Source organism: Lolium rigidum, chromosome 1 (assembly GCF_022539505.1).
Source record: "Lolium rigidum isolate FL_2022 chromosome 1, APGP_CSIRO_Lrig_0.1, whole genome shotgun sequence".
Taxonomy (NCBI): domain Eukaryota; kingdom Viridiplantae; phylum Streptophyta; class Magnoliopsida; order Poales; family Poaceae; genus Lolium; species Lolium rigidum.
In genome coordinates, this window is record NC_061508.1 from 210,618,056 (window position 1) to 210,752,009 (window position 133,954).

At 46.8% G+C, this 133,954-nt stretch overlaps 2 protein-coding genes and 1 pseudogene across 3 annotated transcripts; all 3 read right to left on the reverse strand.

The window, feature by feature from the left end:
* Positions 1-3,400: 3,400 nt before the first annotated feature.
* On the reverse strand, positions 3,401-8,801 carry LOC124683060. Its single transcript, XM_047217637.1, has 3 exons — positions 8,366-8,801; positions 4,173-4,399; positions 3,401-4,088 (listed from the first exon to the last, which is right to left on the reverse strand). Exons 1-3 carry the CDS (start codon positions 8,778-8,780, stop codon positions 3,432-3,434), a joined length of 1,299 nt encoding a protein of 432 aa, XP_047073593.1. The 5' UTR covers positions 8,781-8,801; the 3' UTR covers positions 3,401-3,431.
* Positions 8,802-52,195: 43,394 nt separating this feature from the next.
* Positions 52,196-63,367, reverse strand: LOC124683062 (cold-responsive protein kinase 1-like). Of its 2 annotated transcripts, XM_047217638.1 has the most exons (7): positions 63,232-63,367; positions 54,324-54,433; positions 54,119-54,231; positions 53,828-54,038; positions 53,514-53,751; positions 53,273-53,423; positions 52,196-52,754 (listed from the first exon to the last, which is right to left on the reverse strand). In XM_047217638.1, the coding sequence occupies exons 2-7, from the start codon at positions 54,370-54,372 to the stop codon at positions 52,404-52,406; spliced, it is 1,113 nt and encodes a 370-aa protein (XP_047073594.1). In that variant the 5' UTR covers positions 54,373-54,433; positions 63,232-63,367; the 3' UTR covers positions 52,196-52,403. The 2 variants fall into 2 exon arrangements, with proteins under 2 accessions (XP_047073594.1, XP_047073595.1); XM_047217639.1 differs by lacking the exon at positions 63,232-63,367 and having other exon boundaries at positions 54,324-54,526.
* LOC124654631 lies at positions 56,071-97,943 on the reverse strand (annotated as a pseudogene).
* Positions 97,944-133,954: the final 36,011 nt, after the last annotated feature.

Below are 133,954 nucleotides of genomic sequence, written 5' to 3' on the forward strand. Positions count from 1 at the left end.
TAACGATGATCAAGTAAGGCATTCCGGCTTGAGTGGAGCTTGAAGAGCTATCATCAAGATCAAGCGGGATGCGCAAGGCAAAGTTATGGCCTTGCTAGTTTTCCTTTTACCGGTCTCAAGGTGGTTGTTGGGAGACTGGATTATAGGATAGATAGCCGCACTATCAAGAGGGGCTTTCGGTTGGGTAACTTGATCGCATCGTCTTAGGGAGCTCAATCATTTGCATACTTTGCATATCCCTATTGTTTCTTAGTGTTTCTCTCCGTGAGAGGTTCTTGAGCTTGTTGCTAGCTTTACAACAAGCCCAAGTTCATCAAAAAGGAATCTGCATGCAACTTCTATTGCGTTTTCGAGTTTGGACGTCTTCACCGTTTCTTGACGGTGGGAGACTCCCTTTCTATTGTGTTTTTGTTGGGGTTCTATTCGTCGTCATCTTTCAAACAAAATTGGTTTCATGTCATTCGGGGTCCCGACACAAAAGTTATCACAGCTTTTGTATAACATGTTTTCCCGCTCGGCTCGGCTTCTCGCCCGGCGTGACCGGCCATCCCACCGGATGGCCCGGTTCAAACCGACCCCTGGACTGGTGCCAACCGTCCACTATCTAGTAAGTCTTCCAGTTTCGCCCGGTGTTGGTCCGGCCTGTGGTCCGGTTTGGACCGGTCGGGTCCGGCGGTGGCCCGGTCCTCGACTGGCCCTCGGACCGGACGGCCCGGCCCCCTGGCCCGGTCGGACCGGCCTCCTCGACCAGCTGACTCAGCCCAACTTTTCCCCAACGGTTATATTTGCTCTTGGGCTATAAATAGCCCTTCTTCCACCTTGGGCTGAAAAAGTTCTTCTACTCTCTCTCCTCCATTGTTTACTTTGAAGAACTTGCCCTCTCTCTTGATTCCCCTCATGATTCTTGCTCATTCTTGAGGGATCTAAGAGAGGAGATCTAGATCTACAATCCCCACCAATCATTCTCTCCTCTAAGTGAGGGGAACCCTTTGGATCTAGATCTTGAAGTCATTTGTTGATTTCCTCTTTGTTCTTCCTCTCGTAAATCTCATCCTCAGCATTTGTTGCTTTGGTGGGATTCTGAGTGTGAAGGATTTGAACACCTCTAGTGTTCTTGCTTTGCATCATTGCATTGTGTTGAGCTCTCCACCACGATTAGTTCGAGTGAGATATCGTGAGCTTGTTACTCTTGGAGGGAGACCTCCTAGTTGGCTTGGCGGTTGGTGCTCCGGTGATCTCTTCAAGGAAGATTGTGAAGAGGCCCGGGCTTCTCCTTCGTGGAGCTTGTGAAGTGGTTGTGGAGCTTGCCATCTCCGGAGTGGAGGAAAAGCTAACCATAAGGAAAGGGTCATTATCCTTCGTGGGTTTGGCTCGTGAGAATAGGGTGAGCCTTCGTGGCGTTGGGGAATCCTTCGTGGGACCTCCACTCCTCCAAACGTGACGTACCCGCAAAGGAAGGGGAACACGGGAATACATCCTCGTCTCCGCGTGCCTCGGTTATTTCTATGCCCGAGCTTACTTTCCTTGTGATAGCCATCGTGCTTGAAGTACATATATCTTGCTATCACTTGTGCTACATATATCTTGTGCCTATCTTGCTTAGCTCTAGTTGTTATTGTTACACTTAGGTGAGCTCTCGGCATATTTAGGGTTTGTGCTTGTAGAATAAACATTAGTTTAATTCCGCATTCTTACAAGCCAAATCCGTAAGAGTTTTGAAACACCTATTAACCCCCCCCCTTCTAGGCGACATCTCGTCCTTTCAATGTCCCTATTGGTCCTTTGCAAGGAGAATATACAGAAACATCCGTGACCATTTTCGGCTGCGAAGAAAGAACACTCTGGCAGTGACTCAATCGTCCTCCTCTTCATCGTCGTCGTGGTAGTGCTGGTGGCGGTGGCGTGTCGTCGAACACCTTCACGCTCATCTCTCGCCGCCTTGGTACGAGAATGTGAACACGCAGCTAGCTCGGAGGTCGTGGTAGCGCGCGAACTTCTCCCAGCCGGTGTGGAGGTACATCTTGCCGCGCCCGTCGAAGAGCACGTCCACCGGCCACCCTCCCGCAGCTGCAGCGCGGCCGGCTAGTTGCCGGCGACGAACTCAGCGAACTTGTCCGGCAGCCTCTGGATGCCAAGTGGGTCACCATTGAGGACAACGACAAACTCGAACTCACACTCCCCCTCGGAAGACGCCGACGTCGCACCGAGGACGACCGTGCAGGCCTTCCAGCACGGTCGCGGCCACGACCTTGGCCTCGGCCGCTGCCTCTACCAGCCATGGAATGGTCCTCGACTCTTGAGATGGTGGCGGCTAGGGTTGGGGAGAGATGCGTTAGGGTTTGTGTGTGAGGGACGATGCGAGAGCGCCCCTTTTTATAGGCCGGAAGGAGGCGGGAGGGGAGCGGTGACGCTCATTAACACCGGCACGAGAGCCTCGCCGCGCCTCCGCGTAAACTACACGCGCCGATGCGCGCTAATAACTTCCGTCGCGAGCTAGGTGACGGTTAGGTTAAACTTGAATGTGTCATTGATGCGTCGGGCCCGCCACTCCTCGCCTCGCTTGCGTTGTGTCCGGTGTGCACACAGCGTCCCCTGTGGACCGGAGACGGGCTCGGGGCGCCGGACAACATATTGGGTCACACTGGCCGGAAGGAGGCTTTGGGTCGTGCGGCTAGAAACGAAAAATTATCCGACACGCCCCAAATACCTTTAAGGGTCGTTTTGGAGGACACGACCCAGATGCTTCTATCCGTCGATGGTGAGCTTCCACCCACAGAACCTTAAGACTCTGCACCCCTACCCTAAGTTTCACCCCTACCTAAGTTTCATTCCTCACCTCCGCCACAAAACGGGCCACGGTCTGCACCAAACGATATCATGCGGGTTTGTCTGAATGGGGGGTGTAGGTTGATAGTGACTGCAGAGCTCGAGATGGCGATCTGAATCCGATGCAGAAGTGGGAATTTTGAGCATAGGTGTTATTAACCTTTTTTGACTATTCAACTTAACATTGACGATATTACCATTGTTAATTTTTCAGTTCAAATTATCAAATGTTAATAACTAGACTTGAAACGGACTGTTTAACAATGCCATGTATTTGGTCTGATTATTATACTACGTACTTCATATTAGTGGTTCACATAACAAATACTGTAGAACAGTCAACTTAGGAGTTATGCTCAGTCAAGGTTCAAGAAAACGTTATGCGTAATCGGTGCGGTGGCCTTCCGGTTAGTGCTTCAGCATGCATAAGCGGTGTTTTTTCCCTCTTTTTTCCGCTTTTTTCTGCTTAAGCGTTTATGCTATCGATCGCGAAAGGCCTCCGCATTGCGCTTTAGCGCGCATAAGCGACGTTTTTTTCCGCTTTCCTGAACCTTGGTCGCAAGATGCGTACCGAACTTCCATAGCAATATTAAGCTCGAGCTTCACTAAACATTAGTTAGGCACTTAAGCTCGATACAGTTTTTGGTTGTAACCAGGCGGGACCAAGCAACGGTAATCTTTACTTTAGAGTCGTTGGAGGCCTTGCTGCCGTGAAGAACACATGTAGCTTTACTCATTTGGCATTCTTTGGCTTTGAACACCACCCGACCACTTGCAAGGATAGCACCAGAGCGTGAGTAGGTATGTATGAAAACTTTGAGCATTCCTTGTACAGAAACAACACACCTTGACAGATCGAGGTAACCATGTGACTCTTCACTCGTTGTTCCTTCACAAACCATTCGCCCTGTCCCATTCTTTGAATCAAATAGGACAACTTTCCGAAAAGGATCCTCCCAAGGTAATGTAGAACAAACAACTTGTCCGCCATACTTAAAAGGCGACCCTTCAATAGCATGAACACCCACCACAGTGGCCTGGCATGACCGTTCGAGTTGTTCGAAGCATAACTCCATTTTGCACAAGCGGTTGGAGGGGTAGGAATAAAAATGGTCAAGATTGCGAGGATTGTTATATCGTAAAACTCTACTGATCAATGCTCTACTCTCAGGCTGTCCCCTTAATTTCAGTTGGATTTCTATTTCGACAGGTTCCTTGGACATAATTGCACGACAAGGGCCAGTCAAGTGCAAATAAGGATTCTGCAAATCTCATCGTTAGTCCGGAACTAATCAACAAGCAGGCAATAAGAACAGTAAAACAAATACAAAGAATACGATACTTACATTTTTAGTGAGGGTCTGGTAGCAATGGCTTGTGCGATAGAACAGAATATTGCGTTTGTTATCCACGTAGTCTCGCGCCGCAACCACGCCGTACACATACAGTGGCCACTTCAGGTGTTTTATTTTAGCAATTTTGATAGAATAGATCTGTAGGCTTCCGACACGAGCAGCCCCAAACGGGACAAAACCCGGTGCGCAGTGTGTAAAGAGCATTGGACTGAAAGTCGCTGCACTCATGTAGCACCCAATTATTAGTAAACTGTGTATGGCAAATACTCTAATATGAATATGAATGGACTAACTAAAGATAATGTGGATTTTACTCGATTGATCAGCTACAAAACATAATTTATTTGGCTACATACTGCCGGTAACATTGCTAAAGCGGGCTCCATCCACACATTGTACCCAATTTTCATCTTATACTCAGTTAAAAAAAATGTTCACCTTTTTGTGTTTTGTTGGCTCTATGAAATTATATCCTAGTATATGAAAATCAGACTAGTGCAAATTGTTAGAATATATTAGAGTACTAAATTTTAGTGCAGCATCAGGATGGACCTGGTAGTTTAACAGTCTAGTACTAATTGTCTTACTAGCTTCGCTAGAAACTGGACAGGAATGGATGTTGCACTTGGACTGTTGCCTATGCAAGTCAGCCTTAACCTAGTCATTTCAAAGATAGTTGACCCGTTCACTATTGCCTTAATATAGTTAGTTCAATATATATTGATCTGATTCCATCTGCTACTTTCAGATTTAAACGAAATAACATGAATTTACTGCTGAACACTGCTTGAAGGGTGTGAACTGCTTTAGTTCTTTCATGCTTTCTCTCTGTTGTACCTAAAGCACTTATTAGTTTAGCTCCTTTGTTTTCTGTACTCATCTTGGCAATAAAATACAGCAGGAGCTACCCCTACGGTTGATATTAAACAACTGACCAGCATATATCGTTATGTTGTTTTTACCAAAACCTCTAGTCGAGGGTCAAAAGTCTTCAATCTGTACAAATATTTGAGTACCAATTCTTGTTTGAGCAATTAGTAGTAACTTCCTTCCTAATTGTACTAATGCTTTGAGGGAATAATTCAACAGGGAAATGAGTAGCTGATATTCTTGTGGCATGGTTAGCATCTTCACTGTGGGAAGCTAGTTCTACTTTGATGTTGGAATTAAACTTGATCGTCAAGTGACTCGAGAAAATCCAGCAGGGATTTCTATGGGCAGGACATGCCGAGGCCAATGGAGGCAGCTGCCATGTGAACTGGCGCCGTGTCTCCTGACCAATGTCGCTAGGTGGCCTTGGCACCCACGACCTGGAGCGAACTGGCCCCACCTACGCTTATGCTGGCTCAGCCACATACGAGAATCATGCGTGGAGTGGCCTTGACCTACAGTTCACAACGGAAGAGCGCTCCCTTTTCTTCGCCTCCACCACTATGACCGTGGGAATGGTTAGATCGCCAAATTCTTGGGAGGACCGCTAGATAGAGGGGCGCTCCATCAGCGATATTGCGCCCCTCCTCTACGCTGCATCCCCAAACGGCGCAGAGGAGGCCGCCGCCGATGATCTGCTGGCAAATCGATGGGCGTAGTACATCATGGAACCCTAGGCATCCAAGAAATTGGCCAGTACCTACAAATCTGGCTCTTGATCCAACAAACGACGCTATTGGCAAAACCTGATGACAAAGGGTTAACCTTGTATGCCCATGATGATGGACTTGGGTTACTAGGAAGGAGGACACTGGCGAATCAACAAACCGGACAGCCAAACTAGGCAGCCGACGAAAAGTATGATCAAGGGCGAATCGCCAAGATTGTATTATATGAAACTAGGGTTTCAGGGTGTTTCGTTTAGTTGAATCTGTCCCTCCTCGGTGGCTCCTCCTAGCCCTTATATAGTGCGCTAGGTCTCATAGTCCACCTCGAGGTCATGTTACATCATAAGTCGGTTCACCCGATATGGGCCTAGCTTTCCTAATTTACATAATGTCATTATTTTCAGCTTCATATGGATTTCTTCATGGGCTTTGTACCAGGGACGCCAACGTTAAGGACCCGATATGGCATATCCATGTCACCTGACAAGATGACAAGGAAGTGGACCACGAGTGGTATCTACTCTGCACAATATGCTTACCTAGCAGCCTTCCATGGATAAATCTTTTGCAGAGCTTGCAAGCTCATTTGGAAGAGCTAGGCACATCCATGTGTGAAGTACTTTCACTGGATGGCCAATTTTGACCGCAGCTGGGTGGCTGATCGCCTTGCATGCCGCGGTCTGCAGCAACACCCGAGGGTACCTCTCTACAACCAGGAGCCGGAGACAATGCGCCACCCTCATCCTCGAGTGCCCCTTTTCCCAGGCAGATCTGGCATGAGATCCTATCATGGCTGTGCATGACTTGCAGACCACCATCCACTGAATGGATTGGTGGCTCAACGTGAGGCAGAGCACCTCGAAGGCAAATGTACAAAGGCCTCGCCTCTGTGACCTTGCTCACACCTTGGATGATACGGTCATATGGAAGCATCGTAACAAATGCATCTTCGACCAAGCGTGCCCATCTATCAGCACGCTTGTCAACAGAATCAAGGAGGAAGCAACACAATGGGCTAAGGCAGGAGCCACTGGGCATGGAGTTGTGCAACCAATGACCTGGATGTGCACTAATTTTTTTGTTTCGTTCTTGTTTGTGTCTCACCTCCTAGGAGGACTGTAACGAAAACCCTACCCTTACAATGAAATGAAACGGAAAGGTCTTTTAAGTTTCCTCAAACCTAAACTTTTTTTTTGTAATCAAATTCTGCAGACTTATTTGCCCAATAATGTAATGTAATGTAATGAGGGTGTTTGAATTATGTTTACTTCTGTTTGTTACGTTGCTGTTCTGTACAAACTACAGTCTGCTGTGAAAGAGACTGCCATAATGATTACTGGTAATCCCTCGCCAGCTATTGTATTGGTATGCAAAATTTTGTATTATTGTCAGCTACAGTATTGCAGTCTTGGAGAATTTTTTTTCATAGATGTACCAATCCTTTTTCTTTTGATCGGAGTGGAGATTTTTGGCTCCCGGGCTCCAGTGATCTGAGCACGGGCGGAGCGTAGTGGAGGCGAAAGTGGCCACCCCCCCCCCCCCCTTTCAAAACAAAGTTTACTCTTACTATGTCCTCTAACTCAGCCCACGACGGAAGGGAATAGAGATCATCATGCGTTCGCCGATCTCCATGGCGAGCTCACTCAATCGCTAGGTCTCATGTCAACCCCCATCCTCGCCCCTCGATCCCCCCCCCCCCCTGGTGCTGCGCGACGCCATCCAGCACCGTGGGCGGCTGCTGCTCCGCCCAGCCCCTGCACCCAGTGCCCCAACCTGCACGTATGCCACCGGCCAGCGGTGGGCACCAGCGCCCAGTTTATGTATGTATTTCTGACTCTGATCTTTTCATTGAAAATTGGGTTGCATCGGTAGTTTAGAAGTCCATTAATCCACTGAATTGCTCAAATTTCTCAATTAATGCATTAATTATTTATTTTTTATATAGGGAGTAATGGGGAAACAGAAGGTGATGAAATTTTTTTAAAGCGAAACGAAGAAGCTGTTGAACTCCATTCCTGATGCTATGGCTATGGAATATGTAAATCAAAAGGAAGATGGAGATGGATAGGAAAATCAGAGGCAAAGATGTACGAAGAGCATACTTGAGGTTTGGTCCTATGCAGCCTAAACTGAACACCTAGATATAATTATTGATTTTAAAGCTAAGAAAAACCATCTCTAGCTAGGCTTTATATGCTGTCTTTTCTTTTGGAGCATCCAAAATACAGTCCATAATGCTGGGGTGTATTCTAACCTGTTATGTCTGTTGCATTTGCGAGAACAATGCCCTATATATCATAATGACATTGCCATCTATTAGTATATAACATATGTTATATAAAATGCCCCATTTTTTTATGCTTCTTTGATGTTTTCTATTGAGTTGGGCCCCTCTTATATTTTGCTCACGCTCCGCCACTGTATCTGAGTGGAGATTCTTGTGTATTGTATTAATATAAGCACTATCTAACTTTGATTTTATTTTTCTAAATTCTGAGTGGATATTTTTGGCTCCCGGAGGTTTGCTTGAGACAATCGTGCAGTAACAAGAAGAAAAGCATGCGAAAGTCAGATAAGCTTACTCACTCAAAACTTCGTATCCCTTGCCAAAACTGGATTCCCATCTGGCAAGGTGTTCAGCGAACTCCTTCTTCTCAGTCTCCATGGAATCCTCCTCCTCTTCTTCTTCCTCCTCCTCCTCTTCTTCTTCTTCTTCCTCTTCTTCCTCCTCCTCTTCCTCCTCCTCTTCCTCTTCCTCTTCCTGCCAATCCATCTCTTCATCAAGCACCTCCGTGGTTGGTTCGCAGGAGATCGATTTCGATTTGAGATCGTGCTCTGATCCCGGGCGAAGCATCTCTTCTTGTCGCTGCGAATTGGCGTGCTGCGAGGAACGTCTCCGCCGGCTATAGAAGAGCGGCGTTGGTAGCGGCTGCAACATGGACGAGATTTTGCTCGCCCCTTCTTCTCCCTGGTTTTCCTCGCCGCCGCCGGCGTCAGACATGACTCCTCTTTTTCCACACGAACCAGCTAGGGAGCACAGACACGACGCTCTGGGGTGCATTATATTCCGACTCAGGCCCGGCCCGTTCGGGGCCTTCGGGCCTGTTCGGTTCGGACTCTTTTTTGTGACGTAGTGTTTGGATGCAGTGAATTGGCCTCTGAATTCGGGAATTGGAATTAGAACCTCTAATTCTAATGTTTTGATGGGGCGAGGAATTAGTTCCTAGAATCTGGTGCGAATTCCATCCCGCCCCGCCCGAAGCGTTTTTCTCAAAGGAACGATTCGGAGGGTCGACCCTCCATATTGGCCTGGAATTGGCTCTCCTCGCCCGCGTACCCCTTGGCATACGAAGCCTCCCGAGTTCCGTTGCCTGACTTACTCGACCCCAGTACTCCGGCGACCAGGCCCTGCCGGCGACGGTATGTACCATCCCCGCCCTCCTCTCCCTCTCCCCGCCCGGCCGTCCTCTTCCAATCCCAGATTTCCTCTCGTTGACCCCTACCCGCCTCTGGTCCGGCTCTGCCCCAAACCCTAGTTCCTGGCCAATGGCGGCTGAACGAAACAACATCGGTAGACGTGAAACGGAGGCAGCTGGAGGAAGTGGCGATGGTAGGGGATAGGCACAGCGAATCTGCGATGGTTTCTGGCCGAGTCTGTCATGGACTGTACACACGATTTATCTGGCAGGAGTATTCATGACGAAATGATTTGCTTTCTTTTTCAGTTGCAGCCTTGCAGGTTCCTTCGGTACAGCGGAGGCCACTCAGCTATAACCATTAAAGCGTGTCTCAGTTTCTATATGCATTTTTATTTTCACTACCCCTATTTGATGTGTTCTACCTAGTTGAGTTGATGTGTACATGCTTTTGTCATATGGTTATAAATTCTCATTCATGTAAAAATGATGTGTAGGAGTATTGTAGTTTTATTACGTCTCAACAAGACTTGTACATCCTATATTTTTTCTACATTTACGCCAAGTTTATATTGTCGAAACTCAAGAAAACATTAAATTCCAAGGTTTGTACATCCAAACAGAAATTGGAATTGAGTACACACTTTGATTCCGACAACAAATTCCAAGTGCATCCAAACGACAAAATTTGAATTAGAAGCCAATTCATTTCGATTTTGGATTTGGAATTCCCGATCTAATTCAATTCTAGATCCAATTCACTGCATCCAAACAAAGCGGAGGGAACCTGTTCGGTTCAGACTTATCAAGCGCACAGATGCGATTTTTAGGGTGTGCTCGATAAAAAAAAAAAGATGCGATTTTTAGGGCAATGTGAGATGCTAAGTAAAGAAGGGCAAATTGTATAGATGCTAAGTAAGTAGTGGCAAATAGTAAAATTTCCCTCATAGTTTTTTTTTAAATAATAATTTCCGTGATAGTTGATACCATCACCACCACACATGTTCTTTTGCGGCCATGCTGGACGCAGCATGGGGAGGCATGGCGAGTGGTGGGCCAGCTCTATCATTGACATGCTGACGGTTGGCCACGCGGATGTAAACCCGTCGATTACCTCTGGTTAATCTGTGTAAATGCATGTGTAGTCGCGGCGAAGGTTCCTAGTCACATACGAAGGTGTCTCGCCTAGCCGCGTGAGCATGCACGCTGGCGATAATGTGTTCCACCGCCCCCTCGCCTACCTCCGTTGTATAAAAATGTGTGATTCGAGTGGCGTCCCCCTCACACACATCGTCGCCGCACCCACAACCCTAGCACCACCAAGCTCCGAGATCCAATATCCTTGCCGCTATGTCGAACCGACGCCCCACCGGTGCCGCCGCTAACGGTTTCGAACACGGCAGACTCACAACCTACGAGGCATGGGCTCTATACGAGGCGCGCTACCATGTACCTCCTAACATGCGCGGCTCCCAAATCTCAATCAGCGGCAACTGGAATATGGCGACCAACAGAGTCGGCATCTTGTTGGTAGGTTTGACCTTGTCACTAAGAATGACCCGCTGTTGTAAACTGGAAGTGGCATGGTAAAGACCATGAGTAGGAAGCTTGATGACCTTTCCTCAAAGATCATTTTTTTTTTGGGAATGTTCCAAATCCCAAACCACATAAAAAAAAGTTCCCTTAATAATAACAATACCTCAACTGATACAGGAGAATATTTCCGTTAGAGTTGTATAGTCCCTTTTCTGTTATTCCGCAGTGTATGAGGGGCTTACCTGCACATTGTCACACATGTACATATACTGGCCTATGGCCCTCTGTGAATACTAGTTGCTATTCCAATATGGTATCAGAGCTCATGGTCTAGCTCTTTGCACGTTGCAACTCCGTCCTCGATCCGCGCCGCCGCCGATGATCTTTTCGGCCGCCGCTGCTCCACTTTCTTCTTCCTCTCCTGCTCTTGTCGGGATCGAGTTCTTTTCCAAGTAATTTAGGCCTTTTTCGTCCAAATCGAGCTCCAAATCGAATTTCCGCCGCCGTGCTATCTCCGGCTGGCCCCAGCCCGCGCTGCTCCGGCCGCCACCGCGCTGCCCTCGACCGGCCCTGGCCCGCACAGCTCTGGCCACCGCCACGCTGTTCTCGGTCGGCCCCGGCCCCCGCTGCTCCGGCCGCCGACGAGCTGCCTCCGGCCGGCCCCGGACCGTGCAGCTCCGGCCGCCGTCGAGCTGCCTCCGGCCGGCCCCGGCCCGCGCCGCCCCGGTCGCCGCCGTGCTGTCCCCTGCGGCCAGGTGCGTGCCTGCTTCGTGGCCGATCTAGCCTGGTCACGTGCGGGCTGTTCTACGTCTGGCCCGATCTAGATCCAGATCCAAAAAAAAAATGTCGTCCTCTGCATCCGGCTATGTCAGTATTTCTCGGTGCCCAGTGATACTTGATGGTACGAACTATGGGGAGTTTGCTGCCTTTATGCGCATCCACATGCGTGGTCTTCGACTGTGGGGTGTTCTTACTGGCGAGGTCTCTTATCCGCTGCATCCCACTGCTCCTGTGCCTCCTATCCCACCGTCAGTGCCGCGGGCCCTTGTTGCTGATGCTACTCAGGCTGATCGGGATGCAGCCAAGTCTGCCGAGGCTACAGCTGATGAGGCATATGAGGAGCATGTACTTGCTTATTCAGAGGCTCTTGGCTCTTACCGTGACAGTTTGTCTACCTTTACTCAGTGGTGTGATGAGGATGCCAGGGCTGCTGCCGTTCTTTCTCAGAGTGTTCAGCCACAATTTGCTTCTGAGTTTATGGGCCTCGCCACTGTTGCCGAGATGTGGTCTCACCTTCGCCAGCGCTATCGCCTTTCCGGGGATTCTCTCGTACTTGTCTCAGTGTTGCGTCGGGAGCATGATCTTCAAGCATGGTGACTCTACTATTGATGAGTTCTACACCCGTAGTGCGGCGATCCGGCGCCGCCTGACTCCCTTCGCAAGCATCGTCCGTGGTACTTGCCGAGTGTTGCCGGACAATGGCGTTCGTGATATGGACTTCCGTGAGGATCCATGAGTTCCTGTCTAGACTTCGCCCAGAGTTTGAGCCTCGTCGTGCTCAGTTGTTTGCTCGAGACCGTGTTCCTATCTCAGAGGTGCTTACTGAGCTTCGTGCTGAGGAGACTCGTCTGTGTGGTGCTGGACTGCTTGGGGCACCTTATGTTCTTGCTGCTCGATTTCCCCCTGCTCCTGCATCGCCGCTTCTACCCACACCAGTGCTTGCTCCTTCTGGAGGAGCCCGCCCTTCTCGCGGTGGGGTTGCTCTCGCTCTCCTCGGTTCTACACTCACTGTCGGAGGTCTGGTCATCTTGAATCTGACTGCTATCAGAAGCAGCGGGGTGTGCCTCCTCGTGCTCCACCTTCAGCGCCTGTCACCACCGGCTTCACTGAGCAGGATATAGCGAGACTTCAGCGTCTCCTTGCCTCCTCCGGCTCTGCTTCGACGGGTACTGCTGCCTCCGCGGCTGTTTCCTCTCCACAGTCAGGTACATCTTCGTGGGTTCTGGATTCTGGAGCTTCCTTTCACATGTCTCTTGATTCTTCCTCTCTTTCTTCTCTTCGACCTCTTCCTCTTCCTGTTCGTGTTCTTACTGCCGATGGTACTTCTCTCCCTATTGCTAGTCGTGGCACTCTTTCTACTTCCTCCTTCTCCGTTCCTGATGTTTCTCATGTTCCTCGTCTTACCATGAATTTGTTTCCCGCTTCTCAACTCACTGATTCTGGTTGTCGGGTCATTCTTGATGTTGATTCTTGTTCCGTTCTGACACTCACACTCGGGCACTAGTTGGGGCTGGCCCTCGGTGCCGTGACTCCTGTGGACTTTGGGAGCTTGACTGGCTTCATGTTCCTTCTTCCACCACTTCACCGACCGCACCATGTGTGCTTGCTGCTTCCACTACCGCCTCCTTTCAGCAGTGGCATCATCGTCTTGGTCATCTTTGTGGTTCTCGCTTGTCATCTTTACTTCGTCGAGGTCTTCTGGGCCTGTCTCAGGAGATGTCTCACTTCAGGGTTGTCGTGGTTGTAGGCTTGGTAAACGGAATCGCTTACCTTATCCTACTAGTGCGTCTCGTTCAGCCGTCCGTTTGATTTGGTCCATTCTGATGTATGGGGTCCGGCTCCTTTTGCTTCCAAGGGGGGCCACCGCTACTATGTTCTTTTTATCGATGACTTCTCTCGCCATACTTGAATTTATTTTATGACTTCTCGCAGCGAGTTTCTCTCGATATTAAGCGTTTTGCTGCCATGGTCCATACTCAGTTTTCAACGCCTATACGTGTCTTTCGAGCTGATTCTGCTGGTGAGTATATCTCCCAGCTGTTGCATGGTTTTCTTGCTGAGCAGGGTACTCTTGCCTAGTTTTCCTGCCCTGGCGCCCATGCCCAAAATGGCGTGGCTGAGCGCAAGCATCGCCACCTGCTTGAGACGGCACGTGCGATGATGATCGCTGCCTCTCTTCCTGCTCACTTCTGGGCTGAGGCCCTGTCTATTTCCACCTATCTCATCAAACTTCAGCCCTCCACAGCCTTGCAGGGTGGTATTCCTCTTGAGCATCTCACTGGTCACACACCTGATTACTCGACCCTTTGTCTTTTTGGTTGTGTTTGCTATGTTCTTCTTGCTCCACGCGAACGCACCAAGTTGAGTGCTCAATCGGTTGAGTGTGTCTTCCTTGGCTACAGCCCTGAGCACAAAGGATATAAGTGTTGGGATCCTATTGGTCGTCGGATGCGCATATCTCGGGATGTCACTTTTGATGAGTCCCGTCCTTTCTACCCGCGTCCCTCCTCCTCTTCCTTCTCGGTTGATGATATCTATTTTCTCATGTTCCCTGACTCACCTCCTCCTGTGCCTCCGGTCCCTGCTCCGCCGAGTCTCTCACCACCTTCTCCTCCTCCACCCGCCAGACCTCCCTCTCCTCCCTCACCACCGTCCCCACCCTCCACACCTTCCTCTCCCATGTCACCTTCCTCGACTACGGTCGTCCCTCCCTACCCTTTTCACTACTCCCGTCGTCCCTGTGAGGATGATGCTGCTTGATACGTCTCCGACGTATCGATAATTTCTTATGTTCCGTGCCACATTATTGATGATATCTACATGTTTTATGCACACTTTATGTCATATTTATGCATTTTCCGGCACTAACCTATTAACGAGATGCCGAAGAGCCGCTGTCGTTTTCTCGCTGTTTTTGGTTTCGAAATCCTAGTAAGGAAATATTCTCGGAATTGGACGAAATCAACGCCAAGGGTCCTATTTTTGCACGAAGCTTCCGGAAGACCGAAGGGGAAAGGAAGTGGGGCCACGAGGCGCCGACACCACGAGGCGGCGCGGCCTGGCCCTTGGCCGCGCGGCCCTGGTGTGTGGGGCCCTCGTGTGGCCCCCGCGTTGCCCTTCCGCCTACTTAAAGCCTTCGTCGCGAAACCCCCAGCACCGAGAGCCACGATACGGAAAACCTTACTGAGACGCCGCCGCCGCCAATCCCATCTCGGGGGATTCTGGAGATCGCCTCCGGCACCCTGCCGGAGAGGGGAATCATCTCCCGGAGGACTCTTCACCGCCATGGTCGCCTCCGGAGTGATGAGTGAGTAGTTCACCCCCGGACTATGGGTCCATAGCAGTAGCTAGATGGTCGTCTTCTCCTCATGTGCTTCATTGTCGGATCTTGTGAGCTGCCTAACATGATCAAGATCATCTATCCGTAATTCTATATGTTGTGTTTGTCGGGATCCGATGGATAGAGAATACTATGTTATGTTGATTATCAATCTATTACCTATGTGTTGTTTATGATCTTGCATGCTCTCCGTTATTAGTAGAGGCTCGGCCAAGTTTTTACTCTTAACTCCAAGAGGGAGTATTTATGCTCGATAGTGGGTTCATGCCTCCATTAAATCCGGGACAAGTGACGTGAAAGTTCTAAGGTTGTGGATGTGCTGTTGCCACTAGGGATAAAACATTGATGCTATGTCCGAGGATGTAGTTATTGATTACATTACGCACCATACTTAATGCAATTGTCTGTTGTTTGCAACTTAATACTGGAAGGGGTTCGGATGATAACCTGAAGGTGGACTTTTTAGGCATAGATGCATGCTGGATAGCGGTCTATGTATTTGTCGTAATGCCCAATTAAATCTCACAATACTCATCATATCATGTATGTGCATTGTCATGCTCTCTCTATTTGTCAATTGCCCGACTGTAATTTGTTCACCCAACATGCTATTTATCTTATGGGAGAGACACCTCTAGTGAACCGTGGACCCCGGTCCATTCTTTACATCTGAAATACAAATCTGTCGCTATTGTTTTCTACTGTTCTTCGCAAACAATAATCATCCACACTATACATCTAATCCTTTGTTACAGCAAGCCGGTGAGATTGACAACCTCACTTGTTTCGTTGGGGCAAAGTACTTTGGTTGTGTTGTGCAGGTTCCACGTTGGCGCCGGAATCCCCGGTGTTGCACCGCACTACATCCCGCCGCCATCAACCTTCAACGTGCTTCTTGGCTCCTCCCTGGTTCGATAAACCTTGGTTTCTTTCTCGAGGGAAAACTTTCCGCCGTACGCATCACACCTTCCTCTTGGGGTTCCCAACGGACGCGTGCCGTACGCGTATCAAGCATATTTTCCGGCGCCGTTGTCGGGAGATCAAGACAAGCCGCAAAGGGAGTCTCCACAATCCAATCTCTTTACTTTGTTTTTGTCTTGCTTTATTTTATTTACTACTTTGTTTGCTGCATTATATCAAAACACAAAAAAATTAGTTGCTAGCTTTACTTTATTTACTCGTCTTGCACTCTATATCAAAAACACAAAAAAATTAGTTACTTGCATTTGCTTTACTTATTTCAACATGTTTCCTTTTAATTTTACTCGTAAAAGATATACTTGTGGGACAAGGGTATATAATTGGAAGAGATAATATAGAAGAATTTTTCACCCATGTTAGTATGCATGAAGATCTTAAAGATATACCCCTTGCAAAAGCTGTCCCTACTTATGAAGATGCCTCTGTTTGTTTGGTACGCATGATGGAAGCTAGATTTATTAGTCTCAACCCCATGATACAACACATGTTTCTTAAACTTTCTGATATGAAGCGGGGAGAGAAGAGAGATTTTGTTCTAAAAGTCTTAGTGCGAGAATTTGAAGATATAGTTAAAGAAGCTAGAAAAGTTTTTATTAAGCATAAGAGGCTTGGTTCGTTCCCTGATTTTAAAAGAACACTTGAAAAGATGAAAAAATGGATAGAATAAGGTACACTAATAATGTTAATAATGGTGGGGAGATTAAATCACCAATACCATGTAAGCTCCTAGCGATGCATGAAGCTCTAGATAATAATTATGCTTGGCTTGTTCCTGAAAATTTGTTTGATGAGAGCAGCAAGCCCAAGACTAATGAAAAGGGAGCCGCTGAAACTTATGTATCCAACATACTATGCATGGTTGAGAAAACTCCCAACATCCCTGGTAATGATGTCAATGCTCCATCTCTCGATAATACTTGATATACACTTGCTGCGCCTAGCTGAAAGGCGTTAAAGAAAAGCGCTTACGGGAGACAACCCATGTTTTTACTACAGTACTTTTATTTTATATTTGAGTCTTGGAAGTTGGTTACTACTGTAGCAACCTCTCCTTATCTTAGTTTTGTGCTTTGTTGTGCCAAGTAAAGTCTTTGATAGTAAGGTTCATACTAGATTTGGATTACTGCGTAGAAACAGATTTCTTTGCTGTCACGAATTTCGACCTGCCTCTCTGTAGGTAGCTCAGAAAAATATGCCAATTTACGTGCGTGATCCTCGGATATGTACGCAACTTTCATTCAATTTGGGAATTTTCATTTGAGCAAGTCTGGTGCCTCAATAAAATCCATCTTTACGGATTGTTCTGTTTTTGACAGATTCTGCCTTTTATTTCGCATTGCCTCTTTTGCTATGATGGATGAATTTCTTTGTTCCATTAATGTCCAGTAGCTTTATGCAATGTCCCGAAGTGTTAAGAATGATTGTGTCACCTCTGAACATGTGAATTTTTATTATGCACTAACCCTCTAATGAGTTGTTTCGAGTTTGGTGTGGAGGAAGTTTTCAAGGATCAAGAGAGGGAGATGATACAATATGATCAAGGAGAGTGAAAGCTCTAAGCTTGGGGATGCCCCGTGGTTCACCCCCGCATATTTTAAGAAGACTCAAGCGTCTAAGCTTGGGGATGCCCAAGGCATCCCCTTCTTCATCGACAACATTATCGGGTTCCTCCCCTGAAACTATATTTTTATTCCATCACATCTTATGTGCTTTGCTTGGAGCGTCGGTTTGTTTTTGTTTTTGTTTTGTTTGAATAAAATGGATCCTAGCATTCATTGTGTGGGAGAGAGACACGCTCCGCTGTTGCATATGGACAAATATGTCCTTAGGCTTTACTCATAGTATTCATGGCGAAGGTTGAATCTTCTTCGTTAAATTGTTATATGGTTGGAATCGGGAAATGATACATGTAGTAATTCTAAAATGTCTTGAATAATTTGATACTTGGCAATTGTTGTGCTCATGTTTAAGCTCTTGCATCATATACTTTGCACCCATTAATCAAGAAACACCTAGAGCTTGCTAAATTTTGTTTGCATATTTGGTCTCTCTAAAGTCTAGATAATTTCTAGTATTGAGTTTTGAACAACAAGGAAGACGGTGTAGAGTCTTATAATGTTTACAATATGTCTTTTATGTGAGTTTTGCTGCACCGGTTCATCCTTGTGTTTGTTTCAAATAACTTTGCTAGCCTAAACCTTGTATCGAGAGGGAATACTTCTCATGCATCCAAAATCCTTGAGCCAACCACTATGCCATTTGTGTCCACCATACCTACCTACTACATGGTATTTCTCCGCCATTCCAAAGTAAATTGCTTGAGTGCTACCTTTAAAATTCCCATTCTTTACCTTTGCAATATATAGCTCATGGGACAAATAGCTTAAAAACTATTGTGGTATTGAATATGTACTTATGCACTTTATCTCTTATTAAGTTGCTTGTTGTGCGATAACCATGTTCCCGGGGACGCCATCAACTACTCTTTGTTGAATATCATGTGAGTTGCTATGCATGTCCGTCTTGTCTCGAAGTAAGGGAGATTTACCACTCATTTATTGGTTAGAGCATGCATATTGATAGAGAAGAACATTGGGCCGCTAACTAAAGCCATGAATCATGGTGGAAGTTTCAGTTTTGGACATATATCCTCAATCTCATACGAGAACATTAATTGTTGCTACATGCTTATGCATTAAAGAGGAGTCCATTATCTCGTTGTCTATGTTGTCCCGGTATGGATGTCTAAGTTGAGAATAATCAAAAGCGAGAAATCCAAATGCGAGCTTTCTCCTTAGACCTTTGTACAGGCGGCATAGAGGTACCCCTTTGTGACACTTGGTTAAAACATGTGTATTGCGATAATCCCGTAATCCGAGCTAATTAGGACAAGGTGCGGGCACTATTAGTATACTATGCATGAGGCTTGCAACTTGTAAGATATAATTTACATGATACATATGCTTTATTATTACCGTTGACAAAATTGTTTCTTGTTTTCAAAACCAAAGCTCTAGCACAAATATAGCAATCAATTCTTCCGCTTGCGAAGGGCCTTTCTTTTACTTTTATGTTGAGTCAGTTCACCTATTTCTCTCCACCTCAAGAAGCAAACACTTGTGTGAACTGTGCATTGATTTCTACATACTTGCATATTGCACTTGTTATATTACTTTACATTGACAATATCCATGAGATATACATGTTATAAATTGAAAGCAACCGCTGAAACTTAATCTTCCTTTGTGTTGCTTCAATACCTTTACTTTGATTTATTGCTTTATGAGTTAACTCTTATGTAAGACTTATTGATGCTTGTCTTGAAAGTACTATTCATGAAAAGTCTTTGCTTTATGATTCAGTTGTTTACTCATGTCATTAACATTGTTTTGATCACTGCATTCATTACATATGCTTACAATAGTATGATCAAGGTTATGATGGCATGTCACTCCGTAAATCATCTTTGTTATCGTTTACTCGCTCGGGACGAGCAGAACTAAGCTTGGGGATGCTGATACGTCTCCGACGTATCGATAATTTCTTATGTTCCATGCCACATTATTGATGATATCTACATGTTTTATGCACACTTTATGTCATATTTATGCATTTTCCGGCACTAACCTCTATTAACGAGATGCCGAAGAGCCAGTTGTTGTTTTCTGCTGTTTTTGGTTTCAGAAATCCTAGTAAGGAAATATTCTCGGAATTGGACGAAATCAACGCCCAGGGTCCTATTTTTGCACGAAGCTTCCAGAAGACCAAAGGGGAAAGGAAATGGGGCCACGAGGCGCCGACACCACAGGGCGGCGCGGCCTGGCCCTTGGCCGCGCGGCCCTGGTGTGTGGGGCCCTCGTGTTGCCCCCCGCGTTGCCCTTCCGCCTACTTAAAGCCTTCGTCGCGAAACCCCCAGTACCGAGAGCCACGATACGGAAAACCTCACCGAGACGCCGCCGCCGCCAATCCCATCTCGGGGGATTCTAGGAGATCGCCTCCGGCACCCTGCCGGAGAGGGGAATCATCTCCCGGAGGACTCTTCACCGCCATGGTCGCCTCCGGAGTGATGAGTGAGTAGTTCACCCCTGGACTATGGGTCCATAGCAGTAGCTAGATGGTCGTCTTATCCTCATGTGCTTCATTGTCGGATCTTGTGAGCTGCCTAACATGATCAAGATCATCTATCTGTAATTCTATATGTTGTGTTTGTCGGGATCCGATGGATAGAGAATACTATGTTATGTTGATTATCAATCTATTACCTATGTGTTGCTTATGATCTTGCATGCTCTCCGTTATTAGTAGAGGCTCTGGCCAAGTTTTTACTCTTAACTCCAAGAGGGAGTATTTATGCTCGATAGTGGGTTCATGCCTCCATTAAATCCGGGACAAGTGACATAAAGTTCTAAGGTTGTGGATGTGATGTTGCCACTAGGGATAAAACATTGATGCTATGTCCGAGGATGTAGTTATTGATTACATTACGCACCATACTTAATGCAATTGTCTGTTGTTTGCAACTTAATACTGGAAGGGGTTCGGATGATAACCTGAAGGTGGACTTTTTAGGCATAGATGCATGCTGGATAGCGGTCTATGTAATTTGTCGTAATGCCCAATTAAATCTCACAATACTCATCATATCATGTATGTGCATTGTCATGCTCTCTCTATTTGTCAATTGCCCGACTGTAATTTGTTCACCCAACATGCTATTTATCTTATGGGAGAGACACCTCTAGTGAACTGTGGACCCCGGTCCATTCTTTACATCTGAAATACAAATCTCGCTGCTATTGTTTTCTACCGTTTTCTCGCAAACAATCATCATCCACACTATACATCTAATCCTTTGTTACAGCAACCGGTGAGATTGACAACCTCATCTGTTTCGTTGGGGCAAAGTACTTTGGTTGTGTTGTGCAGGTTCCACGTTGGCGCCGGAATCCCCGGTGTTGCGCCGCACTACATCCCGCCACCATCAACCTTCAACGTGCTTCTTGGCTCCTCCTCGGTTCGATAAACCTTGGTTTCTTCTCGAGGGAAAACTTGCCGCCGTACGCATCACACCTTCCTCTTGGGGTTCCCAACGGACGCGTGCCGTACGCGTATCACCGCTTCTCCCGACATGCCCTCTACCTCTGATGCGATGCCCTCTCCGTCCGAGCCGACTCATCATCTTCGTGCTCGTCCTCGTCCTCCTCCTGATCGCTATTCTCCCACTCACTACGGTCTTTCTGCTGCCCTTGAGCCGACCTCTTATCGGGATGCCCTTGCTCATCCCTAATGGCAGCTAGCGATGGCTCAGGAGATTGCTGCTCTTGAGCGTACTGGCACTTGGGATGTTGTCACTCCTCCTTCCTCTGTTCGTCCCATCACCTGCAAGTGGGTCTACAAGATCAAGACTCGCTCCGATGGTTCTCTTGAGCGCTACAAGGCTCGACTTGTCGCTCGCGGCTTTCAGCAGGAGCATGGCCATGACTATGACGAGACCTTTGCTCCAGTGGCTCACATGACCACTGTTCGTACTCTTCTTGCCGTTGCTTCTGTTCGTCACTGGTTTGTCTGTCAGCTTGATGTGCAAAATGCTTTTCTTAATGGTGAGTTGACTGAGGAGGTATACATGCAGCCACCTCCTAGCTACTCTATTCCCGATGGCATGGTCTGTCGTCTCCGGCGCTCTCTCTATGGCCTTAAGCAAGCCCCTCGTGCCTGGTTTCAGCGTTTTGCCTCTGTGTTCACCGCTGCTGGTTTCGTCCCTAGCGCACATGACCTTGCGCTCTTTGTCCACACATCCTCTCGTGGTCGGACTCTGCTTCTTCTTTATGTTGATGACATGATCATCACAGGCGACGACCCTGAGTACATTGCCTTTGTCAAGGCCCGTCTTCGCGATCAATTTCTCATGACTGATCTTGGTCCTCTCCGCTACTTTCTTGGGCTTGAGGTTTCCTCTACCTCCAATGGCTTCTATATCTCCCAGGAGAAGTACATTCGGGACCTTCTCACTCGTGCCGCTCTTGGTGATGAGCGCATTGTCGAGACTCCTATGGAGCTCAATGTCCGCCTCCGTTCCACTGATGGTGATCCTCTTCCGGACCCGACTCGCTATCGTCACTTGGTTGGGAGTCTTGTCTACCTTACTGTCACACGTCCTGACATCTCCTACCCAGTCCACATTCTGAGTCAGTTCATGGCTGCTCCTACTAGTGTCCACTATAGTCATCTTCTTCGTGTCCTTTGCTATCTTCGTGGCACTATCTCCCGTTGGCTTTTCTTTCCTCGCTCCAGCCTCCTTACAGCTCCAGACCTACTCGAGATGCCAAAAAATGTGTTGCACATCAAATTGTGGTTATTTGTAGCCAAAATATTGGCTGCCTGCCAATACATGTCCATCCCTCTCACTCACAAATTCTTGCCAAATAGTTGGCTAAATGTGGGCAAAGGATTCCTTAACCAAAAAACTTGGCAACCAACTCTTGCTAATTATTCGATAGGGCTAGTGTGGGCACCAACCAAACACACCCTTAAAGCATCTCCAGTCGCGTCCCCCAAATCGTTGCTCAAATGGCACCGGATCGAGCGTTTGGAGGACGTGTTTTGTTCGTGCCGCGTTTAGGGGACATCGCTCCCCAATCGCATCCCCCAAACGCGCCCCAAAACTTAAAAATTAATTTTAATAGATGGAAGAAAACTCCTTACTAATACTCAAATCGGTGTAACATAAACAAATTACATATAAAAACTTCAAAAAACATAATCAAATTACATATAAAAAAATTAAACTACTACTTCTTCTTTGATGGCCCCGCCTCGTCGTCCTCATCACGGTGGCGCTTCCTGCTCGTCACCTCTTCCGAAGAGGCGGTGTCGGTCGACACGTCGGAGGAACTTGTGTCCTCCTCGTCGTCGCTGGTGCTCGCCGGCTGCGCCTTGGCCTGGCCTTCGCTTTCGCGTCCGCCTCCGCCTTCGCACGGGCCGCCGTCGCCTCCTCGGACCCTTCCTTCTCCGCCTCCTCCTCCACGGCCTGCCATTCCTCCGCGTTGTCCAGTGGCGGCGGGGAATCATCGCCGCTGCCGGGCGTCCGGACTCTATCCCACCAATGGCGCCATCCTCGGAAACTTGCCCTCGTTGTCGGTGTTAGATGGAAGTCCAGAGATGTAGCTCATCGTGAGAAGTTTGGATGAATGGCGGCCGCTTGAAGATCCGAAAGCGTCTACGTATGGGTCTTATTGAGCGCGGATAAACGGCGGCGCGAAGTCGAAGAGAGAGGTGGTTGCTCTTCCAAGGAGTTCGCACTCCATTCGGCGGTTGGCGCGTCGGTCGACGCGGTTGCCAATGTGACGGTTCCCCTTCCCGGCAACTGCACCGTTAATACGTAGGCGGCGGTTGAGCGTCCGAGCCGCTGACGCGTCGGGCCCGCGCCTCCTCGCCTCTCGTTTTGTTGTGTCCGGCGTGCCCGGAGCATCCCCTATCTAGCGGAGACGGGCTCGGGGCGCCGGACACCGTATTGGCCACGCCAGACAAAAAGGACGTTTGGGGCGCGCGGCTGAGAATGATTTTTTTTGTCCGGCGCACCCCAAATCCTATTGGAAACGGTTTGGGGGACGTGACTGGAGATGCTCTTAGTATTCATGACCACGAGTAAAGTCTCGCCACCAGCCATCAGCTCGTATGGCTAGGTTTTCTAATCCTAGTATTTGGATGGAGAAACCCCCTACTACCTCTTTTGATTAAAGATGTACTACCTCCGTTCGAAAAAGATTGACGTGCGCATTGTACTAAATATACGCATGCAGTGCAGTCACCCACGTCAATTAAATCTGACCCGATGTAGTAACACTTATTTTGAATGAATAAAGATGTACTAAGTTGTCAAAAAACAAAGTCTCGCCACCAGCCATCAACAAGTTTTCACCTGGTGCACATGTTGTGCACACCTTGTAAAAGAAGAGTGAGATTATACCTAGGCAGTAGGCATTGTTCGGGTCGGGTCGGGACGGGCTTCGGACCTAACAAAGCTTGATGTAAAAAACCTAGGCCTAGCCTAGCCCGATCGTTGGGCCTAATATTTTGGCTCAAGCCCGCCCCATCACAGCAAAAGACCGTCGGGCCTTGGGCTAGGCCTCTTCCCTATTTGATGCATTTCTCAAACCCTCGCCCGACCATCGGGCCTAAATCTTTGGCCCAGGCCCGACCCACAGGCATGCTCAAGCTGGCCCAAACTCGTGCCGCTGGAGTTAGGGACGTTGGAAAAGAAAACTTTCATAAGACATCTCCAGCGGCCCGACGTAAAGGGATCAAAAATCAAAAATATGTGGTAAAAAATAATGGGTTGCCTCCAGGCCGAGGCCCGACCCAAATTGACCGGTGTGTCCGCACCGATGCATTCGTGGCCTAAAATTTGAGATATAGTGTGCTACTAGTAAGTGGTCCCTGAAATCCTAACCCACCCCTGTTTGAAGTGGTGCGCCACTGCTAAGTTCACGGTAGTGTCAGCAGTATTATTGGTGCACCACTGGTACATTGTATTGTAGCGGCGCAACCCTATTGCAGTGTGCCACTTGTAGCAAACCCCAGATAGCTGTTTTTGATCACCGCGCTTAGGCTTGTGCCAATACTGCCAGTGATAGGGAAACGAGTGTCAGATTGTTGAGTCCCTACGAATTTTTTTGTCAGCACAAAATCAGAACACACCGAAGGTCACGGTGGCAACTGGGTCATCGGTTAGGCACACATCAGAGCCCCCATTTGTACGCTGTTAAACGGTGTAAATATATGTTTATAGCTTTTGCAAATAATTATCTCTAGAGTTACAAACTGCATGGTCCTAGATCATTGTCTGCCAGTACAACCTCAATCACGCAGTAGTACACGTACCAAATTAGCAAGTTACAAACTTCATGGTCCTAGATCATTGTCACAATATAGTCAATTTCGACAAGACTGGCACAATCAATAAAAATTACCAAGGCACAGCTCACCACGCACAATCAGGAGATAAATCTGTCTGCCAGTACAACCTCAATCACGCAGTAGTACACGTAACAGTACATCACAGGGGCATGTCAACAAACAGGTTGCACGTGTATCCAATTCTCACATGGTTTGGAAGGCACAGACCACAAATTCGAATTACAAAGTTTCAGTTCACTTGGTAGAGAAGATAAACAGAGGAGAAGACCCGGAAAGAGTGAGTTTGGTCACCACGGAAATAGCAGCAGCAGGGGACATAGAGGATGGAGAGCTTCAGGTCGTTCTCTTCTTGGGTAAGATCAGCAGCGGATGGTTGGAGAAGAGCAGCAGCAGTTCAGCGTTGCGCAGGCGTGTCTTCCTTGACGTCCCGGCGGTGCAGCATCCAAGCGTCAGTGAAGTAGTGGAAAGAGGCAGGTGCGGTGACGCGCCGCCTGCTGGCCGGCGGTGGCCTGGAGCTGAGCAGAGTGTTGGGATATTAGGGATAGAAGCCAACCTGACGAAGAGATGGAGGCTGCGGCTCCTGTTCTCTCGATCTCATCTGGTCTCTATGGAATCAGGCCCTCTAGTTTTCTTCTATTCTTAGCACAAAGATCCTTTTCTTCTTTAGCTCTCTTCTAGTTCATTCCTTGAAATAATCTCTTTTTTTTGCACTCGAGTCCATTTGATAGCTGCACTTGATGATGATGAACCAAAGTCAAGGTCCAGTCATGAAGAATTGTGCCTTTACGCACTTCATCTGCAAAAAAAAGCAACACAACTGTCTCACCACCATTGGAGCAGGCCAGAAGCAGCAACAACGGGTGGAGCAGGTCAGAAGCAGCCACAAGGGGAGTGGTAGGGCGGTGTCCAGCTTGTGCAGGACCAAGCCCCAGACCTGCCTTGAATAGAGTAAGCTGCAAACAGATGCATGGCAGTTTCAGGTTGCAATGAACATAGCTGGCAGATCGGATTGCAGTGCCAGCCTCTCTCTCTTCTGAAGATTATCTGAAGTCAAACAGCAGTTCTTTGCCGCAAGCCAAGCACAAAATTGGCACTTCAGTGGACTATCCAAATCCTGCACTGTCAAGGGCAACGCTGAAGGGATGCTGCCCAGAAACTGAATCTGATAAGCAGATTGGGCTGAGAACATCAGGGCCAGAATCTGGCAGTGATGCATTTGGCCACTTCTGCAAACCTGAACTAACTTGGCCATTGCTAATAACCCACCAATAACGTCAGGCATAAGCAAAACCACTAAGGCGGTACCTCTGCATCAGGCTCTGAATCAGGTTCAGTATCTGCATCTGGCCAATACTCACGGTGCTTGTTCATCAACTTATGAATGTCCTGTACAAGTTCACTGTCGCACTTTATCAAATGCAACAAGTGATGAACTTCAGTACCCAACAGAAGAGGCATGGAGAGTACACCGTTGATTTTATTAGTCTCGGTACCATCTGGCTCGCGACGATAAACTATATACCTGTTGATAAGCTCGTAACCCTTAGATGTAACAGCCAGAACTGCTTGTGACAGTTCAGACTCAGCCAGCTCTAATTCCTTTTCCCAACCACGTTCGCCATAGTCTCTCATCAAAATTGCTAGGTATATATGTAGGACAGCGCTACAGAAATTACCCCAACTATGGAGATGATCCTCAAGTTCAATACCAACTGGAGACGGCTGTTCACTGTCATGGTGGAGCTCAACAAATTCCACGAATACGCCAGATCTTTGGCATTCCCCAAGCAATACCATCCATGTTTGAAACAGTATAACCCTATCATAACCTCCAAAGCTCTTCTTAGTGCAATTTGCTGGTTTATAATCCATGTCACATGTCACTAAGGAATGCATAGTGTGTCTGCAAATAGACACCTTATCTGGCGTCAGGTAGCCACAAGCCCACTCCACTGATCTCCGTTCGCCAAAAAAGAGAGGTAACTTGATGTCAGGGTCACTGAAATGAAACCATCCCTACCAGGCAAGTAGGTTTTTCTCGTTTTTGAGAAGACGAAATGCAACTAAATATCCATCACTGTCGAAAAAGAAGTTGGAAAACGGCATGGCCATCAAGAGTGATCTCAACAATGTGATAGGTTATCAATTTAACAATATTGTTAGGTCCCAATTAACAACAATTTGACCTCACACAGGATATAAGGCAAGCAAAGCAATGAACATTACTTTTGGGCCATGATTCAGCTGGGTGTCTGGAGTACCATTAACATGAAGCGACATCACTCTTTTGAAAAGTCTGCGCCTACGACGGAGCACAGTTTTGAAATCATGAAAAGACATCCTAACAATATCAAGAGAATCAGTCTTGAGTTCCCATCGAACTATTTTTACATCCTGAAATAAAAAGAAGCAAACATGTCTCAAAATAAGAAGGTACGGAATTCCAGCCAGATGTAAATAATCATGCAGCAGAGTACATGTGGTAGGGGAGATATATGAACTAGACTAGAGCAAAGGATACAATTGAGTAATTGACACAGATATATCATCATGTTATAGAGCGAACTTGCATTGGGGGAAGAAGAACACTTTGCCCAGTAAGCATTGCAATAACTAACACATCTATCTACAAGGAAATAAAATAAGATACTGATACATCTATCTACAAGGATGTGCCGATCTCGGTTTCGTTGGACGGAGATGGATGCAAGTTAGCAGCTGGTTGTGAGTACAACTAAGTTAAATTTTAAATAAAACTACATAATTAACCACACTAGGCCAACTCCCAACGGCGAGCTTCTCCGTTGACAAAAAGACAAAAGGGAATTGACAAACAAATAGCCTAACTTCCAATGGCTCAACTACACCAGGCCTTTACGGGTACGGCTCCGCCCTCTCATTTTACATCCAACCCTGACTCCTCATTGAAAAAGGCGATCGGGTCCATATTTTTCCTACAACAGAACACAGAACACATTTGATCTCCTAAAACGTCGGTCGCTCCCGATCGAGCACCGCAACCACCCTCCACATTCAGTCTCTCTGGCTCTCCATACATAGTTGAAGCTTTTCACCTTGTCGCATGCCTTCACCGTGTCAACGTTGGCATCCTTCGACGTGTTCCCTGTCCTCCACGATGCTGGCCGGCTCTCTGCAAGCTCACCACCCTGCCAGCTCACCCACAACCGCTAGGGGCTCACGGCACGATGCTGCTCCTCCCTCTACCGCACTGTTGCCGCGCGACAGCGTTCCATCCCCTCCCCGGTCAATCTCCACACGGAAGGGAAAAGCATTGTGTCAAAAAACGAAAAAATAGCGCTTCACGCGGACCTGGTCAGACCCTGCGGACAGTCAATCGCTAGCGAGGGAATTCACTTCGAGGGCAAATAAGGTACAAGAAAAGCCTAGACAACCCCACAAAGCCCAGGTTGCTCAAATACAGCGGAGACAAATACACCCATCAGACTGATACATTGACTGAGCAAAACTAATTCTAAACTAGCAATTCCCCTAAATTAATGCACACAATGTGATATAGACTACAATCAAAACATTTTTGAATCAACTAGCGGCACTTCTACGTAAGGAGTAAGAGAGATGGAGATGTGCACAGCATGGTTAATGAAGAGGTTTAGACATACAAAGACCCCAGATTTATAGGCTGAAACTGAAACATTGTGTTTGTCAATGGTTCAAAATATTATTTTGTTATTCCATGGCAACACACAGAGTATTTAGCTAGTAATAGATTGTTGGGCAAAACGGTAATCAGAAGTAAAGGCAGTAAATGAGCATATAACCTGTAGTAGTACATTTGGTTTGATCATTACACATAAGACTGATTGACGTTCATGGCAATCTCAAGCTCGACCATCATTAACAAATACCTAAGCACTTATGCTCGATAGAGGATTTGGTTCTAACCAAGCGGGACCAAGCAACAGTAATTTTTACTTTAGAGTCCTTCCCTTTAGACGGCTTGCTGCTGTGAAGGACACATGTAGCATTACTTATTTGGCTTTCTTTGGCTTTGAAGACCACACGACCACTTGCAAGGGTAGCACCAGAGCGCGAGTAGGTATGAATGAAAACTTTGAGAATTCCTTGTACAGAAACAACACATCTTGACAGATCGAGGTAACCATCTGACTTCGCCGTCATACTTCCCTCAGAAAACATTCGCGTTGTTCCATGCTTCGAATCAAATAGCACAACTTTCCTAGAAGAATCCTCCCAAGGTAATGTACAACAAACAACTCGTCCACCGTACTTAAAAGGCGACCCTTCAATAGCACGAACACCAACCACAGTGGCCTGACATGACCGTTCAAGTTGTTCAAAGCATAACTCCAGTTTGCACAAGCGGTTGGAGGGGTAGGAATAAAACCACTCAAAATTGCCAGGATTCTTATATCGGATAACTTGGTTGATCAACGGTCTATCTTCAGGCTGTCCCGTTACTCTCAGTTGGATTTCTATTTCGACAGGTTCCTCGGACACAATTGCGCGACTAGGGCCAGTCAAATGCAAATAAGGATTCTGCAAACATGATCGTTAATATTGAAGTAATCAACAAGCAGACAATAAGCTCAGTAAAATGAATACAAAGAATACCATACGTACATTTTTATTGAGGGTTTGGTGCCAACAGCTTGTACGATAGAACAGTATGTTTCGTTTGTTATCCACATAGTCCCGCGCCGCAACCACACCATACACATCCAGTGGCCACTTCAGGTGTTTTATTTTAGCAAATTTGATGGAATAGATCTGTAGGCTTCTGGCACGAACTGCCCCTAACGGGACAAAACCCGGTGTGTAGTGCGTAAAGAGCATTGGACTGAATGTCGCTGCACTCATTTAGCACCCAATTAGTAAAGTGTGCAAGACAAATACTCTAATATGAATGAACTAAAGAGACCGTGGATTTTACTCAATTGATCCCGTCATAAAACATAATGAATGGCTACATACTGCCAGTAACAAAGTTACCGCACATCCACCCATTGTAGCCAATTTTCATATACTGATCTACAGAAAGGCTTCTTGCAAAAAAATTGTCCCTTTTTTTACCCCTATTTATCAACTGGTATTACATCTAAAAAAAAAAAAAAAAAAAATTTCCCCCGTCTAGCTCTCGCTCGACTACAGTAACTGGTCTTCTTCCTCCTCTTAACCGGGCTGATCCAAGACCTCTCCGCCGGAATAGCCGGCCGGAGTAGGTTGAGGTGACACGCCGGAGTAGATAGGCTAGGTTTTTTCTTGTAGTTTCCGGCTCTATGCCGTGTTCTGGGCGTTTGCCATGTAGTGGTGGTGGCAGGCCGGATCGACGCCAGATCCAGGGCCTTGTAGGGCTGCTCCTACTGATGCTTGAGCTCCTATGGGTGGAGATCAGCGGAAGAAGAAGCAGAGCCACCCTCTTCAATAAATCGGCGATGGATCTCTGCTGGCGCTGTGGAGTCCAAGATGAGATCCTTCTCCTGGCCGGCCGTGGCGGCGAGGAGGAGAAGGAAGAAATCTTGGCGTTTCTTGTTGCGGCCTTTCTCTCGGCCGGCCTTGGGGGCGAGGGAGAGCGGGGCAGCGGAAGAACTCTCTCTGCGCCGGCAAGATCCAGGTTCGTTCAGCTCTGCTGCTGGATGGGGTCGATCTGCAACTTGCTTCTATCTCTGTTTCACCATGGAGGTGCTGGGAGGGGAGGAGAAGTTGCTGCGGGTACTATCTGGAGCGGGCTGCTGCCTGAAGGGTGCTATTTCCTCGAGCTCAATCACACAAGAGCCATCTGGGCTCCTGTGATCTTCTGCCGGCAGGGCGGCGCGATTACTACCTCCAACACGAGGCCTTCTTCGAGTCAGCGGCTGGAGCTCGATCCCTCCTCTTCATCAAGTGGTTCGTCCCCGGTGATCAGAAGGTGACCAGCGGCATCGGCTCTTCGTCGGAAATGGAGCTATCGAGCGTTCTGCTCCGGTTCCTCGGCGGCGACGCCTTGCGGACGCCGGCGACTGGTGGCGGCGACACACAGGGACCTGATTGCTTTTCCACTTTTTGTCCCAGGGTGTTTTCTGTAATTCGCGAGGACCCTTCTTCAAATTACTGGTTTTTCAGGGCAAGAGATGTTAGGGGTCCTTTTTGTAATTTTTACCTGCCACGTGTGGATGAATGAAATTCTGGGGCCTTCTAGGCCCTGTCCTTGTTCAAAAAAAAAAAAAAATCTAAAAAAAAGTTACATGCAAACTGACAAAGCCAGCCAATTTGGCCCAACAAAACCAGCCCATCGCTTCTCTCTCAATCACATCCTCCCCGTCGCTAAAATAGTCCTTCACGGAGCACTAATTTGACCCTGTATGTGCCCGCCCCTCCCTTCCGCAGAGCGCCTTGCTGCAGTGACTTCCCCGCCAATGCCATTATTCTCCTCCCACCTTTGGCCATCCACCACCTAAGTCCGTAGCCTTCATCAGCGTCATGTGCCTCTAGAAGGCACCACCCCAGCCACTGGTGCTATTGCATCGACCTCAAGCACATATCAGAGGGTAGAGGCGACATGGACGGCTAACGGAGATGCATAGGATGTGGCAGCCCACGCAGCCCATGCTACGAACTCGGCGTGGTCCACTCAGGCTGATATATCACTTTTCCTGCAGTTCTTCAAGCTATTGCTTTTCTGATTTGATCAAACTTTCATGATGTCCATGGACATGAAGCGTCAACCCATCAGCCAATGCCCTAATGACCTGCATCGAGTGTGCTTACACTTTATTTTTGGACGAAGGCACCAGCGCTGCCTCAGTGTATTAACAGAAGATATGCAAAATCTGAGGATGCTAGTTTCTTTAAAATGAGAGCATTCATAATTGAGTTTCTTGTAGATTTCTTTTATTAACAATGCTTCTGTTGTGTGTCCATCCAATAGTATTTGGCTGTGTTTATTATTAAATTTTCTGTAATTTGCATTAGTTGCACACTCTCCCTTTACCTTTCGACCTGTCCATGTATATGCTGATTGCGCACTCTAAAATATCACCATGTTAATCTAAATAGGTACACTATTAAACATGTTCTAATCTGAACATCATGCATAAAGCTCAAAACACGCATTAGCATTGACCATGAATGTCTCTCTCACTAAGAAAAAATCACCCTTTATGTGTTTTGTGGGTTATATGAAATTATATCCTATATGAAAATCAGACTAGTGCAAATTGTTGGAATATATTAGAGTATTAAATTTTAGTGCATCATCAGCATGGACTTGTACTAGTTTAGTAGTCTAGTAACAATTATGCTGATTGCTATGGATTTTGCACTCTTACCTAACTTTACTAGATACTGGGCAGGAACAGATGTTGCACGTGGACGGTTGCCTGTGCAAGACAGGCTTAATCTTCACATTTCAAAATCAGTCAACTGTTCACTGTTGATCTTATTCATTATATATCTGCTAATTTCAGCTTTAAACGAAATAACATGAATTTACTGCTGAACACTGCTCGAAGCCTGTGACCTGCTTTAGTTATTTCATGCTTTCTCTCTGACAGTTGTACATAAAGCACTTGTTAGTTTAGCTCCTTTTTTTTGTGTATGTTCATCTAGGCAATAAAATACAGCAGAAGCTACCCCTACTGTTCATATTAATCAACTGACCAGCATATATCGTTGTTTTTACAAAGCCTCTAGTGGAGGGTCAAAAATCTTCAATCTGCACTAATATTTGAGTACTAATTCTCGTTTGACTATTAGTAATAAACTGAACATAATCTTATTGTTTTAATTTCTTCAACTCAAACTTCCAAGCACTCATACAAAACAAATGAATTGAGGGTATTGGGCTGGGAAGGGATTAGTTTCACTAGGGGATTGGGTGGATCCCTGGATTCGTTCCACTAGTGCATTAACGAGGCCTTACGGAGGGTTGAGAGTCGTGCAGTAACAAGAAGAAAAGCATGCTAAAATCAGATACGCTTACTCACTCGAAGCTTTGAATCCCTTGCCAAATCTGTTTTCCCAGCATCTCTGGTGTTCAGCGAACTCCTTTTTCTCGACCTCCATGGAGTCCTCCTCCTCCTCCTCCTCCTCCTCCTCCTCTTCATCTTCCTCTTCCTCCTCTTCTTCCTCCTCCTCTTCCTCTTCCTGCTCCTCTTCATCTTCCTCTTGCTGTCCCTCCATCTCTTCCTCTACCTCAAACACCTCCGTGGTTGGTTTGCAGGAGATGGATTTCAATTTGAGGTCGTGATCTGATCCCGGGTGAAGCATCTTTTCTGTCGCGTCGACGTGCTGCGAGGACCGTCTCCTCCGGCTATAGAAGAGAGGTATTGGCAACGGCTGCACCACGGAGGAGAGCACCTCCGAGATTTCGCTAGCCGCTTCTTCTCCTCCGCCGCTGCTGCCGCCACCCGACATTGACTGTTCTTTTAGAATACACGAAGTCAGTCACGAACGACCTAGGGTTCTGTTATATTCAGTACGTAGCATAGTCCGGCCCGGCGTTGTAGCTAGAGACTTCGGGCCTGTTGGTTTTTTTTTATCAACGGGCCACACATGACTTACGACGATTGATCTGATGTACTTCCAAGTCAATTTACTCACTTCATATGGTTGTCGATTCCGAATGATATCTTAGAAGAGCACTAAGGGCATCTCCAACCGCGCGACCCAAACGGACGCGCTGGGGCCGTCCGTTTTGGGCCGTTTGCGTGGCCGAACGGACACCCGGACAGCGGCCCGCGTCCGCGTGTCCGTTTGGGTCGCACGCTGCGCCCAACGCGCGGACGCAGCGCATTGGTAATAAAATAAAACAGAAATGAAAATAAAAAAGGAAAAGAACAAAACATAAATTTAAACTAGTTGGTCATTAAACTTAGCCCTATTTTGGGCAAATTTTACACAAAAGAAAGCCATATATGGCTTTAAACTAAAAAAAAAGCAAACCCTAGCCAGGGTTTGCGAGCTCGCGGTGGCCGCCGGCAGTACTACCCCCAGTAGTACTCGTCATCGTCGGCGTCGATGACGACGACGCCGCCCGGCGGCGACGCGCTGTTCCGGCTCGACACGCCGGAGGGCACCGGGGACTCCGGCCGGGGGTCCCACCGCGCCCTTTCCCGGGCGGAGTGCGCGTTCGGCGGGCTCGCCGGCCTGCGCAGCCGTGCCCTCCGCGCGGACTCCCGTCGGAGCTGCTCCTCCGCCCTGCGTGGCCGGGCGCTCCTCCTCCGCCGGGCGCGCGGCCCGGCGCTCCTCCTCCCGGAGCGCCGCCCGACGCGTAGCGGCCTCCTCCCCGACGGCGCGCCGGCTGGAGGAAGGCCCACGCGTCCGCCCGGGCGTCCTCCCGGGCCTTCCCGGCCGCCTCCTCCAGCCGCGGAGGTGCGCAGCGTCTCGGCGAGGAGCGGCCATTTGGCCAGCTCGTCGAGGTCCTGCTGCTCGCGGGACGCCGCGAGCGCCGCCCTGCAGCTCCGGGTCGTTCTCCTCCTCCCGGGGCTGCGGCTGCGGCTGCGGCCGGGGCCGGGGCGCGGGCTCGTTGATGTAGAGGCCGCCGGGGCGGCGGCCAGCCCGCCTAGCAGCCGTGCCTCGGCCGCGCGCGAGGCCGCGCCGTCGCGGATGTGAAGCACGTGCGCCGCCGCGCATCGTGCTCCACCTCGAACCACAAGTCCCGGTTGGGACTTGCGTCGCCGTACGCGGGGTCCTCGCCGGAGGTCCGCCGGCAGCCGAGCGCGGCGCCTCCGGATCTCGGCGTAGCGGGCGCGGCCTCGACGCCGGGATGGGCGGCACCGGAACCCGATCCGGGCTCAGGTGCCAGCCGTGGGGAGGTGCACGTCCCCCACGGCATTGGGACGCCGGCGTCCCGGAACATCCGCGCCACCGCTACGGTGACGTAGATCCGGTCGCGTCTCGGGCGTCGCCGGCGGCCCCATGGCGAACGGCGCCGGCGCGACCGGCCGGCTGCTGCCGGCCTCGTGGTCGTTGGCGGATGGCGAGAGCTCGCGCTTCGGGGCCATGGCGGCGCGGAAGCTTCGAGCTCGCGCGTGCGGCCGGAGTGGAAAGTGGGGACTGGATAGGGACAGTCCCCTTCCCCAGTCCACATTTAATAGGACTGGGGCACCGACAGTGGGCCAGCCACGCGGACAGGGCGGACACGCGAGGACGCCGCGTGCCATCCGCGGCCACGCAAACCCGGCCCAGATTTGGGCCGGGTTTGCGTCGTTCCGGACGCCGCGGCCGTCCGCTTTTGCGGTGCGTCCCCGCGTTGGGCCGCGTTTTTGTCCGTTTCGACCCATCCGGACGCGCGGGCGCGGGATGGGTCGCCCCGTTGGAGATGCCCTAAGCTCCCAGGGTTCCGAGGCCCTGTGGTTCACCGGGATGTCGCTATCGTTGGTCCTACCGCCAAGCCGGAGTCGGTTCGCTCCTGGCATTTGACCAACACCTCAGAAGTCAGAACACGGCACGACCGTCTCCTCCCTCTCGCAATCGCCCTCATCCAGCACCACCGTCGCCACCCTCGATCCCGTAATCCACGCCGCCCCCTCGATCCCCAACACCACCACCGCCTCTGCCCGTGCCCCAGCACCACCGCCGCCCTGCCCGAGGCACCGCACACGGACCCGACACATGGTGTGCTCCGAGTGGTGCCGAGGTCGTCCTCGATCTGCACCCGATGGGAGCTGGGCGACAAGGACGCCGCCACGGTAGCCCCTACCTTCCACCGAGTCGCCATCTCATTGTGTTCCCGCGGCCGTGCGGCATCCCCTTTGATGATAAGGCACTGCAGATTTGGAGATGTTTGGTGATGCCGTTCCCAAATTGGAGCTGGTGTCCAGCCGTTCCTTAGTCTGCATCCACGATTTCCTTGCCATGAGCAACGTTTCACCCTGATCTGCATGATGGAACTCGACTTTGGCCCTCGACGGCAAGGAGTGCCAGATGATGGATGTCAAGATGTCGGTCTGCAACGATAAGCAGAAACTGGAGTTGCCTTTCAGTTTCATGTTGGGTGGACCTTGGTGCTCAGCCCTGAACATGAGGAAGAGGAATTCATTTTCATCCGCTTTTCCCAACTGTTCTGCACGACTGGAGATTGCTACACGGCATATGTGTAGCAAGAAGGACAAGATCATGATCATCGGCTGTGGCGGTATCTTGGATGTATTCCATAGCCAGAATGTGGTCCAATAGCACAGAGCTGTAAAGATTTAGTTGCTGATGTTCTTTCCCTTTCTTCTGCGCTTCAGATATGTGAGTTTCACTATTGATTGTTACCGTGTGTTCAAGATTTGTTCATGCGTACTTAAATATTTCCATGCAAATTTAAGTACAGTTGATGCACTATTAATTTCTATTGCTTATTTTGTTTTATGTTCTAGGGGAATCATAAATAGCAAGAACCTGAAGGATCAATTAGTAGATCTGAATTATTGATTTATAGTAGTTAAGAAAATATTGATATCATGCAACAATGCCGATTTGGTATGTGAAAAGTGTATATCTAACTTAACTAATTGGTAAAAAATTAGACATGTGGATATGTCTCTCGGAGTTGAGAGAAATATAAACTGGGAGGCGCTAGATTATTTAGATATCTATTATCTTCAGTCTAATTATGTCAATCTTCATGCCCTCGATAATTCTAAAGAATAATGACGCCAAGAGCATCTGAAGTATTGTTGGTATTGGTTCTGCAAAATATAGTTAGGAGCAAGGCGTTGTCATCCATCAGTTTAATCTACAGTATGAGTAGAAGAATGCACCCACTCTGTTCATATATGTTATCACAGTTTGCGATGCAGTAGGGTTGTGCCGCCGACACCCGAAAATATATCTTTCCGGCAGTGCCATCGGCATGACATAGCTTTACCCTGCATGTTAGCTGCCTGCCACCATCACAACACTTACAGTCGGCAGCAGCCATCGCTCTGTTGCTTGTTGTGCTCAAGTAAGCTTCTTCTAACTCCTTTGCTTCTCTTTGTGTGCCTTGAATCACTTAAATCACTTCTTTGTTTTCAGATTATTTGCTCTTTATCTGACTTCTTTCCTTATATTTTGAAGAAGCCATTTTTGTTAGTTTTGATCGATCCTTGGATGGGTTACTGTTCGTCATATTGCAGAAGCAACGGTCTTACAAAATCACCGGGAAACAACCGGGTATAAATTAAAATTTGCATTGTATGTACATTATCTATTTCATTGATCAAAGTGTGAAATTTGAATGAACCGATTAAATTTTTAATCTTTTTGTGAACCTATTTAATTTATTAAATCCTGCCTACCTCATACTTTATGTTTCTTATGGATATGTTGTTATATGTTGCCGCCAAAAACTTATCATATTCGCCTCATCGTGATTTCTTCACCCCACAAGTCCCCTTTCTCATTAGACCACGGGGGGCTCGACGATGGCTCATCAGGTGTGTCTCTCTCGCTCTGCAAAAAGCCAGTGCGAGATTTTTCCTCAAAAAGCAAATTGCCATAATAGCAGACTTAAACTTTGCTGTAATTACAGATTTCACCCATTTGAGTCAGGATGATTCATAGATTCAGAGTTAACGTTCAGCCCTGATTCAAATTCATGACTCGATTCAGTTGTGCACATTCAAATGTACAAATCAATTGAAGCGATTCTAGCTTAGTTATTCAGGCTGCCTCAGTTGGACGTACGTTGTCTAATTACATACAATCTCCAAATAAATCTCCCGGCAACGTCAGGTCATGCATAAAAGAAGCTTCAGGCCAGGGCACATCATCAAAACATCACCAAGACTGGCATCGTCGAAGTCTGACTAAAATGACTGAATTCGCCTCTGCCCATAATATGACCTAGACCGAGGCTGGTTCCTCCTTCAGAATCACCTTTGCATCTCCCTACAATATGCCCCCACACCGAGCTTGATTCTTCCTTCAGAATCACCTACATATCGGCAAATCCACAGCTTTCATGCTTCGTCAACCTCCTGGAAGAAGAAGAAGAAAGCATGCTCTATCGTTATCCAGTATCAGCACATCTTCTACTGGAATAAATAAAAGACCAGCTCAAAGCAAAAGGAGAAGAAGCAGATAAATAAATTGTCGGAAGTAGAAACTTTTGAATATCTACAACATTCAGTAGAATCAACCAGTATGCTTGAGGAAAAGTACTTCTTCTTTCTATTCATGCCAACACTCATTTTGTTCTCACCTGGTAATTAACCATTTCATCAGACATACCATCCCCTGCCTTCATTAATGTTGTTTCTATCATTCCACAAGGTAAACACCAGAGAAGGGACACACATCTACTTTGCGTTAGTGCTAGCACACAGCTGAAGCCTCGCTTCTTCCAACTTCGGCTTCATGTTAGGAACAAAAATAAATAAAGCACCATGCTCTCCTCAAAGTTAGCTTGGTTCTTAATTTGACGTACACAACATGCTTACTATTCCTATGTTCGAAATTCTGCAAGATTCTACAATTACATAATATCTGACAATTAGTAGTTGCATGGCTACACTGAGATTTACCTACAAAGGTGATGAAGAGATGACACTGTACAACTGAGAAACATATTTCTTAAACTTATTAAGAAATCATCTAAAACAGCAAAGTTTAATTGCTAATATGGCAATTTGCTTTTTTGAGGAAGTTTGATACAGGCTTTCGACACCAAGGGAGCTCGACTGTTTCGCCTCAGGTGTATCTTACCTTATATATTTAGAGAAAACTACTTGACGCTTTCTATGGAGATGATCTGGATGTTGTGTGCTTTTCCCAATGCACTAATCTGTCTTCATGGTACATCTACCTTCTGCTCTTCAACATTAAAGAAAGTATGATGCCTTAGCTCTGAATAATTTGCAACTTGTTCTTTAAATATTTGTTCAGGAGTGCAGTGTGTAGTTCAATTAGTTTTCACTGTACTTTAGTGCTGATATAGTATGCAGTATCAGGGAATGATAAGCTGGTGTTATGTTATGCACTTCCTTATACATGAAACACACCTAGAAAGTATGGCTAGCTGGTGATATGCTGAACACAATCTTATGCATAACATGTACCTGTTTTTTTTCACACATCATCTTTTTGTTGTTTTACTGGCGCATGTATTTATAGCCTTGGACTTTTTGGTTTGCAATTGGTTGATTGGTTAATGAATACTGGGCAGATGGTAGATCTTCTTGCATTCAGATAATTTTTTTTGCAGACCATCAATTAGTGAATTTGGTCTTAACGCATATAATTATACTAATTATCGATTTATTGTGCGGTGGTCTTGTATTAGTGAATGCTGGCATAGAGTCTGTTCAGATGAAAATTATTTCTTATGTGCCATTTTAGTATTGTAGAAGGTGTAGCATTATCAAGTGAACATATCAACATGATTTCCTTATTGTGAGCCTGAGAGTAAATTGAACTCTATTTCTGACTATACTTAGAATTTGTTGCAGAGCACCGTAAGTCATCTAAGCCGTCAATTTAGTTGATGATCATGTTCGATGGCAATCCCGTACCCACTTCCACATTGAAGCACACTCGATATTCGCACTAGACACCAGAATATGCATTATCTTTCAACTGCTGGCACTGAATATTAACATGAAATGTTGTGGTTATTTTAGAATTGTGACTGGGACTTATATTATTTGCGATGAAATAATTATGCTATGTATTTTTTATTTATACTTCTGTTATACTCCCTCCAGTCCTAACTATAAGCCGTATAGTGTTTTGAGAAAAATTCCATAATATAAGGTTTACTACGTTGCCCCACTTGTATGAAAAATATTTTTCGTGATTTGATTATGTTTCCTTAGCTTATGCAAAGTCCTCTATTAGCTCACGTTAATTGCCTAGGGTTAATCCTAACCAAACAAGGTGTAATTTTTCCCAAAAGTGGGTTTTTTAATTTCCGTGCCAAAAACTATATAGCTTATATTTAGGACCGGAGGGAGTAGCTTTTACAGACTGATATGAGGGAAAACTGTAATGCTCCATTTGTTAGTTGTTCCTACTATCTACTCCCTCAATTCCATAATGTAAGATGTTATTACAACAAATATGCTCATATTTTTTTTAATAATAACATTTTATATTATGAGTTGGAGGGAGTACAAAACACGCTCGGATCCAGCTCGGATCCACCATGCTGCACCTATGGACAAAACTCAGGGAGGCATCAACAACCATTGTATGTGTTGACAAAGGAATAGCAACACACGAAATTAGAAGCTGGTACCAGAGGACGGCGCGGCAGAGCGCGCTAGGTCCATCTAGTATACTTCTAACTTTGAGTATCTACGCGGACTCCCCTAGCCACTCGGGGTTACTGCCATGGACATACTCTTTCGGGTACCTATTATTACCATACGTAGTTCAGCTCATTATAAAGAAGGCTCAAGAAAGCAACTTCAATATATAGTTGACTAAGACTCTTGTAAACTCTAGTCTGATTGCATGTATAAAACTAGGTAGGGGCATCCCTTAGACATATCGCAGCATCAACAACATAGACGCAATATTAGACCTAGACACAACTTGTAAACACATCTATGATCATATAATGAATTATAGTAGCGATCCCTCAACCAAGAAGAGGTAAACTTGGGTACGTCATGTGCCTACTCTCGTTTCCGAAATCATCATCGCCGTCTTCTCTCTAAAACCTTAAGTCCATATCCATGGGTATTGCCGAGATCATCCCTCGTCACTCCACTTTCCCCATCTCTTCCAAAACGTATAGTAGACGTAATCATGACAGGAGAGCGCACCATCCCACTCCAGGCCGCCCTCGGTGCTAAACCGGAGTGCCCTCGCTCCAACCCACGCTAATGAACCCAAGCCTCGCTCGGCGGCCACGACTAGGCGGTTATGTAGTATTTGGATAGAACTATGTCCTAAATTGATGCTAATTAATGTTTTAATATATGGATAAAACTATGTCCAGAACTCTTGGTTATTCGTACTCTCTCCGTCCACAAAAGCATGTCTCGACTTTGTCAAAATTTAAATGTATGTACACACTATAATATTTCTAGATACGTGCATATTTTAATAATGTTGAGACATCTTTTTCTTATGTGACTATGTTGATATGTTTAGCAAAACCGCTATATGGTCTTAGCTACGCTAAAACCCGGCTATATCCTTCTGTATCTGTTGAAACTGTCCCGCCTAAGAGCATCTCTAGCAGATATGTCAAATCTCAAACCCTAAATCCGCATATCCAGGACACCCCAAGACGGATTTGGGGTTCGAAAAGCACACAGGCAGAGATACGGCATATAAAACTGCATATTTAAAAAAGACGGACGCAAGAGAAGAATAGTTTGATGCTTGCATTTCAGATGCTTGCAGTTCATCCTAGTTCAGCTGCATTGCAACACTACATTATAACAAAAGTATATAAATCCATCACGGCAGTACATTGCAGCAAAATCGGCTCACCGGAGCCCTTTGCCGTGGCGGATCCGCGTCGGCTCACTCCTCGTCGTTGACGAGGTCGACGAACACGCGGTCCTGCACGACGCGGATGCGCCGCCATTTCTCGGCCTTGTCCGCGTCCTGCTGGCTGGAGCGCGCGACGAGGCCGACGACGGTGTCAAGCTCCCGCTCCGCGACGAAGTCGCCCGGCGCGAGGCCCGCGTCGATGCCGAGCTGCGGGAGGAGCTTCTTGAACTGCTCGTCATCGAGGTAGTCGCCCTCGGCGAAGTGGTAGAGGCGCGGCGGCTCCGGCTCGACCTCCTCCATCTTCACCACCAACACCGTCGACGGGCGCTGGCGGGAGCTCGACGCCGAGGATGACGAGGCCGCGGAAGAGGACGCGGCGCATCCGTGTCGGTACCGCTCCAACTCGCGCTTGGCGAAGGCGGGCGGCGCAGCAACGCCGTAGTTGCGGTAGCGGTAGCTACCGCGGATGCGCCCCGCATCCGACTTTACCTTCTCCGCCTCCATCTTCTCGCCGGCGGGAGGAGCAGCGGAGCTCCCACCGCGCTCGGTGGAGCATCCACCGCGGCCCACCTAGCCACCCCCGCCCTGCCACCATCGTCGCTGGCGGGAGGTGGGGACTGTGGATCGGCGTTCTACCGCGCCGATTGCTCACCGGAGGATCAGCGATTGCTCGTCGGCGGCAGGCGGAGAGGCGGAGGAGCGTATGGGGTTCCCATCTGCCTCGCCGAAAACCGCATATCGGCCCGCCGCCGCGTTTGCGTGCTGATATGCCGTCTGCTAGAGATGCTCTAAATACAATGGCCAGCAATTTAAATTTTTGGTATTAAGAGTAGAAGTGCTCTGTTTACTCCGGGGACTATTACCTCGCTTAGCTAATCAATAATTTGACTTCTCACGTATACCAAGAAGAATACTAACTAACACGATGAATACCAAAGCATCACCAAGCAAGCCGGAGATTCTGTTGTCGGATTTCAAACAGTGCGACCGAAACATGAACCTGGAATCGTAGAGAGAGAAAGATAGATCCGATCCGGATACGGAGGGCCGCACTGATGTACAGAACTGTATACAAAAGCAAGTCCTACGATGTACGTCCTTCCACATCGCGATCAGCGATGCCATCACCATCGGCCCCGCCGCCAACGGCGACGGCGCGAAGTCGATCCAAGAAACCACTGAGGACATTCCATGTCTCGGTGTTCAACCTGATGCCGTTGCCGCCGCCGACGCAGGACTGGGCGGACCTGCCGCTCGACGCGCTCTTGTGCGTCCTCCACAAGCTGGACACCGTCGAGCTCCTCATCGACGGCGTGGCGGGGGTTTGCCGCTCCTGGCGCCGCGCCGCGCGGGAGGAGCCGTCGCTGTGGCGCCGCATTGACCTGCGCGGCCAGTCTGTGCCCCCCTTCCGCTGGCGCGACAGCTTCAATATCATGATGCGGGACGCCCTGCGGCTCAGCGCTGGGCAGTGCGAGACCTTTTTCGGCGAGTACCTCCACAACGACACCCTCCTCTACATCGTCGATCAGTAAGATTTTTAATTAGTCTCCTGATCAGCTTTTCATTGCTGTGATAATGGAACCTGACCCTGCTTTTGGGATTTAATCTCACCGAACCTTCTCTGCATCTATCACGATTGCTTGGTTGTTTTCAATACCTAATTTTTTTATTTCATCAAAATCTAATCCAACACCGACATATTTTGGTTTCAGTTGGAGTGGAATATGCATGTTGGCTATTAACACCAAGTGCTATCGTGCAGGGCACCATCACTGAAAAGCCTTCACCTCATCAGGTCTTATCGTCTCTCTGAGAAAGTATTTCTAAAGGCAATTAAGAAGCTCCCTCTACTCGAAGAGCTCGAGCTTTCACTATGCCAATATGACAGCAAGGTGCTTGAACTTGTCGCTCAAGAGTGCCCCCGGCTGAAGCACTTTAGACATGTATGGAACAGCTACATTGTAAACCGTAGTAATTGCAAAGATGACAAGGTAGCTTTTGCAATTGCAAAGATGCACGGGCTACGTTCGTTGCATCTTATCGCTGATTACATCACCAACACAGGACTGACAGCCATCATTGACAACTGCCCCCGCCTAGAGTATCTTAATATCCGGGATTGCCCCCGTGTCAGGATGGATGACAATCTAGCAAAGAAGTGTGCATGTATCATCATGGATGACTGCGAGTACTCTCTACCCCCCAGCCATGGTGGTACATTTTGTTGCTCTCCACGTAAAGTTCCGGACACCGACACCGAGGGTGACTATTACGATGGCAATGACGATGATAGCTCTAGTGCTTCGTACTACCTTCCCGATGTTTATGACGCTGAGAGAGTTTTTGATAACAAGAGCATGCTTAGGTACACGGTACACCTGAGCAAATAAAACGGCACTTGGTGCTGCCTTCCGATTCTTGTGAACATTCGCCCACTGATGTCATGTAGCTGGTCTTTTGTTAAATTTCCCAAACTTGAGCTCTCTGCTTGAGGATCCACCTTCATTGTTGTAGTTTGATGTTCAGCTCACTTTATGCATGCCCGTGTCTTCTTCAACTTGCAGAACAACACATTGTAGGTACCATCGGCTTGTCTAAATGACAATATATGCATGGTTATACAGTTGTGAATCCATACTTCCATAGATGGAGGGGTCAAGGGTGATATGTCTCTGCAAAGATGCCAAGGAAATGAAGCTGGAAGGGTCATGGTTACTACTTGTAAGGTGGAACATGTTTTTGGCAGAAACGGCGATGAACATGCATCTGTGCTTGCTATTGCTATTGCACTTTCTGAATGGCGTTCCTTTTCATTTCTTTAGTTTGATTCATAATCTTGAGTCTGGACTCTGGACTAGTGATAGAACACTTCATTAAAGAATTGCATTATATGGGTGTGCATTGGCAATGAACCACAGTTATGACTCGTTGTGCTTGTTTTGCTTGACGTATGACTAGAGAAGGGAAGTTGTGCTTGTAAATTTTCCATGACCTTGCAAAATAACTTTTGAATGCCTTACGCCGACGTAATCCTAATCAATTCCCTGGAGTAGTTGCTTGTTGGAGAGGTGCACGGTGCGCGCTCTAAGGGACGGACTCTGCCTGCATCCCTGGCCGCCGCTGGTCTACTGCATCGAGCCATTGATCTCGGGAGTAAGTGGGAACAAGGGGCACGAGTGCCTCCCATGGCTCGAAGCGCATCGGGACAAGAAGCATGGTGTTCCTCTCCTTCGGTAGCATGGGCACGCATTCCGGTAGGCAGCTCCAGGACATCATGGCTGGGTTGGAGAGGTCGGGGAGATATTCCGGACCCGGCCAGAAGTTGGACGACCCGCTGCGGCCGCCGCGCTCATGCTGGAGCTGGACAGGATTCAACAGTTTCAGGAGAGGACAGATTCCATCTCGGTCCTTTTCTGTTTTTTTTTTCGAAATGGGGGATCCCCTGCCTCTGCATCAATTGATGCATACGGCTGCCTTTATTTAAATAAAATCAATCTTACATGAGTATTCAAAATATTACACATCACGGATCACAAAGGGTCTCAATAAAAATGAGCCACCGAAAAAGAAAGAAGGACATGAAGCGTCTTTGCATCAGCATGTTAACCATTTGTCAGCACACCATCCGCACTGGCTGTAAAAATCCCGTGCTACCATCGCCAGTCGGTTGCACCTAATATCCATATCCGGACACTCGTCCTCCGGCTATAGATAGGACCACATATGGATCCAATGGGTAGCTAGAGGTATAATCTGCAAAAATGATGGAAAACTTGTTTTGTTAAAAATTTAGTTATTACGGACTTTCCATATTGACCACAGAACAGCACAGACACCAACTCTAATGTGTTTCTTATCCTTTTTGGGAACCCCATTCAATGTCCTTTTCTGGTAACGGTCAGAAAACAAACTGTTTAATGGGAACGTTCATGTTGATGCATCAATTCAAGATTTCTTTCGTTCTAACTTCTAAGATGGTAAATTCAAGAATTGAGTAGCCAAAAGATCCCTTATTCATTCATTGACTTGTTTAATACTCCCAATTTCATGCTTCAGACAGGAACAAGGCGGTTTAAGCGATGTGGTGGATCATTTCCAAATATGGATGACGAAATGAGGTTTTATCATTATGTTAAAACGTTATCTCAGAGGCACATATAAGAAATAAGTTCATTGAGTAACTGTAACTAGGAGGCGGTACTCTGTTAAAAAAAAAGGCGGTATGCAAATGACAGAACCAGTGGATCATCCGTACGTACAGTAGGGGAGGAAACAAACATGTATGATGTTCACGGAACTAGGAAAACATGGCTCTGGGTTTCAAAAAAAAAGGAAAACATGGCTCTGACTGGAGTAACTGGACTGGACTGGCAATACTCACTGCAGAGCGGACCTATCATTTGGATCATTCAGCCATCCTCATTGAGTTCACCTTAGACCAATCCAGTCTCGTCCAGGGTCGCATAGTAATCTAACATCATAGATTCCTCGTCTTCAGGGATTTCTCCATCTTCCTCCAAGCGTGGTGTGTCATGGATTTCAAGCAAATCTTCCTCATGTGGATAAAACTCAGGGTAAAGATAGTCATCTTCATCCTCCTCGAATATACTGATGGCCGAATGTTCTTCACATATGTAGTCAGGGGCAAAATTCGAACAATACCTAATGGGGCTTTTGACCGGAAACTCGTAGCCCGCAGTTGAGTCATCAGGAAGCCTAAGCGTCTCAATCCTGGCACACTTGTCCTGCAACGCTGTGTCCATGTTAACGTTGAAACAATTGCGAATGTCAAGGAACTTTAGGTGGGGGCAGTTGTCAAGGATGGATGCGAGTCCTTGGTTGTTGAGGTTATTGCCAAAAAGTTGAAGGGAGCGTAGCTCATGCATTGCTGAGATCCCCCTTGCTTCCTGATTATTGGAGTACTCATCTTCGAAACAGTAGAAGCGGTCGTTGCTCAGCCTGAAACGCTTCAGGCATGAGCAAGCTTTGCCAACAACCTCAATTGCCTCTGGCAAGATATTTTTACAAAGTGAAATCTCTAGCTCCTCAAGAAGCGTCAACTTTTGAATTGCCTCGATAAAACCTTCATTAGATATGCTGTAGCAAGATACGAGGCGAAGGATCCTTAGCGATGATAATCTGCAAACAAGACATGTGCAGTTATTCACATAGCACAGATGTATGACAGTCTAACTAATAAAAATAGAGTATGTGGTACAATTTTGCCCTTCATCAAACCATTTCCTGACTGATTGATGCTGATAAACGAGTAGTGTGGCGTACTGGGAGCTATCTAACCCGACAGTACTACTTATTGTAAAAATTATACGATAGCATAGCCAATGTAGTAGATGATCTAGAACCAAACAATTGGCAGAGCTGTATATAAAGGATAATATAATCGATAATTTCTCCAGATCTTTTAATGCACCTCACCTTACTTTTTCCCCTAACAAGAAAGAAACATGAAAACAGAGATCAAGTAAAATTTTCCAGTACAGTATATACCTCTTCGATGGGAGGTCACCATTATATTATTATGGAAATGAAATGAAGAAACGATTCACCAGGAGGCCAATACTTGCAAGTTCATGTAATGAACAAGCAAATAATTACTACCTTTTCCTAGTAACTACTTCTTGTTTGATCTTCATCTGAAGATTGCACTAGATGATAGAGCATCAAACTTGCCCTTGTTGTAAAGTGCAGGTCTGCACATAAATGCTATGGTGAATATGTAACTCGATCTGCATACTGACCCGCATACTGACTAGAGAGGTGAGTGATAACTACCTATCTTGGCAGACCTGCTTACTATACTAGATGACGTCCCGCGCATTGCTCGCGGAACTTTTTATTATAATTTGTTATATTATTCTGCTAATGATCCTTTACCAGGTAAACAAATAGCCAAGTGCCACCTATGAAATGAAGTTACCACATATTCTTTTTTTGAACTGAAAGTTACCGTATATTCGTGTAATAAAAAATAGGGAAGTTATATAAATGTAAATCCAAATAAACCTTAGGCGCTTCCAGTTGTAGGGTGCTTACAGAATACAAAATGGAATACGTATATTGATTCTTACAGATCGATGCCTGGCCATCCCATTTTATTTGTATCCAATAAGTTATTCCACCTTGCGCAGACATATTAATTTTTCATGCAACCATGTTGATTTCATCAACCAATGAGTGCAGATGTCTCAATCTTTCGTTTTTGTAGTCTTCTCCAGTAAATACTCCATATAATCAGAGAGTGGTGACTGGAAGGAAAGCACCGATTCCATCGTCTATAGTAGATCCGAAGTGAACGTTGTTGTTCACCTCCCGCTAGAATATGTCATAGGAGTAGCTAGAAATGGGAATCGTATACTGAGGTCAGGTGCAGTCCGGTTTAACCCAGCAGATGACTTCCACTAACAAACTGAGATAATCTTAGCGGAAGTCCTGGCCAATCATCGGATATCAATCAGAAAGAAAGAACACTAATTTAAATTGTTGATCTAAAAATATATATGATAAGATATTTGATATCTGCCGGAAAATTGTGATATCACGGCAGTACTGAAGGTGAGCGTCGGTACATGGCGACCTGCTTGGAGATGTATTCAGCAATATGAAATACCCAAAACATGTGAAAAATTAATCCAATCATGCAGATAAAATATAGCAAAGTGAGTACCTCCAATGCATGACAGTATGACACCATCGTCTTCCTATAGTGCTTCTGTACTATCGATGAGAAAATATCTGGAAATGAGTACCTCCAATGCATGACGCCATCGTCTTCCTAAAGTTCTTCCCTAGCTACTATCGATGAGAAAATATCTGGATATGAGTACCTCCAATACATCACACCATCGTCTTCCTAAAGTTCTTCCCTACCATCGATGAGAAAATATGTGGAGAAAATTTGATTCACCAATAGAATCTCACAGCAGGAAGGAATGATCCGGACCACCAATGTCTCTTCTCACTCAAAGCAGAACGTGATGGACCAGTCGACAAACCCGTCGAGACTGCAGTGCTGTCCAGGACGCGGTGCTGCTCGTCCATCACATATCGATATTCCAGACGCAGAGCTCTTGAGAAATCCGTCCGGGCGGCGAGGGCAGGGGATTCACACGTGGAGCTGATAGACTTTCAAGGAGAAACCTGACGGCGTGTATACTCATCTTTGATGTATCCGGCGAGAATGGAGGAGCTTAAATTGGGAGAGCATGTCCATCGGATAATATTAGTGGAGCATAAAAGAAGTCCACCAGTCTTGGATGCAATAGTGGAGGAGACGAAGATGAAGGGATTTACTCCCGAATGTGAACAGACAAAATAGATTAATTGTTGAACGATTAATAGAGGAAATGCTTAGGATTGCTTGCCACCTTAAAATTTCTTCTTGGTATAGATCATGGAGTAGAGGAAGTGGCCAGGCCGTTCGTTTTCTAGAAGGTTTCATGCAGAATAGGAAGAGGAGAAGAATTCAAACCATGTAGAGAATGTAAAGTGGCATTCATATCTATTGCAACAATTCATGAATGACTGCTGGATGGCCCAAGCTGTGCAAGATCAATCAATGATGACCGGTCAAATAAAAAAAGAAATGTTTATTTGCTAATAAAGAAATGATGATGTGGCCTGAGTTGGAGGTTTTTCTCTAAGAAAGATAAGGATTATATCTGATAATTTGGTGAGGTGGCAGCATGGTGATGTGGCATGCTTGCATGTTAAGAGAAATCACTTAGTGGGTTGCTCCTATTTAGTTATTATAGATAAGGAGTATACATGGTTGCATAACCAATGTAATATCTCACAACAATGGTAATCTTTTTGGATCCGACGTGCCCATGACTTCCACTAAGCCTAGGGCCAAAACATCGTCTTTGTTGCCTCGCCATTGGTCACCTCCCCCTCTGTCCCCTCTTCTTCTTCCTCGTCCTCCTTCCATCTCCATCCCCCTTCCTCCTCCCACTCTTGCAGGATTGCTCCTCCTCCTCCGCAACTCCATCATAGGTACATCACATACCAAAAAACCGTTTGCATCACAAGTCTAGATACCAAACATTCAGAACCTAGATTTGCTAAACATGAAAACATACAGCAAGCAAATAACCAAATACGAGTACTTCCCGGAATATTTCCCTTCAAAAGAAAGTAATGTACAGAATAGGATATATTGTGTCTTACTTGTACATTTCCTTGCACAAAGGAAAGGAAGAATTGGCCTACAACAACTAGCAAGTTCATGTAAGAAACAAAAGTCCATAAGTAGCTTTTGCCTAATTTTCAGCTCCGTGCTTCATGTTCATCTACAAAATGCACATGGTACATTCGGTTGAACTTTCTGTGGACTACTGCTGCACATAATTCTACTGGGTCCTTTAAAGCAAACAGCAGATCGAACAGGAGGAGATAAATCTGGTACGGTAAATCCCAGGTGCAGACCTAAACAGGTGCAGCATCGCACTCTTGAACAATGCTTGCAATACAATTTTAGTCTAAAGAAACAAGATCGCTATTGATCGCGCTTTAAACCGGTTGTTCTTAGCCAAACTGGAAAGATATATATCAATATATGCACTTGGTTTAACAGTGGAATTACAAAATATAAGTAGTACAGTAGAATCAGTAGTTCATGAATATCCATCTGGGGAAGCGGGATCTTACCGCTGGGCGAGGGAGAGGAGGAGTCCGTCGTCCCCGGCGCGGATCAATGTGGGCTCGTGGGCGGCCGCGCGGCGCCAGGAGCTGCACACATGGACGGCGCCCACCAGGGTGCCCGCCAGGCCCAGCTTGCCGTAGACGGTCGTGAGCGCGTCCCACGGCAGCTCCGCCCAGTCCCTCGTCTTCGTCGACGCCGCCCCCGTCATCTGCAGCCACGGGGGTTCCACCAGGCCACCAGCACGGTGTCCTACGAAATGGAGTTAGGTTTGGTCTAGCCGTGGGGGGAAGTTGGCGACAATCAAGGCCTCCTTCACGGATGGAATCATCGGAAACGTTTTTCCCGCACTAAAATTTCGGTTGTTGGCTTGTTGCCAATTGTCATGCTCGAGGGTACTATGCACGACTTCACCGCCAAGAATCAGAGCTATGCTCGTGTCTCGTGGCAAATTTGGCAAAGCAGAGTCCTACGTTTCAGGATGAATCAATTGATGAACTGAATCACTATACATCGTTACAGTATTATTGTTGCAGGTGACGAGTACAAGACACTATGTCGCTATTGTTGGCGCCGTTACAACACATTGAACCGTTGCACTTTCAGTGAGTCACTGAATTTTGTTGCTGATGGTGATGTTGACAACCCACAGAATCATTGCACCTTTATTGAATGATGACTATATTGTTGTTGTTTCAAGTGATGTTGATGACACCCTGATGCTGGCAACACACAAAATCTATATATACTATTGTTGGTGAACGATGTTGACAACGCACTAGCCGCCGGTGGTAGATCTAGGATCCGCCCAACCTCCGGGACAACATTGAACTACGTGTTGTGCTTGGGCTAATTTTTAATTAAAACAACCAATTTGTACTAATATATCGGTGAAAAAATTCTATACCCCAAGCCACGGCCCGATAACCTGGAGCGTAGGTCTGCCCCTGCTAGCCAGTGCCCACGGTGTCCCTCAACCATTTGAAGGCGAGATGGCGACAACTCGGTTGTTTTTTCTGCATTCGATATCTCACTTCACTACCACGCTTTACTCAATTACTAAATTAGTGTTTCCATGAATGTTTAGATGTGATTTTGTACTCAGCAAGAAAACGACGCGTGTCATTCTTGTGTACGTATGTATGCATGAATGGGAGGTACAAATATGTCACAAAGACATGAGATTTTTTGATAAAGCCATGAGATGAAGGCGGTCATGCGATTACTTGCGGTTGTATATGCTAATCATCTTGATAACGTACCTTTTGGCTCTTCATGCATGAAGAGAGCCCTCGTTTAGTCGTGTACTTGCATGTGTTTGCATACCACTGCTATATATGCATCTGAACCACATCAGACAAAATATATTCTTCTTACAGGCACTATCGTATTTGTTATTGCACGGGACAATATAAGATAGATGTAACTTATATTACAAGCACATTTGCGCAATAGCTCCTACTGTGACATTGAACCTACATGCAACGACTAACATGGTAAAAAAACGCAAATTATTATGTATACATAGGGACATCGAGTTGAATGACTAAGGTTACACTAAAAGGGGGAGAAACTAATACTTCAACATGTTGTAAGTTGATTTTGTTTCTTTAAAATACTTTATAGACTAAATCATATGGCCGATTCACAACTTCTTTTTATTGTTGGGTTTAAATCTACATCCCAGTTGTGTACTTGTGTATGTCGCGATAAAGTAATCAAACCATTAGGACAGTAACACCAACCTATTGTATACGAAGTTACCATGTGATATATTTAGTAGGTGAAAACCTTATAAATTCCTCGGTGACAATTTTGAAGGAGGAAAAAATGTAGTATATACCAGCATGAGCGCTAGTTACGAGGATCTGATCGAGACAAGCCGAGGATGAAGACACGTCATCAATTAAATTCACGGTTTAAGAGATAAAACATTTTGAAGTTTTGATTTTAGAGGAAGGCTTGATGACCTCATCAGTGTGTTTGCTTGTGTGCATGTCTCCATGGAATATCGTCCACACGTTCTTGTTAGTAACGTTCAAACGAGTTGTAGCGATCAAAGAATTGCCCATCTACACTTAATCACGGCTCTAGATGAAGAGAGGCAGCACATGTCATCTAGTTATTACATATGCCTACGTACACATGTGAAAGAGGAGCTATTGCATCAAGCAAGCACACACCGTTTTCCTTCCAACGAAGGTACTCAAAGATTGATTTATCTAATGTTTTATGTAGCATGCATGTATTTTCAGGTAAGGCGCCCGAATAACGACCTGCACTTTCCACGTCCAGAGACAGTATCAATGTATCATCGATGATATTACAGGATGCACACCCACCCAGTGCCCGCCACTGGAACAACAAATTTGGACGAGCGCAGTTACATTAGAGGTAACATATAAAGGGGAATTATTTTGATTATGCAACAATTGCATTGCATAGAACTTACGTAGAACGAAACAAGGTAAAGAACACGCTCAAACAAGAGCAATGCAAATTTTCAACATCGTCGCATCAAACAACCTAGCACACGCTCTTGTCTATCTAGCATAATAATGTATCACAACACAAGGATTTGCATATTACATGTACTTTTCAGGGCGATGACTCTGTTGTTGCTTCTGATGATATGATTGTGGATGGTTCAGTGATGGTGAAGGACCTCATCGTGGAAGAATGTGAATCACCTGAACCCTCCTGGTTGTTCACCTTGATGTCTCCCATGTTGCTGATCACGGCAGGCTTGGTGATCCTCTCTGTGGAGACATCTTTTTCTCCGGACAGCATCCGGACGATGTTGGTCATGTTGGGACGGAGTTTCATCGCATCTTGGGTGCACAAAAGGCCAACCTTCAAGAATCGGCATGCCTCCTCAGCGTCCAGGTCATCTTCTAGATCTGCATCTATGATCTTCTCGAGCTGTCCTTCCTCATAACATCTCCATGTCTGCAAGAGCACCAGCAAACCTCTACGATCAGTAATATCCAAGAAAATGTGCCTCCGAATACTGAAACAGAAAAAACTACAACCAAAAATAACCATATGACTCTTGATACATTCTTACACAGGACGGTTTGCTATCTGGGCAAAAACACTAACAGATGGTTTTAAAGGACAAAAGCCAAATCATAAACAGAACTACTGGGATATTAAGAACAGACAACACTGCAAGTAGCCAAGTATCTTTTTTTTTTCTCGAACACACGCCTAAACATGTGTTGTATATTAGAAGTAAACCGCAAAGAAAGCAGGTGGAGAACAACGCGTAGCAAGGCTACAAGGTAAAAAAAAAGGAGAGAAAAGGAGAAAAGCGAAAAAGATGAACTATACAGTAGCCAAGTATCTTAACAGGTATGTTCGAGCTAACACCTAAATGTTAACTTCATAATGGAAATGGAGGAGTACAACTGCGGTCTCAAAATAAAGTGTAGGTTTAGTGAACATCGAATTAAGATAGAGCTTACCCTCTCGAGCAGAAATTGATCTTCATAAGGCAATCTATTATTGTGGTTACACCTGCCACTAACGATTTCCAAGAGCAGAACACCAAAACTATAAATATCTGACTTCTTTGTCACTTGACCTCTAACTGCATATTCAGGAGCAAGGTATCCTCTGACAGAAAGGGGGAAAAGGCAGAGAAAGAGAGATAAGAATGAAATATAGTCGAATGCCCAAACAAAACGCTAACAAGGTTATACTTACATTGTACCTGCGACACAGGTGCTCACATGAGTTGCGTTTGGAGGGAGGAGCCTTGCCAACCCAAAATCAGAAATTTTGGGGGTGAGATCCTTGTCGAGAAGAATATTGCTTGCCTTTATGTCCCGGTGGATTATGGGAGGACGGATTTCTTCATGAAGAAACGCAAGCCCATGGGCAATGCCAACAGCAATTTTAACACGAACTCTCCAGTTCAACCGGATGCTGCTATAACCTTTTCCTGCAATACCATGAAACATACTTAAGTAAGATAGTTATTGAAGCCTCGCGTGAAAGATGAAGGACATGTTAGGCACCTAGCAGTGTATATGCAAGGCTGTTGTTCTCAAGATAATTATATACAAGAATCCTGTGGGATCCCTCGGCGCAGCAACCGACTAAGGTGATCAGGTTTTCGTGCACAATATCAGAAATTGCTGTAAGTTCGGTAAAAAACTCTTTTATGCCTTGCTTCGAAATGGCAGAAAGCACCTTTACCGCTACAACTGTGCCATCTTTAAGCCTTCCCTGATCAAACAAAATAAATATTAGTTAAGACAGTTCAATGCGATGGACTTTTGAAGTGACCAATGACTTGAGAAAATTACCCTGAACACAGAACCAAAACCGCCTTCGCCAATCTTGTTTGCCTCACTAAAATCATGTGTACCCTTCCTCAGCTCACTATAAGAAAAAACCCTCACCTTATTTCCTCCTGGAGCTACAAGAAAGCAAATGCAAGTGAATCAGAATGATGCGTCTTTCTATAAGTAGAAGTTGTTATAAAACTGAGCAAAGAAATGAAACACTCACCTTCAATAGTTTCTTTGATGTCCTTTCCACACATAAAGCAAGAAGCCATGTTTGTAACTCAGAAGTCAAATCGTGGATCCCAACAGTACTGACTAAATTGAAGCTGAATTCTGAGAAAGAAAGAGCAGCATAAAAAAAAAGTTTTCCCTTCTGATAGGAAATATAGTATGGCAAAAATGATCTGGAAGAATTCTGCATAGAAGTCTTTGCCAACGTATAATCCTGGAATTCTATCTGTTTTCTGGATTTGAAGAATTGCCAATTTTCAAGAAGGTGAATCTCATGATGTGGTGGGAATCACTTATGATAATCATCAATCCGTTAAATGCATCCTAATGCCTCAAAGTTGAACAGACTGGCCCTTACACAAGGCCTATAAAGCACCCTATTTTGTGAAATACAAGATGCTCATTGGATGTTAAGAAATTCATGCAATTCAGTGTAAATGTACCAACTATACTCACATCACAAACTGTCGTGGACAAATATTAGTTATATCCAACCTTGCATTAGGTGTATGCAACTACTCTAGAGTTTGTATCCAATTAGGAGTCCTTGTCTTTGGAGTCAAGTCATTGTATTGGGTTCGTATGTTACGGATATGAGTCCAGCTATCACAAGCTGGAATTACTGTTCAGTGAACGATAACTGACATAGAAGGTATATATAAAGGATGTATCCCTAATGTAAGGGGCTAGCAGGAAATGGACTATTTCCCTTCAACTCGCTCCGTTCTATAATTCTTGTCGTGGATTTAGTTCGAATTTGAAGTAAAACCACAACAAGAATTATGGAACAAAGGGAGTAATAGCTACCCCTAAGCTTCAAGCTTTTCTATCTATCCCCACAACCTTTCTTCCCAGCCAACCTACCCTACCTTATGACTACTTAAGTTGTTGGTAAGTAGTTAACCAGAGATATGTCCATTACGGGTACCACCTGACCATGAAATTTATTTGGTTACTCATGTAATAAGAGTCTAGTACTTGTATCAGCATTGTAAAATAAAATTATCTTTAAGTTTGAGTTCAGTAATAACTAGTCTGCTCGCTGTATTTTACTTTCCAACCTTGCCCTTTCTCTATTGACTTCAGAGTTATATACATAGGTTACATGGGCCATCTTGGGCCTTGCGCTAGACTAGACTATTTGGGCTAAATACAACTTATACACATGTTCTAACACCCCCCTTCAAACTCAAGGTGGATCTGAGACATTGAGTTTGAGAACATGAAGCTTATGATGTTCTTTTGTTTGAGCTTTTGTAAAGAAATCTGCAAGTTGAAGCTCTGATGGAACATATTCTAGGTGAATGGTTGATTGTTGTCAATGAGAACGTGTGAAGAAAGCATCCACACCAATATGTTTGGTTAGCTCATGCTTGACAGGGTCATTTGCAATCTGGATGGCAGCACTGCTATCACAAAGAATGGTAGTGGGTGCATCACATGGGACACCAAGATCAGCCAACAGCCAACAAAGCCAAATAATTTCTGCTGTGGTGGTAGAGAGAGCTCTTAGTTCAGCCTCAGCACTAGACCATGATATTGCATTTTGTTTCTTCGACTTCCATGCAATAGGAGATGTGCCCAGAAAAAGATAATAACCAGTAACAAAGGAACGGTCATCAGGATTACTCGCCCAAGTGAAGTCAGAGTAAGCATGAAGCTGGAGCTGGCTTGTGCGGGCATAAAATAGCCGGCGAGATGATGTCCCCCTCAAGTATCGAAGAACACGAAGCAAGTGACTATAATAAACTGAGGTAGGAGCAGTGAACTGCATGGGCTATGTCTGGCCTGGTCACAGTGAGGTATACAAGGCTGCCAACAAGATGACGATAGCGAGAGGGATCCTTAAGAGGAATGCCATCAGTAGAGCGCAATTGCACCTGCAGTTCCATCGGTGTAGCAGCAATACGAGTATCAGTAAGACCTGAGTGCGCTATCAAATCCTGAGTGTAGCGAGACTGAGAAAGATAGTAGCCATCATCAGTGCAATCAACCTCAATCCCCAGAAAGTAACTGGGAGATCCTAGGTCTGACATCTTGAACTGCTCACTTAGCTTTCTTTTAACAAAGGCAATGTACTTCTGATCATCTCCAGTAATCAACATATCATCCACATAGAGAAGAAGCAAAGTACGTCCATGTTCAGATGTATGAATGAAAAGTGCAGGGTCATGATGACTGAAACCTGCAGCACAAACCACAGAACTGAATCGCTCAAACCACGCGCGAGGGGCTTGTTTAAGCCCATATAGTGCTTTGCGAAGGCGACAAACATGACCAGATGGGGCCTCAACACCTCGAGGTGGCTGCATATAAACTTCCTCTTGTAAATCACCATTAAGGAATGCATTCTTTACATCCATTTGTGAAATCTTCCATGACCGAGCAGTAGCCACAGCAATTAAAGTACGAACAGAGGTCATATGAGCAACTGGCGCAAATGTTTCATCATAATCTCTCCCATGAGCCTGCTGAAAACCTCTAGCAACAAGTCTAGCCTTATAGCGGTCCACTGAACCATCTGACCTATTTTTGACTTTATACACCCATTTACAAGTGATAGGGACTGATCGAGGAGGTAAAGGTACCATATCCATGTACGTGTAGCCTCTAGAGCAGCAAGCTCCTCAGACATGGCCAACTGCCACTCGGGCACCATGGCTGCCTCCTGATAAGATTAGGCTCACAGGCTGCCCCAACACGAAAATCATTTCTATATCTGTTTGGAAGCTCAAGAGAGGAGCGATCACGAAGGGCATACCTGTTTGTCTGAGAGGAATCATCAGTGCAAGGTTCAGTGGTACTGGTTAGATGAGCAGGTGATGAAGGAATAGGCGACTGAATATCAGAATAAACTTTTGGACGACGACTATAATATAAAGGAAAAGGCTCAATATGACGTGGGGCTGGTGGAACATAAGAGGAATGAGTGGATTGTGAATCAATTGGGGAATGAGGAACTGGTGAGGAAGGTGTGTCTTGTTGTGGTTGATCAGAGTCTTGACTCATCCGAAGTGAAGATCGGTGGAAGAGAAAGAAAAGAGGTGGACTCTAAAGAAGTGGAGGATGACGAGGGAGTAGAAGAGTTAAAGAAGAAGGGTTGATCCTCATTAAAAGTGACATCACGAGAGAAACGAATACGACGGGCAGAAGGATCATAGCAACGATACCCCTTGTGTTCAAGACTATATCCAAGAAAAACACATTGGATAGATTGAGCAGTCAACTTGGTACGCTCCCGAGGTGCTAATAAAACATAACATGTACATCCAAACACACGAAGGTGGCCATATGTAGGTGGAGAACCAAACAAAACCTCACCAGGACACTTGCCCTAAAGACGAGAAGAAGGTTGTATGTTTATGAGATACACAGTTGTGGAAATAGCTTCACCCCAGAAATGAGTAGGGACAAAAGAAGAAATCATAAGAGTACAAGCAGTTTCAATTATATGGCGATGTTTTCGCTCAGAAACACCATTTTGAGCATGAGCACCTGGGCAAGACAGCTGGGGAAGGGTACCCTCGGAAGCAAGAAACTCACGAAAGGATGCAGAGAAGTACTCCCCCCCCCCCCCCTAAGTCAGAGCGAAAAACACGAATAGCACTTGAAAATTAAGTATGAACCATGCGTGCAAAAGCCTGATATATAGAATTCAACTGGAACGATGTTTCATAAAATAGACCCAAGTATATCGAGAGTAATCATCAACAAATATGACATAATGTTTGTGACCGCCTTTTGAAACGAAAGGAGAAGGACCCCATACATCAGAGTGCACTAAATCGAAAGGACGGCTAGAATAGGTAGTGCTAGAGGGATAAGGAAGTTGTATCTGTTTCCCTAGATTACAATCCTTACAGCGGAAACCGGCATCCACAGGAACACGGCCCAAAACACCTTGCCCAATAAGACTAGATAAACGAGAACCACATAGATGACCTAAACGATGATGCCACTGGGCGAAAGAGAACGAAGAGGTGGATCTTGACGCTGAGGAAGAGGAAGCAGATGATGCGAAAGCTGAAGGAAGATGAAGGGTGTCAAGCTCGTAGAGGGACGTAGATCCACTAAGGCGACGGCCAGTACCAATGATCCTCTTGCTCTGAAGATCCTGCACATAACATGAGGTTTTATTAAAACCAACAAAGTTGTCCATATCAGTAATTTTGACTCATGGATAATTCAGGAACAAAGGAAATATCAGGAATTGAAAATTTGGATGTGCAAAGATAGCCCTGATGAGTAACAGAACAAGGTGTACCATCAGCGGTATGAACAGAGGCACCATCCTTCACTGGCTGACATGACACAAGCTGGGAACGATAAGATGTGACATGAAAAGAAGCTCCTGAATCAAGCACCCAAGGCTGGGTAACACGAGAAGCAGACTGAGAGCTGGTTGTGGTTGTGGTTCACCTATCACAATAGAAGAAGACCTCCTAGTAGGGGGATGACGCTGCTGCTGATGTTGAGGAGGAAACTTCCTTTGGTACTCAGCCAATAACTCTGGGTGTAGGACAAAACAGCTATCAACTGTGTGTCCAGACTTCTTGCATTGGGTACAATATTTTAACTCTGGGTGTAGGACAAAGCAACTATCAACTGTGTGTCCAAACTTCTTACATTGAGTACAGAATTTTCCCGAACCTCTAAAGGGGCCCCGAGGAGCAGCAAGAACACTGGTGTGAGTCATTGGACCAATGGAGGTAAGGGAGCGAAGACGTGTCTCCTCAGCAATTAAGCTAGCAAGTGCCTCATCCAAAGAAGGAGGTGCAGGACGATCAAGGAGCTGAGTTCTGTTGTTCTCAAATTCCTGCCTAAGCCTCATCACAAAGCCGAAACATGAAGGAGTCGAGCCTCATAATTCTCCTTTGCCACACAAGACTCACAACCAGAACGACTCTTCGGAGTCATTGACATAAGCTGACTAGTGATGCGAGTAAAAACTTCATAATACTCCTCTATGGACGAGTCATGCAGCTGAAGATTTTGCAAATTTTGCAATAAGGAGTAGCGAAGTGCCCCACTTGGCTGAAGATATCGCTGCTCCAAATACTTCCATATTTCTTTTGCAGTGATGTGATGCTCAAGACTCATCCGCAGCGACGGAGCAACATTAAGTATTAAGGCACCCATGACCTTAGAATCTGTTTTCCTCCAAGCCTTTTTTATGGCCTCATCCTCCTTAAAATCTGGACGATCATCAGTCAAATGGTCATCAAATCCAGCAGCCCTCACAGCAGTTTTCACTGAGAATGCCCACTCTCTGTAATTTGGGCCATCAAGCTTGATGTCAATAGAAAAAATAGACCCATCCTTGGTCATTTTAACAAGCTAGCAATAAATCCCTTGCAACAACTACTGAGCAGAATAGAACAGGGCACTAGTAGCTTCAACCAGAGGGAACAAGCAGCTACAGAGAGCAAAATAACAGTGACAGCAAGGGATGAACGGGCAGACTAGCGGATTTCAGCAGCTCCTTGCAGAGCTGCAATAGCAATAGGATGAAGAGGCACAATAGCCCTGGTCCTATCTGGACTCACACGGGATAAAGATGACATCAGCAGCACTGAGTCCAACCGACGGGAGACGGCACAAGCCCTGCTTGAGCTCGTGTGAAGACGACGGGAGCAGCCGCCGGCGAGTTGCCAATGGTGGCGGCTGGAGCTAGGTCACCAGCAACCCTAGCTCTGATACCATGTTAACTTTCCAACCTTGCCCTTTCTCTATTGACTTCAGAGTTATATACATAGGTTACATGGGCCATCTTAGAGCATCTCCAGCCGCGTCCCCCAAAGCAATTTGGGGCGCGTCGGGCCAAAAAAACGTTCCAACCGCGTCCCCCAAAGACCATTTTTGTCCGGCGCGCCCCGATACGGTGTCCGGCGCCCCGAGCCCGTTCCCGTCCCACAGGGGATGCTCCGGGCACGCCGGACACAATGAAAAGCGAGGCGAACCGACGCGGGCCCGACGCGTCAGCGGCTCAGTGAAAAATCGTCTCCCACTCCCGCCAAATCCCGCCCCTCCTGCCATATCGCGCCTATCCCGCCGCGCATTTCTGGCCTCCCAACACATATCCCGCCGCCGATTCATTTCTCCTATCCTGCCGATTTGTTTCTCCCTCCCGCCGTCCACCCGCCTCCGCTACCCTCTCCCCATTCCATGGCGCCGCCGATAGCCCCCAAAAAGATGGCCAAGAAAGCGGCCAAGAAGCCGTCGGGCAATGCGACGAAAGGGGCGAAAGCGCCGTTCGCGAAGCCACGGAAGGCGCCGACTCCGAAGAAGAAGCCGGAAGGATGGACCGATGATCAGTGGCATCAAGGCCCGCCTGCGCGCCGGAAGATGTCGACGGCGGAGCGGAAAGGACGGAGGGCGGCGGAGCAGAGAAGAAGGCTACGGCGGCGCGCGCGCGCTCCGGCGACTTAATGGCCGGGTGTCTCGCGCCACCAGCACGAGCCCATATAGTACGAACGTGTCGGTGTACGTTCGGGAGTGTTCTCTCCGTCGTCATCCGCCTTCTACAACGGCGGCCCCTCCCGGCACTCCCGGTGCGTGACGCCTAACTTGTCACCCCGCTACCGGGATGCTGCTGCCGCATGGCGCTTCAACCCCAACAACCTCTACTCCCCGGCGTACGAGCGGCGCGGGCGCTAGGACCCAGTGCGGACGGCGACCCTTTCACGCGGCCGCGAGGGCCGCTCGAATTCGACGGCGCCGGTGCTGATGGTGCTGAGGTAGAGAGCGGGGGTGAGGACGAGGAGGACGATGAAGAGGAGGAGGTGGAGGACGACGACGACGACGAGGACGAAGAGGGCGGCGAGGGCGGCGAGGAAGAGGACGAGGAGGGTGCCGGTGACGATGATCTCGTGGAGGTAGACGCGGACGGCGTGAAGAAGAAAAAGAAGAAGAAGGCGTCGGGCACACGAGGCCCCAAGTGGACGGTTTTGGAGGATCTTTGTCTGTGCGAGTCGTGGGCGACGGTGAGCCATGACTCCATCATCCTGCGTCGACTCAGGATACGTCGCCGTCGGCCAACCCCTTCTTCTAATTTAGCATGCACTATGGTCTGTAATATGATCGCGCGCCCAGTACTATGATCGCCGCTACTCTGATCGCGACGATTCGGCGGGAACGATCTCTTTTGAATGCAACAATTTGAATTCCTGATTGGGGGCGGCGTTTGGGGGACGCGGCTGGGGAGCGACGTCCCCCAAACGCGGCACGAACAAAACACGTCTCCCAAACGCTCAATCCGGCGCGGTTTGGGGGACGCTTTGGGGGACGCGGCTGGAGATGCTCTTAGGCCTTGGGCTAGACTAGACTATTTGGGCTAAATACAACTTATATACATGTTCTAACAGTATTACCAGTTCTTGCTTTGAAAGCTGTGCCTAGAGGAGTTCAGGATACATATATCAAATAGTTATATAAAAAGGAAAATGGTAAAATAGAAAAGGTAAATACGAAGGAGGAGAAAGAAACAATAGTAACACCAGGTTCATGCAATTCAGTGGCACACCCACCAACAACTACCAAGTAAAATCAGACTCTCACACTCCAACAACAAAAGAGGAATTTGTGAATCAATTTGTATGATGGTGTAGAAAAAATCATGCTCCCTCAAAGTTCATGCAACCAACAAACAGCACTACCTGGGCACTCCATCTGATGGTGTAATCTTATCTCCATCAAAGTACATACTATGCATTGCTATTCTTATCAAATCCATACCAAAAAAAAACAATGTAAATTTAACTAAACTATTTAATTTTCTTTATCATTGTAAGAAGTCAAGTAGCATGTCCTCCAGGCTAGTACTTGATTTGCAAATAGAAGGTATTCTTAATATAGCTATAATGGTACATATGCCTTACCATAAGTAGTTGTCTAATGATACTTGTCAAAAGTCAAAATTAACCTAATAATAAACTAATGGCATTCCTATCGACTGCATCTGGTACCAACCATGCACATGTAGCCATGTGCGGTTTTTTTTTCAAATAAACAATAATCGGTAGCATTGACTTCTTACAATGGCCTGAAGTAAAATGTGTATAGTTTAGTGAACTGCACATCGTTCTTATGTGTGCATTTATGTGTTGGATATGAATGAAGTTCTCTAAACTTTACACATTTACCTTACCACTGTAAGAAGTCAAGTAGCATGTCAACATGGTAGTACATACGACTTACCATTAGTAGTTTACTAAGGTCAGCTGTCAAAATTAGCCCAATAATAAAATAATAACACCCAGTCCATTGCATCTGGTGCCAACCATGCACTATGCACATGTAGGATATATTGTTTCTTTTTCAAATAAATAGTAATCAATACTTCAATAGCATTGACTTCTTGCAGGATGCAAAATGGAAGAAAGAACCCCGATCTATCTCGAACTAAATACATACACAGGAATTTCCTATCCAGCACATAAATACAATGACCAAATGATTGCCCAGAGTGTCAAAATCGATCAACATTCCTCGCAAAACAAGTCGAAACTCCACTCGCAGAGCGAGCGAGCACCAATTGCGGATCTAGCACCCCGAATTTTGTGGATGTTCGTGTGTTTTTTAGGTAATCAGTTGATGGCTGCAATGTCCTACTCCATTGTTGTTTTAGGAAGTAACTGAAAAACCAATTAATGGCCAACAAGATTGCAGATAGGGGTGGAGGCGGCAGGCAGGCGACGAGGTAGAACGAGGACGGCGGCCACGGGTGTGACAGTCCGAGGGGTTTGAGCCGCCGGCGGTGACGCTAAGCTACAGCACGGCCGTGGTAGATTTTATAGCAGCATTGGGACAGGTCAAAGCAAGAGATTATTGCCCAGTGCCCACCCCAAGGCCGCGAAAGCAAGAAATGAACTGGGATCCAGACCAAAAGGCAGAAAAATCACCTGATGTCCACGCGCGCGCGCTCCTGCTCCCTTAGAGCGGCCGGTGCCCGAGAACCAGCCGGCGAGGAGAAGTGGTGCCCGACATCGATCTAGCCGGCGAGGACAGCTGGTGGAAGAGGTGGCAAGACGAATAGATGGGAGACTCGAAGATGTCGTCGCGAATCGGGTGAGACTTTAGGGAGCTTCGACTTTGGCGGATTCCTCAGTCGCTCTCACTTTTCGTCGCCTCTAATCAATAGTCAAGGAAAGCCAAAAAAAAATCTCTCGCGCGCGTACACCTTCACACGACAAGTGAGCGAGTGTCAACTTTGCTACTGCAATCGACAGATAATCAGCGCATGACCCGAGGCCAGATCCTGGTTTGTAGCTGCAAAAAAATATACTGCTACTGACAGATAATTTGGTTGCTAACGTGCCGCCGCGGGCACGATTGCCCTCGCGCAGCGGAGCAGAAAAATTAGAAAGTAATGTATCTATCCGGCGAAAATTAAGTCACGATAATTCTCGAAAAGAAAAGGTTAAGCCACCATTTATTGATCTACTTTCTACATTCATACTAGTATACATTGCAAATTCTCGTTTTGTTTACTATTACTAGTATTTAAGTGTGTTTAGGCTTCGTTCGTTTCCTCCCAATCCGGCCGGCATTGAGTCCAAATCCACGTGTGTTAGCCGGGATCTGACCGGGGGTCAAATCCTGACGCTCTTCTACGATGTGTTCGGTTAAACCCGTTGGGATTTCGACCCCGTCCTATTTCCTCCCAATCTCTTTCATTTCGCTGAGAAATAAACACACGGCCCTTATCTCGTGGTACGCATCCCCGAAGCCTGAATCGGTACGTCTGTGTCGTCTCTCTCTCGCCCCCACCTGTCTCTCTCCCGCGATCTGGAGGGCCGCCGGCCGCGGGGGCTGATGGACGGCGGCGGCGGTGCAACCAGTTGAGCAGATCAAGTATGCGTGCTTCTCCCTCCACCCCCCTCTCCCACTGGCAGAGCGACCAACCGAGCGGCGCGAGGTAGGCCCAAAGACCCCAACTCCGTCCGAGCTCAACGGCACCCGTGAGCCGTCATCTCCGACGCCCTCTCCTGTTGTTGTGTAGCGCGTGCCATGCATGCTCCTGTTGAGTGCGTGCCATGATAGCTGTTGTTTACTACACGCGTTGTCTGTTGTTGTGGGTCTTGTGGGTCGGGGACTAACCGAATGACAATTAGAGGCAGGGAATATGGGTAGAGGGATTAGTTGGGATTCAGGTGATCATTGGGGTTCACCCAAACCCCTGGGTGGGTAGATTCCTAGGCGGATTGGTTAGGGGGCCAACCGAACGAGGCCTGGGATTAGAGGGGGATTATCCTAAATCCCGAAAAATCTTCTTAATGCTTACTCCCACGTCTTTGTCTCTTTTGTGTTGTTACATCCGTCTCTCTTGTGTTGTTACATCCACTATACATCCCTGCCGATGACTATAGTCACCACTTGTAGATATCAACGCGTCACAGTATTGTCCTCGCTCTTCCTCGTTGTTATAGTACCATTTCAATTTAGCTCGTATAAATGATGGTGTTATCATGATTCACTTTGGATTAGTGGGAGGTTTCTAATATTATCTTCTATTCGTGTGCTATTAGTTTAGATAGAAGTTCCATGAATTGGTTTTCTTGAGGAAGAAACCAATACCTAGAGAACCCATCTAGAGGAATCCAGGTATTACTCTCTCCGTCCCATGAAATTGTCAAATCTAAGACATATTTAATGAGATGGAGAGAGTAATTCTTAACTCATTGATTTCATTGATTCATGCCAACTAGCCTAATACAATAGGGCATGATAGAGATAGATAAAACTCATGAGTTTTGGATGAGCCAAAACAATTTTGGGAAATACCCATGGGAAAAGCCCGTGTAACGGACGGTTGGCGCCATGTCCATCTCAGTTCGTTCCGGTCTCCTTGTTCTCCTTGTTTTTCTTTGGTGGTTGATGCGTTGGGTGGCGTGGAAGTGTGCGATGCTACTAGCCGGTGGTCTACGGTGGGGGCGTTGGGTGCAAGTGTGGGCCGTTGGACGGTCGCATGTCTAGATCTGGCGAGGAGAGGCGCGACAAGGCTCTGGTTTGGAGTGCAAGTCCGTGCATCAGATATTGTTAGCTCCTTTTCGTCGCCATCGAGCACATGGCGAGTATGGCGGTCCTAGCCCAATTCCAACGCATGGTCGATACTCTTCAGTCAGACTCGATCCGGTGTACGACGTGATGACAACATCCCTCTCATACTCGTCGGTGCATGGGTTGGGCTTTCTATCGGTGTGAATAGGTGAACATTTGCCTAGCTAGGCCATCATGATGGTGTTAAGTGGTACATTTTCCTAGCTTTAGGCCAAGATCGGTCCCGACAACATCTATGTTGGTCGGCGAGAGGGGTTTGGAGAGCGGTAGAGGGCATGGTGGGCAAGGACTTGGGAGGGCCCCGACTTCCTCGCCTATGTTGTTGAAGGAGGCATATGTTCCCTTGATGACCAACAAGTATAGGGGGTGTATCGTAGTACTTTCGATAAATAAGAGTGTCGAACCCAACGAGGAGCAGAAGGTGTTGACAAGCAGTTTCGATGAAGGATTCACTGTAAATGCTCACGAGACAAGTATTCGGGGGTTTTGATATAGCGAGATAAATAAAGTACAAGTAAATAAAATGCGAGAGTAATAGTTGCAGCGAGTGGTCCAATCCTTTTTAGCACAAAGGACAAGCCGGTTTGTTTACTTATGATGACCAAACGTTCTTGAGGACACACGGGATTTTATCTAGTGCTTTCGCTTCATATAGCTGATTAATCTTTATTGTTTTGACAAGTGTTGTGTGGGTGAACCTATGCTAATGCATCGCCCTTCCTAGGACTAATACATACTTGTGATTATACCCCTTGCAAGCATCCGCAAATACAAGAAAGTAATTAAGATAAATCTAACCACAGCCCTTAAACTCTGAGATCCTGCTATCCCTCTTGCATCGATATACCAACGGGGGTTCAGGTTGATGTCACTCCGGCAACCCCACAAGTATCAAACGAATACAAGATGCATTCCCCTAGGCCCATAAAGGTGAAGTATCACGTAGTCGACGTTCACATGACACCACTAGAAGAATAACACCACAACTTAAACATCAAACCATTAAATATTACTCAACATAGTTCACTACTAACATTTAGACTTCACCCATGACCTCAAGAACTAAACGAACTACTCACGAGACATCATATGGAACATGATCAGAGGTGATATGATGATGAATAACAATCTGAACATAAACCTTGGTTCAATGGTTTCACTCAATAGCATCAATAACAAGGAGTAATCAATACCGGGAGAGTTTCCCCTATGAAATAATCAAGATTCAACCCTAGATGTTACAGTGGTGACGAGGTGCAGCGGTGGAGATGATGGTGTCGGCGGTGGAGATGATGGTGATGATGATCCCAATGAAGTCCAGCTCGATGACGGTGATGATGGCGTCGATTTCCCCCTCCGGGAGGGAATTTCCCCTGCGGATTTCAGCCTGCCGGAGAGCTCTTTTCTCTTTGGTGTTTTCCGTCCCGCAGAGGCGGCTGTGTCTCCTCGCGATTATTCCCCGCACCTTAGGTTTTCGGGTAGATGAAGTACGCGGAAGAGAGGCGGCCGAAGGGGGCTGTGGGCCCCCTCCCCACAAGGCGGCGCGACCAGGGTGGAGCCCGCACCGGCCTATGGGGGGCCATGGTGGCCCTCCTCGGCCCCTGCTTTTGGTTGGCTCCGTCTTCTGGAGAAATAAGACCTTCGGTGTAATCTTCGACAGTTGTTGATCTTCCAAAATATTGCATTCTGACGGTGCTTTTTCCAGCAGAATCCTGACTCCGGTGAGTGATTCTCCAATAATCATGAAACATGCAAAATAGGTGAAATAACATAAGTATCATCTCTAAATATGAAATATATCAATGAATAACAGTAAATTATGATATAAAATAGTGATGCAAAATGGACGTATCAACTCCCCCCAAGCTTAGACTTCGCTTGTCCCCAAGCGAAACTGAACTCAGTAAACAAGACCACATGTTTATGGAGTGAAGAGTCGATAAATAAAATACGGACAAGAAGCATCACATTAATTCACACAAGACATTCTAGTGAACAACTTCCTCATATAATTCAACTTGAAACAAGTAGAAGGAAATCACAAATAAAGGTGCATAGGAAATCATAGTTGGTGATGGCAAACTTCGTTCTTGGTCAAAGAACAATTTGCAGGTTGTACTTATCTGTCGAGCAGCGCTCTTATATTAAAACTTATACGGCAAAACTTGCATACTCAATCATAATAATCTCCTCATAATCATTGATAACCTTCAAAGCTATATTCATTCGGATAAAATTTGTACTAAACAAGGAAGAATAAAAGACATGATTACATAGATCACAATATAAATGGTTGGATCACAACAACTCAATTGCTTGCTTAAGATAGAGGGAAATAGGTTTACTGACTCAATATAAAAGTAAAAGATAGGCCCTTCGCAGAGGGAAGCAGGGATTAAATCATGTGCTAGAGCTTTTTAAGTTTTGAAATCATATAGAGAGCATAAAAGTAAAGTTTTGAGAGGTGTTTGTTGTTGTCAACGAATGGTAGTGGGCACTCTAACTACCTCATCAACCAGACTTTCAAGAGCGGCTCCCATGAAGGACGTTATCTCTACCAGCAAGGTAGATCATCCCTCTTCTCTTTTGTTAACACATGTACTTTAGTTTCATTATTTATGGATGACACTCCTCCCAACCTTTTGCTTACACAAGCCATGGCTAACCGAATCCTCGGGTGCCTTCCAACATTCACATACCATGAAGGAGTGTCTATTTGCAAAATTAAGTTGCTTAATGATGAATCAGAGCAAAACGTGTGAAGAGAATTATTAATGAAGGTTGATTAATTGGGGGCTGGGAACCCCGCGCCAGCTCTTTTTGCAAAATTATTGGATAAGCGGATGAAGCCACTAGTCCATTGGTGAAAGCTGCCCAACAAGATCGAAAGATAAAACACCACATACTTCCTCATGAGCTATAAAACATTGACACAAATAGGAGATAATAAAGTTTTGAATTGTTTAAAGGTAGCACATGAAGTATTTACTTGGAATGGCAGAAAATACCACATAGTAGGTAGGTATGGTGGACATACATGGCATAGGTTTTGGCTCAAGGTTTTGGATGCACGAGAAGCATTTCCTCTCAGTACAAGGCTTTGGCTAGCAAGGTTGTTTGAAGCAAACACAAGTATGAACAGTACAACAGAAACTTACATAAGAACATATTGCAAGCATTATAAGACTCTACACTTGTCTTCCTTGTTGCTCAAACACAATTACCAGAAAATATCTAGACCTTAGAGAGACCAATCATGCAAACCAGTTTCAACAAGCTCTACGGTATTTCTCCACTAATAGGTTTAAACTACATGATGCAAGAGCTTAATCATGATCTACTAGAGAGCTCAAAACAATTGCCAAGTATCAAATTATCCAAGACAATATGGAGCATTTTCTGTTTCCAACCAAATAGCAATAAATGCAATAGCTTCCAACTTTTGTCATTGAACGTTAAAAGTAAAACGAAGAACACAAGTGTTCATATGAAAAAGTGGAGCGTGTATCTCTCCCACACAAGGATTGCTAGGATCCGATCTTATTCAAACAAAAATAAAAATAAAAAAACACACAGACGCTCCAAGTGAAGAACATAAGATGTGACCGAATAAAAATATAGTTTCAATAGAAGAAACCTGATAAGTTGATGAAGAAGGGGATGCCTTGGGCATCCCCAAGCTTAGACGCTTGAGTCTTCTTGAAATATGCGGGGATGAACCACGGGGGCATCCCCAAGCTTAGACTTTTCACTCTTCTTGATCATATATCATCCTCCTCTCTTGACCCTTCAAAACTTCCTTCACACCAAATTTCTCATAAACTTCATTAGAGGGGTTAGTACTCAAAAAACTTTAATGCACCTTAGACCTGTAGTGACACATTGCAAGAACTCAATAAAACATTAGCTACAGCTCTCCACGTCTAGAAAGCCTTACTTAAAGTCCACAAGAGACAATGCAAAAAACAGAGACAGAATCTGTCAAAACAGAACAGCCAGTAAACCCGAATTTTTAAGAGGTACTTCCGTTGATCAAATCAGAAAACTCAAAACTAATGAAAGTTGCGCACGTATCTGAGGATCACTCACGTAAATTGGCAGATTTTTCTGAGTTACCTACAGAGAATCATACCCAGATTCGTGACAGCAAGAAATCTGTTTCTGCCCAGAAATCCAAATCTAGCATCAATCTTCTATTAGAGATTTCACTTGGCACAACATTGCAATAAAATAAAGATAAGGAGAGGTTGCTACAGTAGTAACAACTTCCAAAACACAACAAAACAGTAGCAAAATAAACACATGGGTTATCTCCCAAGAAGTGCTTTCTTTATAGCCATTAAGATGGGCTCGGCAGTTTTAATGATGCACTCGCAAGAAATAAGAGTTGAAGCAAAAGAGAGCATCAAAAAGCAAGTTCAAAACACATTTAAGTCTAACCCACTTCCTATGCATAGGAATCTTGTACACAAATAAATTCATGAAGAACAAAATGACAAGCATAAGAAGATAAAACAAGAGTAACTTCAAAAGTTTCAGCATATAGAGAGGTGGTTTAGTACCATGCAAATTTCTACAGCCTTATTTTCCTCTCTCATAATAATTTTCAGTAGCTTCATGAGCAAACTCAACAACATAACTATCACATGAAGCATGTCTTTCATGATCCATAAACACATAATTTTTATCAAGCTCAAAAATAATAGGATCGAAACTTTCTAAACCACTTTTATCAATAATGTAACAAGATGATTGATCAATCTCAAAAGATATGGGACTCATAGATAAAGTCAAGAACTCTCCAATCCCATTTTCATTAGTAGTACAATTAATATTATCAAGTAACATAGGACCATCATCTAGAGATTTATCATAAACATTTGCCAAGCAAAACTCTTTAGTACCATGCATTTCGACATCAGGCACAAACAAAGCATTATCATAAGATTTATCAAAATAGCATGGATTATCATAAATGAAAGTAGAATAATTATTCTTACAAGTTTTACTCATAGGGAATATTTCAAGAGAATCCACAGGAACATAACATTCAACCTCCTTTGGTAAGCATGGAGGACAATCAAATAGTGTAAGAGATAAAGAGTTACTCTCATTAGAAGGTTGGCATGGGTAGCTAATCCATTCTTCCTCCTTTTGTTCATCACTCTCCTCTTCTTTTTCATCCAATGAGCTTTCGGGTTCATCAATTTCCTCCTCTCTTTCATCCAATGAGCTTTCGGGTTCATCAATTTCTTCTTCCACTGGTTCCTGCAAATTGTGAGTGCATTCTTGTGCATTAATGAGTCTCTCTTTATAATCAATGATATAAGGATTATCACTGTAGCTTTCTATGCAAAAATTAAGGATAGAAGAGACATAATCTTTAAGGTCCTGACAAACAACACAAGTTTCATAATTTTTAGCAATGAAGGATTCGATCTCAGAAGCTCCCATAAACAAAACATATTGTTCTACCTCTTCGAACCCAAGATGAATATAGCTATTCCAATTATAGTTCTTAATTAAAAATTCCTCACTAAAGCCACAGTGAAATTTAAGATGTTTAGTATCCTGTTTAGAGCAACAGTTTATATCATGGCGTTTAAGCAAGATTTCAGCAATTGTATTCAGTTTTTCTATCACAGCTCTCATAACTTCTCCCGTTCTTGATTCTCTATAGTTATTATATAATTCAATAAGCTCCAAATAGGTTGTCGGTTCTCCCATAGCAACAGTTTTTAATTTTTCGGTTTTTCAAATTTTTATGGTTTTTCGGGTATATGAGGAAAATAAAACAAAACAAAAATAAACTAGACGAAAGTAAACTAAGCAAAATAATACTAGACTGAAATAAACTAAGCACAAATAAACTAGACAAAAGTAAACTAAGCAAAACAAAATAAAATAAAACAGAAACAGAGAGAGAGGTAGAGTGTACTCCCCAGGTGAACTTATGAGTAGAGCTATGCCTCCCCGGCAACGGCGCCAGAAAATAGTCTTGATAACCCACAAGTATAGGGGATCGCAGCAGTCTTCGAGGGACGTAAAACCCAAATTTATTGATTCGACACAAGGGGAGGTAAAGAATACTTATAAGCCTTAACAACTGAGTTGTCAATTCAGTGCACCTGGAAAAGCACTAGCAACAGGGGTGATGTGAAAGTAGCAGTGATATGAGAGCAATAGTAACAGTAACACAGCAGCAGTAATAGTAACACAGAGGCAATGGCACCAGAAAATAGTTGATACTACTTCCAATGACATGTAGAACGAATATATGATGATGAAAGATGGACCGGGGTTCCCAGCTATCTACACTAGTGGTAACTCTCCAATAACAAGTGTTGGGTGAACAAATTACAGTTGGGCAATTGATAGGATTGAAATAGCATTAAGACGAGAACATCAAGATCATTAATCATGTAGGCATGTTTTCCATATATAGTCATACGTGCTCGCAATGAGAAACTTGTACAACATCTTTTGTCCTACCAGCCGGTGGCAGCCGGGCCTCAAGGGAATCTACTGGCAATTAAGGTACTCCTTTTAATATAGTACCGGAGCAAAGCATTAACACTCCGTGAAAACATGTGATCCTCATATCTAAGCCTTTCCCTCCGAGTTGTCCCAATTTCGTCACTTTGAGGCCTTTGGTTCCGGACATAGACATGTGCATACAACTTGTAGATACAATCTAAGCAATAAGTATAGAGCTTAAATCTAAGATCATGCCACTCGGGCCCTAGTGACAAGCATTAAACACAACAAGATTGCAGCAACAATAACTTCATAAACTTTATAGATAGATAATCATAATGTAACAATCCATCGGATCTCGACAAACACAACACCGATTACATCAGATGAATCTCAATCATGTAAGGCAGCTCATGAGATCATTGTATTGAAGTACATGGGGAGAGAGTACCAACTAGCTACAGCTAGAACCCGTAGTCCATGGGGGAACTACTCACGGAGCATGATGGAGGCGATGGCGTTGATGGAGATGGCTTCCGGGGGCACTTCCCCGTCCCGACAGGATGCCGGAACAGAGACTTCTGTCCCCCGAAACGGAGTTTCGCGATGGTGGCGGCGCCCCTGGAGTCTTTCTGGAGTTTCGTCAATTGGTCTCGCGTTTTTAGGTTGAAAGGGGTCTTATAGGCGAAGAGGCGGCGCAGGAGGGGCACCAGGGCGCCCTCCCCATAGGCCGGCGCGGCCAGGGGCCTGCCCGCGCGGCCCTATGGTGTGGGGCCCCTGGGCCTCCTCTCCGGGTCTCCTTCGGTGTCCTGGTCCGTCTCGGTGAATTATGATGTTTGGTCTTCGTTTCGTCGAATTCCGAGAATATTGCCCGAACAGCCTTTACGGAACCAAAAACAGCGAGAAAACGGGAACCGGCACTTCGGCATCTTGTTAATAGGTTAGTTCCGGAAAATGCATAAAAACATTATAAAGTGCAAGCAAAACATGTAAGTATTGTCATAAAACAAGCATGGAACATCAGAAATTATAGGTACGTTGGAGACGTATCAAGAAGAACGACTTTGAGGCCTCCGGCAGCGGCTGCAAGAGGGTGCCGCTCCCCGCCACGCTGGGGAGGCTCATGCACGGCAAATGGATGTCGTGCGAGCGCTGGGCCGGTGTGCAACTGCCTGGCGGCTGGTGGCTCAGGTGCCGCCGGGTGCCCATCCCTCCCGTCCCTGCGCGCGAGCCCGATCGGAGCGCGGAGATCCGGCGAAGGAGGCGGTACCTGCCGCCGGACCTCCGCGACGATCCGGCGTACGCCATCGACTCCGATAGTTGGCGTACGTATCTATCGACCGAGACGGATAAGAGAAGAAGGACGGGCTTCATGGGCGACAAGGATTTTCCCTTCGGGTCTGCACCGCCGACTCGTCGACGACAGTAGGAGGCGCCGAGGCGTCGTCAGCAGGCGGTGACGCGCGCGCAGCACAACGACGACGACGACCACGACGACGACGCCTACGCCGCCTACGACGATGAGGATGACTACATCGAGGCGCTCGTGTACCACAATGAGGAGGTGAAGGACGACAGCGACGACTACGTCGCGGCCGTCTTCCACGAATGGCAGCAGGCCGCGGCGGAGGGAAACAAACAAATATACATGTGATAGAAACAATCATGCATCTTTCTTGTAAGCACAGATAATGTTAACTTCTGAATAGTAAGCTCATAGCTAACAAGAAAGAAAGATAATGAAATAACATATCTACGTGTATTTCCTCTTTTCTACTTAAACTCAAAGTGTTGTTGCTATTGACCAATGCTAAGTTTGCCAAAACCAAATAGATTTACTCAATGCTCCCAAAGTGATACCAATACTAACAACAAGATCAATCATATAATAGAGATTGCAAACTAAAATAAGGTGTGCAATATGTAAATGATAAAACTTCTCATTAATATTCCATAACGATAACTCACACCAAGGGATACATAGATAACCAACTGAAGAGAGATACTTCCACACTGCAACCATCTTATATGATAACTTCCCTACTCATGATATGACACTACTTGATAGTAAAAAGATAAAAGATAGTGATGATGTGATACCACGGCACCCCCCAAGCTTGGAACAAACCAAGGGGGTGCCAATACCAATGATGAATTACTCCTTCGGTGGTGATGGTGGAACGACCCTGATGGGAGTGAGGAATTGCTCTAGCATTCTGCGAAGTCGGTTGTTCTCCTCTTGAAGTATCTCCACTTCCCTTCTCGGAACACGGTATTGATCACAAAACTCATCGGTAACCCGAAGAGCCTCCTCCATAGCAGGGAAAGAGTTGAGGCTAGGAGCAGGTGGTAAAGGTCCCTGCAAGTTATGAGAAAAAGAACGTCGAGTGTCAATCGATCCCACCAAGATTGGCTTACTCCCTATTGATGACATCTTCTTCACTTCCTCCTTGACGCTCTCATCCATCTCTTTCCGTCTTGTCACGACCCTTTGATCTTCCGCCCATCCAACGAAAGTTCCTTGATGTAGATCCTGGAGGAGCTCACGGTTGCGACGCATTGCATAATCTTCCGAGGATGAACCTTGCGACGACATCTGAACAGAAACAAGTCGAAGCAAAACACGACGAGAAAACGATATACGGACCTCGGGGGGTCCGGGGGATTATATTGCAGAAATTTTCACGACGGAGGGAAAGTACCAGGTCGAACCAGAGTTGGAGAGGGACTCCGAGGGGCCATCCTCATAGGGCGGCGCGGCCAGGCTGGGGCCCGCGCTGGCCTATGGGGGCACTCCCCCGTGCGTCTCCTCCTCTCCGTTTCGATCTCGTAATTTTTCATATTTTCCAAAAGTAGCAAAAACATTGTTCGGAAAGTTAAACGCAGACTTTTTATTACCAGTACTGTTACCTATTCAAAGTCGAACTCTGCAGAGCTGTCAATTTGACCTTTGATGAAAGCTTCCGGAGTCACCACTCGAATAACATCAACATCTTCATTATAAGAATCTCCAGAAATATAGTGCTTGAGCCTTTGTCCATTCACTACTTGTGTGGCATCACCTTTCAGAGAACCAATCTTAATTGCCCCTGAACGATACACCTCCACAATGACATATGGTCCTTCCCATTTTGAGAGCAATTTGCACACAAAAATCTGAGACGAGACCGATACAATAGGACTTTATCCCCAACATTAAATTCTCTTTTGATAATTCTTCTATCGTGCCATTTCTTCACTTTCTCCTTAAAAAGTTTAGCATTTCCATAAGCTTCACTTCTCCATTCATCTAGAGAACTCAATTGTAGCAATATTTTCTTACCGGCAAGTTTAGGATCTTTATTTAGTTCTCTCACAGCCCAATAAGCTTTGTGCTCTAGTTCTAAAGGTAAATGGCAAGCTTTCCCATAAACCATTTTATAAGGTGACATCCCCACAGGATTCTTATAAGCAGTTCTATAAGCCCATAGTGCTTCCTTCAACTTACTAGCCCAATTTTTTCTAGTTTTATTAACAGTCTTTTCCAAAATAGATTTAATTTCTCTATTTGATAATTCTACTTGCCCACTAGTTTGAGGATGATAAGCGGAAGCAATCCTATGATTAATACCATACTTAGCAAGAGTTTTTCTAAAACCACCATGAATAAAATGAGAACCTCCATCAGTCATAAGATATCTAGGTACTCCAAATCTAGGAAAAATAACATCTAAAAGCATTCTTAAAGAGGTCTCACCATCATCACTTTTTGTGGGTATGGCTTCCACCCATTTAGTAACATAATCAACAGCAACAAGTATATGAGTATTACCTTCTGAAGAAGGGAAAGGACTGATACGTCCCAAACGTATCTATAATTTCTTATGTTCCATGCTACTTTTATGATGATACTCACATGTTTTATACACATTATATGTCATTATTATGCATTTTCCGGCACTAACCTATTGACGAGATGCTGAAGAGCCGATTGCTGTTTTCTGCTGTTTTTGGTTTCAGAAATCCTAGTAAGGAAATATTCTCGGAATTGGACGAAATCAACGCCCAGGGTCCTATTTTTGCACGAAGCTTCCAGAAGTCCGGAGAGGAAACGAAGTGGGGCCACGGGGCGATGACACGCCAGGGCGGTGCGGCCTGGGCCCTGGCCGCGCGGCCCTGTTGTGTGGGTCCCCCGTGACGCCCCTTGACCTTCCCTTCCGCCTACTTAAAGCCTTCGTCGCGAAACCCCCAGTACCGAGAGCCACGATACGGAAAACCTTCCAGAGACGCCGCCGCCGCCAATCCCATCTCGGGGGTTCGGAGATCACCTCCGGCACCCCGCCGAAGAGGGGAATCATATCCCGGAGGTCTCTTCATCGCCATGATCGCCTCCGGATCGATGTGTGAGTAGTCCACCCCTGGACTATGGGTCCATAGCAGTAGCTAGATGGTTGTCTTCTCCTCATTGTGCTATCATGTTAGATCTTGTGAGCTGCCTATCATGATCAAGATCATCTATTTGTAAGCCTTCATGTTGTGTTTGTTGGGATCCGATGAATATTGAATACTATGTCAAGTTGATTATCAATCTATCATATATGTTATTTATGTTCTTGCATGCTCTTCGTTGCTAGTAGAGGCTCTGGCCAAGTTGATACTTGTGACTCCAAGAGGGAGTATTTATGCTCGATAGTGGGTCCATGCCTCCATTAAATGCTGGGACGAGTGACGAGAAAGTTCTAAGGTTGTGGATGTGCTGTTGCCACTAGGGATAAAACATCGATGCTTTGTCTAAGAATATTCGTGTTGATTACATTACGCACCATACTTAATGCAATTGTCTGTTGTTTACAACTTAATACTGAAGGGGTTCGGATGATAACCTGAAAGTGGACTTTTTAGGCATAGATGCATGCTAGATAGCGGTCTGTGTACTTTGTCGTAATGCCCTGATTAAATCTCATAGTACTCATCATGATATATGTATGTGCATTGTTATGCCTTCTTTATTTGTCAATTGCCCAACTGTAATTTGTTCACCCAACATCTGCTTATCTTATGGGAGAGACACCGCTAGTGATCTGTGGACCCCGGTCCTATTCTTTACATCCGAAATACAATCTACTGCAATTGTTCTTTACTGTTCTTTGCAAACAACCATCATCATCCACACTATACATCTAATCCTTTGTTTACAGCAAGCCGGTGAGATTGACAACCTCACCGTTACGTTGGGGCAAAGTTCCGTGATTGTATTGTGCGGGTTCCACGTTGGCGCCGGAATCCCTGGTGTTGCGCCGCACTACACTCCGCCGCCATCAACCTTCAACGTGCTTCTTGGCTCCTACTGGTTCGATAAACCTTGGTTTCTTTCTCGAGGGAAAACTTGCTACTCGTACGCATCACACCTTCCTCTTGGGGTTCCCAACGGACGTGTCGATCGCACGCATCAAGCTCTTTTCCGGCGCCGTTGCCGGGGAGATCAAGACACGCCGCAGGGGAGTCTCCCACATCCAATCTCTTTACTTTGTTTTTGTCTTGCTTTACTTTATTTTATTTACTGCTTTGTTTGCTTCTTATATAAAAAACACAAAAAAATTAGTTGCTAGTTTTACTTTATTTACTGTCTTGTTCTCCATATTAAAAACACAAAAAATTAGTTACTTGCATTTACTTTATTTAGTTTGCTTTATTTACTACTGCTAAAAATGAGTAATCCGGAAGTTGAAGTTCGTTCCTTTAAGCAACAAGGGGGAGAAAGTTTTAAAGATGCTTGGTATAGAATTAGCGATGCTCATCATAGGTGCATTAAGAAACACTCCACTATTACACTACTTAGGTACTTTTATGTTGGTATCTCTAGCTGGAATAGGTATGTTCTTGATACTCTTGCGGGAGGTAATTTCCTAGGCACTCCTGCTTTAGAAGCTAGTTGCATTATTGAGAGTCTAGTTGGAATACCACCTGTTAATGAAGCTAAAATTGAAATCTCTCTTGAAGATGTCATGAAAAAGTTGGAGGCCATAGAGAAAGATCTTCCAAGTATTGAGACTAAATTGGGAATATTACTTAATAGCACTGATAAACTTGATAAATCTCTAGGTGGAATTAATGAGAGAATTGTTGTTTTAGAAACCTGTGCTACTCATGATAATCGAACCCATAGGATTAGTGAACTTGAAGAAGCTATGGGAACCTTGGGTTCAACTTTTTCTTCTCTTAAGTTTAAGGAGAAAGCTTATGTGGGTAAGGAGCAAAAATTCATGTATGCCTCTAAAGTGCCTAAGCCAAAAAGCTATTATAGGCCTAAAATTGACAAATCCCTTAGCACCACTATGGATGGGGGAGCATCTAAGATACCTATTGATGTTGATGTTTCATCTCTTGATAATACTTGATACACACTTTTACGCGCCTAGCTGAAAGGCGTTAAAGAAAAGCGCTTATGGGAGACAACCCATTATTTTACTTCGCACCTTTATTTTATATTTGAGTCTTGGAAGTTGTTACTACTCGTATCAACCTCTACTTATCTTTATTTTATTGCATTGTTGTGCCAAGTAAAGTCTTTGATAGTAAAGCCAATACTAGATTTGGATTGCTTTACGCGAGAATGCATTTCTTGTTGTCACGAATTTGAGCAAGTAGTCTATGTAGAAAAATTAAAAAATCTGCCAATTTACGTGCGTGATCCTCGGATATGTACGCAACTTTCATTCAATTTGGGAATTTTCATCTCGAGCAAGTCTGGTGCCACTTTAAAATTCTTCTTTACGAACTGTTCCGTTTTGACAGATTCTGCCTTTTATTTCGCATTGCCTGTTTTGCTATGTTTGATGGATTTCTTTGTTCCATTAACTTTCGGTAGCTTTGTGCAATGTCCGGAAGTGTTAAGAATGATTATGTCACCTCTGAATATATGAATTATGCACTGACCCTCTAATGAGTTTGTTTCGAGTTTGGTGTGGAGGAAGTTTTCAAGGGTCAAGAGAGGAGGATGATACAATATGATCAAGAAGAGTGAAAAGTCAAAGCTTGGGGATGCCCCGTGGTTCATCCCTGCATATTTTAAGAAGAATCAAGCGTCTAAGCTTGGGGATGCCCAAGGCATCCCTTCTTCATCGACAACTTATCAGGTTCCTCTAGTGAAACTATATTTTTATTCCGTCACATCTTATGTGCTTTACTTGGAGCGTATGTTTGTTTTTTGTTTTTGTTTTTGTTTGAATAAATTCGGATCCTAGCATTCTTTGTTTGGGAGAGAGACACGCTCCGCTGTTTCGTATGAACACATATGTTCTTAGCTTTATCTTTAATGTTCATTGCGAAGGTTGAACTACTTCATTCATTGTTATATGGTTGGAAACGGAAAATGCCGCATGTGGTAAATGGTTTAATGTCTTGAATAATGTGATACTTGGCAATTTTTGTGCTCATATAGATCATGTTTAAGCTCTTGCATCATGTACCTTGTACCCATTAATGAAGAACTACATAGAGCTTGTTAAAATTTGGTTTGCATGATTGATCTCTAGAGTCTAGATATTTTCTCGGTTGAGGTGTTTGAACAACAAGGAGACAATGTAAAGTCTTATAATAGTTACAATATGTTCATATGTGAGCTTTGCTGCACCTTTTATACTTGAGTTTGCTTCAAACAAGCTTGCTAGCCTAGCCTTGTATTGAGAGGAATTCTTCTCGTGCATCCAAATCCTTGAGCCAATTACTATGCCATTTGTGTCCACCATACCTACCTACTACATGGTATTTCTCTGCCATTCCAAAGTAAATTACTTGAGTGCTACCTTTAAAATTTCTATTCTTTGTCTTTTCAATATATAGCTCATGGGAAAAATAGCCTTAAAAACTATCGTGGTGAAGAATATGTACTTATGTGTCTTATTTCTTAATAAGTTGCTTGTTGAGCGGTAACCATGTTTCTGGGGACGCCATCAACTCTTTTACCTTTGTTGAATATCATGTGAGTTGCTATGCATGTTCGTCTTGTCTGAAGTAAGGGCGGTTCTCACAATCAAATGGTTTGAGTATGCATACTCGTTAGAGAAGAACATTGGGCCGCTAACTAAAGCCATGATTCATGGTGGAAGTTTCAGTTTGGACAATTAATCCTCAATCTCTTATGAGAATATTAACTGTTGTTGAATGCTTATGCATTAAAGAGGAGTCCATTATCTATTGTCTATGTTGTCCCGATATGGATGTCTAAGTTGAGAAAAACCAAAAGCGAGAAATCCAATGCGAGCTTTCTCCTTAGACCTTTGTACAGGCGGCATAGAGGTACCCCTTTGTGACACTTGGTTGAAACATATGCTATGCAATGATAATCAGTGTTAATCCAAGCTAATTAGGACAAGGTGCGAGCACTATTAGTATACTATGCATGAGGCTTGCAACTTATAAGATATTTTATACATAACACATATGCTTTATTACTACCGTTGACAAAAATGTTTCTTGTTTTCAAAATGAAAAGCTGTAGCACAAATATAGTAATCAATGCTTCCCTCTGCGAAGGGCCTATCTTCTACTTTATTGTTGAGTCAGTTTGCCTATTCTTTCTATCCCAGAAGCAAACACTTGTGTCAACTGTGTGCATTGATTCTTACATGTTTACCTATTGCACTTGTTATATTACTTTGTGTTGACAATTATCCATGAGATAAATATGTTGAAGTTGAAAGCAACCGCTGAAACTTATATCTTCCTTTGTGTTGCTTCAATGCCTTTACTTTGAATTTATTGCTTTATGAGTAACTCTTATGCAAGTCTTATTGATGCTTGTCCTGAAAGTATTATTCATGAAAAGTGTTTGCTATATGATTCATTTGTTTACTCATTATCTTCATCATTGCTTCGAATCGCTGCATTCATCTCATATGCTTTACAATAGTATGATCAAGATTATGATAGCATGTCACTTCAGAAATTATCTTTGTTATCGTTTACCTACTCGAGGGCGAGTAGGAACTACGCTTGGGGATGCTTGATACGTCCCAAACGTATCTATAATTTCTTATATTTCATGCTACTTTTATGATGATACTCACATGTTTTATACACATTATATGTCATTATTATGCATTTTCCGGCACTAACCTATTGACGAGATGCCGAAGAGCCGATTGCTTGTTTTCTGCTGTTTTTTGTTTCAGAAATCCTAGTAAGAAAATATTCTCGGAATTGGACGAAATCAACGCCCAGGGTCCTATTTTTGCACGAAGCTTCCAGAAGTCCGGAGAGGAAACGAAGTGGGGCCACGGGGCGACGACACGCCAGGGCGGCGCGGCCTAGGCCCTGGCCGCGCGGCCCTGTTGTGTGGGTCCCCCGTGACGCCCCTTGACCTGCCCTTCCGCCTACTTAAAGCCTTCGTCGCGAAACCCCCAGTACCGAGAGCCACGATACGGAAAACCTTACTGAGACGCCGCCGCCGCTGGCCGGGGAAGACCCCGGGTAGGGCAATGGACGCGGAGCAGCCGGCTGGCCACCGGCCGGCTCGCGGCAAAGGCCGGCCGAGGAGCAGCCGGGCCGGCGCCGTGGCCGGCTGGTCCGGAAGCCGGGCTGGCTCTAGGTCCTAGTCGGCCTGGCTACGGCCGCCAATGCTGTAGCTGGGCTGGCTTCTACAAGCCATATCCGACCGGGGGTCCGTACCTCGAGACCGACTCGAGGCCGGCGAGTCTTGCACTTGGAAGGAACCGGGTTGGTGATCCGGGTTCCCAAAGTCCACGCCGACTTCATCTTCCGTAAAGCGCGGGGCACTGTGGAGCAATAGTGCCACGCGCCGGACAGGCCATCATGGCTTACGACGCGCCGTGGAGGCTACAGTGGGCGACGGCGACAGGGACGCTTCCTCTCCATCCCGCTGACCGTGGCAGCCGGATGGGACAGGCCATGACGCCTCAACGGCTCCTGACGTCACCACCTCGGGAAGGAGCGGAAGCCGAAGCCGGCCAAGCCGGCTAGTATACTATAGGGTCTTATATGTAAAGTGCCGGTGCCTATATAAGCCGCACTACCCCCTCTCGTGCGGGGACGATCGATCATTTATTGCTTTCACCTACCTACGGAGCTGCCCGTGAGAGAGACCATCGTCTCCCTTAACCTCCCGGGGCCAGCCGGACACGGCTCTAGGAGCACCATTGTACTGTGTGATATCATATACACTCTAGCAGGAGTAGAGGTTTTACCTCCATCGGAGGGCCTCGAACCTGGGTACGTCGCCGTGTCGCTCGTGCCCATACCCGCTTCCGGATACCGCCATGAGATCTCTCAGGAGCCCCTTCGATTAGCCACCCTATGGCATATGCCGTGACGATACCACGACATTTGGCGCCCACCATGGGGCATTCAGCATCCTCGGCCGGTGTCTTCATCCGGACGGGCCTCACCATCACCACCGGCGAGCGAGTCGCTTGAGGCTTGATCGCGGAGATTCGGCTCCCTCGACTGCGTCAGCGACAACGCTGGCTGCTTCGCCGACCGGCCCTTCCCGGCCGGCGGCAGCGTCATCTCCTTCGGCGGCCACGACGTCTACGTCGCCACCGTCGCACCGCCGCGCTACCCGCGGCAGGTGCTGCGCTGCGCCAGCCCTCCTCGGCGAGCCGGCAGCAGCGCTCCCGTCAGCCCCGCCGTCGTGCAAGTCATGATGGCTGGCGAGGAGCTCCCCCCAAGAACCCGCGCACCCGCGGCCCCAACCCGGAGCGCAACGTCGACCCCAACGCCTCCGGCTCGGGCCCAAAGGCGCCACCACCACCGTCCCGGCCGGAACAAGTCCGGGCAAAGCCGAGCACCCCGCTCACCACCGGCGCCGGCACCGACGCCGCCACCGTCGAGGCAGACTCGGAGGCGCACCGCGTGCTCCTCCTCAAGCGGACCGAGGAGCTGGCTGCTGCTAAGCGCCGGTGGGACATCACCCGGCCGCGAGTACAACCGCGCCCACGGCCCTCACCCCAGGCGGCGACAACCCCAGTCGAGCCGGCCAGATCCGCCGCAGAGGCCGCGACCTAGGCGCCGAGATCGACCGCGACGGCGCGGACGAGCCGGCTCCATCCATGGAGCTGCCCATCTACAACACCCCCGACAAGAACATGCTCGCGGCCGAAGCCGCCGCAGAAGAGCTGCACCGCCTCGAGGGCGAAGAGCTACGCCGCCGGATCGCGCGGGTGGCTGATTTGGTGAAGGCTGCCAACAGGCAGTCGAAAGACCCCAGGTACGCCCGAGACCCTAGAGCTTCTCACGCTCGTGGTGCCGCAGGCAACGCCAGGGATACGGCCGAGTCCACCTCCCCGGCACCAAGCCGGCGCAGCGACCCCGCGCCACGCGCGCAACCTCGAGCCGGCCGAGCCACCAACCAGGCGGCGGCAGCAGCCGCAGCCGGGCTCCGCCAAGCCGGAACCAGGAGCAAGACTCCGAGCCTCGACGCCCTCACCGGCCGGCTCCAGAAACCAGCGGCGCTCGGCAGCCGGCCCACTCCCGGCTGGGCCCGCGCATCGAGCCCGCCGACGCCAGAGACCGCCTCGACCGGCTGATCGAATCCCGCATCGCGGAAGAGGAGGCGCCGGCTTGCCCCAAGTGCTTCGGGCCCCGCATCGCCAACGAGCCCGTGCTCGACGGCTTTCAGCTCCCGCGCGACACGCCCAAGTACGACGGCACCGCCAAGCCGGAGGACTGGCTGCTGGACTACTCCACCGCAGTCGGCATCTCTCGGGGCAACAAGCGCTGGGCTGTGCGCTACTCCCCACTCATGCTGCTCGGCTCCGCCCGCACGTGGCTCAACAACCTGCCAGCCGGCAGCATAAACGGCTGGCTGAACTTCGAGGCCGCCTTCATCAGCAACTTCACCGGCACCTATCGCCGGCCGGGTCGCCCTCAACAGCTTGAGATGTGCAAGCGGGGCCCGGACGAGACGGATCGCGCGTACCCGACGCGGCTGGTGCGAGATGCGCAACTCTTGTGAGGGCGTGCACGAGATGCAAGCCATCGGCTTCTTCATGGGAGGCTGCCGGCCCAACACCATGCTGTGGCACAAGCTACGCCGCAGCGAGCCCAAGACGATGGCCGCCTTGATGGTCATCGCGGACAAGTACGCGCTGGCGAAGAAGCCGGCAAGGCGCCGGCTGATATTTCACCGGCCCCAGCAAGACGGGACAACAACAAGCCGGCTGAGCACAAGCCGGCCGAGGGCGGCTCGCATGGCAGCCGGCGGGACAACTACCGCGGCAAGCGTCACGGCGACCAGCCGGACCGCCGGTACGGTTCCGCCCATGTGGCAGCCGTGTCGGACAACGCGGCAGGCGGCAGCCGCCGCCAGAAGCAAACAGACCGGCAATGGAAGCCGAAGTACGCCTTCGAGCAGATGCTCGACTCGCCGTGCAAGTACCACAGCGGCAAGAACCCCTCCAACCACACCACCCGCGACTGCCACTTCATGAAGCGGCTGACAAGCGGCGAACCCCTCCCCCCTCCACCCCCGCCTCCTCCAGCCAGGCGGGCCGGGTGGTCAAGGCGGCGCAGAGAACGCCAACCTCGAGCACCACGAGGCTAACCAAGTGCACCATGGCCGATATCCGGCCGAAGATGCTACCTACATCATCTTCACTTCCGAGCCCGAGGACAAGACGAGCCGGCGAGCCGTTCCCTCGAGGTCAACGCGGTCATACCGCCGGTCCCCCGATACCTAAGCCGGTCAGAGCAGGCCATCACCTTTGATCGCCGCGACACACCGGCTGTCCTGCCAAAGCCGGGCAGCTACGCCATGGTCCTCGACCCCACCATCGGCACGACTCGGCGCAGCGTGCGATTCTCGCGCGTCCTCATCGACGGCGGCAGCAGCATCAACATCCTCTACCGCGACACCGCCCGCAAGCTGGGCATCCAGGAGGCCGAGTTGCGCCCCACCCCCACCGTCTTCCATGGCATCGTGCCAGGCCACTGCTGCCAGCCGATCGGCCGGATCACGCTGGAGGTGATGTTCGGGAAGCCGGACCACTTCCGCACCGAGAGAATCGAGTTCGAGGTGGTGGACCTCGTGAGTCCCTACCACGCGCTCCTGGGCAGGCCGGCCCTGACCAAGTTCATGGCGGTGCCCCACTATGGGTACCCGAAGATGAAGCTGCCCGGCCCAAAGGGGGTCATCACCATAGCCGGCGACTATCGCCGCCTCCATGGACTGCGCCACACGAGCTCCAAGATGGCCCGGACGCTGGTCATCGCCACCGAGAAGCAGCTCATCCACGACGCCGTTGCCCTCGCCAAGGCCGCGCAGACAGACATGCCGGCTGCAGGCAACCCGGCTGGGACGACTCACTTCCGGCCGGCCGACAACACCAAGAAGATCCTGCTGGACCCGGCGCAGCCGGACAAGTACGTCACCATCGGTGCCGGCTTGAGCAAGAAATAGGAAAGCGAGCTCACCAGCTTCCTCCGTGAGAATCGGGACATCTTCGCATGGACTCCAAGAGACATGCCGGGTGTGCCGAGGAGTTGGCTGAGCACCACCTCCACGTCCGGCCCGACGCCAAGCCGGTGAAGCAGCCTCTCAGGCGCTTCGCCGAAGAACGAAGGAAGGCCATCGGTGAAGAAATCGCCCGGCTCCTAGCTGCCGGCTTCATCATGGAAGTACTGCACCCGGACTGGTTGGCGAACCCGGTCCTGGTCTTGAAGAAGAACGGCTCCTGGCGCATGTGTATCGACTACACCAGCCTGAACAATGCGTGCCCAAAGGACCCCTTCCCCCTGCCGCGCATAGATCAAGTCATAGACTCGACTGCCGGCTGTGAATTGTTGTCTTTTCTAGATGCCTATGCAGGCTACCACCAGATTCCTTTGAATCCGGATGATCAAATAAAGACTTCGTTCATTACCCCGTACGGGGCTTACTGCTACACGACTATGCCGTTCGGCTTGAAAAATGCAGGCGCCACCTACCAAAGGTGCATGCAAAAGTGTTTGCAGGATCAAATCGGCAGGAATGTTCACGCATATGTGGATGATGTCGTTGTAAAAACCAAGGAGATGCCTACCCTCCTTGATGACCTGAGAGAAACCTTCACCAATCTGCGAAGATTCCGGGTGAAGCTCAACCCGGCCAAGTGCACTTTCGGCGTGCCAGCTGGCCAACTCCTGGGCTACCTCGTCTCTCAGCGAGGAATCGAAGCCAACCCGGAGAAGATCAGCGCCATTGAGAAGATGGAGCTGCCGCAGTGCCTCAAGGACGTCCAGAAGTTCACTGGCTGCCTGGCTTCCTTGAGCCGCTTCGTCGACCGGCCGGGGAGAAGGCACCGCCCCGTACCAATTAATGAAGAAGGCGGACAAGTTCGTCTGGTCACCGCAGGCGGATGAAGCCTTCCGTGACTTAAAGCGCGTGCTCTCAACCGCGCCAATCCTTGCAACGCCGGGTTCAATGGAGCCGATGCTGTTGTACATCGCAGCCACCAACCGAGTGGTCAGCGTTGTCCTGGTGGTGGAGCGCAAAGAAGCCGAAAACGGGAGCAGCTGGTCCAACGCCCGGTCTACTACCTCGCCGAAGTGCTCTCCCAGTCGAAGCAAAACTACCCCCACTACCAGAAGGTCACCTACGGTGTCTACATGGCAGCCAAGAAGCTCAAGCATTACTTCCAAGAACATCCCATCCGGGTGGTTGCCACAGCGCCTCTGGCGGAAATCATCGGCAGCAAGGATGCCAACGGCCGGGTCGCCAAGTGGGCCCTGGAGCTAGCCGCCCACACCATCCTCTACGAGCCACGCACAGCCATCAAGTCGCAGATCCTCGCGGACTTCTTCGTCGACCGGGCTGAGATGCGCACTCTGCCGCCTGTGCCGGATTCCACACATTGGAAGATGCACTTCGACGGCTCGAAGATGCGCAACGGCTTGGGAGCCGGCATCGTCATCACCTCTCCCAAGGGAGACCGGCTGGACTACGTCCCGCAGATCCACTTCGCCGCATCCAACAATGTGGCGGAGTATGAAGCGCTCATACATGGGCTGAAGCTGGCCAAGGAGATTGGCGTGCGTCGCATACTTTGCTTCGGCGACTCCGACTTGGTTATACAGACAAGCATCCGGCGACCGGGACGCGAAGGACGCCAACATGGCCTCATACCGCTTCCATGTCCAAGCAGCTATCCGGCTTCTTCGACGGCTGCGAATTCCACCATGTGCCACGAGCAAACAACGAGGCGGCTGACGCCTTGTCCAAGATTGGCTCAACCCGGCAAGCCATTCCGCCGGGCATCGCCTTGGCGGTTATCAAGAAGCCGTCCATCATACCGTCACCGGATTCGGATTCAATATTCGTGCCGGCTGACCCGGGGCTGCTCGGCCGAACCCGGGGGCTTCATCGCCCAAGTCGGGGGCTAACAAGCCGAACCCGCCGGCTACCACGCCGAACCCGGGGACTTCTCAGTCCAACCTGGGGCTTCATCGCCACACTCGGGGGCTAGCAAGCCGAACCCGCCGGCTAGCAAGCCGAACCCGGCGACCATGCAGTCGAAGCCGGAAGCTCCCACGCGGGAGACCCTGTTGGTCAGCGTATTCGAGATAAGATGCGTACCTTCATGGGCACAAGAGTTCCTCTCCTACCTCACCGACGGTGTGCTGCCTGATGACAGAGTCCAGGCCAGGCAGATTGAGAGAAGGGCCAAGGCCTATACAATCATCAACCACGAGCCGTACAAACGCAGCGTAAGTGGGGTGCTCCAGCGGTGCGTCGAGCCGGCTGAAGGGATTGAACTCCTAAGGGAAATCCATCGGGGTGAGTGCGGCCACCACGCCTCCTCCCGAGCCATAGTGGCCAAAGCCTTCCGGCACGGTTTTTACCGGCCGACCGCGCTCGGAGACGCGGAAGAACTCGGTGAAGAAGTGCAACGGCTGCCAACGCTTCGCCAAGCAAAGGAACACGCCGGCTTCCGCCTTGAAGACCATCCCCATTACCCGGCCATTTGCCGTATGGGGCTTGGATATGGTGGGCCCATTCAAAACAGCCCGAGGCGGCATGACTCATCTCTTGGTGATGATTGACAAGTTCACTAAGTGGATCGAAGCCAAGCCAATCAAGAAGCTGGACGGCTCCACAGCCGTCACATTCCTCAAGGAAATAATCGTGAGATATGGCTACCCGCATAGCATCATCACCGACAATGGCAGCAACTTCGCCGAAGGCATCTTCAAACGCTATTGCGGGGAGATGGGGATCCGGATGGACCTATCGTCCGTGGCGCACCCGGAGACCAATGGCCAAGTGGAGAAGGCTAACGGCTTGATCCTAGCCGGCATCCGGCCCCGGCTGGTGGAGCCGCTTGAGCGCTCAGCCGGCTGCTGGATTGAAGAGCTGCCCAGCGTGCTGTGGAGCCTGCGCACGACGCCAAACCGTTCAGTCGGCTTCACACCCTTCTTCCTCGTATACGGGGCCGAAGCCGTCCTACCGACTGATATCGAGCACGACGCACCAAGGATCAAGCTCTACACGTAAGCCGAAGCCAAAGAAGCTCGCGAAGATGGAGTCGACCTGGTTGAAGAGGTCCGGCTGATGGCCGAGTCCAGAGTCAACCGTATATCAGCAAAGCCTCCGTCGCTACCACAGCCGGAAGGTCAAGACCTTAGCATTCCGAGAAGGAGACCTAGTGCTCCGGCTGATCCAACGGACAGCCGGACAGCATAAACTAGCATCCCCATGGGAGGGTCCCTTCATCGTGAGCAAGGCAGTAGGCAATGACTCCTACTATCTCATAGATGCCCAAGAGGCTAAGAAAAACAAGCCGGACAAGGCTGACGAGGAGACTAAACGTCCCTGGAATGTCAGGTTACTCCGCCCATTTTACACATGAGAATAGGAATGTATGTATCCCTTGTATCCCTTTTGTGAGTTATGAAAAAGCTTGCGCCAAGAGCGCCGTTTCCGACAAGTTTTTCGCGTACTTTACCTTGTTTCGCCAATTGGCTTGAACCCTCTCACGCGGTCGGCTCAGTAACGTGATCCGGTTTCCGACGGCCGGCTTCCGATCCAGCTACGGACCGCAACCCGGCTGTCCGGCTGGCGGGAGTAAGGCCTAGGGAGCCGGCACGCGAAAACGACTAAGGGAAAGAGTAAAAGCGAGTTGACTTGCAACTTTTCATAAAAGTGCCGGATTGCCGAATTCAGCTCGTTCGACCGAAATACTCGTCGGCCTCACCCGGCGGCCCGCTCTTGATCCGGCGACGGATCGCAAGTCGGACGTACGACCGGCAAGGGCACAGCCAAAGAGTGGGGCGGATGGGAAAAAGTGAACGAGTCGAAAGAAAGCAACTCGGTACACAAATGATTAACAAACACATTAAAGTGCGATATAATTAAAGGGCGATAATATTCATACATCTGCACCCGGCATCCCGGGGATTTAATAAATTGTCTTGGCAAAAGAACAACTGGAAATCAGGAAATCTAAGCCAGAGGGGCATCGGTGGAGCCGGCTGCCGGGTCGTCCTCAGGCACGTCCTCCGCCTCCTCATCGTCCATGTAATCTCCATCGGATAGAGGAGGGTTCGGGTCCGCGACGAAGAGGGTCTTGTCGACGAACTCGGCGATGGTACTGGCTCGAGCAAGGCGGGCGGCCTTGAGATCGGCTGGGAGCTTGTCCTCCACGCCGGCTCGCCGGAACTCAAGCTGCCCCAGGTCCACCTCGTTGTACCCGGAGAGGACGAAGGACGGCGCCATGTCGGCACCGGCGCGCGTGGCCGACTCCTTCCAGTCGAGGAAACGGTCCGGCGCCCGCTCCATCGCAGAGATGAGGCCGGAGATATCTTGCGGCGCCGCCTCTTCGAGGCCACGGCATGGGCACCAGCTCTTCGGCCGCCTTCCGAAGCTCCCGGCCGAGCTTGGTGATGGGCTCGATGCGGGCAGCCATGGACGCCGTGTGGTCCTCCATGGAGAAATACTCCGAGCTGCCCTCGCCGGTCTCCCGCCTCCTGGAGTCGCGCGCGACGCCAACGGCTGTCGAGCCGCCTCCTGCGTCTCCGGGAAGGCCGCTGCAAGAAGAAGAAACATGTCAGGAGCTGTCAAAGCCGAAATAAGCTGAAAAATGCAAATTTTCGAAGTCCTAAAGTAAGCCTGGCGGCAGCCGGCAAGAACCGACTGCCCCCAGCCCGAAGATGGAGATTCCGAAGCTCTAAAGTAAGCCTGGCGGCAGCCGGCAAGAACCGACTGCCCCCAGCCCGAAGATGGAGATTTCGAAGTCCTAAAGTAAGCCTGGCGGCAGCCGGCAAGAACCGACTGCCCCCAGCCCGAAGATGGAGATTTCGAAGTCCTAAAGTAAGCCTGGCGGCAGCCGGCAAGAACCGACTGCCCCCAGCCCGAAGATGGAGATTTCGAAGTCCTAAAGTAAGCCTGGCGGCAGCCGGCAAGAACCGACTGCCCCCAGCCCGAAGATGGAGATATCGAAAAAATCAAGTTTCTGCCGCCGGCTGCCATAGCCTAAGCCGGCAGCCGACGGCCGAAAGCCGGCAAAGGGACAGGAACATAAAGATGCACTCACCCGACAAGCCGCGATCAAGCGCGCCAAAATCGTCGGTCCAGCGTTTGGCGGTAGCCGTCAGCTCTGTGGACTTGGCGGTAACCTCCTCTGCGCGCAGCGCAAGCCGCCGGCTCAGATCATCCACCTTCTCCTTCTCCGCCGTCCTGAGGGAGTTGAGCTCGGTGAGGTGGTTCTGCTCCAGCAGGCGCAGCCGCGTCAGCTCCTGCTCAGCCAGCTTAAGCTTGCGGGCGGCGGATCGGCCCGCCTCCTCGCTCTCGGCGCACTGGGCGCGAGCGGCTCGGAGATCCGACTCCAGCTGCGGGACCTTGGCGGCTTCAACTGCGAGGCGGCCAGAAAGAAATGTCAGCCAACCAAGACTAGAAAGAAAATAAGACATCAAGTCGAAAGAAGCATAGAACTTACCCTTGACGGCTTCCAGCTCGCGGGCCAAGTCGGCCCGGTCCAGCTTGGCCTTGTGGTAATGGGTGACGGCGCGATTATACAAAGTGGTGCGCCGGTCCATCACAGCCTAAGGAAAAGAAAAAGTTAGTCGATCAGGCGAAACCCGTGCCGGCTCCAAGCAGCCGGCCCATGCCTCGGAGGGCTACCGGGATAATAATCGGATCAAAAACGATCGAAGCTTACCTTGCCGGCTTCCTCCACCTTGGCGACGTTAGCCGCGGCCTCGGTTGCCCCGGCCTTGAGATTGGCCTGCAGGCTGGAGAAGAACATCTCCACCGATGCTTGGCCGGGGTTCCCCTCCCGGCTGGTCACCTCGTAGGAGTCGGCACGGAGCCACGCCTGCTCCATGGTGGCAGCCGAGCCGAGGCTGGAGTCGGAGGCGGACGGCACTCGAAGAAGAAGTGCGCCCTTGGCCACGTGCAGGCCTTGCGGTGATGCCGATGAGGTTCCCGTCCTCACCAGCGCGCGCGAGTCGGCGCCCTCCGTGCGCGCCGGCTCGTCTCTCGCCGGCTCCTGCCGGGCCGGCTCCTCCGTCGTTGGCTGCGGCGGCGGCGTCGCTCCGGGCGCAGCAGATGGCCCAGCCGGCCCAGTCGTCTCCGGCGCCTGGGGCGCCCCCTCCGGGCTCCCGTCCAGCTCCACCACGGTGGGCCCGGTGCCGTCCCCGGCCGCAGGCGGCACAGCCCTGCCAGCGCCGGTGCTAGGAGCAGCCCTGCCGGCTCCGGCTCCGGCTGAAGGCGGCATACCCAGACCAGCCCCAGCAGCTGGGCCCAGAGGACGAGTCCGGCCCGGGAACATGTCGTCCAGCGTCGCCTGGCGAGTCGGCTCAACCCGCGTGCCGCGATCGGCGCCGAGGCCGGCGGCACGGCGAAGGAAGGCGCCCCTGTGGCAGGCGGCGGCGGTGTAGGTGCGCGCGAGGAAGGCTGCGGCGTCTGCTCCCTCCTCTGGCGGGGAAGCGGCGACACAACGCGCGGAGCTTGCCGGGAGCCGCCGCCCTAGGCAAACTTGATAGGGGCCCTAGCCGGATAAACAGAGAGATAATAAGCATAAAAGTAAGGAAAGAAAAGGAATCAAACAAGAAAAGGAGAGAAAGAGCTCACCCGGCCTGCTCCGGGACCATCTTCGAGCTGCTGCCGGCGCAGCTTCTTCGCCTTCGCCTCCAAGGCGGCGGTGGAGCCGGCTCGCTTCGTGCCCTTGGGCGCCGAAGTCGCCGTGGTGCTTGGCGGCCTCGTACGCGAGAGGCACGACGGGGATGGGCCCCGTGCCGGACGTCGCCGGCTCCTCCTCCTCCTGCTGCTCTGGTGAAGGAGGCGGATTGTGCTCCCCCTGGCCGCCTAGATCAGGCGCCTGCGGCAGGTCGTCGTCGCCGGCATGATCGCCGGCTTGGTCAGCCGGATCGACGTGATCCGGCGTCCACCTCTTCGTCGCCAGGTCGCCGTCCTCGGCGTTCTGGCGCTCAAAAAGCTAGAAAGACAGAAAAAACATGAACATATGACAAGACGGAAGTCGGCAGAAGAAAAAGGAAGTCGGCCTCGCAGCCGCAAGCCGGAAAATGGCAAAGACACGAGGCTTACCCGCGCTGGTGGATGGTCCCTGTCGCAAGGCGCCAGCCCGTAGCTCCAGTTCTCCGTTAGGTTCGCCTTGGTGATGTGGTTCACCCGGCTGGCCACCTGGGCCTTGTTGAGCGGCGCCTTGGACGTGCGGTTCGGATCGAACCGGCCGGACATGTGCCCGATCTTGTGGGTGCGCATCTGGAGCGGCAGCACCCGGCGCTCGGCGATGGTGCGAGAGGAGATCCTCGGCGGTCAGCCCGCCATCGGTGGCTGTCGCCGAGAAGTCCCAAAGCAGGTTCACCTCGGCGTTCTGATCCGTCGAGCGGGCGTTGTGGCTCCAGTTGATCCGGCCGACTGGAGGAGCCGGGTTGAACTCCGGCAAGTTGATCCGGTCGACGAGCGCCCCCTCGTTGCGCACGTAGAAGAATGACATCTGCCAGTTCTTCACCGAGTCGACGGTGGGGATTTTGGGGAAAGGCGTACCAGGCCGAGTGTAGATCGAGGCGGCGCCGCAGGCCCGCAGGCGGCCCTCAGTGGTTTGGGCCTTCAAGTAGAAGAGCCGGCTCCAGAAGTCGATGTCGGGCCACAAGCCGGCGTAAGCCTCCATGAACGCTACGAAGCAGCTCAGGAGGACGCACGCGTTGGCCGGCAGGTGATGCGGCTGAAGGCCGAAGTGGTCGAGGAATTGCCGGAAGAACGTCGAAGCCGGCAGGCCCAGCCCGCGATCGAGGTGCGCGCCGAAAACGACGCGCTCGCCGGGCTCCGGCTTGGGCTCCACCTCCTTGCCGGGCGCCCGCGTGATCACCAACTGCGGGATCCGCCGGAGGCGCACCAGGCGCTCGATGTCATCCTCCTGCATGTAGGAGCCCCTCCACGATCCGCTGGGAGACGCCATTGACGAGGTCGAGGAAGAAGACGACCAGGAGAGGCGGAACGGCGAGGAAGAGCCTTGCGACCGCGGCGGCGACAACGGCGGCTGAGGACGCTCCGTCGAGACGCGCGGCCCCGTGGCGCCGGATTGACGGAGTGGCGGCGGCGGATCGGTGGAGATTCGCCCGCCGGAGTTCGCCAGCGGGAGGTGTTCGCCGGAGCAACAGCGAGCTCGAGCGCGCGGAGAGCGATGGAAGCAGGAGCGCGCGGAGAGCGATGGAAGCAGGAGCGCGAGGAGGAAGACGATGGCAAGTGGCCGCCTCGATGCCTCCCCCACAGCATTTATAGCCTCCTGCCGCGGGCGGTTGGCCTCCAAGTGGCAGTCGTGGGCCACGTCCCAGGATTTACTGCGCCGTAACTCCTGCCACGTCCACGACGGTTATCGGAAACGGCCACACCACGTCGCCCACTACCGCACCGGATCCGGAGGGACATTGATGTGACCAGACGAACCGACCGCCAGGCCAGGCGTCAGACCGGTCAAGTCGGGCGCGAGGACCCGAGGCGGCGGAGACCCCGGCGCGCGGCGAGCCGGGCCGGACAAAAAGTTCCACTCGAACCAAAATTCATCAGCAAGGCGGAGGCGCCATCAAATCTTGCAAGAAAGCGAAAACTATACAAGTGTAAAAAGCGGCCGGCTGGGAGCAGCCGGCGGGAACGAGCCGGATGAGGGCGCAGCCGGCTGAATGAAAATTCTCAGTCGGCCCCTCCAAGTGCCGTCAAATATATTCAAGAAGCCAGGAAAACCTGCCTAGGTCCTTCTAAACGCAGGACCTTGCCAGCTTCGGGGGCTAATGTCGGGGGGAAGACCCCGGGTAGGGCAATGGACGCAGAGCAGCCGGCTGGCCACCGGCCGGCTCGCGGCAAAGGCCGGTCGAGGAGCAGCCGGCTGGTCCGGGAAGCCGGCTGGCTCTAGGTCCTAGTCGGCCCGGCTACGGCCGCCAATGCTGTAGGCTGGGCCGGCTTCTACAAGCCATATCCGGCCGGGAGTCCGTGCCTCGGACCGACTCGAGGCTGGCGAGTCTTGCCTTGGAAGGAACCGGGTTGGTGATCCGGGTTCCCAAAGTCCACGCTGACTTCATCTTCCGTAAAGCGCGGGGCACTCGTGGAGCAATAGTGCCACGCGCCGGACAGGCCATCATGGCTTACGACGCGCCGTACGGGCTACGAGTGGCTGACGGCGACGGGGACGCTTCCTCTCCATACCGCCGACCGTGGCAGCCGGATGGGACAGGCCATGACGCCTCAACGGCTCCTGACGTCACCACCTCGGGAAGGAGCGGAAGCCGAAGCCGGCCAAGCCGGCTAGTAGACTATAGGGTCTTATATGTAAAGTGCCGGTGCCTATATAAGCCGCACTACCCCTCTCGTGCAGGGACGATCGATCATTTACTGCTTTCACCTACCTACAGAGCTGCCCTGTGAGAGAGACCATCGTCTCCCTTAACCTCCCAGGGCCAGCCGGACACAGCTCTAGGAGCACCATTGTACTGTGTGATATCATATACACTCTAGCAGGAGTAGAGGTTTTACCTCCATCGGAGGGCCTCGAACCTGGGTACGTCGCCGTGTCGCTCGTGCCCATACCCGCTTCCGGATACCGCCGTGAGATCTCTCAGGAGCCCCTTCGATTAGCCACCCTATGGCATATGCCGTGACGATACCACGACAGCCGCCAATCCCATCTCGGGGGATTCAGGAGATCGCCTCCGGCACCCTGCCGAAGAGGGGAATCATCTCCCGGAGGTCTCTTCATCGCCATGATCGCCTCCGGATCGATGTGTGAGTAGTCCACCCCTGGACTATGGGTCCATAGCAGTAGCTAGATGGTTGTCTTCTCCTCATTGTGCTATCATGTTAGATCTTGTGAGCTGCCTATCATGATCAAGATCATCTATTTGTAATCCTTCATGTTGTGTTTGTTGGGATCCGATGAATATTGAATACTATGTCCATTTGATTATCAATCTATCATATATGTTATTTATGTTCTTGCATGCTCTCCGTTGCTAGTAGAGGCTCTGGCCAAGTTGATACTTGTGACTCCAAGAGGGAGTATTTATGCTCGATAGTGGGTTCATGCCTCCATTAAATCTGGGACGGTGACGGAAAGTTCTAAGGTTGTGGATGTGCTTGTTGCCACTAGGGATAAAACATCGATGCTTTGTCTAAGGATATTTGTGTTGATTACATTACGCACCATACTTAATGCAATTGTCTGTTGTTTACAACTTAATACTGGAAGGGGTTCGGATGATAACTTGAAAGTGGACTTTTTAGGCATAGATGCATGCTTGGATAGCGGTCCGTGTACTTTGTCGTAATGCCTCGATTAAATCTCATAGTACTCATCATGATATATGTATGTGCATTGTTATGCCTTCTTTATTTGTCAATTGCCCAACCGTAATTTGTTCACCCAACATCTGCTTATCTTATGGGAGAGACACCGCTAGTGATCCGTGGACCCCGGTCCTATTCTTTACATCCGAAATACAATCTACTGCAATTGTTCTTTACTTGTTCTTTGCAAACAACCATCATCATCCACACTATGCATCTAATCCTTTGTTTACGAGCAAGCCGGTGAGATTGACAACCTCAGCAGTTACGTTGGGGCAAAGTTTTGTGATTGTGTTGTGCAGGTTCCACGTTGGCGCCGGAATCCCTGGTGTTGCGCCGCACTACACTCCGCCGCCATCAACCTTCAACGTGCTTCTTGGCTCCTACTGGTTCGATAAACCTTGGTTTCTTTCTGAGAGAAAACTTGCTACTGTACGCATCACACCTTCCTCTTGGGGTTCCCAACGGACGTGTCGACTGCACGCATCAAGGACCCATGAAGTCAAATCCCCAACAATCAAATGGTTCAATAACAAGAGTATAATTCATAGGCATTTCATTGCGTCTGGAGATATTACCAACTCTTTGACATTCATCACAAGATAAAATAAACTTTCTTGCATTAAAGAGAGTTGGCCAATAGAAACCTGATTGTAGAACCTTTTGCGCGGTTCTATCTCCAGCGTGATGTCCTCCATAAACACTACCATGACACTTACTCAATATCTCTTGTTGTTCATATTCGGGAACACATCTTGGCATAATACCATCCACTCCTTCTTTATGTAAGTGTGGGTCATCCCAAAAATAATGCCTCAAGTCATAAAAGAATTTCCTCCTTTGCTTTGAAGTCTGAAAAGGTCTGAGGCAAGTACTTGGAAACAATAAAGTTAGCATAATCAGCATACCAAGGACTATCTCGCGAGCTCACCTTTATTACAGCCAATTGTTCATTTGGAAAACTATCATTAACAGGAACAGGATCATAAGCAATATTTTCCAATCTAGATAAGTTATCAGCGACACGATTATCAGCACCTTTCCTATCTATAATATGTAAATCAAATTCTTGCAAAAGAAGCACCCATCTAATAAGCCTTGGCTTAGCATCTTTATTTTCCATAAGGTATCTAATTGCAGCATGATCAGTATGAATCGTAACTTTTGAATCAACAATATAAGATCTAAACTTGTCACACGCAAAAACTACATCTAATAATTCTTTTTCAGTTGTAGCATAATTTCTTTGAGCAGCATCAAGAGTTTTACTAGAATAATGAATAACATTCAATTTTTTATCTACTCGTTGTCCAAGAACAGCACCTACAGCAAAGTCACTAGCATCACACATAATTTCAAAAGGTAAGTTCCAATCAGGAGGTTCAACTACAGGAGCAGTTGTTAAGGCTTTCTTTAGAGTTTCAAAAGCTTCCTTACAATCATCATCAAAAACAAAAGGTACATCTTTTTGAAGAAGATTAGTAAGAGGCTTTGAAATCTTAGAGAAATCTTTAATAAATCTCCTATAAAACCCAGCATGACCAAGAACACTACGAATACCTTTAACATCCCTCAGATAGGGCATCTTCTCAACTGGTTCAACTTTAGCTCTATCAACTTCAATACCTCTCTCAGAAATTTTATGTCCCAATACAATTCCTTTGTTAACCATAAAGTGGCATTTCTCCCAATTAAGAACAAGGTTAGTTTCTTCACATCTCTGCAAGACTTTATCAAGGTTTCGCAAGCAACTATCGAAAGAATTCCCATAGACAGTAAAATCATCCATGAATACCTCTACAATCTTTTCACAAAAGCCATGAAAAATAGCAAACATGCATCTTTGAAAAGTAGCAGGAGCATTACATAAACCAAAAGGCATACGCCTATAAGCATAAGTTCCATAGGGACAAGTGAAAGTGGTTTCTCTTGATCTTTAGTTTTAACAGCAATTTGTGAAAACCCAGAATAACCATCAAGAAAGCAAAAATGAGTATTTTTAGACAACCTTTCTAACATTTGATCAATAAAAGGTAAAGGGTAATGATCTTTCTTAGTAACTTTATTAACTTTTCGATAATCAATGCACATTCTATACCCTACAACTACTCTTTGAGGGATGAGCTCATCATTATCATTAGGCACAACAGTTATTCCTCCTTTCTTAGGAACACAATGCACAGGACTAACCCATTTACTATCAGCAATAGGATATATAATACCGGCTTCAAGAAGTTTTAATACCTCATTCCTTACCACATCCTTCATCTTAGGAATTAGACGACGCTGATGTTCAACAACAGGCTTTGCATCATCTTCCATGTTGATGGCATGTTGGCAAATAGAGGGAGAAATCCCCTTCAAATCATCAAGAGTGTAGCCAATAGCTCCTCGGTGTTTCTTCAATATTTCCAATAACCTTTCTTCCTCAAAATCTGAAAGCTTAGAACTAATAATAACAGGATATATTTTCTTATCATCAATATGAGCATACTTAAGATTATCTGGCAACGGTTTTAAATCGAAAACAGGATCTTCCTTTGGTGGTGGTGTTGTACCTAGATCTTCAACCGGCAAGTCATGTTTAAGAATAGGTTGACGAAGGAAAATTTCATCAAGCTCATTCCTTTCTTCCCTAAAGACTTCACTCTCACTATCCTCCAAATGTTGCTGCAAAGGATTATTAGGAGCCAGAGCAATAGATGCACACTGTTCAACTCTAAAATCATTATTAGGCAAATCAGCTTTATAAGGAGTTTTGGCAAATTTAGAGAAATTAAACTCATAAGTTTCACCAGCAAATTTTGTCACAATTTTCTCCTTCTTGCAATCTATAATAGCTCCACAAGTATTTAGAAAAGGTCTACCAAAAATGATAGGACAAGTCTTACTAGCAGCAAAACCAAGTACCAAAAAGTCAGCAGGATATTTAATCTTACCACATAGAACTTCCACATCTCGAACAATACCAATAGGAGAGATAGTTTCTCTATTAGCTAGCCGAATAACTACATCAATATCTTAAAGTTCACAAGAACCAATTTCATGCATGATTTCCGTGTAAAGCTCATAAGGAATGGCACTAATACTTGCACCAATGTCGCATAAACCATAATAACAATGATCACCAATTCTAACAGAGAGCATAGGAACACTGGCTTTCCTAGACTTATTAGGATGCGAAACAATATTAGAAGCAACTTCACAAAAAATGATATGACCATCTTCTACATTTTCAGTCACAAGATCTTTAACTATTGCAATAGCAGGTTCAACCTTTATTTGCTCTTCAGGTTCTATAGGTTTCTTTGCACTTTTATTAACCGCACTAGTTATAACAGAATACTCCTTCATTTTAGCAGGACCGGGAGTTTTTTCAATATAAGCTTCGGGAAGAATATGATCAACAGTTTTAATTTCAACACATTTATCTATAGGTGAATCAGTTTTATCTTTGTAAGGTTCATGATACTTATCAAAATTCTTCCTAGGCAATTCAAAATGAGAGGCAAAAGTTTTATAAAAATTTGCAACAACTTGAGAGTCAAGACCATAAGTAGCACTCATATTACGAAATTTATCAGTATCCATAAAGGTTTCAATGCATTCATAATCATAATTTATACCTGACTCTCTATCTTTGTCATTCTCCCATCCTTCAGTATTCTCCTGAATCCGATCAAGATGGTCCCATTTAAACTCTTCTTTGTTGCGTGTGAATGATCCAGAACAAGAAGTATCCAGCAAGGTTTTATCTTGAAAAGAAAGTCTTGCATAGAAATTATCAATGAATATATTTCCAGGAAGCTCATGAATGGGGCATTTGAGCATTAAAGACTTCAATCTCCCCCATGCTTGGGCAATACTCTCTCCATCATGAGGCCAGAAATTATATATGCGGTTCCGGTCTTTGTGAATTTCACTTGGAGGATAGAATTTAGAATAAAATAGAGGCACAATATCCTTCCAATCAAGAGAATCCCTATTCTTCAGCAATTTGTACCAATGCGCCGCTTTACCAGACAGCGATATAGAGAATAGTTTCTTTCTAACTTCATCCATAGCAATACCTGCACACTTGAATAACCCACATAATTCATGTAAAAACAGTAAATGATCTCCAGGATGGACAGTTCCATCCCCTTCATAGCGGTTATCCACAACACGTTCAATAATTATCATATGTATTTTGTATGGAACCTCTTTATCACCTGGCGCCTCATCCACTACCTTTGCAGTAGTAGTAGATTTTCCAAATAGGAATTCAAGAGAAGATCTCTCCATAATGAATTATAGCAGCAGGCAGAAGTAAAATCAGCACGTACAGTAAAAGTTTCCCTTACCAATTCCACTTACCAATAGCGCTTCACTCCCCGGCAACGGCGCCAGAAAATAGTATTGATGACCCACAAGTATAGGGGTGTATCGTAGTACTTTCGATAAATAAGAGTGTCGAACCCAACGAGGAGCAGAAGGTGTTGACAAGCGGTTTCAATGAAGGATTCACTCGTAAATGCTCACGGACAAGTATTCGGGGGGTTTGATATAGCAGATAAATAAAGTACAAGTAAATAAAATGCGAGAGTAATAGTTGCAGCGAGTGGCCCAATCCTTTTTAGCACAAAGGACAAGCCGGTTTGTTTACTTATGATAACCAAACGTTCTTGAGGACACACGGGATTTTAGTCTAGTGCTTTCGCTTCATATAGCTGATTAATCTTTATTGTTTTGATAAGTGTTGTGTGGGTGAACCTATGCTAATGCATCGCCCTTCCTAGGACTAATACATACTTGTGATTATACCCCTTGCAAGCATCCGCAAATACAAGAAAGTAATTAAGATAAATCTAACCACGACCTTAAACTACGAGATCCCGCTATCCCTCCCGCATCGATATACCAACGGGGGTTCAGAGTTGCTTGTCACTCTGACAACCCCACAATTAGCAAACGAATACAAGATGCATTCCCCTAGGCCCATAAAGGTGAAGTATCATGTAGTCGACGTTCACATGACACCACTAGAAGAATAACACCACAACTTAAACATCAAACCATTAAATATTACTCAACATAGTTCACTACTAACATTTAGACTTCACCCATGTCCTCAAGAACTAAACGAACTACTCACGAGACATCATATGGAACATGATCGGAGGTGATATGATGATGAATAACAATCTGAACATAAACCTTGGTTCAATGGTTTCACTCAATAGCATCAATAACAAGGAGTAATCAATACCGGGAGAGTTTCCCCTATGAAATAATCAAGATTCAACCCTAGATGTTACAGCGGTGACGAGGTGCAGTGGTGGAGATGATGGTGTCGGCGGTGGAGATGATGGTGATGATGATCCCAATGAAGTCCAGCTCGATGACGGTTACGATGGCGTCGATTTCCCCCTCCGGGAGGGAATTTCCCCGGCGGATTTCAGCCTGCCGGAGAGCTCTTTTCTCTCTGGTGTTTTCCGTCCCGCAGAGGCAGCTGTGTCTCCTCGCGATTATTCCCCGCAGCTTAGGTTTTCGGGTAGATGAAGTACGCGGAAGAGAGGCGGCCGAAGGGGGCTGTGGGCCCCCTCCCCACAAGGCGGCGCGACCAGGTGGAGCCCGCGCCGGCCTATGGGGGGGCCATGGCGGCCCTCCTCGGCCCCTCCTTTTGGCTGGCTCCGTCTTCTGGAGAAATAAGACCTTCGGTGTAATCTCCGACAGTTGTTGATCTTCCAAAATATTGCATTCTGACGGTGCTTTTTCCAGCCGAATCCTGACTCCGGTGAGTGATTCTCCAATAATCATGAAACATGCAAAATAGGTGAAATAACATAAGTATCATCTCTAAATATGAAATATATCAATGAATAACAGTAAATTATGATATAAAATAGTGATGCAAAATGGACGTATCATCCCTCTTCGTCATCTCTTCCCGTTGGGTGCTTGGTGGGGCGATCATGTGCCAGTGAGGGGTCACACAAATGTTCGTCTTGTGCCATGGTCCTTGAGGTTTGGGTTTGCTAGTTGTTGCAGGCTTCCTTGCGTGGAGGAGCTAGATTCGGGGAGAAGAAGATATTCATGAAGGATGTCCTTGATGGTGCTATTCCGAAGGGGGTGCGACTATGAATTATCGTGACTCTAGGTCAACACATGGTGTCGTGGAAGTTTAATCAAAGCTCCAGGAAATAAATCTTGTCGCATGATGTCGATTTCAGCAACAGTGGCTCGGGCATCCTATTCCTTTCTAAAGGCGTTGCTATGGACCACTTGACCTCTCCTTTAGGGCATCTCCAGGGCGCGACCCAAACGGACCGAGACTGTTCGTTTTGGTCTGCGGGGATAGGAGGACACAAAAACCCAACCTAATATAATGGCCTGATGCAAATGGACCGAGGCGAGCGAACCGACCCAAGCCCAAATTTGGGTTGGGACTTGGGAATGCGTCCACGCGGACACGCCGCAGAGAGGTCGAGCGTCTTCCTGCGTGAACCCCGGTCCCACCTAGCAGTGGCAGAACAACCACTTTGCCTTTAGCCCGCCATCAATGATGGCCGCTTTGCCTTCGGCTCACCTGAACTAGAGGCGGCTTTTTGGCCTATTGCGTCGCCATGAATGTTGATCGCTTCGCCTTCTGTGTGTGCCTTCAATACCAGTTGCTTTTCCTTTTGTGCACGCGTGCATGGACTCTGATGGCGTGTAAGACACACGTCCGTTGGGAACCCCAAGAGGAAGGTGTGATGCGTACAGCAGCAAGTTTTCCCTCAGTAAGAAACCAAGGTTATCGAACCAGTAGGATTCAAGGAGCACGTGAAGGTTGTTGGTGGCGGAGTGTAGTGCGGCGCAACACCAGGGATTCCGGCGCCAACGTGGAACCTGCACAACACAATCAAAGTACTTTGCCCCAACGTAACAGTGATGTTGTCAATCTCACCGGCTTGCTGTAAACAAAGGATTAAATGTATAGTTTGGAAGATGATGTTTGTTTGCGAAGAACAGTAAAGAACAAGTATTGCAGTAGATTGTATTTCAGATGTAAAGAATGGACCGGGTCCACAGTTCACTAGTGGTGTCTCTCCGATAAGAAATAGCATGTTGGGTGAACAAATTACAGTTGGGCAATTGACAAATAAAGAAGGCATAACAATGCACATACATATATCACGATGACTACTATGAGATTTAATCGGGGCATTACGATAAAGTACATAGACTGCTATCCGAGCATGCATCTATGCCTAAAAAGTCCACCTTCGAGTTATCATCCGAATCACTTCCGATATTAAGTTGCAAACAACAAACAATTGCATTAAGTATGGTGCGTAATGTAATCAACACAAATATCCTTAGACAAAGCATTGATGTTTTATCCCTAGTGGCAACAAGACATCCACAACCTTAGAACTTTACGTCACGAGTCCCGCATTCAATGGAGGCATGAACCCACTATCGAGCATAAATACTCCCTCTTGGAGTTACAAGTACCAACTTGGCTAGAGCCTCTACTAGCAACGGAGAGCATGCAAGAACATAAACAACACATATATGATAGATTGATAATCAACTTGACATAGTATTCCATATTAATCGGATCCCAACAAACATAACATGTAGCATTACAAATAGACGATCTTGATCATGATAGGCAGCTCACAAGATCTAACATGATAGCACAATGAGGAGAAGACAACCATCTAGCTACTGCTATGGACCCATAGTCCAGGGGTGAACTACTTACACATCGATCCGGAGACGATCATGGTGATGAAGAGACCTCCGGGAGATGATTCCCCTCTCCGGCAGGGTGCCGGAGGTGATCTCCTGAATCCTCCGAGATGGGATTGGCGGCGGCGGCGTCTCTGGAAGGTTTTCCGTATCGTGGCTCTCGGTACTGGGGTTTTCGCGACGAAGGCTTTAAGTAGGCGGAAAGGCGGAGTCGGAGGGCTGACAGGGGCCCCACACCATAGGGCGGCGCGGGCCCACCCTTGGCCGCGCGGCCCTGTGGTGTCGGCGCCCCATCGCCCCACTTCGTTTCCCTTTCGGTCTTCTGTAATCTTCGTGGAAAAATAAGACCATGGGCGTTGATTTCGTCCAATTCCGAGAATATTTCCTTTGTTGGATTTCTGAAACCAAAAATAGCAGAAAACAGCAACTGGCTCTTCGGCATCTCGTCAATAGGTTAGTGCCGGAAAATGCATAATAATGACATAAAGTATGTATAAAACATGTGAGTATCATCATAAAAGTAGCATGGAACATAAGAAATTATAGATACGTTTGAGACGTATCAAGCATCCCCAAGCTTAGTTCCTACTCGCCCTCGAGTAGGTAAACGATAACAAAGATAATTTCGAAGTGACATGCTATCATAATCTTGATCAATACTATTGTAAAGCATATGAGATGAATGCAGCGATTCGAAGCAATGGTAAAGACAATGAATAAACAACTGAATCATATAGCAAAGAATTTTCATGAATAGTACTTTCAAGACAAGCATCAATAAGACTTACATAAGAGTTAACTCATAAAGCAATAAATTCTTAGTAGAAAGCTTTGAAGCAACACAAAGGAAGATATAAGTTTCAGCAGTTGCTTTCAACTTCAACATGTATATCTCATGGATAATTGTCAACACAAAGTAATATAACAAGTGCAATAGGTAAACATGTAAGAATCAATGCACTCAGTACACACAAGTGTTTGCTTCTAAGATAGAAAGAATGGGTAAACTGACTCAACAATAAAGTAGAAGAATGGCCCTTCGCAGAGGGAAGCATGGATTACTATTTTTGTGCTAGAGCTTTTCATTTTGAAAACATAGAAACAATTTTGTCAACGGTAGTAATAAATCATATGTGTTATGTATAAGATATCCTATAAGTTGCAAGCCTCATGCATAGATAACCAATAGTGCTCGCACCTTGTCCTAATTAGCTTGGATTAACATGGATTATCATTGCATAACATATGTTTCAACCAAGTGTCACAATGGGGTACCTCTATGCCGCCTGTACAAAGGTCTAAGGAGAAAGATCACATTTGATTTCTCGTTTTTGATTATTCTCAACTTAGACATCCATACCGGGACAACATAGATAACAGATAATTGACTCCTCTTTAATGCTTAAGCATTCAACAACAGATAATATTCTCATAGGAGATTGAGGATTAATTGTCCAAACTGAAACTTCCACCATGAATCATGGCTTTAGTTAGCGACCCAATGTTCTTCTCTAACAATATGCATACTCAACCCATTTGATCATGAAAATCGCCCTTACTTCAGACAAGAGGAACATGCATAGCAACTCACATGATATTCAACAAAGGTGAAATAGTTGATGGCGTCCCCAGAAACATGGTTACCGCTCAACAAGCAACTTATAAGAAATAAGATACATAGCTACATATTCTTCACCACAATAGTTTTTAAGGTTATTTTTCCCATGAGCTATATATTGCAAAGACAAGGAATAGAATTTTTAAAGGTAGCACTCAAGTAATTTACTTTGGAATGGCAGAGAAATACCATGTAGTAGGTAGGTATGGTGGACACAAATGGCATAGTTTTTGGCTCAAGGATTTGGATGCACGAGAAGAATTCCCTCTCAATACAAGGCTAGACTAGCAAGGTTGTTTGAAGCAAACTCAAGTATAAAACGGTGCAGCAAAGCTTACATATGAACATATTGCAAGCATTATAAGACTTTACATCGTCTCCTTGTTGTTCAAACACCTTAACCGAGAAAATATCTAGACTCTAGAGAAACTAATCATGCAAACCAAATTTTAACAAGCTCTATGTAGTTCTTCATTAATAGGTGCAAAGTACATGATGCAAGAGCTTAAACGTGATCTATATGAGCACAACAATTGCCAAGTATCAAATTATTCAAGACATTATACCAATTACCAGATGCAACATTTTCTGTTTCCAACCATATAACAATGAACGAAGCAGTTTCAACCTTCGCCATGAACATTAAAAGTATGGCTAAGAACATATGTGTTCATACAAAACAGCGGAGCGTGTCTCTCTCCCAAACAAAGAATGCTAGATTCCGATTTTATTCAAACAAAAACAAAAATAAAAACAAACAGACGCTCCAAGTAAAGCACATAAGATGTGACGGAATAAAAATATAGTTTCACTAGAGGTGACCTGATAAGTTGTCGATGGAGATGGGATGCCTTGGCATCCCCAAGCTTAGATGCTTGAGTATTCTTAAAATATGCAGGGATGAACCACGGGGGCATCCCCAAGCTTAGACTTTTCACTCTTCTTGATCATATTGTATCATCCTCCTCTCTTGACCCTTGAAAACTTCCTCCACACCAAACTCAAAACAAAATCATTAGAGGGTTAGTGCATAATTGAAAATTCATATATTCAGAGGTGACATAATCATTCTTAACACTTCTGGGCATTGCACAAATCTACTGAAAGTTAATGGAACAAAGAAATCCATCAAACATAGCAAAATAGGCAATGCGAAATAAAAGGCATAATCTGTCAAAACAGAACAGTCCGTAAAGACGAATTTTTCTGGGGCACTTAACTTGCTCAGATGAAAATGCCCAAATTGAATGAAAGTTGCGTACATATCTGAGGATCACGCACGTAAATTGGCAGATTTTTCTAAATTACCTACAGAAGGGGCTGCTCAATTTCGTGACAGTAAGAAATCTGTTTCTGCGCAGTAATCCAAATCTAGTATCAACCCTACTATCAAAGACTTTACTTGGCACAACAATGCAATAAAATAAAGATAAGAAGAGGTTGCTACAGTAGTAACAACTTCCAAGACTCAAATATAAAACAAAAGTGCAGAAGTAAAATAATGGGTTGTCTCCCATAAGCGCTTTTCTCGCCTTTCAGCTAGGCGCAGAAAGTGTGAATCAAGTGACATCAAGAGATGAAGCATCAACATCATAATTTGTTCTAATAATAGAATCATAGGGTAACTTCATTCTCTTTCTAGGGAAGTGTGCCATACCTTTCTTGAGAGGAAATTGATACTTAATATTACCTTCCTTCATATCAATAATAGCACCAACAGTTCGAAGAAAAGGTCTTCCCAATATAATGGGACAAGATGCATTGCATCAACGGGGACAAGGTTATTGTTAACCATAATGCTAACATTATCAATCCTCCCCAAAGGTTTCTTTATAGCATGATCAGCAAGATTAACATCCAAATAACAGTTTTTCAATGGTGGCAAGTCAAGCATATCATAAATTTTCTTAGGCATAACAGAAATACTTGCACCAAGATCACATAAAGCATTACAATCAAAATCATTGACCTTCATCTTAATGATGGGCTCCCAACCATCTTCTAACTTCCTAGGAATAGAAGTTTCAAGTTTTAGTTTCTCTTCTCTAGCTTTTATGAGAGCATTCGTAATATGTTTTGTAAAGGCCAAATTTATAGCACTAGCATTGGGACTTCTAGCAAGTTTTTGTAAGAACTTAATAACTTCAGAGATGTGACAATCATCAAAATCTAAACCATTATGATCTACATCATTGGGATCATTGTCCCCAATATTTTGAAAAAATTCAGCAGTTTTATCACAAATAGTTTCAGCAGTTTTAGCAATTTCAGCAGTTTCAGGCAATTTTGCACGCTTTGCACTAGGAGTAGAAACATTGCCAACACCAATTATTTTACCATTGATAGTATGGGGTGTAGCAACATGTGAAGCATTATCATTACTAGTGGTGGTAATAGTCCAAACTTTAGCTACATTATTCTCTTTAGCAAGTTTTTCGTTTACTTCTCTTTCCCACCTAGCATGCAATTCAGCCATCAATCTAATATTTTCATTAATTCGAACTTGGATGGAGTTTGCTGTAGCAAATGACTTAATATCTTTATCTTCATTAGGCATAACTTTCAATTTTAAAAGATCAACATCAGAGGCAAGACTATCAACCTTAGAAGCAAGAATATCAATTTTACCAAGCTTTTCTTCAACAGATTTGTTAAAAGCAGTTTGTGTACTAATAAATTCTTTAAGCATGGCTTCAAGACCAGGGGGTACATTCCTATTATTTTTGTAAGAATTACCATAAGAATTACCATAACCATTACCATTAGCGAAGGATATGGCCTATAGTTGTTACCAGAATTATTCCTATAAGCATTGTTGTTGAAATTATTACTTTTAATGAAGTTCACATCAACATGCTCTTCTTGAGCAACCAATGAAGCTAAAGGAACATTATTAGGATCAACATTAGATCTACCATTCACAAGCATATACATTATAGTATCAATCTTATCACTCAAAGAGGAGGTTTCTTCAACAGAATTTACCTTCTTACCTTGTGGAGCTCTTTCCGTGTGCCATTCAGAGTAATTTATCATCATATCATCAAGAAGCTTTGTCGCCGCCCCCAAAGTGATGGACATAAAGGTACCTGCAGCAGCTGAATCCAATAGGTTCCGCGAAGAAAAATTCAATCCTGCATAGAAGGTTTGGATGATCATCCAAGTAGTCAGTCCATGGGTAGGGCAATTCTTTACCAAAGATTTCATTCTCTCCCATGCTTGAGCAACATGTTCATTATCTAATTGCTTAAAATTCATTATGCTACTTCTCAAAGATATAATTTTAGCGGGAGGATAATATCTACCAATGAAAGCATCCTTACATTTAGTCCATGAATCAATACTATTCTTAGGCAAAGATAGCAACCAATCTTTAGCTCTTCCTCTTAAGGAGGAAGGAAACAATTTTAATTTTATAATGTCACCATCTACATCCTTATACTTTTGCATTTCACATAGTTCAACAAAATTATTAAGTCGGGCAGCGAGCATCATCGGAACTAACACCGGAAAATTGCTCTCTCATAACAAGATTTAGTAAAGCAGGTTTAATTTCAAAAATTCTGCTGTAGTAGTAGGTGGAGCAATAGGTGTGCATAGGAAATCATTATTATTTGTGCTAGTGAAGTCACACAACTTAGTGTTTTCAGGAGTATTCATTTTAGCAGTAGTAAATAAAACAAACTAAATAAAGTAAATGCAAGTAACTTATTTTTTTTGTGTTTTTAATATGGAGAACAAGACAGTAAATAAAGTAAAGCTAGCAACTAATTTTTTTGTATTTTTGATATAAAGAGCAAACAAAGCAGTAAATAAAATAAAGTAAAGCAAGACAAAAACAAAGTAAAGAGATTGGATGTGGGAGACTCCCCTTGCAGCGTGTCTTGATCTCCCCGGCAACGGCGCCAGAAAAAATGCTTGATGGCGTGTAAGACACACGTCCGTTGGGAACCCCAAGAGGAAGGTGTGATGCGTACAGCAGCAAGTTTCCCTCAGTAAGAAACCAAGGTTATCGAACCAGTAGGAGTCAAGGAGCATGTCAACACCCGGATTTTTAAGTCCAGATGCCTATAATGTCATTCATCGCAATCCCAGGATAATGTTGTTGCGAGGCATAATAGTCGAATATCACAGTCATTATTTATTACAAGCCATAATGTCTTACAATCCTGAATCACATGATTCATCTTACACAAATAGTTGATCTTTCAATCAACATACATACACAAGTTCATACATAGCGGAAGCGTAATAGTAATGGACTCTCTAGTCCACAGGCCAACATTTGACGTTAGAAACCCCTAGTTGTCGTAGGCGTTCTGCTGGTCATCCTCGTGATAGTTCTGTTCATCATCGTACTCTGGCCATTTGAATAGCCAGGGACAAAGCCGTAAGTACTTTAAGTACTTGCAAACTAATACTAATGTAAAATGCCAACTGAAGGTACTAAACTCTATTTTAACTTGCATAAGCCAAATTTTAGTTCACAAGCTTGGATCATGTGCTAACTAACTTAAGTGGGAACATTAGTGTCATTCCCACAACATTGGTATAATTCCAAACGAGTCACCAAGTCACCATTCACATTCACTAAGGTTTTCAAAATCCGACATAGGAAAGCTGTATGGCCCTTCCAACCGTCCGTAACCGTGGACACGGCTATTCGAATAGATTTACACTCTGCGAGAGGTTGCACACTTGTGCCACAACATTTGATTTCATCCGTCGGAATAACTCCGAGTCACCGTAACACGAGTACGCGGATCATCAACCATAACCTTTCACTTACACATCCTAGTATGAGCACCTCTCCCCATGAGCTTGGCCTCCCGAGTGAAAACCAAGCTGTTAACACTGGGAACCGCACGAGGCTTGGCCGTACAATTTCACCTCAATTCACATCATTTCTCAACAACGGAGGCAGCCTCGGCATAACCCCTATGATGTGTGTTCAGAGGGAACCCATACTAAGATCTATAAACTTCCAGTTAAGCCCTACCCATAATCAGGTATTGTGGGGGTACTCAAAAATTAGAAAGGTATCGCATTCAAACCAATATCAGGTTTTCATCAAAAATCACCATCTTCTCTGGTTCATAACCACCTCCAATCATTCAATGGAATGCTTCATCATTCCAAGGTTTCAAAATCCACCATTCACATGTTCCCATCTAAAGTAGTCAAGTTTTAGTATTTTAGCACTAGCACTAATCATGAGGGGTGCTACATTGCTTTGCTATCTCTATTCATCTAGTAATCTTGTTCTCTAGACCAATTTTATTCCATCCTTTGAGAACACAACAAGTACAACTTGTATGGTGTAAAATATAAGATAGGCTGGTATGAAGAAAGGTAAGAATCATGGTGCCTTGCTCAAGGAGAGATTTGCACTTTGCAAGAGTATTATCTTGCCTTGGTAGTTCTCTAGGTTTTCTTCTTCCTCTTCTGGGTAGAATTCTCCTTCCTCTTGATAATCTCTGGTGCTAGCGTCCAAAGTTGAATATAAGTATAATCACTAAACAAGCTCAAAGCTAAACTAAGCACATCATTACTTCACACAAGCTATGCTAAGCACACACATGAAATAAGTAGGTGCATTGGTTGGGTGACTTGAGGAAAATAATTTCCCCTTATTCATATGTGACAAGTAAATTTCATATGGTTCTTGAGGAATAATTTCCTCTCATTGAAATCTTCTTAAGATTTAATTCATCAAACAATAATACATGAACTTATGTTGCTCCAAGTCAACCATTCATTATTATTATTGAAGAAAATGATTTAAATGAGGTAGACCACCTCATACCCTTTAATAGTTCTACAAATGTTTTAAATCTCCAAATGTTCATATAGGAGTGTTTGGACCAGGGGTGCAAACATCACATGAATTCATTTGAGACAATATTTAAATGAAGTAAAAATACTTCATAAGATTTACATAATAGTTTTGGACAATATCACTTAACTAAACTAGTCATATTGTCCATTAATCAAACTAGGGCATGATCATGCAAAGTGACCACACCATTTTCTTGCAGAAACAATTAGTGTAACTCAAATGTGAGCTATAGGAGTTGGAATTAACTTAATATCTATTTTGGTTGATTTTTAAGAATTATTTGAATAAGAAAAAGTCCCTGCCTTCTTCTTTTTATCATTTTATTTCTACAATGAATCTCGAAGTGAGACCAGTGGAAAATTGTAGAACTTTTTACTAGCTTTTTAAAGATATAAAGTTTGTTAAATTTGGCCAAGCCAAACAGATTCTATGTATTTTCAAAGTTGGGTTCATTATTGAATTCAAACTAAAATTATTAAACGAGATTTGAATTAAAACGGCCGGCGGGAAAACTAACTGGGCCCAAACGTTTAAAAACGGCCCAAGGCCAGCCCACCACGCATCTGTGCACGCGCGGGCCGCCTGACAGTGGGCTCCACCCGTCAGCGACGCTTAACGCCGAAGCGGTATGAATCAACAGGGGGCGTTGGATTAGAACGCGATCTAACGGCTCATGCTTGTCATCGTCGACGGCGAGAGAGAAGCTCGCCGGCGGCGCAGGTAGGGGGTCGGAGGGCTTACGGTGGCTCCAGCTAGGGTTGGAAGTATGCTCGACGAGTTTGTAGACGACGGCGAGGCTCCTGGTAGCAGTGGCGTCGCTTGGGGAGGCCTGGATCGACGGCGAATGCTGCAGAGCTTCCGCGGCAGTGATGCGTCGATTGGCCTTGCTCCGGCGACGATTGGGGTGGCTACTGGTGCTGAGCGAGGCGGTGGTGAGTGGTGATCATGGTGGTGTGCTTGGATCGTCGAGGGGAGGCCTCTATTTATAGTCGCGCGTGGGTGCTGGGGTGCCGTGGCAATGGCGACAAGGGCGCGGCCGCTCCGGTGGGCTAGAGGGCTAGGCGACGACGGGGTCGTGTTCACGACGTCACCGCGGTCCTCGGAGCGTCAACGGCGCGGTAAATGGTGGCGTACGGTGGTCGGGCGAGCGCGTGTACTGTCGCGGCCGTGGTGGGCACGTTCGTCCTCTCCGGCGGCCGTGGTCGCCAAGGCATGACGCGAGCGTGTCCGACGAGCTCCGCGTGGCGAGGAGGGTACCAGGGTGCGCGGATATGGTCGGGGTACGGCGAGATTTGGCGAGCGCCGCGTGGCCGTGTCGCGCGCGTCCGTGCGCCAGTGACGTCGCCCATGCCGCTCGCGGCGTACCTGGGCGTACCTGGGCGTACCTGGGCGCGCGTTGTCCGGGGCTTGTCGGCGTCCTCGCGATCGACGGCGTGCACGGACGATCTCAGCAGGTCGTGGGCTACGCGTTGGACATGGTGGCCGTGGCGATGGTGGAGAGAAAAGAGGGAAGGCGTGTCGAGGGCGACGTGGTCGGCATGGCCATGGCCGGCCATGATCTGGTCGTGTCCATGGCGTGTTCTTGCATGGGTTAGGTTGAGTGATGTCCAGGGGACTTGGTTTAGCCAAGAAATGGTCAAGGGGCAGCAAGATTTGATCACAATTTGAAAATGGGGATTGTTGAATCTGTTTCAAAGACTCATCTTTGCTTGATCCTATCTCTTGATCCAGAAAGATTTTGGTAAGATGATCTATACAAAAGTTGTTCACCTTGTTGTGTACTTGGATGACATGCCAAGAGTTGGATTTGTTTGGTTTAGAAAATTTGAAATAGAGAGGCTCAAAGTGGTGATCGGACTATAAAAGTCGAAATGACCATTATCTCATGTGATCATATTTTCAAATTTGAAATTGGTTTAAAAGGTAAATCTTTGATTCCCAAAGTTGTAAATACTCTTTATTATCATAATACAACTATGGGTGAAGATCAAATGGGTTTAGGGCCAAATTTACAAAAATGACATATACCATATGTTAGGGTTTTTAGGATTTTATAAATATTGGATTTCTTTCTCTTTTGATTTATTTGGTTGGTGATCATCACTTGATCAATTCTAGGGTTTTGGAATTCATCATACTCACAAATATAACAATCATCATGGCATATCACTCAAAATGCACAAGTCCTATGCAGGGTACTATATGCAAAGTAAAAGTTTTTGTTGGTTCTGAATTTGGAAACTTGGAACTGTTCTTCTTCCTTTATTTGAAATTTGGGATGTTACAAACCCTTCCCCCTTACAAAAGATCTCGTCCCGAGATCTTAAAGAAAATTAGGTACTAAAGAGATCTGGGTATTCCTTCTTCATGTCTTCCTCTCGCTCCCAAGTGGCTTCATCTTCGGTATGATTGCTCCACTTGTATCTTCGGAAACTTGATGCTTCGGGTGCGGGTGGTTACGTATGCTTCTTCCAAAATGCGAATCGGCACTTCACGGTATGTCGGATCTTGGTTGATATCCACCGAACGGTGATCGATGTTCTTAAACACTTCGGTCTTCTCGGGAACTTCCGGGCACTTCCGAAGGAGTGAGATGTGAAATACGTCGTGCACGGCCGACATTTCTTCGAGTAACTCCGAGTTGATAAGACACTTCGCCTCGGCAGTCGAGAACTTTGAAGGGTCCGACATATCGGGGTGCAAGCTTTCCTTTCAGCTGGAATCTCTGCATTCCTTTCGGGGGGATACCTTGAGATAGACAAAATCTCCGATCTCGAAGGTCATCTCTCGGCGTCTCTTGTCGGCGTAGCTCTTACGCCTTGATTGCGCCGTCTTGAGGTACTCGCGGATCTTGTGCACTTTCTCTTCGGCTTCACGAAGAACATCAGGTCCAAATACTTGGCTTTCTCCGACTTCCGACCAGTTCGGGGGGTACGGCACTTCCTTCCGTACGAGCTTCAAAGGGGCCATCTGTAGGCTGGCTTGGTAGGCTGTTGTTGTACGAGAATTCGGCGTACGGCAAGCAGTCTTCCCACTTGGATCCGTACTCCAGTACACATGCTCTCAACATGTCCTCCAGTATCTGGTTGACTCTTTCCGTCTGTCCATCGGTCTGCGGGTGATAGGCGGTGCTGAAATTCAAACGGGTTCCTAGTCCTTCATGCACTTTCTGCAAGAATCTTGAGGTGAACTGGGATCCTCTATCTGACACTATTGACTTCGGGGTTCCGTGCAGGGCTACTATTCTAGAGATGTACAGCTCAGCTAGCTTTGGGCCTTGGTAGGTGGTCTTGACGGCAATGAAATGGGCTACCTTGGTCAACCTATCCACCACTACCCATATAGAATCGTTACCTTTGCTGGGATTTGGGCAAACCTGTGATAAAGTCCATTCCTACGAGTCCCACTTCCATTCCGGAATCTGTAGGGGTTGCAGCAGTCCTGCGGGTCGCTGGTGTTCTGCTTTGACTCGTTGACAGATATCACACTTGGCGATGTAGCTTCCGATCTCCCTCTTCATTCCATGCCACCAAAATTGTTCCTTCAGGTCTTGGTACATCTTGGTACCTCCGGGGTGAATAGAGTATAGGGTGTCATGGGTTTCCTTCAAAATGACTTGCTTTAAGTCTGAGTCTGACGGTACACACAAGCGTCCGTTGTACCAAAGGACTCCTTCTTCATCTACGGTGAATCCCGGTGCTTTTCCTGCGACTATCTGGGTCTTGATTCCATCAATGCTGGCATTTCCCTTCTGAGCTTCCTTGATTGACCAATCGGGGTGGGTTGTAGCTCCATGCTGGCTAGGAATCCTTCACCGACTAACTCCATTCTAAACTGTTCAAACTCCTGGTATAGGCTGGGTTGTTCTTCGGCTATCATTGAGTTCAACTGACACGGTAGTCTACTCAACGCATCCGCTACCACATTGGCCTTGCCGGGGTGATAGTGGATCTCCATATCATAATCCTTGATCAATTCTAACCATCTTCTTTGCCTCATGTTCAGCTCTTTCTGGGTAAAGATTTTCTTCAGGCTCTTGTGATCCGAATAGATCTCGCAGCGATTACCCATGAGGTAATGACGCCACACCTTCAGTGCTAAAACTACGGCTGCGAGTTCGAGGTCATGGGTGGGGTAGTTCTGCTCATGCTTGCTTCGGTTGCTCGGGACGGATAAGATATCACTTTGCCTTCTTGCATAAGCACACATCCGAGACCAATCTTGGATGCATCGCAATAAACATCAAAGGGCTTGGTGATGTCCGGCATGATCAGAATTGGGGCTGAGGTCAGTCTAAGCTTGAGTTGTTGGAAACTCTCCTCACATTTGTCCGTCCATTCAAACTTCTTGTCCTTCTTCAATAGTTGGGTCATTGGTCGAGCGATGCTCGAAAAGCCTTCTACAAATCTGCGGTAATATCCGGCTAATCCAAGAAAAGCGCGGACCTCGGTCTGGGTGGTTGGGGCTTTCCATTCTGCAACAGTCTTGATCTTGGCGGGATCTACGGCAATTCCTCCTGCAGACAAGATATGTCCCAGGAATCCTACTTCCTTCAGCCAGAACTCACATTTGCTGAATTTAGCATACAGCTTATGCTCTCTAAGGGTCTCCAGGACAGCTTCTAGGTGTTGTTCATGTTCTTCCTCAGACTTGGAGTAAATTAGGATGTCATCGATGAAAACGACAACAAACTTATCCAGAAAGTTCATGAAGATCTTATTCATGAGATTCATGAAATAAGCGGGGGCATTGGTCAATCCAAATGACATGACATTGTACTCATACAATCCATATCTGGTGGTGAAGGCAGTTTTGGGAATGTCTGATGCACGAATCTTCAGCTGGTGATATCCAGTCCTGAGATCAATCTTCGAGGATACTACGGCACCGGTCGAGTTGGTCAAACAGATCTTCTATCTTTGGCAAGGGGTATTTGTTCTTGATGGTGACATCGTTAAGCTTACGATAGTCCGTACATAAACGACTGGCACCATCCTTCTTATCCACAAACAAAACGGGGGATCTCCAAGGTGACGCACTTGGTCGAATCAGACCCTTGGCTAACAGTTCATCCAGTTGCTTCTTCAGCTCCACAAGCTCTGCTGGGTTCATGCTGTAGGCTCTCTGGGCTATAGGTCCGGTTCCGGGGATTAACTCGATGATAAACTCGATATCCCGGTCCGGGGGCATACCGGGTAAACCATCCGGAAACACATCAGGATATCGACAAACGACCCTGATTTGATCCCGAGTTGGCTTGGCTACGCTGCGGTTGCGGGTAAATTTTACGGGTAGCAGTTCAGAGACATGTTCTACTATGATACCGGTGCTACTGATCATGGTGATGGCTTTCTTGGCACAGTCAATCATTCCATGGTGTTTTGCCATCCAATCCATTCCCAGTACTACTTCCAAACCTTTGGTTCCCAAAATTATCAGATTGGCATAGAACTCTACTTCATGTATTCTGATGGGTACATTTTTACAAAATTTTCGGGCTTTAGTGGTTGATCCGGGGATTTGAACTATCATGACATGTTTCAAACTGAGAGGGTGAGTTTTACTTGTTGATGCAAAGTCTTCGGTGACAAAAGAATGAGATGCTCCGGAATCAAACAACACTGCGGCGAGTGCTGAGTTGACGGAAACATACCCGAGTACAACATCCGGTGCTTCCTGAGCTTCTTCGGCGTTCATGTGGAAGAGACGTCCGTTGCGGTTATTGGGGTTGTTGGGGGCGAACTTCTTTCCGGTGGAAACGCGGCGTTGCTGCTGAGCAGGTGCAGCGGTGTTGCCGGCAAGCTTGGCGAGTCTCTTGGGGCACTCGTTGGAGTAGTGCCCCACCACTCCGCACTCATAGCAAGTGATAGTGGACTTGTCCTTGGTTGCGACCGGAATAGCGTTGCTTCCAGTCCTTGGTGCGGTGTTAGTGTTGCTGGTGTTGGGGTTGGGAGCTCTGGGCGGAGCGCGGTTGAAGTTGTTGTTGTTGTAATGGTTGTTATTGTAGTTGTTGTTGTGGCCTCCTGGCCTGGAGTTCCCTCCACTCCGGTTCTGATAACCGGGGCGCGAGTTCTGCATAGGGGGCTTGTGGTTGTTTCTAGGAGTGAAACTTCCGCTTGAGCTGGGGCGATACTTCGGGGCATTGCTAGGCCCACTCTGGTGCATCATGCGACGTTTGCGGTTCTCGTTGGCTTGGTTCAGCTTGCCCTCCATCTGGATGGCGGAGTCAACAAGGGCTTCAAGGTCGGCGAAGGGGATGTTGACGAGAACAGTCTGCATCTCATCATGCAGCCCGTTCAGGAATCTCTCCTGCCTCTTCTCAGTGGTGTCGGTCTCATCGGGGGCGTACCTTGACAGGGTAAGGAATCTGTCGCGGTATTCTACCACCGTCATGCGACCTTGCTTCAGTTCACGGAACTCATCCCTCATCTTCTTGATAAGACCCGAGGGTACATGGTACTTGCTAAACTTGAGCTTGAAATCTGCCCAAGTCATGAACTGACCTCCGTTCATGGCACGGGTGCTAGTCCACCAGGCTCGGGCTGGTGCAGCGAGGTAATGGGTTGCAAAAAGGACCATCTCGTTGGCCTCCACTCCAGCTACCTCCAAGTTGTTCTCCATGGTCCGAAGCCAGTCATCGGCATCGAGGGTTCCTCCGTCTTGCTAAACACTGGAGGATTGGTGTTCTGAAAGTTCTTGAGCTTTGAACCGGGATGATCATGATTCCCATGGCCTTGGTTTGCGAGGTTTTGCGGTCTTTGTGATGTTGGCTTGACGTTCAGCCCTTTCGGTCTCCCTGTACGCCGGCGGGGTTTGCAGCAGTTGCATCATGGCATCGTTGTTGTTGAGATTGGGAGGGGCCATCTGAATATACAGGAGATTATAAGATAAGAGGGAAATTCTATGGTTTATTTTGAATAAGTTCAAAAACTTGTAAAAACTTGAATGCTTTGGATGACACACACAAACATTCATTCATTCATTCATGCCACATCACATATTACAAACTAGTAGTTCAACACTCCAATGGTTTTAAGAACCATTTCACATACTACGATACAACGGTCGGGATACAACTCATGCCTACATCAGTGCTCAAGTGCAGCTACCCTCGTCCTCAACATCGATAGGAACGACGTCATCAGGTCCCGGCTCCAGAAAAGCGTAGTCCTCCTCCTTAGTGAACTCGTCCTCCTCGAAGTCGTCATTGTCACTCAGGAAGGCTCCTCCTCCTTGAATATCGATATCGGCTTCGTCCTCCTCCATCTCCTGGATCTGCTCCTCCTGAGCCTTCACCGTGGCCTCAAGTGACGCTATCTGAGCGCGAAGGCGCGTGATAGTAGCATCCTTCTTCGCACACCGCAGGCGAAGCTTGTTGCGGTCTCTGGACAGCATCTTGATAGCATCGCCATGGGTGGCCAGGGCGAGGTGCGTCTGGTTCGCGTACGCACGAGCGTTGTCCAGATCCTGTTGTGTATGATACAGCATAAAGTCTAGGTGCTCGGCGTGGTGCCTTAGCTCCGGGTGGGACTGCAGAGTCATGGGCACTCCTGAGGCATCACGCCTCACCAGGTGAGCGAAGCGGGACGCAAGCAAGCGTACCACATTCTGTCCGCGAGGCGTGCCAGTGCCTCCTGAAGAGCTCTCGCCAGTCCGTCGAGCCAGTTGCTCTCACGGAACGAAAACAGGATCCTCTCCTGGTTGGGAGACTCCATCGTGCCTCGCAGATCTGCAGTGATGATCCACTGGAGTTCGCCACCGGGCTGATCGTTCACCTGAATTCCGTGGAACTCAGGGTGAAGTCGCCCAAGGAAAGCTGAGACAGCGGTGAGGTCGTGCTGAAAAACGAGGCTCCCACCGTTCCCGAGCTGATAGAACTTCGCGCTGATGGGTTCATTGGGTTCCATCTGAAAGCAAGAAGGATGAGTAAGTTAGAGAGTGAATAAGTGTGGCAAATTTTTAGGTAGATTCAATTAAGAAAAGTACATTATTCATCCAATTTCGAAATAGTCTCAAAGGCAAGAATGCGAGTAAATTTTTCATAAATATTCACTTCATTTAATTTCAAAGTTAAGTTTTTATGAACGTCCATTCTAACTAGGGTCTTCTAAGGTCAAACAATGGCTCTGATACCAACTTGTCAACACCCGGATTTTTAAGTCCAGATGCCTATTATGTCATTCATCGCAATCCCGGGATAATGTTGTTGCGAGGCATAATAGTCGAATATCACGATCATTATTTATTACAAGCCATAATGTCTTACAATCCTGAATCACATGATTCATCTTACACAAATAGTTGATCTTTCAATCAACATACATACACAAGTTCATACATAGCGGAAGCGTAATAATAATGGACTCTCTAGTCCACAGGCCAACATTTGACGTTAGAAACCCCTAGTTGTCGTAGGCGTCCTGCTGGTCATCCTCGTGATAGTTCTGTTCATCATCGTACTCTGGCCATTTGAATAGCCAGGGACAAAGCCGTAAGTACTTTAAGTACTTGCAAACTAATACTAATGTAAAATGCCAACTGAAGGTACTAAACTCTATTTTAACTTGCATAAGTCAAATTTTAGTTCACAAGCTTGGATCATGTGCTAACTAACTTAAGTGGGAACATTAGTGTCATTCCCACATCATTGGTACAATTCCAAACGAGTCACCAAGTCACCATTCACATTCACTAAGGTTTTCAAAATCCTGACATAGGAAACTGTATGGCCCTTCCAACCGTCCGTAACCGTGGACACGGCTATTCGAATAGATTTACACTCTGCAGAGGTTGCACACTTGTGCCACAACATTTGATTTCATCCGTCGGAATAACTCCGAGTCACCGTAACACAGTACGCGGATCATCAACCATAACCTTTCACTTACACATCCTAGTATGAGCACCTCTCCCCATGAGCTTGGCCTCCCGGTGAAAACCAACTGTTAACCTGGGAACTGCACAGGGCTTGGCCGTACAATTTCACCTCAATTCACATCATTTCTCAACAACGGAGGCAGCCTCGGCATAACCCCTATGATGTGTGTTCGGAGGGAACCCATACTAAGATCTATAAACTTCCGGTTAAGCCCTACCCATAATCAGGTATTGTGGGGGTACTCAAAAATTAGAAAGGTATCGCATTCAAACCAATATCAGGTTTTCATCAAAAATCACCATCTTCTCTGGTTCATAACCACCTCCAATCATTCAATGGAATGCTTCATCATTCCATTGTTTCAAATTCCACCATTCACATGTTCCCATCTAAAGTAGTCAAGTTTTAGTATTTTAGCACTAGCATTAATCATGAGGGGTGCTACATTGCTTTGCTATCTCTATTCATCTAGTAATCTTGTTCTCTAGACCAATTTTATTCCATCCTTTGAGAACACAACAAGTACAACTTGTATGGTGTAAAATATAAGATAGGCTGGTATGAAGAAAGGTAAGAATCATGGTGCCTTGCTCAAGGAGAGCTTTGCACTTTACAAGAGTATTATCTTGCCTTGGTAGTTCTCTAGGTTTTCTTCTTCCTCTTCTGGGTAGAATTCTCCTTCCTCTTGATAATCTCCGGTGCTAGCGTCTAAAGTTGAATAGAAGTATAATCACTAAACAAGCTCAAAGCTAAACTAAGCACATCATTACTTCACACAAGCTATGCTAAGCACACACATGAAATAAGTAGGTGCATTGGTTGGGTGACTTGAGGAAAATAATTTCCCCTTATTCATATGTGACAAGTAAATTTCATATGGTTCTTGAGGAATAATTTCCTCTCATTGAAATCTTCTTAAGATTTAATTCATCAAACAATAATACATGAACTTATGTTGCTCCAAGTCAACCATTCATTATTATTATTGAAGAAAATGATTTAAATGAGGTAGACCACCTCATACCCTTTAATAGTTCTACAAATGTTTTAAATCTCCAAATGTTCATATAGGAGTGTTTGGACCAGGGGTGCAAACATCACATGAATTCATTTGAGACAATATTTAAATGAAGTAAAAATACTTCATAAGATTTACATAATAGTTTTGGACAATATCACTTAACTAAACTAGTCATATTGTCCATTAATCAAACTAGGGCATGATCATGCAAAGTGACCACACCATTTTATTGCAGAAACAATTAGTGTAAGTCAAATGTGAGCTACAGGAGTTGGAATTAACTTAATATCTATTTTGGTTGATTTTTAAGAATTATTTGAATAAGAAAAAGTCCCTGCCTTCTTCTTTTTATCGTTTTATTTCTACAATGAATCTCGAAGTTAGATCAGTGGCAAATTGTAGAACTTTTTACTAGCTTTCCAAAGATATAAAGTTTGTTAAATTTGGCCAAGCCAAACAGATTCTATGTATTTTCAAAGTTGGGTTCAGTATTGAATTCAAACTAAAATTATTAAACGAGATTTGAATTAAAACGGCCGGCGGGAAAACTAACTGGGCCCAAACGTTTAAAAACGGCCCAAGGCCAGCCCACCACGCATCTGTGCACGCGCGGGCCGCCTGACAGTGGGCTCCACCCGTCAGCGACGCTTAACGCCGAAGCGGTATGAATCAACAGGGGGCGTTGGATTAGAACGCGATCTAACGGCTCATGCTTGTCGTCGTCGACGGCGAGAGAGAAGCTCGCCGGCGGCGCAGGTAGGGGGTCGGAGGGCTTACGGTGGCTCCAGCTAGGGTTGGCAGTATGCTCGACGAGGTTGTAGACGACGGCGAGGCTCCTGGTAGCAGTGGCGTCGCTTGGGGAGGCCTGGATCGACGGCGATTGCTGCAGAGCTTCCGCGGCAGTGATGCGTCGATTGGCCTTGCTCCGGCGACGATTGGGGTGGCTACTGGTGCTGAGCGAGGCGGTGGTGAGTGGTGATCATGGTGGTGTGCTTGGATCGTCGAGGGGAGGCCTCTATTTATAGTCGCGCGTGGGTGCTGGGGTGCCGTGGCAATGGCGACAAGGGCGCGGCCGCTCCGGTGGGCTAGAGGGCTAGGCAACGACGGGGTCGTGTTCACGACGTCACCGCGGTCCTCGGAGCATCAACGGCGCGGTAAACGGTGGCGTACGGTGGTCGGGCGAGCGCGTGTACTGTCGCGGCCGTGGCGGGCGTGTTCGTCCTCTCCGGCGGCCGTGGTCGCCAAGGCATGACGCGAGCGTGTCCGACGAGCTCCGCGTGGCGAGGAGGGTACCAGGGTGCGCGGATATGGTCGGGGTACGGCGAGATTTGGCGAGCGCCGCGTGGCCGTGTCGCGCGCGTCCGTGCGCCAGTGACGTCTCCCATGCCGCTCGCGGCGTACCTGGGCGTACCTGGGCGCGCGTTGTCCGGGGCTTGTCGGCGTCCTCGCGGTCGACCGCGTGCACGGACGATCTCAGCAGGTCGTGGGCTACGCGTTGGACATGGTGGCCGTGGCGATGGTGGAGAGAAAAGAGGGGAGGCGTGTCGAGGGCGACGTGGTCGGCATGGCCATGGCCGGCCATGATCTGGTCGTGTCCATGGCGTGTTCTTGCATGGGTTAGGTTGAGTGATGTCCAGGGGACTTGGTTTAGCCAAGAAATGGTCAAGGGGCAGCAAGGTTTGATCACAATTTGAAAATGGGTATTGTTGAATCTATTTCAAAGTCTCATCTTTGCTTGATCCTATCTCTTGATCCAGAAAGATTTTGGTAAGATGATCTATACAAAAGTTGTTCACCTTGTTGTGTACTTGGATGACATGCCAAGAGTTGGATTTGTTTGGTTTAGAAAATTTGAAATAGAGAGGCTCAAAGTGGTGATCAGACTATAAAAGTCAGAAATGACCATTATCTCATGTGATCATATTTTCAAATTTGAAATTGGTTTAAAAGGTAAATCTTTGATTCCCAAAGTTGTAATTACTCTTTATTATCATAATACAACTATGGGTGAAGATCAAATGGGTTTAGGGCCAAATTTACAAAAATGACATAGACCATATGTTAGGGTTTTTAGGATTTTATAAATATTGGATTTCTTTCTCTTTTGATTTATTTGGTTGGTGATCATCACTTGATCAATTCTAGGGTTTTGGAATTCATCATACTCACAAATATAACAATCATCATGGCATATCACTCAAAATGCACAAGTCCTATGCAGGGTACTATATGCAAAGTAAAAGTTTTTGTTGGTTCTGAATTTGGAAACTTGGAATTGTTCTTCTTCCTTTATTTGAAATTTGGGATGTTACAGAGCACGTGAAGGTTGTTGGTGGCGGAGTGTAGTGCGGCGCAACACCAGGGATTCCGGCGCCGACGTGGAACCTGCACAACACAATCAAAGTACTTTGCCCCAACGTAACAGTGAGGTTGTCAATCTCACCGGCTTGCTGTAAACAAAGAATTAAATGTATAGTGTGGAAGATGATGTTTGTTTGCGAAGAACAGTAAAGAACAAGTATTGCAGTAGATTGTATTTCAGATGTAAAGAATGGACCGGTGTCCACAGTTCACTAGTGGTGTCTCTCCGATAAGAAATAGCATGTTGGGTGAACAAATTACAGTTGGGCAATTGACAAATAAAGAAGGCATAACAATGCACATACATATATCACGATGACTACCATGAGATTTAATCAGGGCATTACGACAAAGTACATAGACCGGTATCCAGCATGCATCTATGCCTAAAAAGTCCACCTTCGAGGTTATCATCCGAACCCCTTCCAAGTATTAAGTTGCAAACAACGGACAATTGCATTAAGTATGGTGCGTAATGTAATCAACACAAATATCCTTAGACAAAGCATTGATGTTTTATCCCTAGTGGCAACAAGCACATCCACAACCATAGAACTTTCGTCACTTCGTCCCGCATTCAATGGAGGCATGAACCCACTATCGAGCATAAATACTCCCTCTTGGAGTTACAAGTATCAACTTGGCCAGAGCCTACACTAGCAACGGAGAGCATGCAAGAACATAAACAACACATATATGATAGATTGATAATCAACTTGACATAGTAGTCCATATTCATCGGATCCCAACAAACACAACATGTAGCATTACAAATAGACGATCTTGATCATGATAGGCAGCTCACAAGATCTAACATGATAGCACAATGAGGAGAAGACAACCATCTAGCTACTGCTATGGACCCATAGTCCAGGGTGAACTACTCACACATCGATCCGGAGGCGATCATGGTGATGAAGAGACCTGCGGGAGATGATTCCCCTCTCCGGCAGGGTGCCGGAGGCGATCTCCTGAATCCCCCGAGATGGGATTGGCGGTGGCGGCGTCTCTGGAAGGTTTTCCGTATCGTGGCTCTCGGTACTGGGGTTTTCGCGACGTAGGCTTTAAGTAGGCGGAATGGCGGAGTCGGAGGGCTGACAGGGGCCCCACACCATAGGGCGGCGCGGGCCCACCCTTGGCCGCGCGGCCCTGTGGTGTCGGCGCCCCGTCGCCCCACTTCGTTTCCCTTTCGGTCTTCTGTAATCTTCGTGGAAAAATAAGACCCTGAGCGTTGATTTCGTCCAATTCCGAGAATATTTCCTTTGTAGGATTTCTCGAAACCAAAAACAGCGAAAAACGACAAGTCGGCTCTTCGGCATCTCGTCAATTGGTTAGTGCCGGAAAATGAATAATAATGACATAAAGTGTGTATAAAACATGTGAGTATCATCATAAAAGTAGCATGGAACATAAGAAATTATAGATACGTTTGAGACGTATCAGACTCCAGCGTCGGCATTCATGAAGGCAGTGTGCCCGTCCTTTTTAAGCCAAGCGGATGAACGTGGCCAGTCCGCATAACGCCATTTCCATTACCTGCTAGTCTTGCCCCTCCCAGACCACTAGCAACCACAAGGACAACGCCTCCACGAGCAAGTTTTACCCGTGGAAGAAGAGTAAGCACGACCATGAGGTCGGGTCCACGCGCCGACGTCCATGTACCCTCCCGCAACTGTCAGTACATCCCCATGAGTGTGGCGTAGTCGCTATGGGAGATTATTATGCCGACAGGTTGGAACGATGTCCACATCCCCTCGGGCAAGCGCCTCAACGCGTGGAGGGTTGATACGTCTCAAACGTATCTATAATTTCTTATGTTCCATGCTACTTTTATGATGATACTCACATGTTTTATACACATTATATGTCGTTTTTATGCGTTTTTCGGAACTAACCTATTGACGAGATGCCGAAGGGCCAGTTGCTATTTTTGGTTTCAGAAATCCTAGTAAGGAAATATTCTCGGAATTGGACGAAATCAACGCCCAGCATCTTAGAAATCCATGAAGCTTCCAGAACACCCGAGAGCCAGCAGAGGGGGGCCACATGGCCACCAGATGATAGGGCGGCGCGGCCAGGGCCTGGGCCGCGCCCCCCTATTGTGTCACCGCCTCGTCAGCCCTCCGACTCCGCCTCTTCGCCTATTTAAAGGTCCCTGACCTAAAACCTCGATACGGAAAAGCCACGGTACGAGAAACCTTCCAGAGCCGCCGCCATCATGAAGCCAATCTGGGGGACAGGAGTCTCTGTTCCGGCACGCCGCCGGGACGGGGAAGTTCCCCCGGAAGGCTCCTCCATCGACACCACCGCCATCTTCATCACCGCTGCTGTCTCCCATGAGGAGGGAGTAGTTCTCCATCGAGGCTAAGGGCTGTACCGGTAGCTATGTGGTTAATCTCTCCTCTATGTACTTCAATACAATGATCTCATGAGCTGCTTTACATGATTGAGATCCATATGATGAGTTTGTAATCTAGATGTCATTATGCTATTCAAGTGGATTTTACTTATGTGATCTCCTGAGACTCCTTGTCCCACGTGTGTAAAGGTAACAGTGTGTGCATCGTGTGGGTCTCTTAGGCTATATTTCACAGAATACTTATTCACTGAGTTATGATTTGAGTTGGATGTCTCTATGAAATTGTGGTGTGTTAGTACCTCCTATGAATGCTCAAAGTGACAGCGTGGGGTGTTCATTAGTACTTGGAAATACATCTTTAAGGTTTGCCTACATGATGAATTAGTGTTCGTTATCTTGCCAGAGAGTAATTCAGAGTAGCGTAGTGAAGTGCTTATTTATATCCCTTTATGATTACAATGTTGAGAGTGTCCATTAGTGAAAGTATGATCCCTAGGCCTTGTTTCTAAGCATCGAAACTCCGTTTACTTACTGTTCTGTTGCATGTACTTGCTGCCATATTTTATTCAGATTGTTATTACCACTCATATACATCCATACTACTTGTATTTCACTATCTCTTCGCCGAACTAGTGCATCTATACATCTGACAAGTGTATTAGGTGTGTTGGGGACACAAGAGACTTCTTGTATCGTGATTGCAGGGTTGCTTGAGTGGGATATCTTTGACCTCTTCCTCCCTGAGTTCGATAAACCTTGGGTGATCCACTTAAGGGAAAACTTGCTACTGTTCTACAAACCTCTGCTCTTGGAGGCCCAACACTGTCTAAAGGAAATGGAGTGTGCGTAGACATCAAGCACTTTTCTGGCGCCGTTGCCGGGGATGAAAGGTAAAAGGCACTCATACTCCGGTCCCAGGTAACTAAGTACTTTTCTGTTGCCGTTGTGTGTGTGCTCGAAGCTATTTCCTTTAGATCCTGCAATTGCATCTTTTTGTTTCTTGTTAAACACTAGTAAGGCATAATGGAAAACATCTCGTGAGCTTTTTGTACTATTTCCTGAGTCAAGACATGAATGGTTTAATGCGAAAATTAAAAAACCTATGGAACCTTATTTGCATGCTAGTAGTAATATTAGTATGAACGCTTTGAACACCATTGTTGATAATGATATAGAAAATTCTAAGCTTGGAGAGGTCGGTTTTGATGAGAATGATCTCTTTAGCCCTCCGGGTATTGAGGAGAAAGTTTATGTTGATTATGATATGCCTCCCATATATGATGATTATAATGATAGTGGTCTTTTGGTGCCGCCTACTATGGAGAGTAAATTTAATTATGATTATACTATGCCTCCTATATTTGATGATGAGAATAATAATGATAGCTACTTTGTTGAATTTGCTCCCACTACAACTAATAAAACTGATTATGCTTATGTGGAGAGTAATGATACTTTTATGCATGTGAATAAGAATGCTTTATGTGATACTTATATTGTTGAGTTTGTTCATGATGCCACTGGAAATTATTATGAGAGAGGAAAATATGGTTGTAGAAGTTTTCATGTTACTGAAACACCTCTCTATATGCTTAAAATCTTGAAGTTGCGCTTGTCTAGTTTTTCTATGCTTGTTGCATTATGCCTACATGACTTGTTTATTTACAAGATTCCTTTTCATAGGAAGTGGGTTAGGCTTAAATGTGTTTTGAATTTGCTTCTTGATGCTCTCTTTTGCTTCAACTCTTATTTCTTGCGAGTGCATCATTAAAACTGTTGAGCCCATCTTAATGGCTATAAAGAAAGCACTTCTTGGGAGATAACCCATGTGTTTATTTTACTACAGCAATTTTGTTTTATATTTGAGTCTTGGAAGTTGTTACTACTGTAACAACCTCTCCTTATCTTATTTTATTGCATTTGTTGTGCCAAGTAAAGTCTTTGATAGTAAGGTTGATACTAGATTTGGATTACTGCGCAGAAACAGATTTCTGTCTGTCACGAATTTGGGCAGGGTTCTCTGTAGGTAACTCAGAAAAATCTGCTAATTTACGTGCATGATCCTCAGATATGTACCCAACTTTCATTCAATTTGGGCATTTTCATCTGAGCAAGTCTGGTGCCTCTTTAAAATTCGTTTTTACGGACTGTTCTGTTTTGACAGATTCTGCCTTTTATTTCGCATTGCCTCTTTTGCTGTGTTGGATGGATTTCTTTGTTCCATTAACTTCCAGTAGCTTTGTGCAATGTCCAGAAGTGTTAAGAATGATTGTGTCACCTCTGAACATGTGAATTTTTGATTATGCACTAACCCTCTAATGAGTTTGTTTCGAGTTTGGTGTGAAGGAAGTTTTCAAGGGTCAAGAGAGGAGGATGATACAATGTGATCAAGAAGAGTGAAAAGTCTAAGCTTGGGGATGCCCCCGTGGTTCACCCCTGCATATTTTAAGAAGACTCAAGCATCTAAGCTTGGGGATGCCTTGGGCATCCCCTTCTTCATCGACAACTTATCATGTTTCTTCTCTTGAAACTATATTTTTATTCGGTCACATCTTATGTGCTTTACTTGGAGCGTCTGTGTGCTTTTATTTTCGTTTTGTTATTTTAATTCTATGAATAAATGCTTGTGTGGGAGAGAGACACGCTCCGCTGTTGCATATGAACACTTGTGTTCTTCGCTTTATCTTTAATGTTCATGGCGAAGGTTGAAACTACTTCGTTCATTGTTATATGGTTGGAAACAGAAAATGCTTCATGTGGTAATTGGTATAATGTCTTGAATAATTTGATACTTGGCAATTGTTGTGCTCATATAGATCATGTTTAAGCTCTTGCATCATGTGCTTTGCACCCATTAATGAAGAACTACATAGAGCTTGTTAAAATTTGGTTTGCATGATTGGTCTCTAGAGTCTAGATATTTTCTGGTTAAGGTGTTTGAACAATAAGGAGACGATGTAAAGTCTTATAATGCTTACAATATGTTCATATGTGAGTCTTGCTGCACCGTTTTATACTTGAGTTTGCTTCAAATAACCTTGCTAGCCTAGCCTTGTATTGAGAGGAATTATTCTCGTGCATCCAAATCCTTGAGCCAAAAACTATGCCATTTGTGTCCACCATACCTACCTATCACGTGGTATTTCTCTGCCATTCCAAAGTAAATTACTTCATGTGCTACCTTTAAACAATTCAAAACTTTATTATCTCTTATTTGTGTCAATGTTTTATAGCTCATGAGGAAGTATGTGGTGTTTTATCTTTCAATCTTGTTGGGCAGCTTTCACCAATGGACTAGTGGCTTCATCCGCTTATCCAACAATTTTGCAAAAAGAGCTGGCGCGGGGTTCCCAGCCCCCAATTAATCAACCTTCATTAATAATTCTCTTCACATGTTTTGCTCTGATTCATCAGTAAGCAACTTAATTTTGCAAATAGACACTCCTTCATGGTATGTGAATGTTGGAAGGCACCCGAGGATTCGGTTAGCCATGGCTTGTGTAAGCAAAGGTTGGGGGGAGTGTCATCCATAAATAAAAACTAAAGTACATGTGTAAACAAAAGAGAAGAGGGATGATCTACCTTGCTGGTAGAGATAACGTCCTTCATGGGAGCCGCTCTTTGAAAGTCTGTTTGGCAAGGGGGTTAGAGTTCCCACTACCATTCGTTGACAACAACAAACACCTCTCAAAACATTACTTTTATGCTCTCTCTATGTTTTCAAAATAAAAGCTCTAACACATGATTTAATCCCTGCTTCCCTCTGCGAAGGGCCAATCTTCTACTTTATATTGAGTCAGTTTACCTACTTCTTTCTATCTTAGAAGCAAACACTTGTATCAACTGTGTGCATTGATTCTTACATGTTTGCCTATTGCACCTGTTATATTACTTTGTGTTGACAATTATCCATGAGATAAATATGTTAAAGTTGAAAGCAACCGCTGAAACTTATATCTTCCTTTGTGTTGCTTCAATGTTTTTACTTTGAATTTATTGCTTTATGAGTAACTCTTATGCAACTCTTATTGATGCTTGTCTTGAAAGTACTATTCATGAAAAGTCTTTGCTATATGATTCAATTGTTTACTCATTGTCTTTACCATTGCTTTGAATCGATGCATTCATCTCATATACTTTACAATTGTATTGATCAAGATTATGATAGCATATCACTTAAGAAATTATCTTTGTTATCGTTTACCTACTCGAGGGCGAGTAGGAACTAAGCTTGGGATGCTTGATACGTCTCAAACGTATCTATAATTTCTTATGTTCCATGCTACTTTTATGATGATACTCACATGTTTTATACACATTATATGTCGTTTTTATGCGTTTTCCGGAACTAACCTATTGACGAGATGCCGAAGGGCCAGTTGCTGTTTTCTGCTGTTTTTGGTTTCAGAAATCCTAGTAAGGAAATATTCTCGGAATCGGACGAAATCAACGCCCAGCATCTTAGAAATCCACGAAGCTTCCAGAACACCCGAGAGCCACCAGAGGGGGGCCACAGGGCCACCAGATGATAGGGTGGCGCGGCGCGGCCAGGGCCTGGGCCGCGCCCCCCTATCGTGTCACCGCCTCGTCAGCCCTCCGACTCCGCCTCTTCGCCTATTTAAAGGTCCCTGACCTAAAACCTCGATACGGAAAAGCCACGATACGAGAAACCTTCCAGAGCCGCCGCCATCGCGAAGCCAAGATCTGGGGGACAGGAATCTCTGTTCCAGCACGCCACCGGGACGGGGAAGTGCCCCCGGAAGGCTCCTCCATCGACACAACCGCCATCTTCATCACCGCCGTTGTCTCCCATGAGGAGGGAGTAGTTCTCCATCGAAGCTAAGGGCTGTACCGGTAGCTATGTGGTTAATCTCTCCCCTATGTACTTCAATACAATGATCTCATGAGCTGCTTTACATGATTGAGATCCATATGATGAGTTTGTAATCTAGATGTCATTATGCTATTCAAGTGGATTTTACTTATGTGATCTCCGGAGACTCCTTGTCCCACGTGTGTAAAGGTGACAAGTGTGTGCACCGTGTGGGTCTCTTAGGCTATATTTCACAGAATACTTATTCACTGAGTTATGATTTGAGTTGGATGTCTCTATGAAATTGTGGTGTGTTAGTACCTCCTATGAATGCTCAAAGTGACAGCGTGGGGTGTTCATTAGTACTTGGGAATACATCTTTAAGGTTTGCCTACATGATGAATTAGTGTTCGTTATCTTGCCAGAGAGTAATTCAGAGTAGCGTAGTGAAGTGCTTATTTATATCCCTTTATGATTACAATGTTGAGAGTGTCCACTAGTGAAAGTATGATCCCTAGGCCTTGTTTCTAAGCATCGAAACTCCGTTTACTTACTGTTCTGTTGCATGTTTACTTGCTGCCATATTTTATTCAGATTGTTATTACCACTCATATACATTCATACTACTTGTATTTCACTATCTCTTCGCCGAACTAGTGCACCTATACATCTGACAAGTGTATTAGGTGTGTTGGGGACACAAGAGACTTCTTGTATCGTGATTGCAGGGTTGCTTGAGAGGGATATCTTTGACCTCTTCCTCCCTGAGTTCGATAAACCTTTGGTGATCCACTTAAGGGAAAACTTGCTGCTGTTCTACAAACCTCTGCTCTTGGAGGCCCAACACTGTCTACAGGAAAAGGAGTGTGCGTAGACATCAAGGGTGTCGGTACCGCCGGTGCCATGGGAAGGACGACAACGACGCTAGGAGATTTGACGACATCGGGTGCTTCTGGTGCCTGATATGCGGGGACATATCACTTACCCATGAACTCGCCGGCATGGGACACGTTCGGGCGGTGGGAATTGTTCCTCGATACCGCGTCGCCTTTCTGGGTGACGAAGAGTGGGACTACGGTGAGGCCCCCATGGTCAAGGAGGAGGCACAGAAGGAGGAGCCGCTGGTGGGAAGTGACGACGTCCCGAGCGAGGAGCCACCATACGACACCATGATTGACTACCTAGGCCCTCTCGCGTGTGAGTGGGAGCAGCTGGTGGCCATGAGGAAGGAGGACGAGCTCCTTGCCCAGCCACTTGACCTAGACGATGAAGCCCTCAGGTTGGGCATCACCACGTCTGAGTTGGAGTCCTTGAGCGGGTGGAAATGCATGGTGATGTATGCAAGATCACACATCACGTGTATCCAGTATTCAAAAGTAAGAGTATCGAATCCACAGTGGAGTTGATTGATAATGATTTTATTATTTTTCGCTATCTTGGCTATTAGGTGTTTACGAGCTATTCTTAATTCTAAGCAAGGGAAACGAGAGTGATTGCGAGGCAACAACGTACTAGTAAATAAAGTTGTAGAGAGAAACGGGTCAGTGTTATGTTATAAAGTGCTTGAAACTCAATGGAGGTGAAGGGTTCTCGGGGACTTGCGGATTTACCACTAGCATGGAATTAAGTTGATTAGGATTTAATATGTCTTTATTGCATGTGTGAAGTAAGGAGAGACCCAAACCAACAGAGGCTTTGCATCCCTTTTTAGAAAGAAGGTATCTTAAAGCTCAATGATCCGTGTGTACTATTACGTGGGAGTTTATTATACAGGATTTAAACTTATCACAAGCAAGAATGATAGCCAACAAGTCTTTTTCATTAATACCAAAATTTCTTTGTTCTTTAGTAAATAGGCAACTAGCCTAATGAATAACAATGACTTTCTTTTCTTCATCTCGCTGTTCTAAAATAGCTCTTACAACAAAGTCACTAGCATCACATATTATCTCAAACTGTTTCTCCCAGTTTGGTGGTTTAACAATATGAGTAGTGGTGAGGGCCCTTTTTATTTGCTGGAAAGCTAAAACACGATTGGTATGAAAAGAAAGAAAATAACATCTTTATCCATAAGATCAGTTAGATGAGATCTTATTTTAAAGTCCTCGTCGATACGAACTCAGCGGAATCATATGGATTAATGGGACGGGAGGGATGAGGCGTTGGGTGGGTGTTGCCTGGTGGCCTGGCACTTGGTCTGCCGACCCAAGTGCTTGGGAGGCCTCGTGCTTCACAACCTGAAAGCATATGAACGTTGACTTGCGCACTAGGTGGATCTGGCAGTAGAAGGCGGACTTGACCTCCAGGCCAGCAGCGACGCTCGAGGCCTCTTGAACGCCTCCGTGCTCATCAGCATTGGCGACGGCTCCTCCGTTCTCTTTTGGGAGGACGCTTGGATCGGTGGCTTGTCGGCTCATCGCCCCTGCGCTGCTCAAGCTTGTCCGGCCCTCCATTCAGAGGCGCCGTACGGTCAAGGACGGGCTGCTCGCCAATAGTTGGGCCTTGGACATCGCCGGCGACTTGTCGGTTGCTGCCATTGTGGATTACCTGCGGCTTTGGTATGCGATCTTGGCGGTGCCCCGTGTTGAGAATGCTCAAGAGGCTCCAGACTCTTTCCATTGGAAGTGGGAGGCGAGTGGCTCCTTCTCTTCGCGATCGGCATATCGCCTCATGTTTCAGGGCACCACGGGCTTACCAGCGGTTCCCCTTGCATGGCGCTCTTTTGCTCCACTGAAGTTCAAGCTTCACGCGTGGCTGGCCTTGCGCCGGCGATGTTGGACCGCTGATCGGTGTTTGCGCTGAGTGACAAGGTATTAACTTGTCAATGCCTATAGATTGTAGACTTGGGTTTCGTAAGAAGTAGAGGACAAGTAGATCTCGAAGGTTTCAGCCAACAAAGATGTTTTGACTAATGTTGAGGAGGTTTCTATTGACAATGAATCGATCCTTTTCTCTTCCCTCGGCTCCCCTTTATATAGGAGGCGGAGCCGAGGGATTTCGTGCCGTACAAATTACAAACTGCGGGAAGGCACGTTTGGGTCTTTCTCGTATTATTACATGATTCCTAATACAACTATATATTCCTTATCCGAAACTCTCTGGGCTTCTGGGCCTTCGAAGCTTCAGGTCGTGGGCCTTTAGATAACCTGGATACTTTATTCGGCATTCCTATGTCAGTAGCCCCCGAGATTTTGCTTGAATCGTAGAGTCGAGTAAAATCTCCATCGTAAAACTGAGTCGCATATTTATAAAACCTTCGAGTTATAACGAATATTTTGCTCAACATCTATTTTGTACAGGGATAATGGTAGATGGGGCTGGTTCATCTGACGGATCAGGTACCAGTTAACTGCTCTTGTAGCAAACCCGCATAAACCTACTTCAAGCTGTTGGCGTCCGAAACCCACCGGCGAGTAGCGGCTGGCAACACGAAGAGCCGGGAGGCTCCCAGAACTGCGGCTGGCCCTGGTCCCTCGAGCGACGGCCCACAAAGCCTCGGCACGCACGTCCGATCACTACAAGAAAATTTGCCATGGCCGACGAAGTTGAAGTCGCTCCGTGGTTGCTGGTGTACCATGGCCGACGATTTTGGGTCTGTCCGTTGTGCATGTCAAAACGTTTTTTTTCTCTCGTTTTTGAGGCCACCTAGCCCGACGAAAACGGCCAAAACGTGGCGTATGGTGGCCCGGGACGTGGTGCATCTCGAATTC

Bases quoted from the DNA above. Each gene is read 5' to 3' on its own strand.
- LOC124683060 (XM_047217637.1), bottom strand. From the start codon at position 8,780: ATGTCTGACGCCGGCGGCGGCGAGGAAAACCAGGGAGAAGAAGGGGCG. The intron at 4,400-8,365 runs GTGAGTAAGCTT...ACATGAGTGCAG, and splicing joins CAAGGGATACGAAGTTTTGA to CGACTTTCAGTCCAATGCTC. The intron at 4,089-4,172 runs GTAAGTATCGTA...TGAGATTTGCAG, and splicing joins ACCAGACCCTCACTAAAAAT to AATCCTTATTTGCACTTGAC.
- LOC124683062 (XM_047217638.1), bottom strand. From the start codon at position 54,372: ATGGCTTCTTGCTTTATGTGTGGAAAGGACATCAAAGAAACTATTGAA. The intron at 54,232-54,323 runs GTGAGTGTTTCA...GCTTTCTTGTAG, and splicing joins CATCAAAGAAACTATTGAAG to CTCCAGGAGGAAATAAGGTG. The intron at 54,039-54,118 runs GTAATTTTCTCA...TTGTTTGATCAG, and splicing joins GTTTTGGTTCTGTGTTCAGG to GGAAGGCTTAAAGATGGCAC.